Source organism: Cibotium barometz, chromosome 53, assembly GCF_041138505.1.
Source record: "Cibotium barometz isolate CiBa-2024 chromosome 53, ASM4113850v1, whole genome shotgun sequence".
In the NCBI taxonomy this organism is placed as follows: Eukaryota; Viridiplantae; Streptophyta; class Polypodiopsida; order Cyatheales; family Cibotiaceae; genus Cibotium; species Cibotium barometz.
The window spans coordinates 37,750,416-37,894,594 of NC_141098.1; the positions used below are offsets into that span (position 1 = coordinate 37,750,416).

At 42.4% G+C, this 144,179-nt stretch overlaps 3 protein-coding genes and 1 long non-coding RNA gene across 4 annotated transcripts; 2 read left to right on the forward strand and 2 right to left on the reverse strand.

Annotated features, from left to right (window-relative positions):
- Positions 1 to 11,885: 11,885 nt before the first annotated feature.
- On the forward strand, positions 11,886 to 52,567 carry LOC147608599 (CDPK-related kinase 5-like). The gene is made up of 11 exons (XM_086788929.1): positions 11,886 to 12,935; positions 13,017 to 13,147; positions 16,671 to 16,712; positions 16,831 to 16,939; positions 17,541 to 17,619; positions 17,734 to 18,030; positions 18,290 to 18,396; positions 18,510 to 18,617; positions 18,762 to 18,824; positions 51,550 to 51,717; positions 52,035 to 52,567. Exons 1-11 carry the CDS (start codon positions 12,486 to 12,488, stop codon positions 52,143 to 52,145), a joined length of 1,665 nt encoding a protein of 554 aa, XP_086645055.1. The 5' UTR covers positions 11,886 to 12,485; the 3' UTR covers positions 52,146 to 52,567.
- Positions 26,292 to 28,261, reverse strand: LOC147608600 (uncharacterized). Its single transcript, XM_086788930.1, has 4 exons — positions 28,140 to 28,261; positions 27,744 to 28,019; positions 27,114 to 27,344; positions 26,292 to 26,986 (listed from the first exon to the last, which is right to left on the reverse strand). The coding sequence occupies exons 2-4, from the start codon at positions 28,016 to 28,018 to the stop codon at positions 26,806 to 26,808; spliced, it is 687 nt and encodes a 228-aa protein (XP_086645056.1). The 5' UTR covers position 28,019; positions 28,140 to 28,261; the 3' UTR covers positions 26,292 to 26,805.
- Positions 50,429 to 52,183, reverse strand: LOC147608601 (uncharacterized). Its single transcript, XR_015264433.1, has 3 exons — positions 52,048 to 52,183; positions 51,513 to 51,755; positions 50,429 to 51,014 (listed from the first exon to the last, which is right to left on the reverse strand). It is a non-coding gene; the product is annotated as an uncharacterized LOC147608601 (long non-coding RNA).
- Positions 52,568 to 118,655: 66,088 nt separating the features above from the next.
- SKIP6 (SKP1 interacting partner 6) lies at positions 118,656 to 120,004 on the forward strand. Its single transcript, XM_086789120.1, has one exon. It carries the CDS (start codon positions 118,833 to 118,835, stop codon positions 119,880 to 119,882), a length of 1,050 nt encoding a protein of 349 aa, XP_086645246.1. The 5' UTR covers positions 118,656 to 118,832; the 3' UTR covers positions 119,883 to 120,004.
- Positions 120,005 to 144,179: the final 24,175 nt, after the last annotated feature.

Genomic DNA, 144,179 nt, shown 5'->3' on the forward strand with positions numbered 1-144,179 from the left:
AAAGTGTGATTTTCATCATAAATGATTTTTATGCATAAACATATGCATCAAAGATATTTTTTTATATTAAAAGTGTGATTTTCATCATAAATGATTTTTATGCATAAACATATGCATAAAAGATATATTTTTTTATATTAAAAGTGTGATTTTCATCATAAATGATTTTTATGCATAAACATATGCATAAAAGATATTTTTTTGTGAGACACACACCTACTATTAAGCCTCCAAGTGTAGCCATAAACTCTAATGGATAGACTTTGATGTGGTTTGAAGTACTAAGTAAGTACCCTATGCTATAAGCTTCTACAATCCGTCTAGATACTGAAATTTGTGTAGAATGTACTCCTAATAAACCATAAAAGTTCATGTATTTGGGATGAGGATGGAAATCTTTTATACATAAGATGCCAATTGGGGATTAATAATACACTCCCACTACTTATGTATGTAGCCCACTAAAATCCATGCAATTAAAACTTAATCTTCATACAAACTCTTAGTTTTCATGCATTCAACTATTCCACTTGTATCTAACCCTTACATCAAGTTAAATCCCTCTTTTAAGCATGACTTGAGTTTTCTTTTATTTTCCAAGCTTAACCCCTTATTTAAATTATTTTTTCAACCTTATACTTTACACTTTACCCATTCAACCTTTGGCCTTGTAATGTTCAATCTTATATTAGCAATTTGCCAAGGCCAAAGTTATCTCACCCAAGCACGTGCATCATTTTTATTTACATGGAGATTTTTTTGTCTTAATTTTCTTGAAATATCTCATTTATTTATTTTGCCATATTTTTTAATGTCATCTTCTCTTTCTAACTATAATGTGTGTAGATTTTTCAGAGAAATCTTCAGATTTTCACTTTTCAAATGGTCTTTTCCGGAACTCCTTTTTCGAGAAGTGGAGAATATGTGCACATGTGCATATGGGATGGTCCCAAATAATTTTGTGCACATACCGACTTGGCCAATTAACTTCAATTTTTAATATTATTTTATTTCTCAAATTTGTAACTTTATCTCATTTGAATGCACACCTTCTCTTATTAAATTACATATTCTCTCAATATTGAATGTGTGTTTCTGAAAAATAATACCTCGATTAAATTAAGGCATAAAAATAGGGATCTTATATCTAGTTTATTTTGTGTATAGTGCCAACACAAGGATTCCACTACCTTCTTCTCTTGCACAGTTATTACAATGCTCTTCCTTTTAGTTTCTTTAGCCACTTTTGGCGCATTTCTAGATGCAAACAAATCAAAGACGTAATCATCCTCTTTGTAGAACTCTTTTATGGTTTTGGTGTATGTAACACATCAAAGACTTAATCATCCTCTTTGTAGAAATCTTTTATAGTTTGTTGGATAAGTTTTTTTTCCAAATACCAACCTTACAAGTAGTAGGCACCCTTTTCATCCCACTATTGAGAGGATACCATCCAATGTAGATGTATAAGCTCCAATGAATATTGAGTCCTTCTCAAGGGAGCTAAAACTCTATGTTAAAATCATAGTTTCAAATTCACAAAGCATGTAACCCAGCAAGAATGTGAGTTTGTGGAAATAGAAGGCCGTTTGCTCCACATCTAGTCCTATGTTTAGATCAAAATCTCCTCATCTCCCCACTTAGTACCTCCATGTGGCATATCGATTAATGTGATGATTAACAATATGAACCTAACTATGGCTACGAATGAGGAAAATGGGTGGACTGGTTGACCTGTATTTGGAACAAAAAATATCGTATTTGGATTGTGAGGATCCCCGTTAGAGATGCTAGTTCAAAACATCATCATCTATCATGAATTAGAAGCGATTAAACTCATATTACTGGGTTGTAGATATAAACAACACTTGAGGGAATGAAATCTTTTGTAGGAAAATTACCAAGATCAAATATCTCCTCCTCACCCATAAAGAAGTTATCCCTAAAAAAATTAGGAGGGTTTGAGGTCTTGGGGATTTCTAGGAAGACTTGTGAAAGGAAACTTTAGTATTTTTTGAGTGATGTAAATATTTTTCATGTATAAAGATTTTAGTCGAATTGTCCGTCCATCCCTCTCTCGATAATTGGGGGATGCCTAATTACCACTATGTTTGAAGCATGGCATTTAGGTGATTCTGAAGATTCCATGTGTAAGACATATGAATTTAAGAATGGTAAGAACTAAGTGTTAGATTTAATGCTTATGTGATATTGTGTAATTAAGCAAGTATTGTTAATGTGTAATGTGTTTGAATGGACAACCTGTAGATTGACGAGCTTTATGCTCGTAAGCCGGTATGGACTGGGATATGATGGCGGTGATTTGGTGTGAGCAATTACCGAGAAGATTTTTTCCCTTTACTATTTTGGATTTGACGGGATAGCCAATGATTTTGGTATTTTGATCGTAGTATTTACTACGAGATATTATGTATTATTGTTGGCCGCCCACTTTTGTTATACTTGGGCATGGACCTATTAATTTGGTTACACGTGAATTATTCCTTAGAGATTTATATGTATTTTTCCTTAGTGATTTGGATAGGATAGATTTATTTAAGCTTTTGGGTAAAAGCAACTCCTATTTTTGTAAAAGAAAAGCCCAAGCAAGAGCATGCAACTATTTTTGGAATGTCGGCTATGTGTGAGTCTACTCAATATCTTATTTTTATGTTATTTTATGCTCATCTTGTTAAGTTGGTTCAATTCTATGGTTTAGTCTTTGTTGTATATGTGAGTTTTGAATTATTGTTCAAAAAGTATTCAAGATCCCGTGTCATTTAAGGTCCCGTGTTAGTCGTTGTTCTCTTCAAAGGGCTATTAAGTTAGCTGAAGAGTTTTTGCACTCTTTTTTTTTTGCCATGGCTAGGTGTAATAAAACAAGCAAGTCAATCAAGACTTGCCTAAAGCTGTGTGGTCTGACAAGACTTGGTGGAAGTCCACATGTCAAACCCAGCTTATTAATGAAAATAAAATTATCTAGGAGAAAATTAAGGCTATTCTTAAAGCGAGATTTCACCATGTCAACTTCGTGTGTAAAGAAGATGGATGTGTTCCTTGAATGGCAAAAAAAATAGACTTCTAGATGTGTACTATTCAAAGTTTATCCAACTTTCTAAGTATACACCTCCCTTGATTAAGGTGGCACTAAGTTTATCCAACTTTCTAAGTATGCACCTCCCTTGATTAAGGTGGCACTGAGCACCTAAGGAGGTTTATCACTAGCTTGAGATACCCGCTACATTTTGAAATTGAAGCTCTTCCATTGACCTCCATCTTTGACGTTGTGCGACATTGTGCTCCTCCAACCTAAGGCAAAACAAGAAGGCATGTGGAGCCAAGGTACTCATGGCCATGGGTTCATTGAAGCTTAGCAATTCATCATCATCCTCAATCATGCTCAGATTGCCTCTCCTGATACAGACAATTGACTTGACACTATATCTCCATTTGGACACTTTGGGGTGGATTGAAACGACCTTGAATCACTTAGAGAGAGAGATAAATCCCAAGATCATTGTTTTTCCTGCGACCACAAGTGCGTTCAACTTTATTAAATAGAGCTTAGTAGTAGACACAAGGACTCTCCTCTCAGAGAGCACAGAGCCAACTCAAGGACACCAACTCAAGGACACACTCCTAGTAGCTAACCATTACTAGATTCTTTAGGCACACAATGGCAATACTATTTGACGACTTAGAGAGGTACCCAAGTCCACCAACCCACCGAAGGAGAAAAGACACCACATTGTGCTCACTATTGACCCACAGTCTACCTCGACCTCTTGGAGTCACCATGAACCATGCTAACAAGCTACAATGTACTCGACATCCACGAGGGGCATGGTCCATAACATCCCTCCACATGATAGCTCTAGATTGAGCAGACTCTCCAACAAGAGACACCTTTCCACTAGCATTGGACATGGCAAGCCTCTCTACAATCTTATAAAAAGATAAATCTTTCACAGAACTGTGAGGAAGCTTGGAGGATACTCAAGGCGCACCACCCACCCACCCACCCCGATCATTTCCCTCAAACATGGCACTCCTATGCACAATCAACCTCCCCTCCCACACCCTCTATAGACATGCCCCACCACATTCACCTTTATCATCTCCGATATGGTGACCAAATCCATCCACAAGCGCAAAAATGGCACATCTCAGGATCATGAGGAACCCAAGGCTGAACACATCTCTCATGCAGGAGACAATCTAGCACCTCTCTTGGCTTATATGTTTAGTTAAGCTCTTTCAGAAGGCTTTCCACCCACTTGCTCATCCCACATTATCTCCCCCATCCATAAAGTCAGAGACCCCATGGATGCCAATACTTAGTAGACTATCATGATTGGTCACACATTGGCCAAACTCTATGGGTAAATACTTGAGTCTGAGCTCAACAAACCAGGAGAGAGAGAGAGAGAGAGAGAGAGAGAGAGAGAGAGAGAGAGAGAGAGGGGGGGGGGGGGGGCTGGCACATAGTACCTGAAACGAGTAGGATTTTCGAGGACCTTTCCACCCTAGACCACATCTTTATCCTCCATGCCATCATCGAGGAGGCCAAAGCTCGCAACCATGAGAATTATTTCCGCTTAGTGTATTTCCACAAAGCCTTTGATATGGTGCCTTGTGCATGCCTTCTCTAATGCCTCAAGATCTGGAGGTCTTCTCTGACATGTGCTTGATATGAGTTAGTCATTGGAGACGAGTGAGATGCCCATGAGGACTATCAAAGGAGATCTTTAGCACCATTGGGTTGAAACACAACACCCTCTCTACAGCCTTTACATAGGCGAGATCTCAAACTTCAACGACGGGGTAGGAGGAGGAGCATCGCTAGCCAACATAGTAGTCTCCATTTTACTATATGCTGATGATATTGTTCTTATTGTAGATTCTCCGGAGGCTCTCTACATGCATTTGGATGCTCTACATGGCTTTTGTATGCAACGGGACCTCTCAGTTAACCTTGGAAAAACCAAGGCTATGGTCTTCAATACATCCTAAACCAAAGAGCAAACCATCGATCCCACATCAGATTATTCAAGCAGAGTTTGATGCATCTCCACGGCCATTGAACACAAAGATGTACTACAGGGGTCATTTCTTGACGCTCACAGATAATGGCTTCATCTAAAGGCTAGGGTACCTTGATGCGGATTGTGGTTGACCAGCTCGGGTACCTTCACACCGCCTTCGAATAGAGACACGAAGAGCTGAGAAGATACCCCAAGGAAATTGTGCTAGCGAGATGTTAAGTCGTAGGACCAGTACATTTGCCATTGCCCAGTATAATACGAGACGTGATGGAGTTATCATAGCCTTTTCAAAGAGGGCTTTGGGCCTCTAGACAGGATCATAGACTATCCAGATTAGTGTTGCCTCCGACTCTTCTCCTTGAGCTCTATCAACATAGCGTGTCACTCCTCGGAGAATCACGACCCCAACACTGCTCACACCCACAACAGCCCACAGAGCCCATGGACAATATACCCACCTCCCATAGTGGAGCCTCTTGGCTGCACCATCATCTACCAAGCCACACCCTGAGTGGATTGGGTGACTACACCAAGGAGCTCGGCGCCCCCAACACCACCCTACGCACCAACTCCTTGATTCGCTGTTCTCCCATATCCCATCACTTATTGTATCCTAAACCTTATCTTGTGTAATGTCAGAGTCTGAGATCTTTAGTTTTAGTTTATCGTTACTTTTTATTATTTCTATAACTATTTGGCCCTCCTAGCTCTATTTCACATGATGGAACCCTTGTCCAAACACCAGACAAGTGGAAGAAGACATGGGAACATGGATCATGTAGTTTTCTCAAGAAAAAGCATCAATTTTGGTCCAAAAGCAAGAAAAAGCAAAAAGTCAAACTAGGTTGACCGCAAGCCTAGGACACCACTAGCAAGAGAAGACTGATCTAGATCAAAAAGCTAAAAGTTGTTTTTCCAAAAAGCAACTCTAGGGCCAAAAAGCAAGGCCCTGAAGCTATAAAGCAAAGCACAAGAGCTTTATCAAAAGCTGAGTAATCTTTTATTAATAAAAGTAAAAAGAGCAAAAGCAAAGACAGAAAGGGAAGAGCAAAAGCAAAGGCAAGCTTTTTAGCAAAAAGCAAGGCTTCCCCAAGGGGCTTGAACCACTCCCTTCTGTTCATGGTCGACGATTGGAGCTAACTATCGCCTTCTCCTAGCGGGTTTTCAAGGCTAATTGTTTGCAAGGAAAGCACACATGTGCTCATTGTTGTGATATCTAAGGCTCCTAGGTTGAGAAGCATCCTTCTTACATGTTTTTTATTGAAGCACTGACCCATAGGGCTGGACATAGCTGTAAACAGACGTCTATGGCAATGTGCACGCCTACATAGGTTGGTCGCATGTTTGTACAAGTTTCCTGATATCATCGTTGATTCTATGAGCTGCCCGAGTGCTGAAAACAGGGAATACATGGCTGGACATCAAGTATATAAGAAAAGCAACGAGCTTTTCGTGTGCTTTTATGGTGCTTTCCATCCCGTAACTTATATAGGGGTTGCTTGCTCTTAGACAAGTGGATTCAGAGATGTTTTGGACAGTTTGGTCGTGGAAAGCAGGTTGCTTTTGTGGACCAAGGGTGTTTTCCATATCCTCATGTTACTTCGGAGAGAGTTCTATCGCGAAAAGCAGATTGCTTTTATGGCTCAAGGTTGCTTTTAAACCATTCAAGCTATTTCAGAGAGTTCGATCACAAAAAGTAGGACTGCTTTTGTGGTGCTCAGTTGCTTTTCAAACATACAAGCTACTTCGGAGAGATGTCGTGGAAAGAAGGTTGATGTAACTTGGATCTAGATTTGGACTTGGGCTTGGATTTGGATTTGGATTTGGACTTGGACTTGGACTTGGACTTAGATTTGGACTTAGATTTGGATTTGGATTTGGACTTGGACTTGGACTTGGACTTTGGATCTGGTACTAGATCATTGAGAGTGTGGGTCATCCCCGTGTTGTGCTTGGCATCAAAGATCTCATGCCTTGACATCGACATCGACTTGGGTTTCTACACCGACATATTTGTTTGATTTTGTATTCATTGGTTGTATTGATCCTAACCAACGTGCCCGTGGATTGTTCCTGAATAAATTCCTAAAAGGGGGCGAGGTATGTTCCCCGCTCAGGGTGGTGTACTGTGCAAAATTTCCTAACCCCTTCTCTCTCTCCCCCTCTCTCTATATCTCTATCTCTTGGATACGTGGTTGAGTTTTTCACAGCACGCCTCGTTGGGCTTATAGTGGTATCAAAGCAAGATTTCTCTGGAAGAAACTTTCTTGGGGTAACAAAACCATGTCGAGAGTTGAGAGAAACCTGGGGCCTAATGAAGGGAACAACTAAGAAGCTGACCCACGATTTCATGATGGGAACCAAGGCCGATGATCCATTACTCATAAGACCACAACATGTCATCAACAGATTACCAAGATTTTGAATTCCTTGCTTGGAGAACCAAGAGGAAACATGACCAAAGAAGGGCTCAAATGTTTGAAGAATTCATTAGGGAAAGAGACACCAAGCCAAATGAGTTGAAGCTGCCAAAGTCTATCTTCGTGCCAAAGGATCTAGCGTTACCATTTCGAAAGGATTATCAGATTGACATCATGCGACGTTTACATTGGATGCTAGACCAATGCATGTTTTAAACAAAGAAAGCCATGGGATCTTTGTGGACCAAAGTTGAAACAGAATCCTTTGAAGAATTGAAACTCTATGTTAGCAAAGGACTAGTGTTGGATATTCTAGACCTTTTTGTGGTTGAACATGATGAGCTTGCATTGGAGCAGCCTTGAACCAAAAAGGCCATGCTGTGGCCTATGAATGTCAAAGACAACAAGGTAGCAGATGCATTATCTCTCGAAGACCCCTCAGCCATGCGATTGTTATGGGTTACCATATGGATTTCACTTTGGTGAAGGATCTTTATGCTACCTAAGAGGATTTCAACATGTGTTGGAATAGATTGCAGAATAGAGATTTGGTGACTAAGGTCATCAATAAGGGTTTTCTTATGATGCAAGCTCGTTTATGTGAAACAAAGGATTTTGAAGCCGAAAGTGACTACAACTCAAGTTTGAGAGAAGCGACTACTATTGGCCTAGCAAAAAGAACATTAAGTTTTATGTTCAAGAATGTTTGGTTTGTCAGTAGATCAAGTTTGATCTACAAAAGCAAGCATGATTATTGCACCCATTGAATATTCTATGGGAGAGTATTGCTATGGATTTTATCTTTGGATTGCCAAAGTTAAGGAATGATGGTATATGAACCTTTTTTAGGATACCAAGAAGATCAACCATGTATGTCATCAATTGGACCTTTCAAATCATTGGAGGACACATAATGCCTTCCATATCAGTTTATGGAAACCATACACATGATTACCACAAGAGAAGCATGCATTGAAGGATCCACCAGGGGTGGAAGGGCCAGAACAGATTGAGTTCCATTCTGTGAGAAAAAGAGAAAAGATAGTGGTTAGAAAGTTCCTCTTGGAATTCAAGAATTATTCGCCATTGGATGCGAAATGGATGCTAGAGAAGTACTTCAAGGACTATCCAAATATACTACGAGCTTATGAGGAAGTGGTTGGTCCAGATGTATTTGAAGTATAGATATGGACATCTTGCGATCAAGGCAAATTCAAGAGGGAGGGATTGTACCTCTGGCCCTCTTCATTGTATATATATTGGACTAGAATTGATCATTATTCTGCTTATATAATGGTTACTTAGACATGCTCTAGTTTGGGTGAATAGCCCAAGGAGCAAGATTTGTATTTGGATGGCAACGATGCCGGAACCATATTTTTATATGGGAGGCAACGATGCCAAATGACCCATTGGACGACAACGATGCCAGCTATGTTGGACTTCATAGTCGGGCGGTCATTGCGAATAGATGGCCTAGATTGTATTGGATTTTGCAATCGAGCGGTCATTGCGACCAGATCGCCCAGATGACTAATAGATTTCATAGTCGGGCAGTCATTGCAACCAGATAGCCCAGATGACTATCGGATTTCACATTCGAGCGATCATTGCAACCAAATGGCCCAGATGACTGTATTGGACTTCACATTCGAGCGATCATCAACTAGATGGCCCAGATGATTGTATTAGATTTCATGCTTTGGCAGTCAACGTGACCAGATGGCCTAGCTGACTATTGACGAATTCTCGGGCAATCCTAGTGACCAAATTACCTTGAGCAATATCCTGAGCGGTTTCCCTCAAGAGCCAGATAGCTCAGTACCGTTTCCGTTGAAACCAGATAAAACAATCCATCAACAAGAGGAGGATTACTTGTGCACTACATACTAATGTATGTTAAATTGGACAAGGCAAAGTGGTGGGCGTAGGGGGAAGGAGCACTATAGATCATCTGCAGAGCAGGTTTTTGGCTTACTACAATCTCATTTGGGTTGTCGTGGTTCTATTGGGGGGATTTGTGTTCTACCTGGGCTCTACAGATTTGTGCATTGTGACCATCTTGTTGTTGCTGCTATAGAAGTTAGGCGTCTAGCTTCTATAATCTTCTTCAGTAGTAGGCTTGCAAGGAAAGCCTTATTTTTTAAACTCACTAGCACCACTTACACACCGTCTGTTTCTAGTATAGGCACAAAACCTTCGCCGTTAATTTCCATTATTTCTATGCAGCTGTGGTATCTCCATCGACATCAGCACCTTCAACAATCTCTCCAACCTTAGAGGGAGGTAATACATACGTAGTGCTACCACCAGATCAAATTCGATGATTTTTATTACATCAAACACACCAAATCAAATTTGGTGATTTTTATTACATGAAATGTATGGACAATGCTTGGATTTATGGCGTGTGATAGTCCACTGTGCTCCAAACTACCTGGCCAATGCCTGGAATACCCAGTAGATGCGAATGATGCATACATGTTTGTTGACTAGCTTCTGTGTAGTTTCTGTAGGAGGTGAGTATGCATTTATCTTTATCTAACACATGTGATATGCCATGAAGAAGTACCATCAAGAACAACGCTATTGGTTAAAGAAACAGCTAGAGATGTTGCCAGATGAGCAGATGACACCACAGATATGGGAAAAGACTAGATGCACAACCTCACCCGACAGGGCTAGTACTGGGAAATATTTGAAATGTATGGATGCACTTGATGTATTTGGAATACATGGATATACATGGAACATATGGATGTGCTTGGAACACTTGCACTCTGTAGTTCAGGACAATTGCAATATAAGAGGGAGGGAATGTGACTATCTGACCCTCCTAGCTCTATTTCACATGATGGAACCCTTGTCCAAACACCAGACAAGTGGAAGAAGACATGAGAACATGGATCATATAGTTTGCTCAAGAAAAAGCATCAATTTTGGTTAAAAAGGAAGTAAAAGAAAAAAGTCGAATTGGATTGACCACAAGCTAGGGGTACCATTGGCAAGAGGAGACTGACCTGAATCAAAAAGCTAAAAGCTACTTTTCCAAAAATCAGCTATAGGGCCAAAAAGCAAGGGCTTGAAGCTATAAAAGCAAAGCACAAGAACTTTATCAAAAGTTGAGCAATATTTTATTACTAAAAGTAAAAAGAGCAAAAGCAAAGGCAAAAAGGGAAGAGCTAAAACAAAGGCAAGCTTTTTAGCAAAAAGCAATGCTTCCCCAAGGTATAAAAAGGCTTGAACCACTCCCTTCTCTTCATGGTTGAAGGTTGGAGCTAACTATCACCTTCTCCTGGCAGGTTTTCAAGGCTGCTCGCTTGCAAGGAAAGCACACATGTGCTAATCGTTCATATCTGAGGGTCCCGGGTTGAAAAGCATCCTTCTTACATGATGTTTTTGACTGAAGCACTGACCCACAGGGCCAGACAAAGCTGTAAACATCCACCTATGACAACGTGCACGCCTACATAGGTTGGTCGCATGTTTGTACAAGTTTCCCAACATCATCGTTGATTCTATGGGCTGCCCAAGTGATGGAAACAAGGGATACAAGTTGGACAACAAGTATAAGAAAAGCAGCGAAGTTTTTCATGTGCTTTTATGGTCCTTTCTAGGGTTGCTCGCTATTAGACAAGCGGATTCATAGATGTTTTGGACAGTTTGGTCATGGAAAGCAGGTTGCTTTTGTGTACCAAGGGTGTTTTCCATATCCACATGTTACTTCAGAGAGTTCTACCGCAAAAAACATATTGCTTTTATGGCTCAAGGTTGCTTTTCAACCATTCAAGCTATTTCAGAGAGCTCTATCACAAAAAGTAGGATTGCTTTTGTGGTCCTAAGTTGCTTTTCAAACATCCAGGCTAATTCAGTGAGATGTTGTGGAAAGAAGGTTGATGTAACTTGGATTTGGGTTTGAACTTGGACTCGGATATTCGATCTCGGTGGAAGATTCTTGTTTGTATTCATTGGTTGTATTGATCCTGGCTAGTGTGCCCATGGATTGTTCCTGAATAAATTCCTAAAAGGAGATGGGGCATGTTCCCCGCTCAATGTGATGTACTATGCAAAGTTCCCTAACCCCTTCTCTCTCTCCCCCCCCCTCTCTATATCTCTATTAGTTCGTTACGACATGCCCCGTTGGGCTTACAATTTCATATGATTAGATTTCATAGACAATAAGTATACATCATTTCAATCTCACAGACCCTTTGGGCCTTTCGAAGACGTTAATATAACTCTCTCTCTCTCTCTCTCTCTCTCTCTCTACACACACACACACACAATCTTTTTATTGTCAAATATTTTTGTTAAAAAATATAAAATAGTAGAAATTTGTTATCGAGTGTTTTTTTATTAAAGCATTTTTCCCCTAACACAAGCAATTTCGATAAATACTGAATAGGGGCGGAGTAACCTCAGTGCGCCTGCCCCTGGGCGATGATAGCAATGCTGCGCAAAAAATATACACATGGAACGCCAAATATAACGACAAACCCCCTTTGATTATGCTTAATCGAACCCTTTTAGCTGCTAAGAATTTTAACACAACAAACGTAGCCGGCAGCCATCGCTGAAGCTTATCCTTGAAGCATAGAAAAAACAATAAACTGATTCTTAATCGCATTTTAGATCTATTCTTGCACTGTATCAATCAGAATCTGGTCGCAAAACTCGTGTATTGTACTAATCAAAACTGTTTAACTTACTAATCAGAACAAGTTTTTGACATTAATTAGACCTCCATTGCAAATGAGTTGATCTTCAAGAGCTGTTGAAGGCCTTATCACCAGTTGGGATCATCTTACAACAAGAACAAGGCATCCTTGGGTGGTGATTAAGCCCAGCTGCTTGCAAAGCAAAAGTCAGCAAGAAGAGCAAAAGCAGCAACAGAAAGCAAAGAAGAGCAACAACAGCTTAAATTACCCTCACCATCACTAACACACAAGCCCACCATAGGCATTATTTGGTAAAGACATCAGCAATATAGAGTACCCAACCAAAAAAGGCTTATGATGAGATGGGGCAGTGTTGCTCACAGCAAGTTAGCACTGCAAATGGCTCACAGCCGGTTCCAAAAGAGAAAATTAACTTCGACAATCATGCAAACAGCACTGTCTTCTCCGATCCCCAGTCCTCCTCTTCATCCAACGAGCCTAGCACAGAAACTCTGTCTTTCAAATCTACACCTCCCAGAAGCTTGAGAAAGCCATCTCCATCCAAGCCTATCCAAACCAAAACTAGGCCCGCAGACTCTGACAGTGCTAGCCTGCAGACAGAGAGCAGCGAAGCTGAACTATCAAAGCCTCTAATCGACAGGAATCTCGGATATGCAAAAGGCTTCTCTTCCAAATATGAGCTGGGCGCCGAGGTGGGTCGCGGCCACTTTGGTTACACATGCTATGCCTCGGTAAAGTCCAGTGAGTCTCAAGACGCAACAGTGGCCGTCAAGATCATCCCAAAGGCTGAGGTGAGACCACATGCTTGTTTTGAAGGCTAACAAATTCTTCAATTTCTGAGCTTCTGACGAAAGCGGTGCTGATGATGGCAGATGACGACAGAGCAAGATATCCAGGACGTACAACGTGAAGTAAAAATAATGAAAGCATTGTCAGGGCATGCAAACGTAGTGCAATTCCATGATGTTTATGAAGATCACGATAGAGTGTACATTGTTATGGAGTATGTACTTCTCATCCCTTCTACATGATGTTCATGAAGATCGTGATAGAGTGCACATTATTATGGAGTCATTCCTCCTACATCAAATTATTTGATTCGAAGGATTATTCCCCTACAATATCACCCAACGCTTGCTATGCATTCCACAAACTTTTTGTCACTTCATAATGTCCCATCTCATATGGCACTCAGCACAATCTATGTTTTTGCTGCCATTTGGCTTCTTTTATGAAGGAAAGGAAGAGCTCTTTCCAAGAAAAAGGAGTAAATAAGGGAGGGAATGCAGCCCTGGGGAGATTCCCAACCAGTAAAGTTAGGATCCCTTTTTTGGAAATCCGGCTAACCTGGGGATATTCACCCACGTCACAAACAAAACAGCAGTGACAGCAATGGGACGAGCTCGTTCCAAGAGTGAAAAGAAAAGTTGGAGCTCAATCCAAGAGCCACGTCAGATCTGGCCAGAATGGAAGTGGCAGTCAGGACCAGTTGCATTACTTTCTGCCGGTCAGGAGTCCATGATGATCAGAGCTTGCTGTTTTCAATAGCTACTTTTGAGCCCTCTGAAAACTTTTTTCTAGAAAGAGCATGAACCTAACTGTTTGCATGTGCATGGAGTAAGCCTGTGGCTGCTGAGGTATGTGAGTGGGAATTCTTGAAACGAGTGTTTTGCTGAATGTTATATTTTTTGGGTTCATAAGTGTGTTATTGTACAAGGCCATAAACCTCAAGGTACTATCCAAGGCTTCAATGAGACTGTCAATCTCAAGGGCCCCTTGGAGTCTGGACTCATGGGGAGATGAACTATAGTTATTGGCTGTGTAAAAACTATACCTGCTAATAAAGACACTCCTAAACATCAACAGTAGGAACATTGGATTGAAATGGCTATATCCGCATGAGTATTGTGTAATTGGGAAGCCCTAGAAACAGCTGTAAGGTTTTCTTTGATGTGCCTTGGCCCCCTACAGCTGGTGACCAATGTTCCTTCTGCGAATAAAGACATGTTCCATAGCAGCAAAAGGATGCTATTGTTTATTTATTTAATAGGCTCGAAATAAAGCCAGTGTAAAACCCCATTCCTCTGCTGTTAGCATGTGCTTGATGCACAAAGGGGTTGCAGATTTGATATTTTCTTGTGAGGTTTTGGAATGAGTGCCATATTGGCAGGCCCTTGCTCACATGAATTGTCATATTTTCTGCCATTTTTCCTACCCCTTCCTGGCGGTAATGCCTGGCCCACTGAGCTGTAATTGGTTGCCCCAAATCTGTACTGCATTTTCATGATGCTGAAAATGATCCCGGCTGAAAATGGCCTGCTCCTCGTATCCAGCCCTACTCAGATGGCCATGCGATTTTCCCTGAGGATGGTACACCCCTTCCATCTGCTTACAATCCTAGTGCTACGCTATCCCAGTTTCCTAGTGACTCTCTTTCCTTCCTTTTTATGTTAGTCTCATATTAAAACTTCATCTTCTCTTTTAACCTGGGCCATGATGGAAAACTGCAATCGATTAACCATTAGGGAGATGTATTTCTACACATGTTCGTTGGACTAAAACGAGCATATAATTGCTCAAACATCCTTGGCTGCCAACCTGCCCCTAAACAGTCTGAAATGATGGTGTACAACGAAGAGCTCAAGCTCCCCTGTGCACACGTAGCTGCTTCCCCCCTCCCCTGCGCCCTGGGCTTCCCGCACCATTTCCCGCCCTCCCTTCGCCTTCACGAGTGTTCTCTCCCGCCCCTCCTCCACGTTCGCGGTTTGAACCTTTCCTTCATCCCGCACCTGTCTCCTTCCTCTGCTCCTTTTTCCTGCATCTCACAACCCTGGTTTGGTCCAGTGTCAAATGCACCCATGCAATGAGGTGCAATGTGACAAACAAGTCATCATCATCAGTGCCATACTTGTATAGAAGTAGTACCGTTTTTGGGAATATTTGTCATACGCCGTAACCCCATTGTGAGCCCTAGTCCAGGGACGTGTCAGCAGGCACGAGCTACGTAGGTCGTTTCAAGTAGTGCTGATGCTACCTTTATGTGTATTTAGAGCGGGATATGCCTGTGCTGATCATACTTTATGTAGATGATCTGACCATCACAAGAAACCATGAGAAGAAGATCCAGGCTACAAAAGCAAGCTTACAACAGGAGTTTGAGATGACCAATGTCGGTCTTCTGCATTTCGTTATCGGGATGGACTTTTGGGAGACAGCCAACTGTATCTTTCTTTCTCAGCAACACTATTGCAAGGATGTACTTCAAGCTTTTAGGATGGCTGAATGTAAACCCATTTCTTCCCGTATGGAGCCAGGTAACAAGATGTCCAAGTATGATGATGCCCCTTTGGCTGATGCTACGTTTTGGTACCGGAAGCTAGTTGGATCTTTGATCTACCTAGCTAACACTCGTCCAGACATCAGTTATTCAGTAGGTGTTTGAGCCAGTTTTCCTCTCAACCCAAGCAAAACCATTGGAGACCTTGTCTCCATGTTCTCAAGTATTTGCAGGGTACATAAACTTATGGCATTTTGTATAGGAGAGGTGCCCTTTTATCAAGGTATAGAGACTCAGATTGGGTTGCTGATGTTGACACCATAAGGTCAACTACCAGATATTGTTCTCACTTGGCTCTGATCTCATCTCATGGATCAGTAAGAAGCAGGTGATAGTTGCCCTTTCATCCACTGAACTTGAGTATAGAGCAGCACGCGCTGCCACTTGTGAAGCTGTTTGGCTCCTGAGATTACTTGAAGGAGAGGCATGTGGTCAAGATGTTGCTACCATTATCAAGTGTGACAGTCAAAGCTGCTTGGCTATGGTCAAGAATCCAGTCTTCCATGCTCGGACAAAGTATATAGAGGTGCAGTATCACGATGTCCAAGAAAAGATCTTGACTGATGATATCTTTTTCGAGTATTGTCCATCTGAGGACTATGTAGTAAATATCTAAACGAAGGCACCACCACAGGATCAACTTGAGCATCTACTATAGAAGGTGGGTGTTGGCCCACAACCAGGATTTGAGAGGGGTTGTTGAAGATTCTATTTTAGTCATGGTCATCTCTCGTTTGTGAGCCCGTAAAGGGACATTTATGGAGATGGACCGTTTGCATGGGAGCAGGGTGCCAGCCCTCAACCTCGGGCATCTGAAACCTGTGGCCTAACCGTGTGGTGTATGCGAAGAACAGGGTATCCAGTGTCTCCTCCCGCTGGGAAGTAGAGCTTTGCAGCCTCTGCCATCATGACTATCCTTCTGCTGCTGCAATTCTCTAAATATCAAGGCGTTTTTCCTAGTGTTTGTGACGGCTCGTACACTTTGCCTAGCTATTAGGGCTTAACTAGGTATCCTGTATCACGACAGCAAGTTTTCCTCCAAACAGATTTGAGATGTACCACATTTCATGTAAAAAGCATTTAGAAGTGAAAGTTCCAAGTTTTGCTTTACAACAAGATACTTGAATTTTGTATCCACAACATCCTTAGGTTCTGAAATGCTACTGCAAATCTGTAATGTTTTGATTAGGTTGTGCACAGGAGGGGAACTACTAGATCACATCCTTGAAAGGTAAAATATCAAAGAGAAAACAAGTAATTTTATGGTAAAGATAACTAAGTCCAATCCCATTTGTTTCTTTTTCTTCAAATCTGGTTTGAAGATTTTTTTAAAGGAGATTTTCTCACAGGGGAGGAAAGTATGCAGAGGAGGATGCCAAAGCAATAATATCACAAATGTTCAGTGCAGTCTCGTTTATTCATCTACAAGGAATCGTACACCGTGACGTGAAGCCAGAGGTAAGCACTCCATATGCAATTCTATGATGAGTTTCAATCAGTGTTTCCCCACGCAAAGTCTTTCTCAAAGCTCCATCTGCTTGAGACGTTTACCTTATGATTTCCAAAAATCCACAGTTTCTGTATTGTCCTTAGAGAGCTAAACTTCTGGTAGTGGGTTACATATTACATTGTAGATGTTGGGGTTCGAACCCACACCCCTTCTAAAACAGACCATGCCGCACTAGAGATCAAATTACTTACTTAGACGATTGCAACACCAAAAGAAAAATGATCAAAGACACAAAACAATGCATAAAAGCATGCTATGCATTCATTAATTCATACGCGTGCATGTGTGATACTGAATACCACAATAGGGACCAGAAGAGCCCTGGACAGAGTGGTACAATAGCCACTTGGGCAAGGGCCCACCAACCAGTCAAATTTTGCAAGATACAGCTCGTTTTGAGTAAATTGTTCCCTCCACACCATTCCTGCCTGGCCCCTGCCTTCCCTATTAGCATTTCTGCAATAGTTCCTCTTTCGACTGTGATTTATGTGATTTTGTATGTGACTTCTTATCACTTTCCAACCTTTTGTCCTGGCACTTCTTGCACAGAACTTCCTTTTCAGTAAGAAGGATGAAGGTTGTCATATGAAGGCAATAGATTTTGGATTGTCTGACTTTGTTCAACCAGGTGTGGAAATGCAAGCTCCCATGTTTATATGAATTCTAAGTTTCAAAGGTATCAGCTATGTTCATGAAAGAATTTTAAACCTGACAAATGTATCTTCGCGATGGTGTGCTGCAGATGGGAAATTGATGGACATTGTGGGGAGTGCTTATTATGTCGCACCCGAAGTTCTTGAGCAATCATACAGTACAGAGGCTGACATTTGGAGTATAGGTGTAATCGTGTATATCCTTCTCAGTGGAAACCGCCCGTTCTGGGCACGCACAGAGTCTGGAATATTTGCTGCAGTGACACACACAGAGCCAAACTACGATGAGGCACCATGGCCATCCATATCTGCAGAGGCAAAAGATTTTGTTCGGAAACTACTAAACAAAGACCCCCAAAAAAGACTGACAGCAGCTCAAGCTTTGAGTAAGGCGCTCCAATGCCGGGGAATTTAGTTAACGGTGTTGTCTGAAATGCCGACCGTCAGTTGGAGTTTTTTTTTTTTTTTTTGCCTTAGGCTGGGTACAGAACAGTCCCCACCCGCCACCCTTATCAGGGACCTATCTTGGCCGCTGCCGTCCTGGATGCACAGGGAATCCTCCCCACCCGTCCATGAGTGGTGACTGTCTTGTATGCAGCCTGAGTTCAATTTGTAATTAACTCATTGTTTTGCTTTCCCTGGCAGCTCATCCATGGCTTCGTGGAAGCCAAAAAGCTCCCCTAGACATGCTTGTGCTAAAACTCATAAAATCATACCTTGAATCTTCATCGTTAAGGCGGTCAGCCCTAAAGGTGATACAGCTCTCTATATTGAGGCAAAAAAATTAGTTGTAGTTGGTCCTTGATTTTCTAAGGTTTTAGTGCTATGTCCTTACATCAAAAAACATATGGGTGTTGTTTTTCAGGCTTTGGCTAAGACCTTGACAGAGGATGACTTCTATTATCTTGGGGCTCAATTCATGCTTTTGAAGCCAGAAACAGATGGAGGAATTACCTTAGAAAACTTCAAAATGGCAAGTTTGTTGATGTCTACAAGTCCATCGTTTACTTAATAAAACTAAAACTCATAGCCACTTTTGTTTTGAATTTGGCCAAATCTTCCGACATTCACATGATCATTTCAAAGCAACTAAATGGAACTTTTTTTGCTAGAACAGGCACTTCTGAAATCAGCAACAGAGGCAATGAAGGAATCTCAAACTTGGAAAATACTTAAATCAGTAAGCGATTCTCTCTTATACTTGAGTAATCCTCCATTAATAAATGAGAGAAGCCAGAAAGCACCTCAAACTCCACAAGCTCATTAGAATGGGATTTTTTGAGAAGGCCCAAACATCCTCAAACTCCCCAAGTGGGATTTATTTGTTTGTCTTCAGAGCCTAGTCTAGAAAAAGGACAGCCCTCTGCGGTGGTGCCCAACTCAGCTTCAACATCGATTTGACCATTCCTCTGGATTGGCACATTCCCATAGCCTCGCCTCTTGATCTATTAAGGATCGCCTCTTTCTCCTGGCACATTCCCCTGGTGATCTTCGGTATCCACGAGGATCCCTCCATTAGCTTTTATATAGTCCGCAGTAGAGGCCACCTACAGCCTAGGTTGACTCTCTTGGAGGACTATCCTTCCCGCCCACACGGGTGAGGATAGTTGGTTTCCACAACCACAAATAGCACATCCACCCCTCCCCTATTGAGGTTGTAAATGACCCATCATGGTGCCTATGGGAGATCCGTCCCCATGCCCAGTTAGAGTGGGACCCAACAGAGTGGCACTGTCGTAACCCCACCATTCGACTGAAGGCCCCAAGCATCCCATTTTTTCTGTGCTCGGTGGCCACCGCACTTTTTTGCAAGAGGTAGATGGTGCTCCAGCTGCCACCGCCTTGTTGCACACCTAGGGTCTCTCTCCCAGTTTTTTCTGAAACTACTGGCATCCACTCTAGGAGGGTTTTTGGCCTCAAAAGATTCCCTCTTCCTTTGGCTACTTGCTCATTACAGCCTTGCAGTGGGAACGTGGTTAGCCATTGCACTCTGTCCAGCTTCATGCAATCATTGTGACGCCCTCCAAAAGTCGCAGCGCCACTGCCTTTAGGATCGCTCAAAGGTGCATCAGGTTTGGTGGAGGATTCTCTGTTGGTTCATCAACTCCAAACCCACCACTCTCCACTTTGATAAGATGGGCATGATTGCTTGGGCCATGGAGGTGGGAGTGTGTGTGACATGAGTGCTAATAGTGACTAAATTGATAAACACGGATTAAACAGTAAACACATAGTAGAGAAGACTTGAGAGATCTAAACAACTGTGTACTGCAATATATGCTCCATGAGTTAGTCGTCTACCCACTTCACATTGGTTGATGGGAAATTCTTGAACTTCATGAGAAACCTCCGATGAAATTTCCCACCTTTGAGTTCCAACTCCTTATGGAAAACTATCTGCTCCGGTTGGAGTACCTCTTCCAAATCATCTGGCAGCTTTGGACCCTGGTCCCACACTGACTGGTCTTCACAAGGTTGCTGCAGATTGGCTGCCTAGGTCCCAGATGGGCTGCCGACTGGTTACATGAAGGCTGCCAACTGGTCACCATACCCTCCATGGTGATGATGATGATGCTGCTGATTCTGATGTTGATGCTGATGATACTGATGATGCTACTGCTGAAGGTACTGATGATACCAATGGAGATGATACTGTTGATGACTTAAATGCTGTCCTAACTATGTATTAATTATGGATTTATGATGTTCATGCTGGAGATTAGCCATGGCATGGGCGTGCACCTGACATCTAGTGCTTCATCTCAGTCAGTATGTAACTATCTGGCCCTCCGAGCTCTATTTCACATGATGGAACCCTTGCCCGGACACCATACAAGTGGAAGAAGGCATGGGGACAGGAACCGTAAGGTTTGCTCAAGAAAAAACACCAGTCTTGGTCAAAAAGCAAGAAAAAGCAAAAAGTCAAACTGGGTTGACAACGAGCCAAGGGCAACATTGGAAAGAGGAGAGTGAACCGGACCAAAAAGCTAAAAGCCGCTTCTCCAAAAAGCAATTCCAGGGCCAAAAAGCAAGGCCTTGAAGCTAGAAAAGAAAAACTAAAGAACTTGAGTGATCTTTTATTGTATAAAGTGAAAAAGGGAAAAGCAAAGAGAAAAAGAAGCTTGACTGCTTTTGGCAAAACAGCAAGGCCTGCTCAAGTATAAAAGAAGCATGAACCCCTCTCTTGAATCATCATGGATCATCAAAACCATTGAAGGAGCTTGAATATCATCCACGTCATCATCATGAACAAGATCATTGAAGCACGGCAATCATCATCAAAGCATGGCCGTCATTGTTGAAGCATGAAGCTCGTCATCATCATCAACAAGATTGTGGGAGTGAGGGGATTATTATCATCATCAACATCTTCACCTCCATTTGCAGATTAACGCTCCTATGCATTGAACCATCTTCCATATTGCTGTGCGCTGCTACCTGCAACCTACAGCCTGTTTGCGGTAGCCATACCAGCGCTACCCACCTACTAAGTGGTTCCTGTGCCTCCTATTGGGGCTGCCGCCGACACTTGCTTCTTGGCCACGTTGCCATCTATGCCACCTGTCACTGCCCATGAGCCACCTGTAACGTTTGGCTACCATCGCTTGCGCGCCAGTTGCCTCCAATGCCTCTGCCACCTAAAGCGCCACCTGCTGCCAGCACTGCAGCCACCTGTATCAGCGCTGCAACCATCTCCGCCAGCACTTCTTTCTACTGACGCAGCTTTCCCCTATCCGGCTGTGCTATTGTTGCTGCCGTAATCACCACCAACTCCGGCCAGCACCTATGCTGCTGTTTGCTGCCACCTATGCCGCCTACGGAGTGCTTGGACGCCGCCACCCACCTGTGCACCGCCACCGCTTACTGGAGTTACCGCTTCCTCCTGTTTTGGGTATTGACCAATTCTGTTGTGCCGCCCCGTGGAGATTGATTTGGTTCACATGTGACACACATCTGTACAACTTTGTGGGCTGTTTCTTCCTTGGGTAACAAACTTTCAGCTGACCTTCATAAGCTTCATTATCTACACGTATCTCGTGTACTTAGTGTGCCAGTTTGAGGTTCTTTGGATTTGGACTTGGAATTGGATTTGCAATTGGGACTTAGACTTGAACTTGGACTTGGATTTGGACTTGGACTTGGACTTGGAACTTGGACTTGGATTTGGACTTGGACTTGGACTTGGACATGGACATGGACATGGACTTCGATTTGAACTTGGACTTGGATATTGGATCTGGTACTAGCCCGGTGAGAGATTCTTGTGGGTCATCCTCGTGGTGTGCTCAGGCATCAGAGATCTCGTGCCTTGTGAGGTGGGAATACTATCCAAGGCCCCTTGGTGCCTTGGGGGTATGCTAGCCCGCGCCTGGGGATGAGGTGCAAGGGAGCGGCATAGCACGGACCCATGTTAGGCACACCAGAACGCACTCACGCACCGGGTAGGCATGTTAGGCCTCCCGTGTTGCAGTGGGGGTTCCTAGGTGCCGAGTGCCCCGGGGGATGCCCTCCCCACCTTGACGGCGATCAAGCCGAAACATGGAAACGGAACCGAGAGCGGTGGAAACGGCGAGCCGGCGAGCCGTGCCGTGCCGACGGGCCGAGACGCGCAGGCCGGCAGATCGGTGAGACCCGCAAGGAAAACGTGCGAGACGCGCTCGACGGGCCGGTGGAGCCGTGTCATGAAGCTTGGTTTGTAGAAGGCCGCCCCGCGGCTAGATGTCCAAGTCCCGCTCCGCCCGGGCTTGTGACACTTGGTATCAGAGCATGGTTCGTTTTGGAAGCCTATGTGAGGCGTGTGATGCCAGGCCGGCAAGAATAGCAAGAACGGCGAAAACGTCAAAAACAGCAAAAACAGCAAGTCGGGTTGAGTCCATGTGACGGCCACGAGTCGAACGGCACAAAAGTTGCCGACTGAGATTTGAGCCTCAAGATGAAGGAATTTGCCCATGGTTGCTTATACCTATCTCGAGCAGTGGGAAGCAAGGCACAAGATGGTGTGGTTGGTTGAACCCGCCGGGACCCCAAGCTACCGACACGAGGCGTCTCGAAACAACGCAGTTCCTGACGGGGGGCCGAACGATGGAATTTGGAGACATGCTATATATGAAAAGTGATCAGTTTTTCGATGGGATCGCAACCACACGGTCCGCTCGAAGAAATTCTAAAGTTGGCCGACATGCCATGAGGCCAATGGACAGTTGGGTTCCATGTGAGGTAAGGTATTCGAGTGCAAGTCCAGCTAAAGATGTTGGCACATGAGCTGAGCAGAGAAGCGTGCAATTGGATCCTTGAGGGGCTATCAACACTTCAAACAAAGAAGAGCAGCGGGCTCGGGAACTTTCAAAGTTACCACCAAGGGAAGGTGACGCTTTAATGAAAACGGCGAGGCAAGCAATGAGATAAAGTGGCACTTTATAGACCGGCAGCACCTCAAATGGGGACCGCGGGCTGGTAGCCACTCAAAGGTCAAGGAAAGAAGGAAGCAAAGGGGCCACGCACACAGAGACAGTGCCGGTTATGGGGCTGGGTTTGCTTGTGCTAAGAAACTGGATGCGGCGGAATGGAACGTCGTGTTGGTGTGGTGCCCAAGAGTAAGAGCAGAGTGCAAGCCGCCAAGCCAATCATTTGGGGAACATGTAAGCGGCAAAGGTGTCCGTTAAGGCCATGGTGTGCCTTGTGGCAATGGAGCCACCCTCTCTCATCACAATGCAAACGGGTTAGGCCGAAGGAGCCGAAGTCCTTTCAGATCAACAAGGATTACGTCTTGGGCAGATGCAGCAAAGCAGAAGCCCCCACTTCTCCACAGTGCAGAGCATGGGATAGGCCAAAGGAACCGAGTCCCTCTTCAAATCACTAAGGATCAAGTCAAAGGGTGAACGCAGCAAAGTGGGAGCCCGCACTCCTTCACAATGCCAAGACACGGGTTAGGCCGAGGAGCCGAGGCCCTTCTCAGATCAACCAAGGATCATCTCGGGTGAGGCAAGCATGCCGAGCCCCGCACTGATTTGCAGTGCCAAGCAGGGTGAGACAGAAGGTGTCAACATCCCTTTCAGGTTTCCAAGAGCCAAGTAACATACCTTCACAAAGACCACCGAGCTACGGTACGGTAACCAATCCAGAAGATGTAATGATGGTGGCACACATCGGGCATGCAGGTGAGGGTAAGGCCAAAGATGGCACCAAGAGACCCACGACCCAAAGGCAACATAGAGTTCTCCGCCTGGGTGATGGTAAGTCCTAGGAGAGGCACCAAGATCCCTGGGCCATGCAAGCTGTTGCGTGCAACACTCCGGACTAAGAGTGGTACCCCCCCTTGTGGCCGTGTAGCCCAGAAGAGGCGCACGCGTCACCCACCGACCGCAACACCGAAGACTCGCTTGGGTGAGGGTAAGGCCTTGCAAGGCACCAAGAGCCCTGGGCAATGGAAGCAACACTCCGGACCGCGAGGGGTCCCCATGTGGCTGTATAGCCCGCCGTGGTGCACGAGCTGCCCGAATAAAGCAGTACCGAATAAAACCGCACTTGGGTGAGGGTAAGGTTGAGACACGGCACCAAGAGCCCCAGGTCTTTGAACGCAATAAAGGAAAGCGGGCCAAGCAATGGTCCAAGGAAGTGGTTGTGCTGGCCGTCAAGCGGAGCACAAGGTCACCGTCGAGTGGGCCATCAAGCGGCACACGTATGATTCACCCTCGGCAACACCCATGGGTTCTAAGGTGCTACAAGCGCTTTGGGGCCCATGACGGCCCGAACTAGAGCAATCCGGGGAGGGCGAAGTTTCTTTGAGCAGGAACGTGCCAAATCAGGTCAGCAAGGGCTGCAGAGGCACAGAGTTATGTGACTTGGGAAAACAGGTTTGAAGAAGGTGACTACTTGTGAGCCCTCAAGTGCAGGACAAGGACCGTAGTGCCGGGCATATAGCACTTTGTATGAGAGGGTGAGCAGGTATAACTGGACTTGAGCAGGTGGACTCAGGTTGGATGGCTCATGAGTTGGATGACTTTGGAATGCAAGTTTGATGAAGGGGACTACTTGCAAGCACTCAAGCACAAGACATGGAACCGTAGTGCCAGGCACATAGCACTCTGGGTGAGGGCATGAATAGGTACAACTGGAGTTGGGCAAGTGGACCCAAGTCATTTGACTCGCCAAGGCTAACGGAAGATGGAAACAGCCATTTGTGCAAAGTGGCAGTTGTGCAGATGGTTGGGTGAGGCGAAGTGGCAGTCGTTTCACTGAAGTCCAAAGGGAGACTTGGCCTAGGTTACCTAAAGATGGAAACAGAAGGATGTGCAAGTGGCAGTGTACATGCAGTTGGGTGGGACAGAGTGGCAGTTGGCTCACTGAAGTTAGAAGGCAACTTGGTTGTGGAAAGCACTCATATCCAGCCAAAGGGCAAAGTGGGTGCAAAGTAGAAGGTACAGCCCGAGACGGAATTCAAGCAGGTAAAACTTGGAACCTAGCCGTCCAAGCAGAGCTTGTTCGGATGACGTCTAAGAAGACTGGAATCTTCACAGTACGGCAAGACACATTCTAAACAGAAGGTTCAAGGTGATGGTGCAAAGTCAGGAAACAAGGCTCATGTGAAGGTCATCAGGGTGTCATGGGGGCCTAAGCAGGACTAAGTGGATGGACTTTGCGCCTTCGTGAATAGGAACAGGCATACTCAGACTCAAAGGGGTCAAGACCGCCTGAACAGGTTTCGGGGCAGTTTGGCTAAAGCATGGCAAAGCAAGTCTTGGTGTCAAGGCAAGCTAGAGCACTCAAGTCAAGGTGAACCAAAGCCGAAGAGGTGCAAAGGTTCGAATACCAAAGGATCGCGATGGTTTCACTTGGTGTCAGGTGGGTCCAAAGGCACTTTGTCACAGAGGATCAATGCACCTATGTACCGAACAGGTTGAAGCAGGGCAAGAAGGTCCAAGGCAACCAAGTGCAGGGTTGGAAATGGCACAACAGGGAGCAAACCAAGCTGGTGTCAGTGAGATGGGCAACTCTTGTCCATGAAGATTTCTGTACAAAGAGCTCAAGGGGCATCGGCGAGCAGCAAGGCTCAAGACAACACTCCAAAGGAAAGGAATGTGAAGTCAGATTTGAAGAAAAGATGTTGCAACCAAGTTGGTGTCAACTCAGCGGACAAATCTCGACTTCCTTGAAGGCTTATGCATTCCGGGCAAAATTGCATTGCCTCAGGTAATTACTCAAACTCAGCTCAGAAAGGAGCTTCGGCGAGACCACGCAATCACCTCGCCAAATTTTGGGGGATTGGGACTCTCAAGCATAGTCACCAGAAACGTTTCGGGGTTTTTGACGTTTCGGGGATTTTGAGGTTTCGGGTCAAAACGTTTCGCCTTCGGCTAAGAAACGTCAAGGTTTCGGATTTTCTTATATATAAATACAATAAAATGGTGTAGAACTTATAGTTTGTTTGTAGGCCAAAGCTTGAAGGTTTAAACACACCAAAGATAAGAGAAGTCATGAATCACAACCAAAAGTTAACTAGTAAACTTTAAAGTCCTAAGACTTGCGATTACAAAATGAAAGAGAATTACATTTTAGTGAATACTATTATTTCATACATGTCAATGAATCAATGATGACTTGACTTTCAACTCTCTAATGATCATAAACCACTTCATAAGTAAAAGAGGAGACAAGTGTAGAGTCTATTAAAGAAAGCATAGCTACATGCGTTTCATGGTTCACAAATCACAATGGAGTCATGGACCAAGAATCAAATCCAAAAAACTACATAAGAGAAATTTTGTAGTACAAAATGTGGCATAATGGACTACTGTCTATATGTAGGCAGCAAGCTAGATAGCAAAAAGATAAAACTAAAGTGTGCAGGCTCTGGGCATCAAGGCTCGCACTCATCAACATCACTATCAGAAGTCTGATGAGTCTCGCATCATCGCTCGCATGAGAAATGAGCCACCACCACGAGCTCCTCGTCGATAAGCAACAATGCTCCGCTGTGTGGCATCATGACCATCTACATCGACAAAACTACCCACTGGCTCAATCGGATCTGGAAGTGAAGGCTCATTAGCTTGAAGTAGTGGCGCTGGACGCCTAGCACGAGCTTGGGCACGAGTCACACGCCTAAAGCGCGCCTCATCCTCTCGAAGAAAATCATATGCCAGCTCCTCATCTGTACGTGTCTAAATGAACGTGAGATCAATATGCTCCCCACGTTCATGGCCAACCTCTAGCTTTGCAAGGATCTCACTATCGATCTCTTTCACCTTCCACTGCAAGGCGTCTCCATCACCTTTGAGCTTCTCAAGAAGACGAAGATTGGCATTTACATATACCAACTTGTCTAATTGACTTGTGCTAAGCCTGTCAAATCAAGTATGCACAAAGAAGCAAACTTAGTAGTTAAGAGTAAAAAATATTTACTTATTGCATAGCTCAAGTAATAAGTACAAAGGTTAGACAGCGCTCAAAATTTTAAATTATATTTTACTTGTTTCTCTTTTTTGTGTGAATGTCAGCACATATGCTCCATGTGTGTTCTACGGCACCACTTGTGCAATCTTGGGAGAGTATACGAAGAGCCAAAGACTGCAACTTGAGAGACAACCGCCCATGAATCTCCCACCAAGTGACTGCAAGTCTTCTATCTTCCTCCTTCAAAGCAAGCTCTCGGGCAAACTCCTCTCGATTACCCGCAAAGAGAAGAGCTTGCTTTTCAATTCTACATACAATTGATTTTACACGGAACGTGTCACGTGAGTAATAGATATGGAAAGTTAAAAAACACAAGTTGGAAATCCAAAGCAAGCTCTTAAAAGTACTAACGAGGATTGTTCTTCAGATGTGAAGACTCTATCCAAGTATGAAGTCCATCCGGAAAGTAGTGTCCTATCTTTCCAATGAACACATGGAGTTTTGGGTTTATTGAATTTGGGATGAAGCATGTAGGCAACTTTATGTATGGGTCTATGAAACCAACTTGATCTTTCATTCCAAATGCAAGTAAGATCTCTTGCTCTACACATGTAATGAAGATTATTTTCCATTAGGAATGGCATTAAAACAAATGATGCATTGATGCGGCATATGCTAACAAACAATGAGAATGAATAGTACTTACCGTCCCGGTGATAGCCGTGGGCATTTAGTCATAGACTCCCCAAGACGATGCATGTAGTGATAGACGAGGCTCATGGTCGACCCTTCATGATCAAAGAGTCGTATAACAAAGTAAAGAGGTGCAACGGCCTCCTTGATAGTTTCCGCCTCTTCCCAAAAATCGTTGCTTAGGATGTGTTGTTGAATGAGAAGCCCGTCAGATGAGTTGCTTCCTCTCCAATCATTCCATGACTCACTACATACAAGGCAACGAAGCTCGGCCTTGGTTTGGACCATCCTACAATAATGCAATGATGCATGTCATGCTTCTTCGCTTATGTGACAAGATAAAATCTAAAGCAATAGCAAGTGTAGCCTCTAAGCTCTTGCGAAGTGCTTCAAATATGAAATGACACACCTTTGTAGCACTAGAAAAAGATAACCAAAGCGTGTCGCAGCGGGCCTCACGAGCTCGTACTTGCAAGTTGCTCTAAAGAGAGCCAATGCTTGCGGTCTTTTTGTGATGAATGTTATGATTCGCAAGGCTTAGCACTGGCTCTACCCAACACAATTGGGCAATGTCTTCCGTCATTAGGTCAAGAGAATGTGAAGCACAAGGAGTCCATACAATGGCTTTGTAGTCCCTCTCCACAAACTCTCCCATCTTTGCACAATTGGAGCCATTGTCAGTTATGACTTGCACCACATGTTGAGAACCAATCTCCTCAATCGCTTGTCGTATGTGCTCGTAAATCCACTCTCCCGTAATGCTCAAACACTCGGGGACTGAGGCGTCAATAACACGCATTAGCATTGTGCCCGCGCAACATGACACCAAGATATTAATCATGTGTCATCGCCTCTACAAAAGCCAAATGAGAAATCAAAAACTTCTTTTTAAATGCACATTGCACACCCCATGAGCAACTCGAATCAAGCATTAAATATTGAAGATAAAGGATGAGAGTTTAGATTAGATTATTTACCATGTCACTCCATCCATTGGAAATAATTGAGCATCCATATTGCTCCCAACACACTTTTAACCCACTTAGGTCTTGATGGATAGTCCTCACTTCGCTTGTTAAGTGTGTTGTTCTCAAGGCCTCCGAAGTAACGGGACGCAAACCCGTAGCTCCGGCCGCCGCCGCCGCCACCAATGCATTGTAGAAGTTGTGGTAGGCCTTCGCGCGAGCAATGTTTAAAAGAAGGTTGCATTGATAGAAAAATCTTTGCTCCGCAATTTGAGCCGCCTCTTTTAACTTTGGAGCATATTGTCCATGCTAGGAGCTTTGACCATGCACATGTTGCTCTCTACCTCTCTTCTTTGAAAGAGCATGGGAGATTGGGGAACTTGAACACATGGGCAAAGACTCACCTACATTAGGAGATTCCGTCATTCCCGGTTCATTGATTGCCGCATTCGGTGTTGTGTCACTTGTTGCACGGGATGCATTAGTGGCCACATTGGATGTATGTGCAACTTCTTCCGGTGCGGACCGTTGCTTGGCTTCATACTCTTGCCTTGCGGTTGTGACCACGTGGTAAGGGATTGCACAAAAGGGGTCGCACCTCCCTAAACCTTTCCTCCGAGCCACCATGTGCATAAAAGAGTCCTTCATTCACACAAAAACAAGCAATTGGGAGAAATTGGGGGAAATTGAAAAAAATTAGAAAAATTGGGAGAAATTGGGGAAATTGGAAAATTCTTGAAAAATTGAGGGAAATTAGGTAATTGGGGAAGAGAAGAGGAAGGAGAAGAAAGAAAAGCGAGAGAAGAGGAAATTGGGGGAAATTAGGTAATTGGGGAAGAGAAGAGGAAGAAGAAGAAAGAAAAGGGAGAGAAGGAGAAGAAAGAGAAGGAGAAGAAAGAAAAGGGAGAGAAGGAGAAAAAAGAGAAGGGGAAGAAGAAGAAGAAGAAAGAGAAGGGGAAGAAGAAGAAGAAGAAGAAAGAGAAGGAGAAGAAAGAGAAGGGGAAGAAGAAGAAGAAGAGGGAGAGAAGGGAGAGAAGCTTGACTGCAGCCTACGCGTGAGCGAGAGAGAGAGAGAGAGAGAGAGAGAGAGAGAGAGAGAAATGAAATGAAATGATGTATTAACGTCTTCAGAAGGCCAAAATGACCTATGAGACCAAAAAGGTTACAACAATTGGTGGATCTGTCGGCGAACTGTGCGCAGCAGACGAGAGGCGAGCGCCGGCGAACTGTGCGCAGGAGATGGTCGAGCGAGCCGCCGAGCGCCGACGAGAGCCGTTGCTTTTTTTTCCGTTTTTTTTCCCTAACGGGTTGCCAACGAACAACACCAAAGTTTTTTTCCCTAACGTTGCCAACGTTTAAAACTTTTAATTTTGAGAAAAAAAATGTTAACCAAAAAAAAAAACAGAGGATTCTGAAACGTTTCGAAACGTTTCTTGCGTTTCAGGGTTTCGGGGTTTCTCGCTCCAAAAATGCGTTTTCATGTGACTATGCTCTCAAGCGCGGGCTTGAAGTCCAGGCCTTTAGATGAAAAAAATTCAAAAATACAAAAAAATGCACCGTTTTTCTCTTTGTAACTGGTTAGACACTGACCTTGTTGATGGCTATAAAGCAGGGTTAAGACCTCCCGCGGATATTTACTATCTATTACTATGCGCATAGATCCGCATACACTCAACCTTTGGTTTCAAAGGCAATTGACAAGGGCGTCAATTCCATAAAGGGAGTGTATGTGAGGTGGGAATACTATCCAAGGCCCCTTCGTGCCTTGGGGGTATGCTAGCCCGCGCCAAGGAAATTGCATCTATATGGGAATGAGGTGCAAGGAAGTGGCATAGCACGGACCCATGTTAGGCACACTAGAACGCACTCACGCACCGGGTAGGCACGTTAGGCCTCCCGTGTTGCAGTGGGGGTTCCTAGGTGCCGAGTGTCCCAGGGGATGCCCTCCCCACCTTGACGTCGATTGGGCCAAAACGTGGAAACGGGACCGAAAGCGGTAGAAATGGCCGACCGGCAAGCCATACTGCGCCAACGGGCCGAGACGCAGCTAGGCCGGCAGATCATGGATGGAAGGCAAGTCCCAAGCCTAGGCCGTGTGGGAGCCGGGCTGGGCATGAAGGCAAGAGATCGGTGAGACCCGCAAGGAAAACGCGGGAAACGCGCTCGACGGACCGGTGGAGCCGTGTAACGTCGTACTGATGCCCGTCGTACAACTCTGCCCGTAAAGCCTGGTCCGCTATTCTGTACAGTCCGTACAACGTACAGTCTGCTCCGTATAGCAGACAGCAAACGACCAGCACCTGCAAAATCACACGGGTAAAATTTAAAGCTTTACATGTTTTGAAATTTGGGCATTTTTTCTGTGAAAGTTTTTCTGGCAGATACAAAGAGGTTTTCTTGCAAAGAAACCTCTACAGGCTTTTGCAAAGCTTTGGGTGCAGAAATTTTAGGCATTTTTGGGCATTTTGGCACTGTGTGAGCCACTTTTGTTGCTCTACTCAGTCAGTGGTGCATTGTTTTGCACATTCAGAGGATTGAGAGTGCAAGCATATTTGGGTCAGTTGTACTCAGTGAAGTACAGTTGCTTTCAGGGTTGTTGTTTTTGGGTTTTTTGATACACAGGTACAACATTGTGCACTGGCATAATGGCAAATCAACAGCAGAGTGATGTGTTCACGTACTTGTCTAAGGAAGACAAGCTGGATGGCACGAATTACTCCTTGTGGAGTTTCATGCTGAGAAATGTGCTCGTGGCAAAAGGTCTTTGGGATTTTGTTAGTGGTGATGAACCACATCCAGGTCCATTGGCTCCAGAGACTCCTCCTCAAGGGGGTGCTCGTGGAAGAGGACAACAGGCACAGGCACCGGTTCAGCCACAGTCTGTTCAAAGAACAAATGCCCAGAAGACATGGGATGCCAAAGATGCACAAGCCTTATCACTTATTGCATTGTCAGTACAGAGGTCTATTATACCTCATATTCGTTCAGCTGGCTCTTCACGGAATGCATGGGTGACTTTGGAGCAAATGTATGCTGCTCGTAATGAGGCACGGATCTCATTTTTGAAAAGAGAGCTGGAAAACCAGAAGATGCATGAAGGAGATGATATGTCTAGCCACTTGAACAAGCTGCAAGATTTGAGAGAGCAACTCATCAATGTGGATAAGATTATTCCTGAGACACAGCTTGTATCCACCATCTTAAACTCTTTGTCAAGATCCTACTTGGCTTTTCATACCTCTTTGAACCTTAGCATGAGGAATGCTATTGAGCCCCTAAAGTATCAGGAACTTGTTGCTCTCTTGTTACAGGAAGAGCAAATCAGGAAGAACATGAACATGAACACAAGTGCTGAACAAGCATTTGTGATGACAGGTCAAAAAGGGAAAGCCAAGTTTCAGCCAAAGAGTTCAAATCAGAATTCAGGTGATGGTGATTCATCTCAGGATACCAAGAAAGGTGATGGACAGCCCAAGAAGAAGGGCAAATGCCATTATTGTAAGAAACCAGGTCACTACATCACAGAGTGTAGGAAGAGGATTGCCAAAGAGAAGGAGAAGGAGTCTGGGATGTCTATAAAAGATGCCTCTAAAGCTCCTCCGAAGACTGCTTCCTTTGTTGTAGACAGGGATTACTGTTTCTACACATGCAGTTATGATGCCTCTTGGTCTTCACAGGCACTCAGTGTGACTGAGCATGCATGTACTTGGTATTTTGATAGTGGTGCTTCAAAGCATACTACATCTCGCAGGGATTTGTTTTGTAATGTATGCCCTGCCCCTGTTGGCAAGTCCGTTCGTGTGCCAATAATGCTTCATATCCAGTTCGTGGCATTGGGGAGATTCAGCTCACAGCCATTGATGGCTCTATTCTTCGCCTTACAGATGCCTTATATGTACCAAGGATAAAGAAGAATCTGTTGTCCATTTCTTTCCATTTCTTCTTTAGCACAGTGTGGTATGCAAGTCAACTTTGATGATGACAAATGCATGGTCAGAGACAAAGCTAATGCTTTGACCTTGATGCTTACTGGTACATTATGTCATAAACTCTATCAGTTGGATGCATGTCAGCCAATGGATCAATCCGCTTATCATGCATTCACTCTTACTCCAGCTATGGTTGATGCGGAGTTATGGCATGCTCGCATGGGGCATGTAAATTTTGGTAGTCTTAGGATTATGCAGCGACATAACATGTTGACAAACCTACCTCTTATGGAGAAGCCTCCAGATCACATATGTGAAGGATGTATTTTGGGAAAAATGCATCGGTTTTCCTTTCCACGTGATCAGGCTCTACGAGCAACTGCAAAGTTGCACCTTATACACAGTGATCTTTGTGGTCCCATGCAGATGAAGTCATTAGGAGGTTGCTTCTATTTTGCTACATTTATTGATGACTTCTCTCATATATGCTAGGTCTATCCGTTGACACAGAAATCACAGGTATATGACTTCTCTCGTATATGCTAGGTCTATCCGTTGACACGGAAATCACAGGTATATGATGCATTTTTAGCCTTTGTAGCACTTGCTGAAACAGAGTCAGGATGCAAGGTTAAGACCCTCCGTTCTGACCGAGGGGGGGAATATGTGTCACACATGTTGAATTCCTTTCTTGAGAGTAGAGGTATCAAGCATCAGTATACTACTGCTTATACTCCACAGCAAAATGGAGTTGCAGAAAGGAAGAATCGGTCACTCATGGAGATGGCCAGATGTATGTTAAAGGCAAAGAAGCTACCACATGTCTTTTGGGTGGAAGCTGTTATGTGTGCTTGTCATATTTTGAATCGATGTCCCACAAAGGCATTGGTTTCCATTACTCCTTTTGAGGCTTGGCATGGCCGCAAGCCTTCGGTATCACACTTTCGTACTTTTGGGTGTCTTGCATATGCACACATACCCAAAGAGTTGAGGAGGAAGTTGGATGATAAAGCCACAAAATGTATTTTTGTTGGGGGTACAGCCGTGAGGGCAAGGGCTACCGGTTATATGACCCACTGTCCAAGAAGACATTCACTAGTCGGGATGTGATTTTTGATGAAAAATCAGAATTATCCATGGCTAGTTATGATACAAATCAGGCTGAAAATGATGTGTTTGAAGGCCTACTACCTATGGAGTTTCATTCCACAGTTGGTGATCCAACCCATGAGGGTGCAGGGCAGCCAGCTAATCATGAAGGTGGTGCAGAAATTCAGCAAGAGATTGAGCCAGAAGTTGAGCCAAATATGGGGCAACAGGCTCCACAGGTCAGACATATACCTAGATGGTATTTGAGGACATTATAGGACAGCCATCTAGATGCTCCTCTTGCTGGCCGTACTTGTAGGGAGACACGGACCAATGAGCATGCACACATCATGGATTTAAATATGATTATGGCAGCTAGTTTACAGGATGATGATGAGCCTGATTCATTTGTGGATGCACGAGACAATGTGCATTGGAACAAGGCCATGCAGGATGAACATGATTCTATTAAAAAGAATCAAACATGGGATTTGGTTGATCTGTCCAAAGGCAAGAAAGCCATTGATACTAAGTGGGTCTATAAGTTGAAAAGACATGCAGATGGATCCATTGACAGGTACAAAGCCCGTCTAGTTGCAAAGGGCTATGCACAGAAGAAGGGCATTGATTATGAGGAGACATTTGCTCCTACATCCCGTATGTCGACACTTAGGAGTGTCATTGCATTGGCTGCACATCGTGGTTGGGTTGTTCATCAGTTGGACATCAAGACTGCTTTCCTACATGGGGACCTCGAGGAGGAAGTTTATGTACATCAGCCCATAGGTTTTGCAAAACATGGTCATGAAGGGAAAGTATGCAGGCTGAAAAAGGCCTTGTATGGTTTGATACAAGCTCCACGAGTTTGGTATGCAAAGATAGATGCTTTCCTGCTCACTCAAGGCTTTGTGAACAGTCCATCAGAAGCCACTTTGTATGTAAAGAAAGAAGAGAAAGATCTGCTGGTCATCAGTCTTTATGTAGATGATCTTTTGCTCACGGGATCAAATGAGGACAAAATTGCAGCTTTTAAAGAGATACTGGAACAGACATTTGCCATGTTTGATTTGGGGCTCGTACACTACTATTTGGGCATACAGTTTGTGCAGGATAACAGAGGCATTGGGTTGTTGCAATCTAGGTATGTTCCTAAACTTCTGGAGAAGTTCAAATTTCAGGATTGCAAGCCTATCAGCACTCCTATGGAGCCTGGGATGAAACTGTCACTACAAGATGACAGTATTTTATTTGATGCCACTATATATGCTCAGGCTGTTGGGTGCCTTATTTACTTGTGTACTACACGGCCAGATATTCAGTAGGCCGTATCTCAGTTGAGCAGATTCATGCACAGCCCGCAATTGTCACATTGGCAAGCTGTGAAGCGTGTATTTCGGTATTTGCAGGGTACCTTGTCTCTTGGATTGCTTTATCCTGAGGGGGGTGACATGCAGCTATATGCTTACAACGATTCAGATTGGGCTGGTGATTTTGATACCAGACATTCCACTAGTGGAAATTGTTTCTTCCTTGGCTCTTCATGTATTTCTTGGCTAAGCAAGAAACAGACCACAGTGGCCACTTCGTCTTGGATATTTCAGTGGAGGAGCCTACACCTATCTATACTGATAGTCACAGTGCCATTGCCATGGCCAAGAATCCTGTGTTTCATGCTCGCACGAAACACATTGAGATTCACTATCACTTTGTTCGGGAGAGACTCCAGGCAGGTGATATCAGTCTGATTTACTGCCCTACAGATCAGAATGTGGCAGACATCTTCACCAAGGCACTACCACGTTCGAAATTCGAAGCATTCCGCACTGCTTTGAATTTGTTTCCTTTTGGTGGATGATGTACAGTGATCACATATCACTCCAGGGGAGTTTGTTGGGTTTTATGCAGTGTATGCACCCAGGGGAGTGCTAGTGATCATCAGTAGGTTACTGGGGCACTTTTTACTTTAGTTAGTGGAGGTTTTTTCCCCCAGTTTAGATTAGTTTCGCTTATAGCGGTTTATAAGTGGTTTGGTCCACCTAGCACAATTTATGGCCGGACCATGTGAACACACTTTAGGTCACATCTTTTATATGTGGCTATTGTACTCTTTTTATAATTATCAATATATGAGCAAACGTGTTCCTCTCTCTCTCTCTCACGCTTCCTGTTGGTGTGCCTTCCAAAACCCTAACCCTAACAACTCTTTCCTACACATGTCACGCTGTATAAGCCACACATGTTCTGTTATGTCAGGCTTCATAAGCCACACATGTTCTGTCTGTCAGAGTATGCGGCGGAAATGATATCCAAACTTGGGTAGACAAGAGCAAGTAGACTGCAGAAAATAATCAGCACAAGAAACACAGAGAGATGTGTGTAAACTCTTCTCTATACACAAGATCCCGGAAATACTGAATGAGAAAGTGGAGGAGGATGAGGGGCAATATATACAATCCCACATGAGCAGTCGGCCAGCCTCAGATGGTGCCCACGACTGAGATAATATCCACGACTGCTGAAAATAGCAGTCGGCCAGCAACAGATGCCCCACGCCTGGACAGAACAAGTCGGCCAGCACTCCTACAGCCCACGACTGATACAGATGCAGTCGGCCAGCTTCAGAGTGCTCCTGGCATCAACTGGCAGCCCTCCAGCCACTAGGAAAAAATGGGAAAAAATAGGAAAAAAATACGGGGAGTGTGGAAAAATGATATACAGGCGGGCACACCCACAACAAAGGCCCTGGTGTATACAAATAGACAAGAGATGACTTCTAACACCCCCTCTCAGCTCCTGGCTGTGTAACCAACCCCAGGGAGCTGGAGTGCCGCCTGAGCGTAGCCTGAGGTAGAGACTTCGTGAAGAGGTCCGCCGCATTGTCCTCCGTCGAACAATAAAGTAGCAAGATGTCACCCGCCAAGATCTTCTCACGAACAAAGTGATACTGTATCTCTATATGCTTGGTCCGGGCATGGAAAACCGGGTTCCGAGCAATAGCTATACAACTCTGGTTATCACACTGGATGACTGTGGGCTCCCTCTGTGGAAACCCCATCTCGCCTAGCAGCCTCCGCAGCCATACAACCTCACAAGCAGCACCACAAGCAACCCGATACTCTGCCTCTGTCGAAGAAAGGGCAATAGTCGGCTGCTTCTTGCTGCTCCAAGAAACCGCTCCTGAGCCGAGGGTAAAAGTGTATCCTGAAGTAGATCTCCTCGTGTCTGGATCTCCTCCCCAATCTGAGTCACTCCAACCTTGAAGCTTGACTCCATTCCCTCCTGTGTAAAAGAGTCCCAGATCCTTCGTACTCTGCAGATACCGCAAGATCCGCAATCCTGCGTCCCAATGAGGCTTCAATGGCGTCTGCATAAAAGAGCTCAACAGCCCCACGGAGAAGCTCAAGTCCAATCTGGTGTTCAGCAACCAGATCAATGAACCAACCAACTTCCGGTACTGCGAGGCATCAACTGGCTCACAAGGATCTGTAACGGTTAACTTTGTGTTCGGGTCCATCGGCGAAGTAATAGGCTTGCAGTTCTCCATCCCAGAGGCCTCAAGCAACTCATGAACATACCGCTCTGCTGAGAGACGAAAAACCCCCTATGGGTCTGCCAGATCTCCAATCCCAAGAAGAAGTGGAGTAAGCCTAAGTCGGTCATCTCAAACTCCTTTGACAAGGCAGCCTTCATCACTCCAATGTGCTCCACATGACCGCCGATGAGAATGAGATCATCCACATAAAGGATGATGAGTGTGACCATGCCGCGTTCCCAAAAGAGATACAGGTTCGGATCTGCAACCGATCTCTGGAATCCAGTCCGAATAAAGAAGGAATCAATCTTCTGATTCCAAGCCCTCGGAGCCTACTTAAGACCATACAAGGCCTTACGTAACCTGTAAACCATCCCTTCCGATCCTGGAACAAGAAAGCCTGGAGGCTGCTCAACGTACACCTCCTCCTGCAGGTCACCATTAAGGAACGCTGATTTTACATCCATCTGGTACACGGGCCACCTCTGAGAAGAAGCAAGGGCAAGAACGGTCCGAATCGTGGTCATCCGCGCTGTCGGTGCAAAGGTATCCTCGTAGTCGATCCCTGGCCGCTGAGCATAACCCTTAGCCACGAGCCTGGCTTTGTATTTGTCCACCGACCCATCAGCCGCGTACTTGGTCTTAAAGACCCATTTGGCACCAATGACTGACCGCTTCGACGGCCTCGGTACCAACTCCCAAGTGTTGTTCTTCTCGATGGCATCAAGTTCCACCTGCATGGCTTCCCTCCAAGTATCCTGTGAAAGGGCTTCCTTTACGGAAGTGGGCTCTTTATCCCGCATGATACGAGACATAAGAGCATAGTTCACCTGAAGAAGCTCCGCCGTGTTGCTTTTATCTCGAACTCGATGTGATCTTCGAGGGCCGTCCTCTGTGGTCCACCGGAGGGTAGCTCCGTGACACCTGACTCCCGAAGGGTGTCCAACAACCACCTAGGTACTCGAACAGATCGTGGAGCCTCCTGTGATCGCGGGGGCTCAACTCCAGCTGCGGGCTCAACCTCCTGTGATGACTGAGGTGGATCAACTGGAGTAGTATACTGGGAATCATCATCAGACTCCTCTGGATCTCCAAGAAGTGGCGGCTCCTCGACAGTGGATGCTGGAACATGCTCGTCAAAAACCACATCCCGGCTGACAACAATCTCGTTCCTCTCTGGATCATACAACCTGTATCCCTTGGAAAGAGAGTTATACCCCACAAATACCAGTTTGCGGGACTTGGAGTCAAGCTTCCCCCTCTGCTTCTTCGGAATATGTACATACGCGTCACTCCCAAAGACACGAAGTGCGAGACATCGGGTTTCCTGCCAAAATATGCCTCAAATGGAGTCATATGGGGTACAGAAGTCGTCGGAGAGCGGTTAATGGTATGGACAGCTGTTGCCACAGCCTCACCCCAAAGTGGACGAGGAAGATCACGATGCTCCAGCATAGTCCTCGCCATCTCCACCACAGTCCTGTTCTTACGTTCAACAACTCCATTCTCCGAAGGCGATCCGGTATTGGCCAATTCCCTCTTGATGCCATGATCTGCACAAAACCGAAAGAATACAGTCGAGGAGAATTCCCCTCCTTTGTCAGCCCTGAGAGTCTTGACCTGAAATCCAGAATCCTTCTCCACCATCACGTGCCAATCCTTGAACCGAGCAAAAGCCTGGTCCTTCTGTGAAAGAAAGTAGACCCACGTGAATCTGGTACAATCATCAACAAGCAGCATGAAGTAGAGAGATCCTCCCAAGGATGGTATCTGCTGTGGTCCACACAAGTCAGTGTGAATCAACTCCAAAGGTTTCGAAGCCCGCCTGGAAGCCTGCTTCGAAAAGGATTCCCTGTGCTGCTTACCACGTATGCAAGAACTGCAGCGTCCTTGCCTACTACCAACATCTGGCAAGCCAACCACCATCTGGTCCCGGAAGGCGCGCCGCAAAGCATCCACATTTAAGTGGCCAAAACGAAAGTGCCACAAATCTCCGACCTGAGAGCCTGTCAGTGAGGAGAGTGCAGAGAGCTTGTAGATGCCGTTCTCCACACCGCCTTCCCAAACAACTTTGCCTGTCTCACGGTCCCTTAGAGCAACTGAATGCTCCTCAAATTCCACCCGAAAGCCAGTCTTGCATACCTCATGCACTGACAAAAGATGAAAGCCCAGAGCAGGGACATAAAGAACACGGGAAGTATGCTTGCCCCCCCTTGCCGCCGGGAATGATCTCCATCCGGCCCTCACTATGAATCGGAATAGTGGAGTTATCGCCAATAAAGATACGACCTGACTGCCGTTTCAGATCCAGGAAGAAGTCACGGGATGGAGTCATGTGCCTGGAAGCACCACTGTCGAGAATCCATTCCCGAGTATCCTTTGCGGTGAAGCCAACTGCCTCCTCGCTCGAAGACGATGAATCATCGGAGTCCACCATCTCCAAGTGCACAAATGCCGGAGTCTTCGCAGCTGAGGCTGAGGAATCAGCACTCTTCCCTGTCCGCTTAGGGCACTTCCTCCAGTAGTGGCCTTTCTCGCCACAATCATTACACGATCTTTCGGCCTTCAGCTTCTCTCGTTCTGGATCAGGCTTCTTCTCGAAAGACTTATCTGGTGAAGCCTTCCCTTTGTCCTTGTTGGTATTACGGCCTTTCGACCGTTGGCCAGTTAAGGCCTCCGAACCTCCACCATGAGGAGGGTTCGTGAAACGTTCCTCCTGGTCCAAGACCATTGGCACAAGCTCCTCCCAAGTAATGGTGCTGAGCCTGCCACTTGTGATCAACGAGGAATAGAAAGCGGAATACTGACCAGGCAAGTGGGAAAGTAACGTGATGGCCATATCTTCGAACGATATCTCTTTCCCAGCTTGAAGGACTTCCTGCTGAAGGACCTGCAGCTTGTTAATGTGTTCCCGCATCGTCGAAGACTTTGCAGGGTTCATAACCCGCATCTGCACTTCCAAGGATATCCGCTTCATGGGTGACACCCTGTTGTACAAAGAAGCCAAGTGCTCCCATATGCCTCTCGCCAGCGTCATGTGCTTCACATGGTTGATCACTTGTGGTGTGCAATTGAGGAATATAAATGACCGGACCCTCGCGTTGACACGGTCCCACATTTGTGCCTGTGCCTCTCGGTCCTTCCTCGTCGATAATAACTCCCCTTCCTCAGCTTCCGGCCTTGGCACCCCTTTGATAATAAAATCAGCAAGATCATATGACTCCAAAACTGACTCCATCATGACCTTCCATGTGCCATAATTGGACCCGTCCAACTGACGATCCACTGGGAACGTGGGGAGAGTCGGAATCTTCACGTGCTTCTCAGCCATCTCGAGTAAATCTGCCATCTCGGAGAGTAACCTGAAAGGGTGGGTGGGTGGGAGGGAAAAAATCTGAAAATCAGAAAATATGCAAGTGGCTGTCCAGCCCCTTTGCCCGCCTTCCTCTTGCACCTTCTCTTCCCGTTCAGCCCGAAACAGTCCACCGATCAGCAACCTGTTGCTCCCCCTCTTGCTCAGAAAAACGCCCAAGATCTTCTAGAGCCTAGGGTTCTGATACCATGTCAGAGTATGCAGCGGAAATGATATCCAAACTTGGGTAGACAAGAGCAAGTAGACTGCAAAAAATAATCAACACAAGAAACACAGAGAGATGTGTGTAAACTCTTCTCTATACACAAGATCCCGGAAATACTGAATGAGAAAGTGGAGGAGGATGAGGGGCAATATATACAATCCCACATGAGCAGTCGGCCAGCCTCAGATGGTGCCCACGACTGAGATAATGTCCACGACTGCTGAAAATAGCAGTCGGCCAGCAACAGATGCCCCACGCCTGGACAGAACAAGTCGGCCAGCACTCCTACAGCCCACGACTGATACAGATGCAGTCGGCTAGCTTCAGAGTGCTCCTGGCATCAACTGGCAGCCCTCCAACCACTAGGAAAAAATGGAAAAAAATAGGGAAAAAATACGGGGAGTGTGGAAAAATGATATACGGGCGGGCACACCCACAACAGAGGCCCTGGTGTATACAAATAGACAGGAGATGACTTCTAACACTGTCATGTCAGGCTTCACAAGCCAGACATGTTCTGTCATGTCAGACTTCACAAGCCACACATTTAATCTTGCCATGTCAATGGGCTCACACAAGAGTCCTTCCTAGGGATCCATCTACATACCTACAAAAGACATAAACTCCTATTGACATGTCAGTGGGCTCACACTGAAGTCCTCCCTGGGGATCCATCCACATACATGCAAAAGGGATGTGCCATGGCACGATCTATGTGAGACGTCTTTCTCTGCAAAGCCGCCAAAACAAGCACATGTTCACACAAGGCCAAGGAAGCTCAACCGGCACACTGTAGTCCAAGACAGCCCTGCATATCTTTGACCAACCATAGAAGCGTAGAATAACTGGCATGCTGGCTTCCAAATAGCTCATAGACTAGAATCAGCCAATCCATGATACTGATAAATAATTCATAGTTTTGTAACCGCATATGCAACATATTCTAGTGTCCCATACCACTAGAGTACTCCCCATATGAGATCCTTGCGTAGGCAATAATTCTAGCATCCCATACTGCTAGGAGCCTCCAATACACAAGACCAAAACCATAAACTATTCATCAAGACCATAGAGAAGCTTTTTCCAGAATCGGAATGTTTTGCAACGAGAATGGCTTTCAAAAAAAAATAACTTTCCTAAAACACAGCTCAAGATAGACATGAGAAAAACACTGCACTTGCGTCAGCAAGGAGCAAGGGAGTTCAACATGTACAAAATTCCAAATATTGGCAAAAGAAAAGCATTAAACATAAATACTTATCTCAATAAAAAGCCCGTTCGCCAATATATTTATATACAATCAAAAATTCTAGAACAAAAGCCCATAAATATCGAGAAGAAAACTAAAATTCACAACACCCAAAATAGTATCTAAATTTCCTCCAAAACTTCATTCTTTTTGTGGCAAGAACACTCGCTCCCAAAACAATCGGGCTTGGAACAACCCGTTGGTCCATCTTCCACTAGAGGAGCTTGCATCTTCCGTACATTGTGCTCCTTCCGAGACATCTTCTGGGCCATCGCCTCCCTAAAATGTCTCCACCTCGAACAACAGGCAATTCCGGAACAAGAGCCATCTTTCTCTTTTGGAAAGAATATCTCGAAGCTTCCTCAGCAACCAATGACTGATGAGGTTTAAACAACCCCAGATCCGGCTTTACCTCATACTAGCCCCATGCATCAAGGATAATATCTCCTTCCGAAAGAAGATAGTGGAAAGCTAACTTCCTGAGATTTATTTCCAGCATTGACGCTGTGAGGTGAATCCATAGCCCCTCCTAAACATGATGTATGGATAGATGGTATGTACATAATGTGATGTGGAATGGGTCTCAAGAACTGAAAAGCGACGTGGCATCCAAATGGATAAGAGCGCGTGCATGAAATAAGAATAGAAACAATATGGGTGATCATGGAAGCCGAGCGGCGTAAGGTTTTGGAGGAGAGCAAGACGGCGATGTGGATTCAAGAAGCGCCATTAAGATCATTTGAAGGGGACTCTCCCAGTCAAGGTGGTTTGTCTTACCACGAGAGAGAGGAGAGCACTAACTGCAGTGAAGTGGTCTCCTGCACATCTATTCTCCTGATAGCAGTTCGCAAGTGAGAGAACCTACAATTTGTGAAGATTACGAAGGATGAGGAGAAGAACAGTGTGAGGGTTTTCAATTGGATTAGAGCAGAGGGAGGCAGCAGACCAGAGAATTGGCCTAAAGGTGTGACCTCAGGTTCTTTGAGCAAAACCTTTGTTAGAGACATGATCCAAATTAGAACTGCTCAACTGTAGCGGTTGCCTAACAGTTGGATGCTGGTTCGTTGTGTGAATGAAGATGAAGTTTTGAAGAAGTTGTCGCCAAGGTCTATCAATGGAGGATCCACCCCTTCACTATGTTTCTCCTTTTCTTTGAGCCCCAAGTCTCAGGGCTGTTGAGACAAAGATATGTTTTTGTCTATCTGATGAAATCAGTGAGTTTGAATTGAATCAGCTGAAAATGGTTACTAAGTCTTTTGTTCTGAGGTTTTTGATATGATGCATGAGCGTGTTTGATTTGAGTTTGGAGATAAAGCTCCTGAGAGTGCCAGTTTGATGACTAGGGAACTAATTCGAGTCAGAATCAGTTGAGAAGGTACAAAGTTGATTCTGTGTTAGCTGAGCATCAGTCTTGTCAACCGTGTGTAGAGGGTGAGATATAGTCTATCTAGGTTAAGTGAAAGCTATATGGGCTTTGGTCTGAGGGACTGTCAGCAGTCAGCAATCAAAAGGGCTAGTGAGTTGAAGATATTTATGTGGGAGCTCTGAGTCAGCTACTGTCAGCAAAGGTTTAATTGTGGTGGATCCTGGTTGGGCTTAAGTGTTTTGAGGGTTTAGAGGTGTCAAAGGACACTCCAGGAAGAATTTTGGATCTCTTGAATCAGTTTACTTTGTTCTGTCTCACAGGCCTGGATCAAATAGTGTAATCAGAGAAGGGTCAGAAGAGGGTTAACAAAGTGCCCAGGAAGGACCTGAGGTTGTGGATATAAGGCCAGCTGATGCTGGAGGACATCAGAGGAGCCTGGAGGACATTTGTCTGACTGGGATCAAGTGTCAGCATTCTGTGTTAGAATTCGAACAGCCCTGGATCAGCTGGAGTTAAACCAAGTCAAAAGGTCAATAGGGAGTCAGTAGGGGAGAGCTGTTAGGCTCAGTAGAGCTCTAGAGCAAGGTTTTGAAGTTGGCTAACAATGGAGGACGATCTGTGAGTCAGGCGGCTAGATTTCTTCCTGGGGACTAGTGGAAGATTGTGGAAGCAGAATTCAGCCCTTTCTGTGTCAGCTGGAGAGATTTCTAGTCAGCTGGGTGTCAGCTAAGGTTAGGAGAGGCTTGTAGGTGAAAGATCAAAGCTTCTGGAGGTGAGGGCTAACCTGAGAGGAAGTTGGAGGAGGCAGCTGGGCCAGACAAGGAGGTTGGGAGGATTTTGAAGTGTCCCATTGTAACACGCGGAAGCTCTGGAGGTCTTCTTTCAGCCCTAAACACTCTTGGAAACATGCTGATGCAAAACACAGATATGAAGAGAGAGTAGAGAGAGAGAGAGAGAGATGTGCTGGAAATTCAGTATATTACTATAGTACAAAAAGGTATTCTTGTACAGCCCTAGGCTGTCTTCATGAAAAAGGTGAACATCACCAAAATCTGGTCCTAAAGCTGGACCCTAAGGATCCACTCCATAAAGGAATGAATGATTCTACCAATGAGCACACAAGGCCTTATATAGTCTTCTTGAACCATAGATGAGCTGGCCGACTCCTGTCGGACCAACCGACTGGGCATGGATTCCAATAAATCCCTGGTCCGGCTGCGCCTTCTGGATGTCTTGCTCTGTAATGATGCGCTTGCAGCCGACACTGTTCTGGTACAGCCGACAGACTCTCTTGCAGCCGACAGTACCCCCTTCAAGTACTCCAAGTCCTCCAAGTCCAACCTACTGCTTTCATCTGCACCTGATGCTCCTAACTTCTGGTTCTAACTGTCTTTTTCTGGCTGCCTCTTCTGGATAATCTCTGAGAATGTCCATGGCATATTCATGCACATGACATCCCCCTCTACTAAACTTGATGACGGGATTCCAACCTGTTCTTGGATGACTGTCATCATCCCACTCTATTCCCGAAGCCCCTCTGTCAACCATCCAACTCTAAGGCGGTAGCCCTGGGAGAAGCCAGCTGGGAAGTCTTGGGCTTGCCACCATTATGTTACATTTCTGCACTTTGCGCAAGCGAGAGCGCGTCTTCAAATGTGGCTGGCCTAAACATACGCACCTCCCATTGGATTTGCGTGTCAAGGCCATACAAAAACTGCCCTTTCTTGTCCGTATTAGATAAGCCTAATTGCAGACATAAAGTCAAAATTCTATTGGCAAACTGAAGGACTAGTTGCGCATTCTGACGCGCTCCCCTTAACTCGTCTTCGAGTCGCTCAAGGTAGTGGGGCGGTAGAAACCACTGCTTAAGGTCGCGGACAAACTCATCCCACACATAAGCTGCCATACCTAATCTGGTGTGGGCATGAGCCCACTGAGTCCACCAAGGAATGGCCTCACCTTCCAAGCAACTGGCTAAGATCACTCTGTCAGTATCTGTTTTTCTAACTGTGGCAAAGTAAGCTTCAAACTGATGCAACCATGAATAAAGAGTTATGGGGTTGAGTTTACCATTATACTTATTGAAGTTCATTTTCTCGGGGAAATGATTCGAGGGCGCCGCCGGTGTCAATTTGGCATCCAAAGCTTTGAGGTAACGCTCGTGTTCCACGCGTCACATGGCTTCGTCTTCTCATTTGTCGGATCTCCAATGCAGGCATCTGCAACTCAAGCAAAGAGCTCGGCTGCAGCTGTGACCCCGCGAGAGAGTCCCTGTGTCGAGGATCTCAAATCTGGGATACGGAAGGAGAGGGAGGAGGAGATGGAAAACGCGACGCTGGAGAATGGATACGCTCTTCCAGAGTCAAGATCTGCACCTTCTGCTCATCCAACTTGGTTGTCTGTTCTGCGATTGCTCGCATCATCTGCTGGAACATGTCTATAACACTCAAGCCTGGTGCCCTAGCTGGGCTGCCTGGTGCGCTCAGGTCCCATGGTTCTTGGTCTCTCTCGTCGTCGAAGCTCGCCATAGCAAGGAAATGCACTTCCGTTCCGGAATGCAATCTGACCATCCACTATCTGTGTGGGAGATGCCCGGAGGCTTTCGGAGGCTGAAAACCAACCGTCCTTCGAGGGACAGGAGTCACTCCGAAAGGGGTAGTCCACCGGCGTCTAAAAACCAACCACACGAGCGAGGAAAAAATCTGATTTCTTTGCTGAATCTTTGCACTTGAAGTAGGCTCTGATACCACTGTAACACGCGGAAGCTCTGGGCGTCTTCTTTCAGCCCTAAACACTCCTGGAAACATGCTGATGCAAAACCCAAATATGAAGAGAGAGTAGAGAGAGAGAGATGTGCTGGAAATTCAGTATATTACTATAGTACAAAAAGGTACTCTTCTACAGCCCTAGGCTGTCTTCATGAAAAAGGTGAACATCACCAAAATCTGGTCCTAAAGCTGGACCCTAAGGATCCACTCCATAAAGGAATGAATGATTCTACCAATGAGCACTCAAGGCCTTGTATAGTCTTCTTGAACCATAGATGAGCTGGACAACTACTGTCGGACCAGCCGACTGGGCATGGATTCCAATAAATCCCTGGTCGGGCTGCGCCTTCTGGATGACTTGCTCTGTAATGATGCGCTTGCAGCCGACACTGTTCTGGTACAACCGACAGACTCTCTTGTAGCCGATAGTACCCCCTTCAAGTGCTCCAAGTCCTTCAAGTCCAACCTACTACTTTCATCTGCACCTGATGCTCCTAACTTCTAGTTCTAACTGTCTTTTTCTAGCTACCTCTTCTGGATAATCTCTGAGAATGTCCATGGCATATTCATGCACATGACACCCATTGAGTCAGTTGGAGGGTTGGGGATAGTTGCTGTGTTGGTAGGTGCCCTTGGAGTGGGGATTCTAGTGTCCCCCAGTTCTGATCCCACTGTCTTCTTCTTGTGTGCCTGCTGGTGGTGTAGTAGAGGCCATCACCCAGCCACCAACATCGTTTGGTGCCCCCACTGAGAATCAGAGAACTTTTGCTAAGGGTTGTGATCAACAGGTTGGAGTCCACTTGTTGAGCAACTCAGGACCAATGGTGGCTGGATTGGGGTTTGAAACTTTGATGTGTTCAAAGGTAAGAAGGGAGAGGATGTCTCTCTGTTCCCGAGGGGAGTTGAATTGGCAACTTTGAAAAGAAACAGAGATGATGATGCTAAACTGAAACTGGTGAGTTTGTTGTTAGAGGATGCTCCCTTGGAGTGGTTTGAATATGAGGCCACTGATGCTAACAGAGGAAACTAGGATGGGCTGAGAGAAGCCATGAGGAGGAAGTATGGGACGGTGGACACTCCAGAAGACTCGTGGAGAGAGCTGACCAGGTTGAACGAAGGAGAGGATAAGGAAGTGCCCGATTTTGTTGACAAGTTTGAAGCTACCTAGAGGAAGATGCTAAAGACTTTGCGAGGGAATCAAGTTCCTCCCGACTTTCTAAAGAAGGACAGGTTTGTTGGAGGACTGAACGGAAGGATCAAGAAGAAGGTAGAGCTGAGAGACACTCTAAATTTTGCTAAAGCAGTAAAGGTTGTTGTATTCCAAGAAAGGAAGATGAAGAGGAGAGCAGGTTTGTGTATGCCACCCACTAGGACAAGAAGAATAGTTACATTTGATGTGTTTGCTGTGTGTCCTGCTAGGGACAGTATGCAAGTTAGTTGTAGATCCCTGTGTGAATGTTGTGACAAACAGTGCAAGGGCAATGGAGCAGCGTGTTTGTAAAACTGTAGAGTTTGCAGGTTGCTTGTGTATGGACCCAAGGTTGGAAATAGTAGATGCCGGTGAAGCAATAGAGGACTGCACAATGGATGGCGAGTCTGTTATAGAGGGGCAGGTGATCCCTAGTGAGCTAGAGAAGCCGCAGGAGCCTGAGAGGTGGAGAGGGGCAGGTGATCCCTAGTGTGACAGTTAATTCATAAGAGGATGCCAGTTTGGGGACTGCAGACTTGTATTGTGATGAGGTAGAGTGCAAGGTGGAGAGTTTGGCAGAATTGCCTTTTTATAATGATACAAAAGATGGTGCTGACATGGTGCAGCAGGCACATAAGCCTGAATATATGAATAGTAGGTGGATAAGGATAAGAACGTTTTGTTGAGTGATGCCTTGGAAGGCGTCTTGCATTTTGTTTGAAGAACCTAAGGGTTCAGATGATGGTGAACATGTTGATGCCCAGGTGAATTATGGAATGTATGTCAAAGATGGAGTCTTGGATGCTGTGATCAAATTGTGGGATGAGAAGGTTGTGGATGCTGACCATAGGGTGTTGTAGGTTGCAGACTTGGGTTGTTTGGAGGATTTAGAGGATAGTGTTGTAACTTGTAAATGGACCGATCGGGGAGGTTTTTTGTGATGGTGAGGATGTATCGGGGGAATGGAATGAGGGATTGGTGGAGGTGCCAAGAATTGCAAAGTGTTCTGAGTTGGGTGAAGAGATTAGAACTGACAAGGTTGAAGGGGCAAGGAGGTCTAACAGTAAATATGTGTGGATGATGCAACCATTTGATTGGGGGAGGACCCTGAAGTGGTCAGTAGACAGTGTACAGGCATTTGATCCGGGAGGATGCTTCAGTTCAGCCCGTTGGCTTTGGAAGAGGGTGTTGTACCCATTTGATCCAGGGGGATGATGTAGTACTGGATCATGTTGTTGATGCTGTAAATAATGTTGTAGAGAGGTGATTGTAGCAGTGAGTAGTTTGAAGCTTAAAGCAGGCAATTAAACACATGAATGTGTTTCATCTAGGGGGATGGGCTATATGTAAGGTGAATCCATAGCCCCTCCTAAACATGATGTATGGATAGATGGTATATACATAATGTGGTGTGAAATGGGTCTCAAGAGGCGAAAAGCGACGTGGCATCCAAATGGATAAGAGCACGTGCATGAAATAAGAATAGAAATAGTATGGGTGATCATGGAAGCCGGGAGGCATAAGGTTCTGGAGGAGAGCAAGGCGGCGATGCGGGTTCAAGAAGCGCCATTAAGATCATTTGAAGGGGACTCTCCCAGTCAAGGTGGTTCATGTTACCACAAGAGAGGAGAGCACCGACTGCGGCGGAGTGGTCTCCTAGAGATCTATTCTCTTGATAGCAATTCGCAAGTGAGAGAACCTACAGTTTGTGAAGATTGCGAAGGATGACGAGCAGAACAGTGTGAGGGTTTTCGATTGGATTAGAGCAGAGGGAGGCAGCAGACCAGAGAATTGGCCTAAAGGTGTGACCTTGGGTTCTCTAAGCAGAACCTCTGTTAGAGACATGATCCAAATCAAAACTGCTCAACTATAGCGGCTGCCTGACAGTCGGATGCTAGTTCGTTGTGAATGAAGATGAAGTTTTGAAGAAGTTGTCGCTGAGGTCTATCAGTGGAGGACCCACCCGTTCACTGTGTTTTCTTCCTTCTCTTTGAGCCCCGAGACTCAGGGCTGTTGAGACAAAGATATGTTTTTGTCTATCTAATGAAGTCAGTGAGTTTAAGTTAAATCAGCTGAGAATGGTAATGTTGGAGAACGCGAACAACGCGCTCGCTGTGACTTCCTGGATCCCTCGCGCTGGTGTTGGTGCCGTTGTTGCATGTCGTCCATTTGTGATCGCATTGATGCCATACCGTCGAAAAGGGCCGTTGCAAGTCCTCCATCTGTTGTTGAAGAGTGGTCATCTGCAAGGCCTCCATCTGAGGATCGGCGGGTGGCCCGTTGTCGTGCGAAGTTGACATCTGGAGAACTCAGAGAGAGTACTGAGGTGAAGCAGGAAAGGTCCACCCGAAATGTAGGATGTTACGAACAGTTGCTGGAGAGGCAGTAACGGGATCCTCGTACTCGAAGTCGGGGTCCTCCACTTCCTCGGGATCATCCTTGGAGGTTACTTCGTCTGCTTCCACTTCTTCGTTTGGTTCCGCCAAAGAGCTAGGCACCGGAGATAATGGAGTATAATTGGGGACGAAGATCTCGCAGTAGAATGTCACAGGAGGGCGTGTGGAGGAGATATTGCGGAGGCTATCCACACTGCACTCTAGAAGAAAGTGTGCCAACTGAGGGTACCGTGACAGAAAGTACTCGAAATGAGTAAGGTGCAGTGGCTCGCAGGTGAGGAAAATAGTCAAGATCGCCCAAGTGTCGGGTTCAGTTACATGCGGGCAGCTGACATGTATGCGGTACACCTGTGAGGCCGAGGCTACTGGGATAGGAGAGTCCGGGAGACTTGGAATCCACCCAGCATCGGCGGAAAGTGGCACCGGTTCCGGAGTGGGGGCACGAGGAGGGCTGTGTTCGGGAAGAAGAGCCTCAGGGATCTCGTCGATGTAACTCAGGTAGGAGATGTGCATGTCGGGCTCCTCCCGAAAATTGTCCATGAAGCATGCACGTAGAATCTTCTATGCCAACTTTCTAGGAGCTCATATTTGTATGTTGTTATATATGCATGTATAGAGAGAGAGAGAGAGAGAGTTAGAGTTTAATATCATTATTTGTTATTCGTGTTTTGAATAATGTTATTGATTTCAATTTCAAGTTACGTCAAACAAAACACTGCCAACCGCCTACCCACCTCTGGTAAGTCCATATCATAATGAGATGATGCCAATTTAGCTCCGGATTCACGGAAGCATTATCATACACTATACATCTTTCAACAATTAATACAATGAGTTATTCAGTCTATACCTTTGTCTCATGTGTACATGATTGTGTCTGATTAATACAACTTGTGTGAGTAAGCAATGTTAGGCAATGAGTAGATCTTAGCTAGCGAGCGTACTAACTTAGCGACTAGACTAGTTATGTATGAGTAATCTAAGGCTAGCACTCCTAGACATAGCCTATGTTCTCTCACGATTGTGAACCCAAGTCCTTATCTCATTAAGTATCTTCCTAACGAGTAGGAAGGTGGACATTTGAACCCCTTTCACCTCCGGTGGCAGCGATAGTCGACGATCACTACTCGCCCATGCCGAATCAAGCAACAGCGAGCTGCTAACCGGTAGCACACTTGGGGTTGATACCGAGTAAGCAAAAGTCGGTGGTCCATATGCATCTCCTGCAAGATATTGGCATAATCCACAAATAATATTGGGCTCAAATCACAATAAAATGCTATGAACCCATGCCCAAACCTTGCCTTTGTAACACACTTGGATATGTAAATGTTGCATTTTTGTGATAACCAAGTTGCTAACACTTCACATTCTTGCTCCCACAAATGTGATGCTCTATCCTAGTTTTTGTTAGACCTTCATGATAATCACATCATCATCGCCAACATTCTCATCATCAATCATGAGGTCACCGCCATCTTCTTCTTCATCAAAATGACTTTTTGCATGTGCAATACCTAGAATGATTATGGCAGACACTCAACGAGCGGTCTAGTTGGCGAGAGGGTCATGGTGCTTCGCACAGGTGCTGGGTCCCAATCCTAGCTCACTATGGCCGGGTGCATCATCAAAGCGGGTTCACCTGACCCATGGGTGTGTGGGTAAAATCACTCCAAAAATAATAAATATTATTATAACATAGCACTTCAAGAATGAAATACCAGCACTGATCTTGGAGCTTTTTGCTTGGTGATGCAGATGAATGCCCTTGCTCAGCACAAGATGTACTTCCACGAGTTTTGTGCTGCTGCAATGAACGTCCATCAACTTGAGATGTTGGAAAGCTGGGAAGAGAATGCGAAGAAAGCATACGAGCACTTCGACAAGAAAGGAAACCGCCTGGTGTCGGTCGAAGAGTTGGCCGAGGTATCCTCAAAGGACCAATGCACTTTCTCACAAAAACACTGTTTCCAGCAGTTGCAATCACAGCACCATAAAAACATCATGCAACACCATAGATGTGCATAATTATGAAGTCTTTGACAGAAAGCACAGATGTATAGCATACAGTAGAAACAGATCTTATGTGTTTAAGCTAACCTTGAATGATTATGGTGCATGTGTGTTTGCAAACAGCATGGTGCATTTCAGATGGAGTGTGTGGTTTTGAGGCGATCTGATGCATGACTGAAACAGGAAACGATTTTTGCTTTTTTTGCTTTTTCTCTGCTACCTGTATGCAGGAAATGCACATACCTGAGACAGTCCCGGCCAGCAGGTTTCTACACGAGTGGGTGAGACTCGAAGATGGCAAGCTGAGCTTCACAGGGTTCACCAAGCTCTTGCTTGCTTAACAACAAGTTGTTTTGCCAACGTTAAGTTAACAACAAGGGCCCTAGGTGTTGGCACTATGTTCTCTCACATTAATGAACTTCCAAAAAATACAAACACTCCAATACCTACATCATAAAAAGATCATAACAAGTAGAGCCTTTGGGCATCTAGTTGAGTTGGTAGAACCGTCGGGTCCCATGATGGGGACCCGGGTTCTCAATGCTTGGAAGCTACTCGGCGAATGGCACGCTTGTTGAGCTAATGGATTGGATCTCCCGACAAGATCATAACAAATAGAATTTCATCTTAACATTCAACAACAATGAACAAGGCGATCATTAAGATGATGACAACTCTTAGTATTATTTTCAGTTTTACCAAGACACAACATTATTTCTAGTATTGCTTTCAATTTTACAAAGAGTCGTCACTATTTTTAGTATTCTTGTGAGTTTTACAGTAATATTGAACTTGTTTCCAAAGCACCACAAGCACTTCGGTGAAATAAATCTTCATAGCCCTTTTCTTTGTTAGGCTAATGAGTCCTTTCTGGTGTGCTCTTGTAAAAGGCTATGACTTTGCAATAAGGGGCATCGCATAGCAATATTCCTAACAGTTTGCTATGCAAAATACCAAACAATATATTTGACATGATTGTGAATGATGGACTATTTATATATGAGTCAATAATGACTGTAAAAGGTTCTCATAGTATAGGACTGACAATAACCTTATGTATAAACTCCCTTACTTTAAAATCACTAATATCCAAAATGTATCCCCACTTCTTTACTTGTAAATCCTTATGATCATTATTATGATGCTTGTCGTATGGTTTAGAACTTGTTCACTATTCCCAAAATGTATTCTTTATTTGGCATACTTGCCTTTAGAGTTTTATAAGAAACTTTCTATCCTTAAATCATCAAGATCTTTCATCAATAGGATTTACTTGCAGTTAATCTATCTATTTTAGCATGTCTTTGTCTTTAAAAAAGGCATTAGTGGTATAATGGTATTCCGAACAATATAAGTAAAAATTCTCAACAAATAGTGTGCTTGAAGAAATATTGAAGACATTATCCATAATAGTCATTAAAGATATTATCCATGATAGTCCTTCACTTTATGAACCCATATTGTCATTGGAAAATGTTCACGGCCTATAAAGGCAGCATAATCCTAATTGAAACCACTTTAGCCACAATCTTGTACACAACATGAACTCAGAAGCCTTTAACATTCCCTATAGAGCCCCTTTAACATTCCCTATAGAGCTCCTTTGTGAAATTTTTTACTGCTTTTCCACCTCCTTCTTCCCTGTGGAAAAAGTGCTAACAACCCCCCCCCCCCCCCCCGCAATAATCTTATCATGTTCCTCCATTAGTGTTGTTTTCGCATGTCTCACACCACAAGATTTATCTCTCAAAAAGCCCTTTTAGAGTGTTTTCACCTATTTTACTATCGTTGTTGCACTCCATAGTAGAGGCTTATATGTCTATTTTACTTCCCACAAATATTAGTCATGTATCCTCTAGAGGAAGCACTTCTTTTAGTGAGCTCTCTCTCTCTCTCTCTCTCTCTCTCTCTCTCTCTCTCTCTCTCTCTCTCTCTCTCTCTCTCTCTCTCTCTCTCTCCTCTCTCTCTCTCTCTCTCTCTCTCACACACACACACACACACACACATACATCCTCTACAAACGACCATGCATGCACATATATGCAAAATGGATAAGATAAGACTATGAATATATGATAGGTTTTTGTTTAGTTTAGTTTTAGATCAAGATCACCTCTCTTGGTCTATGGTTTACACTATTAATCCCATAAGACATTTTTTGGCCACTTGGGGATTTTTAAATCAAGATCACCTCTCATGGTCTATAATTTACCCTATTAATCCCATAGGACATTTTTAGATCAAGATCACCTCTCATGGTCTATGGTTTACACTATTAATCCCATTGGACATTTTTGGCCACTTGGGAAATCTTAAATCAATCAACCTATCAATCTGGGGATTGGGCATGGTTTTACAGAGGGAGGCACAAGGTTGGAGGGGCAGACAAACAGCCACTTTCCCTTCCCCCTAATCTACTCAAAAAGGCACAAGCACAAGGTTAGAGGGACAGTCAGCCACTTTCCTTACCTTCTCCTCTCCTGGGGAAGGGGTCAAAGGCTAGCTTAATTTTTAGATTCTCCATTCAATCAGCAAAGTCTTTGGGGTTTCCTTGAATGTATTTTAGGATATGCAGATTTTATTATTCAGCCAATTTCCCAAGAGCCAAGCCAAAGCCATGGGGGAAGACTCATGAATTCCACTCAACAAACCTTTGTAGTAGGCTCTAGGGGGTCCCATTGTATAATATGCGCATAAGATTCTTAGCCAAGAATAAAGGGGTTTTGACTAACACTTTAGAAACATGAGTGGGATGATTCATCAATACGTTGCAGAAGCTCTTGCCCATATAATAGACTAAAGAAACAACATTGACATGTAGGACCTCCCCCATGATGGCACGGAGGGGTCCCCCTCTCAACCACACAGAGGTCGTCTCTCCTCATGTCTCCTATGGGATACCACATAGTCACGGATAAAGATTTATAATCAACAACCATGTATTCATAGTCCCTCACTACTTATTTTGTTAAAGATATATCATTATATTATAAAAGTTTATTCGTCATGTTGTAAAAATGTAAAGGATTCCTACACATCTTTGGCATCCACCAGCTTGTCTCATAAGGAAACCAACAAATAAGTTCACTACAACTGAGGAGTTCAACTTATCTCATGAGGTCATTGTGATGTAATGGGAAAAGGATTATGAAGTATGAAATGTAACTCATTCTAATCTTTAAATTCATGCAATAGAATTGAGTGTTTTCTCCACTCTCTCTCTCTCTCTCCCTTACAAGTCTTGAGTGTATGTGAGCATGTCATTACTTAGGGTCTGGGAAGACAATGTCCTCCTATAAGACTTATGATCTCTTCCTACTCTTCTTTGCTCTCTTCTTGGAATTTTTAAGCATTACAAGTGTATGGCTTGGAGCTCCTAGGTGACCACATAAGCCATCTCTTCACACACGATGCACTACCTACAATGCTTGGAGTCATCATAATGTCACAATAAGCACGAGAGAGCCACCACTCAACAAATAGCCGTTGACACAAAAAAGTGAATCTCTATCATGAACTTGGTGTTTGGTAAGACGATTATGACCCTTATACACAAAAGGCATATCCTCACACGGTTTTGTTGAGGGTATCTATTTTTCTTTTGCAAGTCATGTTTTTTATTTCATGATAGTACGTAAAGTGTACCATTGTGTCTACTACCATTCAAGGGCATGGAGTAACGCCATGTTATGAAAAATGTACGGTTTGAAATTGGGTGTAGATGCTTGCTTTTGTGTTTGTTTATAGGTTTTGAAAAGTTTTTATACTAGTTTTTTTGTTTCACTTTTTTTTCCTGGTTAATATTCACCATAGCTCCAATTCTACAAATAATTTCCTCTGGTATGGACTCATTAAGAGGCACAATCATCTCCACATACACATGTCCCATGTCACAAGGATTGCCCATTGGCTAGTTGAGAGTGTCATCACATTGCATGACAAGCACAACAAAGGGCACCCCACAAGATAGCAGATATGTAGACTATGTAGCACTTAGGAGATACAATCAAAGGAGCACTACATGCTTAGATGCTCACTTTACTACAAAATACAAAAAATCTTCAATTATCTCTTTAGGGAGGAGATACAATCAAAGGAGCACTACATGCTTAGATGTTCACTTTACTACAAAATACAAAACATCTTTAATTATCTCATTAGGGAGGGGTCGGGTCTCTATCATGTGTGATGCATTATAAGGACAAAAGAGTCCTAAAACTTTACTTAGTAGAGTTGCATCAGCATACATATAGACTAATTTTTGAGGCAGCAGATTGAGAGACAGGATGTCACATAGATGTTTATCATTGCATCAGATACATATAAACTTTTGAGGCAACACACTGAGAGACATGATACCACATAAATATCTATTATTGAATTCTTTGGCCCCCACAAGAGAGATCAACCATATAAGATCCAACAAGATAGATAGACTAGAGAGAGAGAGGTAACCCTAACGAGTGAGCACTCCCCTAGGCTATGGCATGCTATAACCATGCACTCATGGAGTCCTCACACACACACACACACACATAGAGAGAGAGAGAGAGAGAGAGAGAGAGAGAGAGAGAGAGAGAGAGAGAGAGAGAGAGAGAGAGAGAGCACAAATCCTTCAGGGAGCTAGATGCCCTTTCCTTCAAAGATACAAAACCTCTATCTACCAACTCCAGATTTGGGAAATTCTTTAATGACACCAAGATGCACCACCATAAGTAATGGATATTAAGAACCTACACTCTGTCCATAAGGAGGATGAAACATGGTAAGCCTAAACATTTGAGGGTTTCTTTAATGTCATCTACTCCATTGTACACACGTTGACATAGTACCTTGGCCTCATTTTATTTTGACATCTAGTTTTTCTTTTTCCATTTTCTCTTGACGCCCAAATTACTCACGGATCACATGTACCATGGATCACATCCAATTTACTCATGCATCACATGTACCATATTTTTTCTCACATATACTATTTAGGCATTTTGTAGGCATTAATAATATATATCTACCTTTTTATCTATACATGCACACACACACACACACACACATTTTTTAGTAATGATATATTACTAGTGGGAAACCTCAATCCGAGGTGAAAACCCATGAAGAAATATGCATTATACAATGATGAGTCCGAAAAGGACCCATACTAGAGTTCCTCAGAAACAGTTAAAGAAAAGAGAGAAAGTCTACAAATCAACATCGTGGCTCGCATAACAACAATGCAGTGTCTGTCTCGCAAGGAGAGCCTGAAGAAGGAGAAGGTATCTGACATGTGTTATCCAAACATGAATCGATTTCGGTTGGTCCAAGTTATCCACAGAGCCCAGAACTGTTTTGCGTAAGCTCCATGACTATGTGATTTCTCCATCCACAATGCCCGATGCTTGGCTATCTTGATAAATCCAGTAAATAATATTTCCCATTTTGTGACCAAAGTCCATATGACACATGGTTTCTGCCAGGAAGTCTCATTGGATTATGTCAAAAGCCTTTTCAATAACTATTTGCATCAAAAGCACATCTTATTCTATGTATTTAGCATACTCAATGCCAATATACACATTCGCAATGTTGTCCGTAGTGTGTCTTAAACACACACAAGCCCTTTGTTATGCGCTAATAATATATATCTACCTATTTATCTTTACATGCATGCATGCACATGTGTGTGTGTGTGTGTGTGTGTGTGTGTATGCAAGACACACACACACACAAGCCCTTGATTATGCATTTTTTCTCTTGTCTTAAGTCATAGTCTTGGTAATGCTCTGGGTTTACTAATGTCCTTGGATGGACATTTATTTTCCTTCTAAAATAATGAGAACCTTTTTTAATATATGTTTTTCTCGAATTCTTAAACTCTTTTATATTGTGATTTTCATTGGGTTACAAGTTTTTAAATCACCAAACGGTTCCTTTGGCAATACGCCCTTGTAACTTTTTTCTCATTTCTCTTTGAAAAGCTTTGTCTATCTTCATTGCAATAGTTTCATTACCACCCTATTCCAAGCTTGGGTGTATAAATGTATGCTCAATTTGTCTATCTTCAACTTTTTTAAAATAAATTTTTTCTGAGATCTCCAAACATCTCGTCATCTGCACTGATGCTGTGCTAGGTTTGAAGATTTTAATTTCATTTAAAACTATTTTTGGTATGTTTCCCTTCATAGTTATCGTAAAGGCAATTACAAAGTTAAAATATTCTTTAATAACTTTTGGCTACCATAGAGGATATTTTCAAAGATAAATGAGAAAAAAATAAGAAGGGCATATTGTCTTCTTTGGTGATTTAAAAGATTATAACTCAATGAGAAACATAATATAAAAGAGTTTGAAAGAATTCAAAATAGAACTTTACTTATAAAACATAGATGGAAAAAGGTTTTGAATACTATGAAAGGAGCTTAGATGTCAATCCAGGGATGTTAATAAACCCATAGAATTACCAAGTCTATGACATACAAAAAGAGAAAAACTGAATAACAAAGGGATTGTGTGTGTGTGTGTGTGTGTGTGTGTGTGTGTGTGTGTGAGAGAGAGAGAGAGAGAGAGAGAGAGAGAGAGAGAGAGAGAGAGAGAGAGAGAGAGAGTCCGCCTTTACCCCAACTAAGTATCACACTAAGTGAGACATTAGGTCATCACCTAGTGTGATGACGTTCTGTCTACCCAATAGAGGAAAAAAATTGGCCTTGATAATGAAGGAAAATAAAAAAACAGAAAGTAATACTTAGGCCTTGACAACAAAGGAAAATCATTGTAAAATAAATACTCAAAAAGTAATATCATGCGATGAAGTGAGTATCTCAAGTCTTCATTTGTGCAATCATTTCTCCTTCATTATAGGAGGGAAAATTTCATATCTTTGTGATATGTTCTAAGGTTAATTTGTTTGTTTTTTGTTGAGCGAACTTTCAAATGCCTCTCCACATAAGAGCTATCAATATTCAAAATGGTCATGGGTTCCTTTTTTGGGTTCTTGTAAAGCCAATGTGGAATAGAATCTCTATCAACTCCTTTTACCATGTTTTTGGAAGCACAAGAATTGATGAAGTCCTTTACATAAGAAATAGGGATTCAATGTTGGCAAATGTCAACACACCATGTTTCTTTAATGGTTTCAAGGGTTTCATTTATCTCTTTATGATCTCCACACTCCAATATATTATGACATGTTATGACAATATTTTCCCATTCCTCTATGCATGATATTTTTAAATTTGGAAATGACTTTAAGTAAAGCACAAGGGAGCCATCTTGATTTTGATCCAAGAAAAGGTTTTCCTTCATTCTCCTCCATTTCTTCAGATCAAGAATTCCTCTAGAATCAAAAGTTTTAAGACTCTCAAGGGTCATTAACTTCTCCTATTAAAGGAGAATTATATAGGAGATAGATAAAGAAATGGATTGAGTGACTCTTTGGCCCTTTCTTCCATTTCTTTGCTTTCAACTCTTTGTGCAAAGAAACCATGCTCATCTATCCACAAGTCCATCCTAGACACACATGGACATATTTATAAAGTTATTATGTTTTCAGAAGGGTAAAAAAATTTCTAAATATAATGCTATTTATCTATCCCTTTGACCGTCGTAGTTCACTCATAGTTCTAGTTTACTACACAGACCTAGTTTTTGTTGAGATATCAAGCTCATCTAGTGAGGCGGTGGACACTGATGACCCGCCTGGGGGATAGGCCCCACACTTACACCACTAGCATGGTTGGTGAGATTATGGGTAATATGCGGCCAGTGGGATGACAGGCTATGTGACAGCCATTCTAGAGACTGGCATAGTTATAGCGCTAGCTCATTTAGTTGGGTTCACACTATACAGAACCCTAGTATGTATTTGGTTGAGTACCTTTTCATATGTGTGTACTCTTATCTTTGTATATAGTGTGTTGAGTGAAGAAGAAGATTTTCAGCTTCTCACCTTGTGTGTTCTCTTTTAGGGTTTTGTGAGTGTGTGTGCGCTTTGCAAGAGCTCAAGCTCTCTTCTCCCCTACATATTTTCATGGTATCAGAGCCTGGTTCATGCTAAGGACTGAGCTGCAAGCAAGAGAAGCACAGGAAGCGGTACGAGGGTAAGAGCTTCAACTACTCTTCCCTATTTGTGCTGGCGACTACACCCTCGTCGGGAGCTCTACGGGAGGCGCCGGCAAACAATCTCTGATTGAGGAGCTTTCTTCACGGGAGTAAAGCTATAGGGTAACTATATTATCTTATCGGACTTAGTTTTTCAGGATGAAAACGCGTTTTGGACGCGTTACGACCTCCGTTTTTCAGAAAGCAGGCGATTTCGAGCACTGCTTGCGGGTAAGTCATCGATTCTCTGGAGAACTCTGTTTTAAGAACTGCAGGAAGACAGATTAGTTGTGCAGACAATGTGTGTGCTGTAAGGAGGTCAACAGTTGCCATTGGGTGTATGTATGCACATTGAGGTCACTGGTTGTGACATTTGAGTGTAGTATAGTACCGCTGCTGCAGAAAATACAGCAGTTTGTGCAGGACAAACCATAGTACTGTTTCTGGTAAATTTGTGTGTTTGGCAAGATGTCAAATGATGGCATAAACCAGATTGTTACTGAGAAGCTTGATAAGAACAACTTCCATGCTTGGAGGTTCAGGCTGACAAATTTCCTGATGGGAAAAGGTTACTGGGACTATATAGAAGGTAAGCATGAAGAGGCACCGGAGATACCGGAGATCAATCCGACTGCTGCAGATGTGAAAGAGTTCAAGGATTGGAACCAAGGAGCTAGAAAAGTTATGTATTGGCTCTCTATCAGTATATAGGACACCATGATTGGGCACATACAAGATGCCAAGTCCCCCAAGGAGGCGTGGGACACCTTGGTAAAACTCTATGAAACGAATACCAAGGCACGAAAGATACAGTTGAAGAATGAACTTCATACTGTGGAGAAAAGTGTATGTCTGTGATGAATGACTATGCATTGAAGATCAAGGGTATTGTGGAATCCCTTGCATCTATTGGTGTTTCAGTAGATGATGATGATTATGTGGAAGTTTGTCTACGTGGTCTCGAGCCATAATACAAGGCATTCAAGATATCTATTCAGACTCGAGAAAACATTCCCAATTTCATAGATTTGGTGTCTATGTTGATTATAGAAGAGAAGAGCTTGGGTGAAGACCAACAGCCTTCACAAAACAAAAACAGTTCAGAGCAACATGCCTTCTACACAAGTTCAGGAAGAGGAGGCCGTGGACGCGGCCAAGGAGGTGGCCGAACAGGTAATCAGAATTATGGCTAGCAGCAGCAACAACAACAGTCCTAGAATTCACAACAACAACAACAACAACACGCAGGTGGAAGAGGCCAATTCAGAGGCAGGGGGAGTCAAAGAGCTTGTGGAAATTGGCAAAGGCAGTATAATGATACACGTGGATGCTTTTATTGTGGTAAGCCTGGACATGTGCAGGCATATTGTTATAAGAAGCAGACTGACATACAAAATGGAAAATTGCAGCAAAACAACTATGCATCCTCGAGCAGAAACAATGAGGATAATGAAAGGTTGTTTGTTATGCAACATGTCGTGAATGCCATGTCTGAAAATGTTGAAGCAGCACATAAAGATGATGTATGGTACGTTGATTCAGGTGCTTCGAACCACATGACAAGTCATGGGGAGTGGTTCAAGGAGATGAAAAACCTTGAAAGACTAGGTTTTGTGGAAACAAGGGATGACACTGCTCATCCAATTGCTCATGTTAGAGATGTGCCATTGTCTATGCAGGATGGCAAAGTGAAGTATCTTGCAGATGTACTTCATGTTCCAAACATAACAAAGAATCTGGTTTCAGTTGGCCATATGATTGAGCAGGGTTTGTAGGTTCGGTTTAACCCTGATGGCTATTATGTTGAAGACTTTAAAGACAAGTGCAGGTTGGTTGCAAAAGGCAACAGAGTAGGCAGAATGTTTACATTGAATGTAAACATGCCTGAAGTGAGTGCTGCAATGTTTGCAAATGGTCCAGGAATTGTTGTAGACACAGACATTTGGCATAAAAGAATTGGACATGTGAATGTGCAGAGAATGAAGTCTATGCAGACTAAAGGAATTGTGACAGAGCTGCCAAAGTTTAAAGTTGAAGGTATGCAGAAAATATGTGAAGCATGCCAATTTGGAAAGCAAACAAAGCATGTATTTCCACGTAACAGATATGTGAGCAAAAATGCACTAGATGTTGTGCAATCAGATGTATGGGGTCCTACGAAGACGATGTCTATGGGAGGCTACAGGTACTATGTGACATTTATCGATGACCACACAAGGAAAGTGTGGGTATACTTCATGAAGGAGAAGGGTGAGGTGTTCACTCATTTTCAGAATTTCAGAGTTATGGTTGAAAAGCAAATAGGGAAATATGTAAAGTGCCTAAGGTCAGATGGAGGGGGAGAGTACTTCTCCAATGAGTTCTCTGAATTTTTGAAGAAGAATGGTATTCGGAGACAGTTTACATGCAGACACTCTGCAGCAAAATGGAGTTGCTCAGCAGAAAAACAGGCACATTGCTGAGATTGCGCGAGCATTGATGGAAGAGAAGAATATGCCGCATAGCTATTGGGCTGAGGTTGTTTCTACAGCAGTTTACATCATGAACAGAACTCCAACTGCAACCATACATGATGTAACTCCAGAGGAGAGGTTTACTGACAGAAAACCTGATTTGTCTCATCTGAAAGTCTTTGGATGCATTGCATATGTGCATGTGCCAGATGAGCTGAGAACTAAGCTGGATCCAAAAACTGAAAAATGTGTGTTTATTGGATATTCCCTTGAGCAAAAGGGATACAGGTATTATAACCCTGCTACACGACCCTGCTATACGTGAGTTGAGGGTAAGCAGGGATGTTTATTGGATATTCCCTTAAGCAAAAGGAATACAGGTGTTATAACCCTGCTACACGTGAGTTGAGGGTAAGCAGGGATGTTGTTTTTGATGAGATGAGCAGCTGGTATGCTGCTGAAAAAGAAGCTATTGGGGCTGATGTGAGTGGAAATGTGGTTGCACAGAATGCAAGTCAGCAATCATAGTCTTTGAGTGGACCAGGAGAGTCCTCATCTAGTGGTTCAGTTGATAGACCATGGAGTGGCAGGCTGCGTCATAATACCAGTCCTGCAAATGTGATTAGTACATCACATAAAGGCAAAGAGAAAGTGGTTGAGCCCCTTAGTATGCCTGACATTTCTCCAGGGCATTCTCATCTAGTGGTTCAGTTGATAGACCATGGAGTGGCAAGCTGCGTCATAATACCAGTCCTGCAAATGTGATTAGTACATCACATAAAGGCAAAGAGAAAGTGGTTGAGCCCCTTAGTATGCCTGACATTTCTGCAGGGCATTCTCATGTTGATGGAGAGTCTAGTGGCTCAGAGATGAGCCTTGATGAGGAGCTTGGGATACCAGCTATGAGAACACCTGGTGTAAAGAAGGCTATGGAAGCCATGAATGCAAAGCTGCGAAGATCTGGGAGAGTGAAGAATCTTGTGCAGAGGTTCACCTATGATGGTTATGTGGCACATCACTATGCATACATGGCAAAAGTTGTACAGATTGTAGAGCCCACATGCATTGATGAGGCTGTTGGAAATGTGTGTTGGGAGAAAGCTATGGATGAGGAGATGGATGCACTATATGAAAATGAGACTTGGGATTTAGTGAAGTTTCCTGAAGGCCAGAAAGCCATTGGATGCAAGTGGGTGTACAAAGTAAAACATAACAGTGATGGAAGCATAAGCAGGTACAAGGATAGATTGGTAGCCAAAGGATATGCGCAAACATATGGCATTGATTATGAGGAAACTTTCAGCCCAGTTGCCAAGATGGCAACAGTGAGAGTTATGATAGCAGTGGCTGCGTCAAAGCAATGGTCTTTACATCAGATGGATTAAAGAATGCATTCTTGCATGGGGATTTGCAGGAAGAGGTGTATATGTTGTTTGCAGCCACCTGGTTATGAGGATGTGAGTCACCCCGAGCATGTTTGCAGGTTGAAGAAGGCCTTGTATGGCCTAAAACAAGCACCAAGAGCATGGTCTGACAAGATTTCTAAATATCTTGTCACTATTGGCTTTCATGTAGCCAATGCAGATTTCTCGCTGTATGTGAGACACAGTGATAAAGGGGTTGTGCTTGTCATCTATGTAGATGACCTGATCATTACGGGGGACCATGATGCAGAGATCTTTGATGTAAAGATCTTGCTTAGACAGAAGTTTGAGATGAAGGATCGGGGGGAGCTCAGATATTTCTTGGGCATTGAGGTGATTAGGTTACCACATGGTATTGGATTACTGTAGAGACAGTATGGCTTGGACATGTTGTCTAAGTATGGTATGACAGGCTATAAGCCTATCTCAGTGCCATTGGATCAGAATAGCAAGTTGAGTGCAGATTCAGGAGAGATTTTGGAGGATCCTACTATGTATAGGCGCATAGTAGGAAGCTTGATCTACATGACAATCACCAAGCCAGATTTGAGGTATGCTGTTGGATTGGTGAGTCAATTTATGCAGGTTCCTCGGAAGCCGCATTTGGATGCATTGAGATGCATACTGAGGTATGTGAGGTCTACTTTGCATTGTGGACTATTTTATGAATCTGGGACAGAGATATGTGTACATGGAGATGCTGATTGGGCTGGTATTATCTCAGACAGAAGATGTACTAATGGCTTCATGTTTACTTTGGGGAGTGCTGCTCTGACTTGGAGTAGCAAGAAGCAGCCTACGGTTGCTCTATTCAGTACTACACAGAGGCCGAGTACAGAGGTGCTGCTATGGTAGCATGTGAGGTAGCTTGGTTGAGAAAGCTACTTGTAGATTTGGGTCTATCAGTGGGGGGATAGACAAGTTGTCATTTTCTATGACAACATTAGCAGTATACAGTTGGCCAAGAACCCAATTTTTCATGCTCGCACAAAGCATATAGAGGTCCACTACCATTTTGTCAGAGAGAAGGTTTTGGTAGGAGACGTTGACCTTGTTTATGTCAGCACATAGGATCAGGTTGCTGACATTTTCACCAAAGCATTGGGTACAGAGAAGCTCCGTAGATTCAGGGCTTCGCTTGGTGTACATGAGATGGAGTTGAGCTTGAGGGGGAGTGTTGAGATATCGAGCTCATCTAGTGAGGCGGTGGACACTGATGACCCGCCTGGGGTGGATAGGCCCCACACTTACACCACTCGCATGATGGTTGGTGAGATCATGGGTGATATGCGGCCAGTGGGATGACAGGCTGTGTGACAGCCATTCTAGAGACTGGCATAGTTATAGCGCAAGCTCATTTAGTTGGGTTCACACTATAGAGAACCCTAGTATGTATTTAGTTGAGTACCTTTTCATATGTGTGTACTCTTATCTTTATAAATGGTGTGTTGCGTGTTGAGTGAAGAAGAAGAAGATTTTCAGCCTCTCACCTTGTGTGTTCTCTTTTAGGGTTTTGTGAGTGTGTGTGTGCTTTGCAAGAGCTCAAGCTCTCTTCTCCCCTACATCTTTTCAGTTATCCTAGTTTTTCTAGTTTACTACGCAGACCTAGTTTTTCTAGATTCTCGAACGGGCTTTGGCCCCATTGACATCTTGGGTCATTTTAACTCATTCTATACACATATTTCTATATTTAGATAGGGATTGTTCTTTTAAAATGTAGGAAATAGAGCTTATTAGTTAAGAGGTAGTCCATTCGACTACTAATTGTGCATAACCAATGTGTTAATTAGAAAAGCCACAATTGTTAATTACTAATGGAAACATTTTCTCACCACATTCAAATAGACCTTTGAGAGAGAGATGTTGAAATATACAAGTGAATGGGGGTGTGCGGGAACAAGCCCTTAGTAAGAGGCTGTAAAAGAGAATCTGTAAATGAGTGAGAAGCAGTGAAAAGGTGAGAGGTATCTATTGGGAGAGAATAAAGGGTAGCATGAGAAGATTTAGGATGTGTGGAGATATTCTGGGAAAAGTGAAGAGGTGGAGAGAATCAAGCTAAAGAGGTGGAGTGAATCAAGGAGAGATCAGTGGGATTAGATGCTTGGCATCTTGTGGATGTAAACTCTATGAATTGAGGCATTGGCCTAATGAGAATTTGTTGGTTTTTGAGTATTTATGCCTACATTAAGCTATCAGTTAATTGCTCACTAATCTCATCTTAATCATCATCTAATGTCTTTGTTAATGATATTGATTCTTGCATTTGATCCACCATAGCTCATCACTTTGCTTGCATTTTAACATGGTATCAGAGCTTCCCCACATTTTCGGTGGACCGTCAATTGGACGGGAGTAACTACGGCATATGGAAGGTGATGATGGAATCTGTTCTGGAGTCTTACGACCTCGCCGATTTCGTCGTTGTTGGTGTTCCACGACCGGAAGTAGAGGAAGGGGAGTTACCGTCAACCCGAAAGGACCGGGAGTTACCGTCAACCCGAAAGGACCGGGAGGCCCAGACACAGATGTGGGATTGTGTCAACGCCAGATTGCTGCCAAACCGTCGGCCAGCTGCTCCTGGAAATCGTGAATTTGCTGGCACCTATTTCTGGAAGAAATTTGCAGATCTACTCCTCCACAGAAGCAATTGGTCTAATTCCTCTAGGTCCCAAGGGTTTTCAAGGGTGCTCTACATGCTGGTGATCTCAGATTTGTGAAATTCCTTAAGGAGAAGTGGCATCAAGCTCTGCATCAAATCTGTAAGTGACTTTGATAAAATAGAGATTAAGCATTCAATGTTTGGTCAAATATTTTGTTTCTTGGCTTGATCCTCTACTAGACTAACTGCTATTGATGCCTTTGAAAGGAGTTGAGCTCATTTGAACTCTAAGGTCCAAGATCTAGCCTCCTCGCACACTCTGTTTTCTACACACAAAATAGGGGATTATTTTGCTAATCAATGATTAATCAGTACTAATCACTATATTTTGGTGCAATTGAGGGTTTAAATTTACCATTGGGTATCTGATACAAATCCCTATCACTTCAGATTACAATTTGGAGATGGTTTAATACTCCAACCATTTAGTACAGATTTGTTACCCTTGGCTTTATGTAATTTTTGGTGAATTTATGCTGATAAATCTGTTGTAATCATCACCTAAATACCAGATTGAGTTATTAAAGGGTAGACAATGTCCTTGAATATTGAATTGGATCAAGAGGTAAGAGCCCCTTCACATCATCTCATGAGCATAGCATAGGAGATAGCTAAATTTAATGGTGGGGAGCAATTTTATACATGGCAAACAAAAACCATGTATTTGCTCATGAGGAAAAAATATGTGGGGCTAGTTGAGGGAAGAGATGAATTCCCAGAAGTGAGTGGGAAAAATGAGTGGAAGAGCAGGAATGAGAAAGCATTAGGACTCATCGCACTCAGTTTAAATGATATTCACCACATCACATGGATATAATGGGCAAAAGATGCATGGGATAAACTCAATAAATTATTTGGCACTCAAGTCAAAGATAAATCAATTAATGCAATTCTACAAACTTGATATGAAGGAAAGTGAACCTTTAATCAAACACTTGAATAAATACAAAAGCATTAAGCAACAACTAGCGGCCATTGGTAATAAGAAGGTAGAGGATGATGAGGCACTAGGAGTGCTTCTGAAGAGTGTGGACAAAGGTGAATATGAAAACATTGTAGCAACCTTAAAGAATGTACGTGAATTGAACTTGTATGAGATAGAAGGAGCTCTACTAGAGCAAGAGACCAAGGTCAAAGAGAAGAAATGGGTGGACTCAACAATTGGAGAAAAAAGCATTCTTCACCCGAGGAGGATTCTCACGAGGATGAGGACGAGGAAGAGGCAGAGGAGGAGGAAGGACCTTCACTTGCCACAACTATGGGAAGCCAGGACACATGGCAAGAGACTGTTACAGTAAACCAGTGGGAAGGAACGACATCGGCAAACTTCATGGAAACTCCTAAGGAAGTGGAGTGAGATCATCTTTTCTCAGAGAGAGAGAGAGAGAGAGAGAGAGAGAGAGAGAGAGAGAGAGAGAGAGAGAGAGAGAGAGAGAGAGAGAAACCCCACAACCTAATGTAACCTGCCCCAACAGAGTAAAACCACCTTTGAGACACCGATGATGTAGGCCATGTGGTAGATGTATGTGTGAGCACTTTAGTCAAGGTCACGGGCACTTGTAGTAAGCCTTGGACACATAGAGAGAGAGTGTGTCAAGGACTATGAGTTTAGGGACTTGAGGCACTGGTCGCGCGCTACTAAGTAAGAGGGAAACTTAGTATAGGGTCTAGGTGTGCTAGTATTATTCACTTGAGGGGAGGTGTTGAAATATACAAGTGAATGGGTGTGTGCGGGAATAAGCCCTTAGCAAGAGGCTGTAAAAGAGAATCTGTAAATGAGTGAGAAGCAGTGAAAAGGTGAGAGGTATCTACTGGGAGAGAATAAAGGGTAGCATTAGAAGATTTAGGATATGTGGAGATATTCTGGGAAAAGTGAAGAGGTGGAGAGAATCAAGCAAAAGAGGTGGAATGAATCAAGGAGAGAACAGTGGGATTAGATGCTTGGCATCTTGTGGATGTAAACTCTTTAAATTGAGGCATTGGCCTAATGAGAATTTGCTGGTTTTTGAGTATCCATGCCTACATTAAGCTATCACTAATCTCGTCTTAATCATCGTCTAATATCTTTTAAAATGATGTTGATTCTTGCATTTGATCCACCATAGCTCATCACTTTGCTTGCATTTTAACAAGAGAGAGAGAGAGAGAGAGAGAGAGAGAGAGAGAGAGAGAGAGAGAGAGAGAGAGAGAGAGAGAAAATTACCTTCAATGATTGTACCACCAATGAAAACTTCAGCACTGTAGTTAGTTCTATATCAATGAAAATCTCCCTTTGCCTTGAGTTGTATTTGAGAGTGTTGAGTGTAAACTTCCTTGAGTCAAAGAGAAGTTGGAAGCAAGCATTTTTCAATCATAAAAATATAAAAATACTCAATGACAATAGTCAATGAGAGGTGAAAGCAAGATTCTTTGAAGTAAAAGAGGTGGTGGAAGCAACATATGGGAAGGTGGAAGTGGGCATTTTGAATGACAATGAGAAAATAAAAGCAAGCATATTTCTAGCAGGTCACACTCAACACTCTCAAATACAACTCAAGGCAAAGGGAGATCTTCATTGATGTAAACTTCCTTGAGCAAGCATTTTTCAATCACAAAAATATAAAAATACTCAATGACAATAGTCAATGAGAGGTGAAAGCAAGATTCTTTGAGTAAGAGAGGTGGTGGAAGCAACATATGGGAAGGTGGAAGTGGGCATTTTGATCCATTACATGCAACCAATAGATTTCTTAAGAAGAATGTGTTGAAAAATGATTATTAAGATTCAAAAATCTGCAACAACCCAAATGAGTACCACACGTTCTCCCGAATCCGTGATCCACGTCCTTTTCCTAGCCGTCTCGCCGTCCCTAGTTTACTTTTTTTTTCCCTAGTTTACTTTTTATCCCTAGTTTACCATTTTCGACGGCGAGATCCTTTCGATTAGCCTTTGTGTCCCCACGCCTGCTGTAGATCCCACTTGAACTCCCTCTTAAAGGCACTGTGCCATATAAACACGAGGCTCGCTTGCACGACACTTCTCGTGAGTGAGCATAATCAAACAAACAAGCTTATAACCACCCACCAAAAAGATGCAAAGATAGTTATGTGCTACACATATTTGGCATTGCCACGGTTCGGTTCTTGTAGAGGGGTGAGGCCATTATTATTTATAGTAGCAAGCATGCATGCATGCATGTGCCCTATTTCTCTACATCAGAGACACCGGGACATATGGCCCACCTCCTACGGGGGCCACTGGATGCTGGGACGGAGGGGGTGATCTTGCCTACCTATCCAGATGTCCAGCGTGTTGCCGCCGGCGGGGACGCATCCTTGAAGATAACAGTGTGTCCAGGATTTTGCAGGGCGAGAGGTCCGATCGTGGTTGGGAAAATAAACAGCAGAGCCGCAACCCTCTGCACGTCTTAAACCTACTTGCTAGTGGTATAAACTTTTAATAAAAACATAACAAATAGGCCTAGATAGTGGTACCAATGTTGATTTTTTATCTATGTTTTCAATATCAGATGAAACCTTTTCTAGTCTTGCGCAGGCTTTGATTGTGAATATTAAGCAAAATTAAAGTATGTATCTAGCTAAGCAAACAAGCATTGATGATATTGGTGCTCGATAGGACCACTAGAGCCTTTAATTTACGATAGTTTTATTTCAGGTGCGGCATTATAATCTTTCGCATCTATTATGTTTACTCTCATGTAATTTATCTTTTTAAGAACACACTCCCAACAACAAGAAGGGCACAAAGAGTAGAAATTTGTAGCCTAGGTCTCTCTCTTAATTAAAATACAATCTCACCTCCATATTGCTTCAACATCACTACAAGTTCAACATAAAAGAACTCGTCAATACCAATATATGAGGGAGAGAGAGAGAGAGAGAGAGCCCCTCAGGACATTGTCCAGCGTACAACAAATCAAGTATATCATATGATGGTAGAAGATAAACACTTGATCACAAAGAAGGCTAATAATGTATGGAACATCAAGAAAAGTAGGGCTTGGCAGAAGGAAGTAATCTTACAGGGTTGATGATATAAGATTCCATATCAAGGGAAAGTGTTCCTATGGCGCATGCTAGTTGGAGGCCTACCATTGGGGGACTAGTTGCTAAAGCGTTGGATTGTTTCTAGTAATTGTGTGTTTTGTACTACATGCTTGGAAACATGCTCGCACCTTTTCATTTCATGTTCGGTGGAAAAGAAGGTGTGGCATTTCTTTTTTCGTGTATGGATTCCATTGACAAATAGGCCCCTGAAGGTTAAAGACTCAACTTCTGGAAAGATTCCAAATGGGCGAGATCACCCAGAACATTCAGTTTTCTTTAATTTTTTCACGTGGACAAGTTTGTGGCATATTTGGTTAACTAGGAATGCCTTCATATTTGATGCAAAAGTTGGTATTATAGCTCACGTTGGTTGAATAAAAGGACTAATATTATGGCGGGTGGGGAAAGAGAGAGAGAGCGAGAGAGAGAGAAAGATGCAGGCAGGTGGGGAAAGGGGGGTGAAGAGAGAGAGAGAGAGAGAGAGAGAGAGAGAGAGAGAGAGAGAGAGAGAGAGTAGTTGAGTATGTTGGTGTGATGAGTCCCTTGTGTTGTACTTGTAGTGTTGCCAATGCAATATGGAGGTGAGATTGTTGTTTTATGTCAAAATACAATTAGATTTATTTTGGAGAGTGACATGGCCTCCAAATTGCTAATCTTTGTGTGATTCTTATGGGGAGTTTCTTCTTATAAACATAAACTACAAAGACTAGTCTAAGACACAATAGACGCATAAGGGTATGATACCATGCCTCAAATAAAATTGTCAAAAATTTAAGGCCATAGTGGTCCCATCGGACACCAGTATCATTACAATAATAGAATGAGGGTGTAGGAGTAAAAATAGCAGCGCGTTTATATCTAGAAGAGTAGGGAGATGTCGGGTTATTTTTGCCAACTAAAAAAGCTGCTATTTTCGTTGCACGGGTTCATTGCTCAACTGCAAAGATAGCAGCGAAATAACACTGTTGAGCTGTGAAATTTTATTGTTTAGTATACGAAAGTACTGCACAGTAAAAAAAAGTTGGGGCACACTAGGGAGTCTGCATAGAACTTCCCAGTCTGCCCCAGGTCTTTAAAAAAGAAATTAAAATAGAGTCACAATTTTATGATACAAACATAAACATGAAAAACACATAGATTGAGAAGAATGCAAGTGAGCCCAAAATTTATTATATTTCATGAATTGTCAGGCCTTTGGCCATATATACAAAAAAAAAATCAATGAAGAGGTGGCTAAGCATAATCCTCATTGGATTCCGAGTGCTCATTATCATTGTCTTCGTCCTCCTCTTCACTTTCTTCTACCACTTCATGCTCATAATCTGGATCTTCCTCTTTCTCTTCCCCTTCATCCTACATACCTACCATCAAGCGCAAGGGCAAACAAATACAATTAGATATAGATAGGACAAGGGTTGTTTCACTAATTACCTCGTCTGCTTGAGTCCCCAAAATAGACTCATCCAAGTGTATGCCTCACATATGTATCCACGTCCACAATTGCAGATGGGGGGCTCTGTAGCCATAGCTGTACTCCTCCAACAAACTCCCTCTACAAAAAATAATTAAGGAAATATACAATTAGTTAAAGAAAACAATATAGTACAAAAAAAAAATGAAAGAGGAGAAGAAATCATTAGTAAAATAGATACTTACGAAATAAGTAATGAAGGAGGAATTTCCTCCCAAGCCGAAGTGTGAAGCCCCTCGCTTTTGTAGTCGAGAAGCACTCGCCTGCCGCTTGTTGTTCAAAAGCATGTGGGTGCTTTCTCACGAAGCTGCCACTTGTTGTTGTTGAAAAGCATGTGGGTGCTTTCTCATGAAGCTGCCACTTGTTGTTGTTGAAAAGCATGTGGGTGCTTTCTCACGAAGTTGCGTGCGTGCGTCCACTCCTTGGCATGCAAATGGTAGGCTTTTTTAAATTATTCTTTGCCACTCTCTTGATGTTTTCTCTCCTATTAGAGAGAAAAAGATTTATTCTTCTCTTCATCCACTCCTCCGAGAAGCAAAGGCCCACATGTGGAATAGGGAACTCCAACTTAAGCACATAAACATGCAGTTCATGACTTTCTTCCCTCGTGCATCCATCATGATGGTACCATCAACATCCACGTTGTATGGTAGGGTGTGTGGATCAAATGGTAGAATCAGTCTCCTAGAAGCTCACGTATAATGAGAAGATGAAGAGCCCCCCTACTCGAGAGATGCATCAGGATACCTAGTGTTGCTTTTGCCAAAGCAAAAGAAGCTTGCTTCCCCCCCCTAGCATGTCTACTAGGCCCCCCCTAGACTCCCTACTACATCGTCATCGTGGTGAACATAGATGTGAGGGAGCGAGGGTGGGTCTAGTTGAGGTAATTGGTGTGGGCTCATCACAGCCATACCATGATGGGAATGCACCACTCGGACCCATCCCACTTAGACCTGTGCCTATCAAAGGCATCGTCTGCCCCGACTGTCCAATTGGGGTAGATTGCCCCAATGGCATCGACTAGCATGATGGTAAGCTCGCCTGCATATAATATTAAACAATAAGACTTATAGAATGCATAAAGGGTCAACTTTGTGTATGTGAAAAGGTTTGATGGAGCCATACCTATGTCTGAGTAAATTGAGACCAAGCTTGCTGCCCATATCATTTGTTGATACTAGATAGCAGATTTGTGACATTTGGGTCTTTCCTTGGGTCGATCAACACTGCCTATACATACATGAATAAGAGTCAATTCCTTGAAGCATAAAACATAAAGGCTGTATGCATATAGAGCCTTATGTATAAAGCTCTATGCATAGAGCCTATGCATAGAGTCTTATGCATAAAGCTCTACACATAGAGGAGCCTTGTGCATAAAGCTTGAGGCATAGATCCTTATACATAAAGCCTGTGCATATAGCCTACACATAGAAGCTTTATGCATAGAGCTTGTAAGAGCCTATGCATAGAGGTAAACCTAAACCTAGCACCCAAGGGTGCAATAATGGAAAAACATGCTATAAACAATCAAAAGAAGAAGAGAGCTTACTGTCAGGCGTTTTTTTGAAAGATCTTTTGGGCTCGTGTACATACGTGTGCATGGCAGTTGTGAAGAGCTTGGTTTTTGAGGGCGTTGCCAGGTATACAGGGTGAATGGTTTTGCTGTGGGCTGTTGGAGGCCTCTTCAGAACGTAGCTGCTGGGGGTGATAATCAGCTGTTCGATGGCTCTGAATTTATGTACGTGTCCCTTTAAATGAGTGGGCATGTTGGGTAGCTGCTGGGCGAGAGGAAAAGACCCTTGAAGTGGTGGTGATGAGCGTGAAACGCAACGTGGGCAATTAAAGGTTGTGTTTGAGAATGCGTGAAAGCATGGGCAAATAAATATTAATGGGCCAATGTAGCTTGAGCATTGGGTGAAAATCAAAAGGAGGTGGCCATCTCTTAGGTCTTAGAAGAAATGAATAAATGATGATAATAACGTGGCGTGCAGTGTTGAAAGCCACGTGGAGCTTTACGTTGCTACCAGCAGATGTTCGAGAAGGTGGCGAGACGCTGCGAAGAGAGAGGAGAATGCCACCTTGAAAAAGACGCTCGCCTGTGTAAGAAGCCCCCTTGCTGTGGAGAAGCTGCAGAGCTGACGCTCGCCTGTGTAAGGAGGAGGCCTTGTACAAAAAAGGCTGGCGGGTATCGTTGCTGCAGGGAGGCAGTACAGGTGAAGAGCCGCGTGGATCGTGTGAAAGGAGCTACGGCCTGTACGTGAAGAGCGGGGAGTGTAGAAGGAAGGGTCGCGCTGGAGTCTGCAGGAGGCGTAAGGAAGAGTAGGCCGCCTTATTGATACAAGGCTGGCGGGTATTGTTGGCGCTGCAGAGATCAGAGAGGCGCAGGCCTTGTAACGGGCGTGTGTGGAGAAAGGGCTGGTGCTCGAAGACCGCCTTGGGTCGAGCTGAAGGGCTTTGGAGTGCAATTGACAGCGCAAGGGGTGGCCGTCAAGGGCTGGGGAGCAGAGGCGTGGAGCCGCCTAGTAGGTGGGGCGCCCTCTAGTGATTGTGCAGCTGCAGCCGTATGGTGTGAAGGGAGCACAGCCAGAGGTGCAAAAAGAGCCAGAGTGTTGGCCGCCTTGTAAAAGCTAGGTGTGGGCTGTAAAAGGCTGACTGCAGGCAATGATTTTGAGCCGCGTGGGTGGTGCGAAGGGCTGCAAGAGTTGGCGATACAGGTAAGGCTGGCAATTGAGAAGTTGGGCTAGGTGAAGTTCTGCAGAGAGTTTGAAGAGAGAGTGGCCGCCAAGGGTACAAGGGGCCTCACGATGGTGAAAAAGGCTGGTGTGGTGGATAAGTGTGCAGCCGGGCTGGTTCTGCAGGCACGACCAGGGGAGCTCTGGAATAATCGAGGAGAGCAAGAGACAGCAGAGACTGGGAGACGCCAATTCAGCGAGTACACGGCGTGGACGGACTGAGGTGGTGTGGCCTTGGTTCGGTCAGTTAGAGTGGACGCTGAAGACAGGTGGACAGTGTGTGGCTGTGGATAGGTGATCTACGAGGGCTGGTGTGGGCCGCGTAGGTGAAGCAGGAGAGTGGACAGAGCAGGGTGCCGAGTGTAGCAGAGAAAAAGATAGGTGTTGCTACTTGGTGGTGGGCCGGTAGCATTGTAGATAAGCTGCAGGTGACAGAGAGTGAGAGAGATGATTGGGTAGCTGCTGTGCTGGTGATACATGCAGAAGTGTTGGGCTGCATAGAGTTGAGGGTTAGCTGGTGGGACGCCTTCTGAAGTGTGAGTGGCCGGGTTCATTCTGGTGTGGTTGGCACAGCAGGTAGGCGAGTGGATCATGTGGTGATTGGGGATGTGGTGTATCCTCGGCAGTGACTGGCCTGAGTCAGTGTTTGTATGGTTGTGTGAGTAAGGCTTCTATGTCGGTAGAAGCTTGTATGAAATGTTTTGACTGGGAATATATTGCTGGGTGTTTGCTTGGTCTATGGTGCCCCTATTTGGTGCTGTCTTTCTGGCGTGGGTGGCTGGTGGTGCCTCCGTTCGTGTGTTGTATTCCAAGTTTGGGGGGTGAAGGACTATAGAGGCAGAGGGTCTTTTCTTCTTTTTTTCACCTCACATCCTTCTGATGCCCCCACTGAGGATAGCTCTGGCGTTGTTCTTTGCCTAGAAGGGCGTGTGTTCCACTGAGGAGAGCTCAGGGATCGTTACAGATTTTCATGATGTGGTCTTATCCAGAGTTTCATGGCAGGAAGGGTGAAGATGTGTGTGACTTCTTGGAGCAAATGGAGTTGGCATGCATTAGCAATCATGTGACGAATGAAGAGCAGGTTTTGAAGCTGATAAAGATTTTCTTGAAGGGAGATGCTCGAAGCTGGCTTAAGGATTTTGAAGTACAGGATGCTGTTGTTTTGACCTTAGACAGGTTGAAGGAAGGCCTTTTGGAGCGTTTTCAGCAGGTGGAGGATTCTAGTGTGCTTTGGTAGGAGTTGAGCATCTTGAAGCAGGTACATGGGCAATCACTGGATGATTTTGTGAAGGTATTTACATGTTTGTGGAGTAAGTGCACGACATTGAAGCAGGAAGTTCCTCCTATGTTTCTGAAGAAAAGCTTGTTTATTGATGGTCTGCTACCCCATTTGAAGGTCAGGGTTGAGTTGAAGAATCCCAAGTCATTTGATGATGCAGTTAGGATGGCTAGGGAAAAGGAAGGCAAGGTTTTGAAGCAGATGGAGATGGGTATTTATCCGTATGAAGGTGTTATGTCTACAAGGGATATGCAGGTAAATTTGGTTGAGGTGGATAAGTGTCCTATGCAAAGTTTGATTAGACAGGAACCTCAAAGGCCGATACAGATGCAAAGGGGGATGTTCTATGTGCCTTTTGATTTTTTTCCAAAGTCTTTAAAGCATGTGCAGGTGGATGAAAAGCAGGTGAAGGAGCAAAGTGAAGATGAGGAGTTGCTAGTGAATTCTTCTTTGGATTTGGACGTCGTAGCTGTACAGGACAGTGATTTGGAATGCTCTATTGGAGATCATTTGGATCTGGATGATATGTATGCACATGGAAGTAAAGAGGATGATGCCTTGGGATTGGCTGATGATGAGAAGGAAGAGGAGCTGGATACAGGATGCTTTGAGGATGATTGTTTGTCAGATTCTACAAGGGAGGAGGATGGGGTAGAGACTTCTGATGAAGTGAAGATGGCTTGTGATGCAAATGTGGAGAGTGTGGAGGAAGATTCCATCATTATGGATTTTCTTGGACAGCTGGATGGTGATATGGTACCTGCGATGGATGAAGACGATGATACCAGGGGGGTTGGCAACACTCAAGAAGGTATGCATGTAGATTTGGCTGATGAAGAGCGTTGTGAGGTGAGCATTGTGCTTGAGGATGATATGTGGGAAGTTGCTAGCCTTGATGAACAGGAGCTAGAGATGGATATGGATGCAGAAATGGTCGAGAGTGTAGCTAAGGCTTCTATGCGTGTTGCTGAGATGCTAAAGGCTAAGTACATGGATGACAAGGATTTTGAACCTGTTGAGCTGTATGGTTGTGAAGAGATGCCTGAAGTGCAGGAACTGGAAGTGTTTGTGGACACTGCTGTTGGAAGGGATGTGGATTTTTGTGTGCAAAAAGGTCAAGATGCTGGAACCTGGCCTTCACTGGTAATGATGAATGGGATGCTAGATGCTATAATGCCACAGGTTTTGAAGACGGGGAGGTTGGTTGTGGGTGAAGAGCAAAGGCTTGAAGATGATGCTGTGTGGTTAGAGTCTGTGAATGCTGATCAGATGATGGATAGAAAAGATTTTCTGGATGTGGTTGATGTTTGGTATGCAAGCAGTGATGCAGCCATGGTGTTTCAAAGATGTCGGGAAATGGGATGGTGAGTTGCTGTTTCCTTTTGATCCTGGTGGATGACTACTGGAATTGTCTTTTGCTGCTGAGCATGAATGCTCTAGCAGATGGGGGGGATGGCAAAGTATGTCAGGCGTTTTTTTGAAAGATCTTTTGGCCTCGTGTACATATGTGTGCATGGCAGTTGTGAAGAGCTTGGTTTTTGAGGGCGTTGCCAGGTATACAGGGTGAATGGTTTTGCTGTGGGCTGTTGGAGGCCTGTTTGGAACGTAGCTGCTGGGGGCGATAATCAGCTGTTCGATGGCTCTCAATTTATGTACGCGTCCCTTTAAATGAGTGGGCATGTTGGGTAGCTGCTGGGCCGCGAGAGGAAAAGACCCTTGAAGTGGTGGTGATGAGCGTGAAATGCAAAGTGGGCAATTAAAGGTTGTGTTTGAGAATGCGTGAAAGCATGGGCAAATAAATATTAATGGGCCAATGTAGCTTGAGCATTGGGTGAAAATCAAAAGGAGGTGGCCATCTCTTAGGTCTTAGAAGAAATGAATAAATGATGATAATAACGTGGCCTGCAGTGTTGAAAGCCACGTGGAGCTTTACGTTGCTGCCAGCAGATGTTCGAGAAGGTGGCGAGGCGCTGCGAAGAGAGAGGAGAAGGCCGCCTTGAAAAAGACGCTCGCCTGTGTAAGAAGCCCCCTTGCTGTGGAGAAGCTGCAGAGCTGACGCTCGCCTGTGTAAGGAGGAGGCCTTGTACAAAAAAGGCTGGCGGGTATCGTTGCTGCAGGGAGGCAGTACAGGTGAAGAGCCGCGTGGATCGTGTGGTGAAAGGAGCTACGGCTTGTACATGAGGAGCAGGGAGTGTAGAAGGAAGGGTCACGCTGGAGTCTGCAGGAGGCGTAAGGAAGAGTAGGCCGCCTTATTGATACAAGGCTGGCGGGTATTGTTGGCGCTGCAGAGATCAGAGAGGCGCAGGCCTTGTAAAAACGGGCGTGTGTGGAGAAAGGGCTGGTGCTCAAAGACCGCCTTGGGTCGAGCTGAAGGGCTTTGGAGTGCAATTGACAGTGCAAGGGGTGGCCGTCAAGGGCTGGGGAGCAGAGGCGTGGAGCCGCCTAGTAGGTGGGGCGCCCTCTGGTGATTGTGCAGCTGCAGCTGTATGGTGTGAAGGGAGCGCAGCCAGAGGTGCAAAAAGAGCCAGAGTGTTGCCCGCCTTGTAAAAGCTAGGTGTGGGCTGTAAAAGGCTGACTGCTGCAGGCAATGATTTCGAGCCGCGTGGGTGGTGCGAAGGGCTGCAAGAGTTGGCGATACAGGTAAGGCTGGCAATTGAGAAGCTGGGCTAGGTGAAGTTCTGCAGAGAGTCTGAAGAGAGAGTGGCCGCCAAGGGTACAAGGGGCCTCACGATGGTGAAAAAGGCTGGTGGTGGATAAGTGTGCAGCCGGGCTGGTTCTGCAGGCACGACCAGGGGAGCTCTGGAATAATCGAGGAGAGCAAGAGACAACAGAGACTGGGAGATGCCAATTCAGTGAGTAGACAGGCTAGTGTGGGCCTTGGGTGATGTGGCTTGGGCTGAATGCAAGGGAAGGTGATGCTGCGGTGAGCAGTTAGTGTTGGTGTTGACGGGATTGTGCAGAGGCTCTGTGGTTAGCGAAGCTGCTGGTCTCGACACACAGAGAGTGGGAGCTGCTGAAGTTGAAGGTTAGCTGGTGTGGGCGCCTTCTGGAGAGGAGTAGCTGGTTTTGTGTGGGCGATGATTGCAGGCAGTGCGTGGATGCTGACCAGAGAGAGAGAGCCTTGGGTATTGTGTGTGGCTGGTGTGGGCTGCATAGGAGACAGGGCTGTGGACATAGAACAGGGTGCCGAGTGAAGCAGATAGAGAAGGACAGGTGTTGCTGCTTGGTGGTGGGGCCGGTAGCATTGCAGAGGAAGGGTTTGAAGTGCTGGTAGAGGATCAGCACAGAGACAGAGAGAGAGAGAGAGATGATTGGGTAGCTGTTGCTGGTGACACATGCAGAAGTGTTGGGCTGCATAGAGTTGAGGGTTAGCTGGTGGGGCGCCCTCTGAAGAGTGAGTGGCCAGGTTTATTCTGGTGTGATTGGTACAGCAGGCAGGCGAGAGGTTCGTGATGATTGGGGATGTGGTGTATCCTCGGCACCCAGTGACAGGCCTGAGTGAGTTTTTTTATGGTTGTGTGAGTAAGGCTTCTGTGTCGGGAGAAGCTTGTATGAAATGTTTTGACTGGGAATATATTGCTGGGTGTTTATGGTGCCCTGTTTTGTGCTGTTTGTCTGGCGTGGGTAGGGTGGTGAAGTGTAAGAAACGTTCCAGCCAATGGGGCTGGTGGTACCCCCATTCGTGTGTGTGTTTCCAAGTTTGCGAGGTGGAAGGGCTATAGAGGCAGTGTTCTTTCTTCTTTTTTTCACCTCACACTTACCGCTCTTATGTGAAGCCAAAAGAGAGGATTAGTGCAAGAGCTACAACATGTGATATTAGAATATTATTGAGACCTTCTACAATACTACTTAGACAAGTAGGGTGGATAGTGTTCCTTTTGGGATGATAGCTTTTGAGGGCTTTCCACATGCTCCCCACTATTATAGCCAAAGGCAACTTCTCTTTTACAAGAGAAGGATAGTGAAGAGATAGAGGGTTCCCCCTCCACTATAACCACCTACTCGTCGTGAGACAAATAACCACTCCTAACTTGACTTAACTAGTACTCTAGATGGCCTACAATAATGCCCCATATCTCTATGTATAAGCCTAAACCTGGCACCTAATGGTGCAATAGACATGAGGTTGCATGAATAACAGAACTAACCTTGACAATGTCAAGCTGAAGGAGAGGACAACAATGCAAGACCTACAAAACATAACCTGAGAAAAAGTGATTAGTTACACATTTAAACTTCATGCATGCATAGATAGCACTACACATTACGCTTATGTATAAGGCATATGTATAGACTATAGGCTTATGCATAAGCCTTAAGCCTTAAGCATAGGCTTATGCATAAGCCCTAACCATAACCCAATTGCATACGCCTTATGCATAGGCTTATGCATAAGACTTAAGCCTTAACCATAGGCTTATGAATAAGCCTTAACCATAAGCATAGGGCTTATGCATAAGCCTTAAGCCTTAAGCATAGGCTTATTCATAGGCCTTAAGCATAGGCTTATGCATAAGTCCTAACCATAAGCATAGGTCTTATGCACAGGATTATGCATAAGCCTTAAGCCTTAAGCACAAGCTTATGCATAAGCCATATGCCTTAAGCATAGGCTTATGCATAAGCCTGAACCATAAGCATAGGGCTTATGCATAAGCCTTAAGCATAAGCCTTAAGCATAAGCCTTATGCATAGGCTTATGCTGCAGAAGCCTTAAGTATAAGTCTTATGCATAGGCCTTATGGATAAGTCTATTGCATAAGCCTAAGCATAGGCTTAAGGCTTATGCATAGGCCTTAAGCATAGGCTTATGCATAACTTGACCTGACCCTAATCCGGACACCCAAGGGTGGAATAACATAAAGAGAAAAACATAAACAAAGAATGGAAAAAGAGGCCTTACCTCTTCTTTGAAAAGCCATAGGAGAAGAGGATTGGCCTAAATACTTGTTAGTTGTTCACTTGAAAAAACTTAAAAAAAACATAATAAATCAAAAAGTTAGTTCATTTTAACATATTAGCAAGCAAGGATGAGAGGAGGAAAAAGAGGTGTGTACCCTAAAACCTATTCCTAATGCATAAGTGATTGAAAGAAATTGGTTTATGTTGCCCTAACCTTTGCTTTATGCATACAATGCTTAATCGATAGCTTGATGGAGAGCTCTACATCAAAGCTCTCTATTATAGCTCTATGCATGGGCTAGCGTTAGGGAAAGGGAGAAAGGAAAGTAAAGAGGGGGAAGTGAAAGAAAAGCTAACATAAAGCTATGTATAATCTTTCCATGAAAGCTTCGAATGAAAGAAAGCATTGAAGCTTTCCACCATGAAAGCTTGGGAGAAAGCAAGAAAGGAAAGGGGCACTTACCTTGGAGAGGAAGAGAGTCTTGATAGAATAGGCTTGAGGGAAGAGTTGTGGTGGGAGAAAATGAAGGCTATGAAGGAGTCCTCTCTGCATGCCACAAGCAGTCTAAGTAGGTAGAAAGAAAAGACTTACGTCTCGGTGACGATTTAGGAAGGATTCCTAGTTTCCAAGTCACTGCCCAGGAGTGAAATTTCGCTACTAACTTTGCTGCTGGGTAGTGTTTTTTCGTTTGCTGAGCAATGAAAAAACGTTGCTGTAATCGTTGTCTAGCAACAAAATCCTAGGCAATTTTTCTGTCATAAGTTATGGATAGCTTAGGTATTTTTGTATTAACCCTAAAACAATTTTGGCCAGGTTTTAAATGTATGACAGTGATCAACGGCCACCAGAAGTTGGTTCGCAAGCACAGTTGAGAGAAAAAATTGTTATATATGTGATCGATGCAAGGGCTAAGACATACGACAACATCGTATATAACAATTGAGCATGTTTGACGTATGGGCTTCATGAGGCATTGACATGACCAAGTGTGGATGATGACATGGAGGAGAACCCTAGGAGAGTTCTAGGTAACATGCCACACCATTTGGTGACATTGGGTAGAGTGCGGAAGGTGGCAAGGCTTCATATGGAAAGAATGGTTGAGACTCATCTTTGCCACCAATGAATGGGATGCCTACACCGTTGCCAAATGAGGAGAAAGAGAATATCATCATGGATGACATGGTGAATGACTTCTTTGGACGGGAGGTCATAGATGATAGTGAGTAAGCTCCAATGTCACAAGAGGAGGAAACCTTGCATACATAGAGAGGCAAGCACCCCTTTGTATGAGGGTTGTTCATACTCCACACTGTTCTGCGAGCAAACTTGAACTTGCAACAACTTATGGATGGAGTGATGCAAGTTCTCTACAAGTGTCACAAGTCTTCTTCGGTAAGATCACCTCATTCTATTCTCTTAAATAAAAAATGTCTCATGTTTTATATACTCTCCTTGAAATACTTTGACATATGATTTATTATGTTATGTTGTAGGCTTCTCAACAAGATTCTTCCCCCTAAAAATATATTACCGAACTCATGAGATGGGTGTCATAAAATTCTCTCTATGCTAGGTATGGATTACACAAAAATACACGCACATCCCAATGATTGTATGCTATTTAGAGGGGTTAATAAAGATGTAACACAATGTCTAAAATGTGGAGAGAACCACTATAGGGATGATTTGCAAGGAGACAAAGTCTCCCAGATGAGACACTTCCCTCACATCCAACACATGTTTAAATGTAAGGGGATTGCAAAACTCTTGACATGGCATGTTACTCAATCACTCAACCGATAGCATCATGAGGATTAGTTGATTCACCACCATGGAAACATGTGGAGCATCAATGGATAGAGTTTAAAGATGAGCCCTGTCTCACTGACGTCTTGGCTTGAGCATGGATAGTGTTAACCCATTTGGCTTCAAGTCCACATCATGGTCTACTTGGCATATTGTATTGGTGAATTACAACCTCCCTCCATGGGTGGCAATCAAGAAAGGTCATATCATGCTTGCTCTCCTTGTACGAGGCAAGTATAAGGTGGTGACCATGGATGTGTACCTCGAGCCTTTGATTGAGGAGCTTGAGACACTATGGCGAGATATCAGAGTGCATGATATTTTAAGGCTAATAAATAAGCATGAGATGGAGGTGAAAGGAGTTTCGATTTGGACGATGCATGACTATCTTGGGTTCTCGGAGTGCTCACGTACATACCTGAACTGAATAACTTTAAGCTTTAAGCTTTAAACTGTAAATGTTAAGTTTATATCTCTACCTCTTAATCATCTCAATTTTAAAATAGGTTTGGCACCCTCCGGACATCATGTATGTCCTATTTGTGGACCATCACTTGTTTCGAAAAGACCCTCTACATTTAAAAAGGTGGTGTATGACAAACATCATTGATTTATCCCTCCTTCACATCCCAAGTATGTGCCACATGATGTCTCACCACTTGTGATGAGAGGTAGAGATTGGTTTGAGGCATGGAGAAGCACCCCTAATCCACCACCCGATGGGATGTCTAGACACTCAATCCTCTTTTGACTTCCATATTGGTGTGACATGAAGATAAATCATCTCTTAGATCCCATGAATATCTTCAAGAATGTTGTAACAAATTTTTGGGACCATTTAATTGGTAAAAGAGATACAAAGAGTGCAAGGGATGACTTACAAAACATTACATGCCTTTAAAGTGCATGGCCAATTGAAAGTGAGAGTGGTAACATGGTCGTACAAAAGGCACCATGGTATGAACCAAGAAGGAGCATAATAAGGTGAAAATAATATTTCTTCTTTTTGTACACCAATGGGAGTAATGCATTCATTGAAGGGTTTCTTCTCACAAAGATAAAAAGCAAAGGAGAGGTACAATTATATGGCCTCAAGACACATAATTGGAACAAGATATTATAGCTATATAAATATTCCACTCCAAGTCAGTGGAAGAGCATGAGGATCATGTGTGTAGAGTTTTTCCATTAGGCGAATTTTGGACTCAACTTTGGGCCTTTTTTCTCTAGAGAGAGAAAGGCTTTCAACCAATAGGAAGAGAGCCACTGTAACGAAACTTTTGATAATTAGACGTTTTTCATATATTCTTTATATGAATATATTGTTATTAAAGAAATACAAAATGCATTTGACCACACTTTATAATGTCATTTCTTTAATATATATGAAAAATAGAGTGTTGTCAGCTCATTTAATAAATCTCAGCTCATTTAATGAATGGTTTTCAATCTAAAAATCATTAAATAAAAGTGTTTTTTTCCTCTAAAAATTTGAAATGTTCTCTTTGAAGTTCCTACATCATTTAATATATGGATTTTCCTCTAAAAATTTTGCACATTTTGGAGGTTATCTCTTCTCCCATCTCATCTTCTTCCATCTTCTTACATCTGCTTTTATTTTCTATTTGCTTCCATGGAAACCAGACGTCCTAGGCGTCCCTACTCCTCTACTAGAGCTATTATAGTATCCAATTGTTTTGATATGGATAATCAAAGGTGGATTCCTACCACGATCTCTATTGGTAGTTGGATTATGTTGCAGACTAGGAAGCGAGAAAAAACAAAGAATGAGTTCGTCGACACTTACAAAGGCAGAGTTCAAGACTTCAAAATCTCTGACACGGGTAGGAGCATTAAGGAAGTTCTTATACAACATGCCTACATGCTTTTAGAACTGCGTCTGCAACGTTTGCCTGATGGAATCACACTCCATAGACCAAACTGTAAGTAAATGTTTTTACATTATGTTTATGTAGTGTGTTTCATTTCTATACTCATGCTTCTCTTGTATTCGTCTATATAGCTATATATCCTTCAAACTTGGTTGATTGGCAGCCTATAGATAGTATTGTGGGAATCTTCAATGTTTTTCATGCATCTATTGGTGAGCAGCTATACAAAGAAACATCTAGTAGGTCTTTGGCAGAGAGAGGAGTTTTCTTTTATAATGAATTTTACACGGCACCTCATAGTGTTACACGTTATGGATCTTTGAAAGCATTACCACTGCCTTCATTCGATAGTCCAGAATGGCCCATACCAACAGCAGAAATAAGTGAGTGCTTTAGATATACCAAGACGTGCAAAGGTGTATAAGACCAAAGGTAGAAAATCGTTGTCTTTATGCCATTGCATGTTTTTGTTGACTTCTTTTATGACGAGGAGGTCAAAAAAACATTGTCAATGTTTATCTGTAAATCAGAGAAATGTTTGGATTTCTTGGGTCAAAATTGGGATGTGAAAGAATTAAATGGGGTTACCTACAAAATCCATAGGAAATCTATTGTCTGTAAATATATGATTGGCTCCCAGAATTTTATTTTGGCCTTTCATTATATGAGATGGCATTATGTCAATGGAAAACTTGTAGCAATTAATCAGGACTTAGAGGATGACATTGAAAATCCATTGATGTTATTAGAGGTATGGTTTGAATATGAGCTCTTGATAGTACTCAATATAAGGTCAAAAATCTCACTGCGTCAAGTGAGAATAGACTTGGTAAATGAGGATGACCTACAAGTGCCTGATGATTATGTGTTCAAGTGCAACGGCCATAAAGTATGTTATTCTATCTAACCTTGAAAAAGTATTCATTCCAAAACTATGCCATAATCATTATTACTTATATACATTACTTTGATTTTTGGAAATAGGTAATTGGCCAAGTAACAAGTCTTGGATTCCATATCGTAAAGGATCAAACTCTAGTGTGAACTACAACATGCAATTAGGAGTATCAAAAGTAACATTAAAAATATATAGTAAATATAGGTCACAATACTAAGACTATAAATGAGATTGCATGTCACTTACTCTTCATTGTATGTCATTAGGATTATTTGAGCTACATCAAAATTTATCGAACTAAACCACGGACATACATTAACCAATGAATATAACATTTAAGACATTGTCTTTTGTTTGACCCAATATAACCTAAGAACACCTATGACAATAAAATAGGTCGATAGAGGCATATTAGACCTAATCATCATACCCTTGACGTGCTGTAGTGATTTCTTGCACAAAGCATTTCATTTCACAAATTAGGTCATGGAAATAGTTGATAGATAACATACACGACACAAAACAATGTATAGGACAAGAAAGTATGTCCAAAACACTATAACGCGATATGGCTACATCATAAAAAATCGTAATTCATTCTTTGCATCATGGTGACTTGTCAGACATTGCCTTTCGTTTGACCCAATATCTAATGAACGTAGGTAAAACATGATATATATGATTGAACATAACATTTAAGACCAAGAGTGATTGCTTGATAACTTACCAAAGAATTACGCAGGAAAAATGTTGAAGTGATGGGACGCTTGCTTGATAAATCGCAGAGATGGCATAGATGAGGCACGGCAGAGGAATACACGCAGCTGAAGGAGGCAAAACGAAACGGCGGCAAAAGACAAGGACACTTGACATTTACCGAGGATGAGTACCACATTTACCGAGGAGGACAAGCACGACACACATGCAAAAGAGCATGTCCACACGTGCCAAGGAGGACGTGGGGCCATACTCATGATGATTATGATCAATCAAATTTTGACACGTGTCATCATATGTGCGCAGAGTACGTGGTGTGCCATCATGCATGTCTGCCACGTGTACAAACCGTTAGTTTCCGTGGATAAAGGTGACCAACATTCATTATTCGTTGCTTCTTGCTCTCGTGAAATTTTTCTCACAGTCATCTTGTGCAATTTTTCTCACAATCATCACCTTCATCCTGCTTCTTGCTCTCCTACAGTCAACTTTGTTGGTTGCTTCTTGCTCTCCTAGTGAATTTCGCGGTATGTTTTTGAATATTTTCATGTTTCAATTTGGCCGAAGTTGTATAATTATTTTATAAATATTCCATCAAAGATTAGATTTTTAAGAATTTAATTTATTTCTCCCAAATATGTCATCAGATCACTACAACATGAAGAGGGATCTCGGTGAGAACTAACGTACCCATATCGCGTTGTAGTGATTTTACCCACAATGGTAATTTTCTTGCATAAGTGAAAGCACTACAACGCGAGAAGAGGTCTTGGTGCAAACTCTCTTAAGCATATCGTGTTATAGTGATTTGTCCTACTGTCGTTCTTTTTTTTCTTTTTCAAAGATTTCATCGTTTAGATTTTTAAGAAATTAATTTTTTCCTTATAAATAATTGATCAAATTACTATAGCACGAAGAGGGGAGTCGGTGAGAACTCTCCCACCCATATCGCGTTATAGTGATTTGTCCTACTGTCGTTCTTGTAGTGATTTTTCTTACAATCATCATTGCCTTTGAAATATTACTCCTTGGGAATTCTCCCACACGTATTGTGTTGCAGTGATTTTGGCACATTTTTCCTTGCAATTTCATTTTCTCACTAATATTTCATCAAATTATTACAACACGACTAGAGATGTCAGTGAGATTTCTCCAACGCTTAGCACGTTATACTGATCTTGGCTAATCCTTTATTATTTTACATAGAACTTTCGTCGTCCTGACATATTTCCTGGCTTGTAGATGGAACCTTTCGGGATTGAGGTTGAGTCTGATGCTGGCCTTCAAGAAACCCCAGATGAAAAGTTGTTTGACTTCCTGTATAAAGCTTGACAGCATCATCGCCATCCCTGAAATCTCACGTATGTTTCATTTCAATTTCTCCATCGAAGACATGATCGTTTCTACTCGTTCGTATCTTGAGGAGAAAGGGCAGCAATTTCAGCAGACCACTTTGAGTGGTACAGTCATGTTTGACGGCGTCTAGTACGTGCATGTGAATGATATCGTGCCTTCAACAACCCTGAGACAAAAGTTGAATAGGGATGTTTTAAAGGTGCTAGATGATAAGAAGAAGACACACAGTAAGCGCCCTATTCACAATCGCAAGTGTCGTCTCGTTGCTTACCACTATGGATTTATCTGCTACCTGCATGTGCTGCTTGAGGATGAAGAAGTTGCAAATGAAAAAAATGAGGAGAAGCCAGAGGAACCTCCAAGAGCAGAAGATGAAGTTCAAGAGATTGCGGAGGAGATAAACTTGGCTTAAGTGAGCAGTTGGATATTGATGCGCTCAGAAGAGAAGACACCTTAGTGGTTACAGGTGTGACGAGTAGAACTCTATGATAGAGGAAGCAGGGGACATTCCAACCACACTGCTCCCCACATTTCCTATTGGTAACAAAGAATATTTGTTAATTACAGATATTCAAGCTCTCTTTGACATAAGGGAAGACTACTGTCTGGCCATCATTACACAGAATCTTGAGGAAGATGAAGATTTTGTGGATCCAGATTTGGATAAGTATCTCTTATTGGATTCAAATGTCAAGGACAGTGAGTTCCATTCTGCTGTGCCGCCGACACATTATCCATGATGTATAAGGATGCAAAAAGCTATGAATCCAACCTTCCCACTAAAGGGGAATTTCAGGCTATTCAGCAAAGACTTAATATTTCACACATGGGAAGGGAAGGGGCGTCCTCATCGACGGTCCAAGACACTAACTCAACAATCAATATATGGACAAATGATTTACTTGTTAATGAGACAAAAATCAGAAGGTGTGTTTACTTGTTAATTACTTTTTATCGTGCTGAGTAGCTTATTCTATTTGTTGTGTTGGCTCATTGACAATATTGTAGCTGGTTGTGTTTGAGGATGAGTTTCTCGGTCGCGGAGCAGGAAAACGCGTGGGAGGACTCGGAATGGACTCAGCACTAGGAGAGTACATAAACCGATTGAACTTTCCACAATTCATTATATTCCACAAGAAATTCTCGAAAGACAATGCAAAATTACCTTTGTTTGAAATCAAGACATTATCCAGATACCGTGGGGCATATCCCGTCAAGTGGAATGCAAACAAAGTCATGCTTTTGGAGAAGCAGTTATAGCATTGCGAATCTTTGGGCAAGGCCTTGGAGTCTATGCACTAAGGAGTAACTATTACTTAGACTCTACTGCTTATGGATTGGCATGTGGGATTAAGGATCCCAATATGCTAAGTGATTATGGCAAAAGGGAGCTTCTGAGATTCACAAAACTGAGGGTTCCTCCAGTTTGCCAGTTTACAGGATGTTACAGAGCCATCTTCAAAAAGGGCAAGGCTTCATGCACCCGAGGATGTTAGTGAGCAGGTTAAGGAGTAGTAGTTTATTCCTATCTCTTGTAATAATATTCTCTCTCGTGTAATGTCATGACAGTTTGCATATGATCATTTTTGAATTTGAAATGTTAATCACATGGATCTATGGGTATCCAAATCTTCCCATTTCTTTGTTTTGTTACTCGCCATTGTGCATGCTTAATACTTGCATTAGATCTCCTCCATATATCTTGTTTTTTTTCTTTATTCACAAGTTTTACTGCTTAATTAATTTGGGATGCTTTGAAGTGGTGCTTCTTTTTGGCTTTGTGTACAAGCTTCTTATATGCCCATTGATGTAATTCCTCTAAACTGCTAGCTTTTTCTGCTCCTCCACCATGTCTTGTATGATTGAAATACCCGGAGCGTGCTTGATAATGTGTTTTCTCCATTCCCTGGGTTGCATATTGATAAACTACCATACTTCTTTACAAACCAAGGGGTGTGATGGTATATAATATTCTTCAAGAGAATAAAAGAATACATTAATTAGTATATTTTTTAATATACAATATAAAAACTAGTTCAATGCATAATCAATCTAATACCATATAGTGGTGGGTGATGTGTTGATCCATCCATGCATCAATCATTGATCTCTTGAACTCATCTAGCACTGTTTGAAATATCTCATGGTCCTCCTTCGTCCACACTTTCTTGTCACAGAACTTAAACATAGTGTCTAGAGATTTTCACGCCTTGGCTTTCTGTGTTCTTGCTTGACCATTGTTTGCATGGTCTACTACTGCATTGTGAACGCACTTCCATCTGTTGTATTTTATGATCTGCACTGATCGTCTTCTTCTACGACCTTCTGGTGTTGGTTCAAATAGAAACCTTCTTGCTTTAACACCCCCAATGGAAGGTTTCTTAGGTACATTCTTCCCATCCTTAGAACTTTTTTCATCTTGCTCAATTTTTGCATGTCCACCATCATGCAAACCAATGTCTGATAGAACTTTCTCTAGTGCTTTGATGGATGTAATCTTTGTTGTATTGGGCTGTAGAGTCCATGCAAAACATATGTATAAAAACAAGAGTTTTTCAATGATTTTGCAAAGAGCATGCATTGTACAAATGTGGACACTTGACAATGGAATATCAAGAATTGGCTTGAAGTTTGGGTCTTTCAAGTGCCTATCCGGTGCCTTCTTCCAATACCTCTTATCAAACACCTTTGTACTACACATGCAATATAAGCAGGGACTTTTTGAATTGGCACCCTTTGACACATTGTACATACATTTCAGAGTTTTAAGATCACCCGCCATATGCCACTCCACCTTATATTGTCCCATGCCTTCCACATGCAAGATTTTACCATTTCTCTGCTCGTCTCGCTGATGATCTCGGGTATCGATGTCTTATGAAAGACCCAATGAAGAACATCAAAATTCTCTGATTCTACCTGCAATACACAAGAAACATAGGAATGCAACACCCATTAGTGTTTTTTATATGTAATTCTTTTTTCACAAACATATCCGAGTCAAATAAATTTTACCTCAAATGATCCCAACGACAATATATTGTTTTCAGATTGAACACTAAACCATCTAGGATCATCTTTTAGAATAGATGTATCAAGTGCCCTATTCATCAGTGTGATGGTAACCCTTTCTAATTTGCTCTATAAAAAGGAGAAATATTTTCTTTTTCACGCTTTTTTTCATGCTTTTTTTCCATTGCGTTTCTCCACACTTTTCTCATGTAGCTCGCTGAATCCATCCATCCCAACCCTTGTTTCAAGCTGTAAGTTTTTCTCTCTCTTCCCCTTTTCTTTCGCTGATTCGTTCACGGTGCGATATGGCAATTCTCCATGTTTTCGAATTGACATATCGCCCCGTGGATGGTTGGGTGAATTTTATTGTGATAAGTTCTGTCTTCCCCTTTTCTTTCGTTGATTTCGTTCACGGTGCGATATGGCTATTCTCCATGTTTTCAAATCGACATATTGCTCCGTGGATTGTTGGGTGAATTTTATTAATAAGTTCTCTATTCCCCTTTGCTTCTGATTTCGTTCACGGTGTGATATGGCTATTCTCCATGTTTTCGCATTGATATATCGCTCCGTGGATGGTTGGGTGAATTTTATTGATAAGTTCTTATTTCGTTCACTGCATGAAATGAACGTTGATCCACATTTGGATTCACCTTTGGATGGTGGTCATGTGACTTTGGCTGATTACTCTGCCTTCTCTTTTCTAATATTGCAATGGTGCAGACAAAACAGATTTTCAAGAGAGTTTGAGTGCCAACGCCAGATCCAGCGCCGAATCCGGAGATGCTAAACTCTGGTGGAAACAGTGGTGCCGTGACAAGGGAGTCATTGAGCAATCCCAAACGTGGGAAGACATCAAGCAGGCCGTGAAGGAAAGATGTCTTCCCCCTTCCCATGAATCCATAAAGATGAATGAGTTTTTTTGTCTTAGGCAAGCAGTGCAGCTTAACTCTTGAGGACTACTATTCCAAATTTATCACTCTTCGGAAGTATGCCCCAGCTATGACTACTTCCTAGTAAGTGGCTCGTTTCTGCCAAGGGTTAAATGAACCCTTAGATTCCCGCCTTAAAGCAATGAGGCCAAGCTCATTACAAGATGCTCTCATACGAGCAAAGCCCCTTGAGAAAGAATTGAGGACTGACAAACCTAAGCCTCAAAAGAGATCTTACCCTGAGGCAAATCCTAAAGATCAACCCTACAAGAAACCCCAATAGAATTTCCCCTACTACAACAGAGGGCGACAAAGCAACTCTTTTGTCCCCCGCTCGTATGATGCTTCTTCCAAAGAAGGCCCTTTGTGTTTTGAGTGCAATGAGCCGGGACACTTCAGGGCTAACTGTCCCAAGATGGCATCATTTCCCCAAGGTGGCAGAGGAAATCAAGGCTATGGAACTCCTATCCACCAAGGTGCAAGAGGCGGTGGACGTGGCAGAGGCCGCGGAGGAGCAGTTGCTAGGACCGCCTGTATTATAAGTGAAGAACCGACCTTGGAAATGGTTGAAGAAGAGCGCGCCACCGTCCATGCGGCAGTAGAACACCAAGGTCCGAATAAACAATTTGGTGTAATCCAAACCCTTGCCACTCATCACGGTAAGCCATTTCAGCTTTTGATTGATTGTGGCAGTACCCATTTATTTCTTTCTCCTAGGTGTTTGCAAAAATTAAACTTGGGTCAAAAAACAGCTAGAAGAATGACTGTAGAGTTAGCCAGTGGGAAAGAAGTAGTATCTCGCCACTCTATAGGAAACCTTGATTTTGAGCTAGGTAATGAGCAAACTCATGGCCACTTTAGAGTCTTGCCATTAGGAATTTATGATGGAATCCTTGGGATGGATTGGTTAATTGCAAACAAAGCTAGCATTCATTGTAACCAGGGGAGTATCACTTTTGAAAATGAGCATGGCCAAGTAATATCCGTTCAGGGGATAACAGGAAAACCTAAATCTAGGGTAGTCAAGGCAAAACATTTTCTCAAGTGAACACGTAAGGGTCAGCAAGTTTTCTTAGTCAAGCTCAACAAAACCATTGAACCTAGTAAGGAGACAGAACCCTCTTGGCTCCAAGAATTCTCTGACATCTTCCCTGACGAGCTTACAAGGCTACCGCCTCCTCGAGAAGTCGATCATGAAATCGAGGTGATCCTTGGGACTCAACCCGTCTCAAAAACGCCCTATAAAATGACCCTTCCTGAAGCCATTGAACTTAAAGAGTAACTTTCCCAACTCATTGAGCAAGGATTCGTATGCCCCAGTAGCTCTCCTTAGGGGGCACCTGTCCTTTTCCAAAAAAAGAAGGACGGAACTCTCCACCTCTGCATAGATTATCGAGGGCTGAATCAAGTCACTGTCAAGAATAAGTATCCTATCCCTCGCATCGACAAACTTCTTGATAGGCTTCATGGGGCCAAAGTCTTCTCAAAAATAGATTTGAGGTCTAGTTACTATCAAATCAAAGTCAAGGAAGCAGATATACCCAAGACAGCCTTCAATACCCGTTATGGCCACTATGAGTTTACTGTAATGTCATTCGGGTTAACCAATGCTCCTGCAACCTTCAACCGCCTAATGCAAGATATATTTTGCCCTTACTTGGATGAATTTGTGCTTGTTTTTTTTATGACATCTTAATCTACTCCAAATCAATGGAAGAGCATGAGGAGCATGTGCGTAGAGTTGTGCAATTGTTGCGCAGACACAAACTCTATGCCAAGAAGAGCAAATGTACCTTCTTTACTCATCAAATTGAGTATCTTGGGTTCATCATCTCCAAAGATGGCATTTCAGTAGACCCCGCCAAGGTCAAAGATATTCTGGAGTGGCCACCCCCTAAATCAGTTCGTGAAGTTCGTGGGTTTTTGGAAATCACAGGACGGTATAGGATTTTTATCAAAGATTATGCCTTGGTAGCTACACCTTTGACGGATATTCTTAAGAAGGATTGCAAAATAGTGTGACTGCCAATCCATCAAAATAGTTTTGATCAGCTCAAGGTCATTATTACTTCTGCCCCAGTCCTGAAACTTCCTGATTTCACCAAGGAATTTGAAGTGGTTATTACTGATGCCAGTAGTCTAGCACTTGGTGGTGTCTTAGGCCAAGAAGGAAGACCAATCGCTTATACTTCCTGCTTGCAAGCTGAAGCAATATGAAGCAAATTATGCCACTCATGATTTGGAGCTCTTAGCAGTTGTTCATTGCCTCAAATTATGGAGACATTATCTCTTGGTGGGGGGCAAATTCCAGCTTGTATAACTGACCACAAAAGTCTAAAGTGGATGCCTAACCTCAACATGCAGCAAAGGAGATGGATTGAAATTATACAAGAATATGACTTTGACATCAAATTCCGCCCTGGGAAAGACAATGTGGTAGCAGATGCACTTAGCGGCAAATCTTTCTTGAGTGCAATATCAATGCCAAATAATCCCATACTGGTCAAGGTGGAAGAAGTCTCATCTCATGATCCATATTATCAGAGGATGATGAAATTAGTAGAAGAAGGGGGAAATTCAGAGAAAGAGAAGAATCTAATCAAGGGATACTCCACTCATGAAGGAAGCCTCTACTTCAATTCACAGGCTATGTATTCCTAAGGATCCTGCTTTAAAGAAACTAATCCTCCATGAAGCTCATGATGGACACCCAGCTATGCAAAAACATTAAATGCCGTAATAAGAAGGAGCTTTCATTGTTGGTGGGCAAGCTTGAAAAATGATGTCCTTCGATACTTAAAGCAATGTCTCTCATGCCAAAGGATCAAAGCTGGAAGGGTCAAGATGCCTGGGAAACTTCAACCCTTGGTGGATATTCCCCAAATGAAGTGGGAGTGCATTAGTATGGGCTTTGTCACAAGTCTCCCCACTGTTCAAGGAGGATATGACTCCATTCTGGTAGTAGTAGACTTACTTACCAAAGTAGCTCACCTTATACCAGCAAAGAAGACCTTTAAAGCTTCTGATGTTGCTCGAATATTCATTAAGGAAGTCCTCAAACTTCATGGTCTCCCCACTGTTCAAGGAGGATATGACTCTATTCTGGTAGTAGTAGACTTACTTACCAAAGTAGCTCACCTTATACCAGCAAAGAAGACCTTCAAAGCTTCTGATGTTGCTCGAATATTCATCAAGGAAGTCCTCAAACTTCATGGTCTCCCAAAAAGGATAGTAAGTGACCGGGATTTTGACTTCACTTCAAAGTTTTGGCAGTCCTTATTTCAAGCCCTAGGAACTTAACTTTGCTTTAGCACAGCTTATCATCCAGAGACCGATGGCCAGACTGAGAGAGTCAATCAAGTAATTGAAGACATTCTCATAGCATATTGTGGACGGGAACCAAAAAGGTGGATTCAATACCTTCCTCTGGTAGAATTTGCCTATAATGCATCTTATCATCAGAGCATAGGAATGTCACCATTCAAAGCACTCTATGGGCAAGAATGCTTGTCTCCTCTAAATTTCTCTGATCTGACCATAAGAGTTGAGGCATCCAGGAAAATGCTTGAAGAGATGGAGGAACAAACCAAGGCAAAATCCAAAAGGATATTAAAGCTGCCCAAGATCGACACCAAAAAGAGGTCTGAAAGGATCTTCAAGGAGCAAAGGTCTTCTATGAGTGTGACCCAAATGAAGTTCTCTATCACTTGGGAAATATAAGAAGCTCAGCCCTAGGTATTGTGGTCCCTATACAGTTATCAAGTGTCTAGGTAAGAGTGCCTATAAACTCCAACTCCCAGCCCATATCAAAGTCCACAATGTATTTCATGTAAGTTTGTTAAAACCTTATGTACCTAGTCTTGATCATATTCTTGATGATGAACAAGTTGTAATCCCTACTCAAGGAGTCCTTGAATTACAGCTTAGTAGCATCATAGATTCTAGGGAAAGGCAACTCCGAAATAGAACTCTTGTAGAATATCTAGTACAGTGGGAAGATTACCCTGAAGAGGATGCAACTTGGGAAGATGAAGCTACACTCTTAAAGGATTATCCCCAATTCATGACGAGATGAGGACATCTCGATTTCTTTAAGGGGAAAGGATGTAACATACCCATCTTCACTAATAAAGAAATGTCCATGTAATAGATAAATTTATGAGTTTTTATGGTATAAAAATCAATAATTTTATTATTTGAGTCATTTCTACTTAGAATCTTTAAATTCTGAGCCAAATTTGGAATCTGCGTGCGATTTTACCCTAATATAGGATTTTACAGTATCCAAAAAACGGACACCGGATCAAGCTTATAAGCAAATTTCAGTCATTTTTAGTTAAAAAGCGACGACCTTTAAACCTTAATAAATGCACAACCGAGCGTCCGATGTTGACGAACAGTCTACACCCCAACGACCAAGAGAACCTCCCGGACCAAAAAAAAAAATCGCTCCCCGGGACGGTCCGACACGCAAATCGAGGCTGGCGCCCCAAATTTAGGGATCCCGCCCCAAAATTTAGACCGTACACACTTACCAGGGTGCCCGTACGATGGCCGCACAAGAACCAAAGGACGGTCGCCCACTGTGTGGTCCACATGTACCGCTACATGGACACCCATGCTGCCCCAGACCAGATAAGGTACATGCGTACCACTCCTTTCCCTATTAACCGACACCGTACCTTTCTCCCTAAGCCATGCAAGCCACTGATCCATAGCCTTTGCTGGTACACCTTGCTGGTACACCGTCCTTTCGTCCTTGCTTTGCACAGCACCTGTACCCGTCCTCATAGTTATATAAACCCCCGAGGTTCTCCATGGGCAACACGCATTTTTGCGTAGCCTATGCTTTGCTGTGCCGCCGTACGTCCCTGTGCAATGTACTTGCTATAGTACAGCCACCCCTTGCAGCCACCCCTCTCACACCCCCTCATTTGTCCCTTTTCAGATAAGGCAATTTTCCTCTGTCCCCCTCTTGCTAGGAGAGGCAGTGTCCTTAACTCTTCTCCCTCCCCCCCGTGTGAAGAGACTTACAGCAACCCTCAGCTCTTCTCCCCTTTAGCAAAACGTTTTTGTGTTAAGGACATCTCACAATTCCCCCTATTTGCATGGACTTTAGTAAGAGGTTTTAGCCTTAAGAGAGGGTTCATGCACTGTGGTCTTTTGCTCATACGGTGAGCAAACGATCTCAGAATTGAGATCCAATTGAAGCATTTCGACCGCAACAGCGAGCCCTACAAGACAACATCCAAGATGGCCCCTTCTTGAAAATGTCAAAATATTACCTCGGGAGGAGCGCGCAACAACGAGATTAGGGAAGATGCTCCCGATGCGGCTCCAACCCTCCCTTTACAAGCTCCTCAAGGAAATGGTGGCCAGGTTAGCTTGGTTATCTTTTAAAGAAGAGTTTTTTTTAAAATATTAGTGTTAATAAATGAGTAAATCATCACATAAGATGAAGAGTTGAAGGAGTACAATGAGTAAATCCTCACATAAGATGAAGAGTTGGAGTACAATGTTTATTACTTAAAAATTATGAGATATTACTAAAAAAAATGAGATATTTTGGAATAATGATGCATTTTTTACACCTTGGTAAGGAAAGGGGGACTCTTGAGGTAGCTGCCTTTTTCACATGTGTGAAAGGGTTTCTAATTCAAAAAAATTGTGATATTTTTATCTCTCCTCTCTCCTGGATCAAACCAAAAGGGGAGCCAAACTAGTCCAAATCTTGTCCAAATTGAGTCAAACGGAACCTGGAAAATTCTAGAACCTAGTTGCACTTGGTTAGTGGCCTCCCTCACCTATAAATAGACCCTCAGTCATTTGTATGGAGCTATACCATGCCAATATTATATTAAAATAGTCATCTTTTTTATTATCCCTTAAATTTTCCTCTCTCTTGGGAGCTTGGAGCTCTCTCTCTCTCTCTACAAAAACTCTTGGAGTTGCTCTTCTCCTCTTGGTGGACCAATTGATTGGTTGGGGGCTTCACTTGCAACAATTAGAGAATCAAGCCAAACTTGGAGATAAAATTGATTTTTTATGGTTTTTTTAATTTTCTCAATAATTTTCTTCTCTCAACCGCTCTCAAGCTTGAGAAGCTTTCAAAATGATTGTTTTAATTCAAATCAAACTTTCTTTAAGTTTCTTAATGTTTCTTTAAGTTTCTTAAAACTTTCTTTAAGTTTCTTAATACTTTCTTTAAGTAAATCTCTCTCTCTAAAAGAATAGCCATCTTTATGGCTAAATCCCTTGGAAAAGGATGCTTCTCAATGATAGTCTCTTAATTCAAAGCTAAACTCTAGGCTTGATAAGCTAGAGATTAAGAAAATGATATTTTCATGATTTTGTGCTATTAAAATAATGGTGAAGTCTTTTAGATTGTTTATGAGTAGTTGAAAACTACTCTAATTCATTCTAAATGAGAAATGGATTATCCTAACAATTTGGAAAAAGAGGAATGTTGAAATTAGCTTAATTTAGTGGGATAATCATAGTTATGTTTAAGTTTATGGTTCAAATTATGATTTAAATTCATAGTTTGATTTTAAGCATAAGAGAGGAACTACTATCATATTTTCATTACAAGCTTTTATTCTTTATAAAAAAAAATTGAGAATTATCAGTAATAGCAGTGAAGCTATAGCAAAAATTTTAGAAAATAATACATATCTTATTTTTATGCATAATGCTAAAAGAGGACTTCCTACCATATTCTAGGATTGGACATCCTATGCAAAAAGAATGATTTTTATCATATTCATGAGAAAATAATTTTTTGTAATTATGCATAATTAATTGATTATAAGAAAAGAGTAAATTTTGGGAAATTTATTTTTATACAAAAAAAGAAATTTCCATGATATTTGAGATCCATGTAATTAAATGGTAAAAGAGGAATTTTTGGTAAATTTATTTTTATGCAAAAAGAGGAATTCCCATGATATTTGAGATCCAAGTAATGAAATGGTAAAAGAGGAATTTTTGGCATAATTCAAATTATGAGTATTTATCAAAAGTGGAATTTTAAGTATTCTAATTTTATTGGGAAATATGGGTAGAATTGATTTTTGTAAACCCCATGAATCTTTTACTAAAAAAGAAGAATATTGAATATATCTTACTTGAGAAATTTGAGAAAGAATATGAAAATATCCATCGAGAAAACTTGGATAATTTTTATTCAGAAAAGAGAATCTGGAATCCCTGGGAGGATCGAGGATCCAATGAGTAAACGAAAGTTTAGAATTAATTCTCATTAATGAAGCTTAAGGAATAAAAATACAATACGTAAATGATCTTTCTGAGTTTTTACTATTCAATTTTGATAAGGTTTATTTTCCCTTTTTAAACCTTCAACAACACTCTGATACGTAGATTCAATGGGATCGAGAAAAAGTACCTTTAACTAGGCCAAGCAATTGACAGAAACTTAGAAAAGTCCCATCGGTATCGAAAGTAGAAAACGATACTAAAAGTGGATGTGATAAGATGTAATGTGGAGCTGAATGAATGTAAATGAATGTGATGGGATGTGGAGCTGAATGTAAATGAATGTGATGGGATGTAAATGGATGTCCATGTGAAAGTGATGGGATGTAAATGGATGTCCATGTGAAAGTGATGAGATGTGATGATATGTGAATGGGTGTGATGAACGATACTAAAAGTGGATGTGATAAGATGTAATGTGGAGCTGAATGAATGTAAATGGATGTGATGTGATGTAAATAGATGTCCATGTGAAAGTGATGAGATGTGATGATATGTGAATGGGTGTGATGTGATGTAAATGGATGAGAATGAGTTGTGAAGTGATAGTTGTGCATGTGAGTGCATGGATGGATGAGAATGACTTGTGAAGTGATAATTGTGCATGTGAATGCATGGATGGATGTGCATAGATGTGAATGTAAATGAATGGATGGATGTGAATGCATGGATGGATGTGCATAGATGTGAATGTAAATGAATGGATGGATGTGATGTGATGTGATGTGGATGGAATAAATGTGATGTGATATGGATGGAATGAATATGATGTGGATCTGGGTAGATGTGAATGGATGTGATGTGAGGTGAATGTGATATGGATGGAAGGAATATGATGTGGATCTGGGTAGATGTGAATGGATGTGATGTGAGGTGAATGTGATATGATGAGATGTAAATGGATGTGAATGTGATGTAAATGGATGTGATGTGAGGTGAATGTGAATGGATGAGATGTAATGTGGATAGATGTGATGAGATGTGGACCTGGATAGATGTGAATGGATGAGATGTGATGTGGATAGATGTGATGTGATGTGGATCTAGGTAGATGTGAATGGATGAGATGTGATGTGAATGGATGTGATGTGGATGAGGGTAGATGTGAATGGATGAGATGTGATGTGAATGGATGTGATGTGATGTGATGTGGATATGGGTAGATGAGAATGGATGAGATGTGATGAGGACAGATGTGACGTGATGTGATGAGGATCTGAATAGATGTAAATGGATATGATGTGGATGATTGTGATGTGATGTGGATAGATGTGATGAGATGTAATATGATGTGATTGGATGAGAATGGATGAAGGATGATGGGGATAGATATGTCTGGATGTGATGAGATGTAGTATGATGTGATTGGATGAGAATGGATGAAGGATGATGGGGATAGATATGACTAGATGTGGAATAAGCAAAGTGAATTGATGTAGAAGAATGTGGAATAACGAGAAATGATGTGGAACAATGTGGAAAGATGAGAGTTCGTTATTAAGAGACTGTATTTATGATCTGTCTTTAAATGATTGTTTTATGTCAAGAATGCTGGGGAAGCATTTTGACCATCTTGTGAATGAGGGCGTAGAGACCTAAGTGATAAAGTTGCAACAGCTGACCGAGAAGCAACGGAGGACGTCTCGCGTAGCAAGGTCGGCGGAGGTCTTGACTAGCCTCGGTTCGATTTAAATGGTGAGCTTCCGATACCAAGTACTCACCACCGTTGGATGAGGAACAGCTAATGGCAAGGTTCATTCGGGGACTGACCAAACCTTTGAATATCCTAGTGAATAATTCCAAATAATTCCAAGCCAGTTTCCATTGCCGAAGCAGTGTTTATGGCGAAGGATTTCGCCAATGCCTTTGATGTCAAGGTCCCACCAAAGCCAGCACCATCATCTTTCAAAAGACTTCTAGCTCCGAAAGGTGATTCCAACTTTCCACCATCTAAGAGACAACAAGGTCAATCTCAGGATATGGAAAGTTCCAGAATGGAAGAAAGGTCCTTTTCCCAAAACTCAATCCCCTGGAATTCAACTTCAGAAGTTCCACCCTTGAACAAAGAAGTGAAATGCTATAACAATCAAGAATTTGAACATCACAGTATGGATTGCCCAACTCCTTTTGGATCAAGGTTTTCGGGGCAGGGAAGTCAGGGACCAACATTCCAGACTCCAGCTCCTTCCTTCCAGAGTAATCAGGTTCCTTTCCATCAAAATCAAGGAAATCCCAAAGGTAGACCCTTTAACCAACCTTCAGTTTGAATCCAAAGTAATGCAAGACCTCCGCCTCAAAATAGGGAAAGTCAAAGAGAGATGTTCCCCAATCGTCCATCCACTTCCAAGGTATTAACGCTAGAAGTGATTGGAGGAATTAATTGAAAATGGTATAAGAGACCTTAGCCCCTAAGGGTCTACATTTTCAAAAAAAAAGAAGATTATGGTCCAATTAAGGTTCCAATGGGCCAGTTGGATTAATCCAAGTGTTGGGATAAGATAAATCCAAAAGAATAAAAGAAAATACCAAAAAATGAGTAAATGCTCACATAAGATGAAGAGTTGACTGAGTCCAATGTTTATTAGTTAAAAATTATGAGATATTACTAAAAATTATGATATTTTGAAATAATGATGTATTTTTTACACCTTGGTAAGGAAAGAGGGACTCTTGAGGTAGGCGCCTTTTTCACATGTGTGGAAGGGTTTTTAATTCAAAAAAAGTGTGATATTCTTATCTCTCCTATCTCTTGGATCAAACCAAATAAAAAAAGGGAGCCAAACTAGTCCAAATCTTGTCCAAATTGAGTCAAACTGAACCTGGAAAACTCTAGAACCCAGTTGGACTTTGTTAGTGGCCTCCCTCACCTATAAATAGACCCTCAGTCATTTGTAATGGGATATTGGAGCTATATCATGCCAATATTATATTAAAATAATCATCTTTTTTATTATCCCTTAAATTTTTCTCTCTCTTGGGAGCTTGGAGCTCTCTCTCTCTACAAAAACTCTTGGAGGTTCTCTTCTCCTCTTGGTGGACCAATTGATTGGTTGGGGGCTTCAGTTGCAATTAGAGAATCAAGTCAAACTTGAGGTAAAATTGATTTTTTATGGTTTTTTCCAATTTTCTCAATAACTTTCTTCTTCTCCACCGCTCTCAAGCTTGAGAAGCTTTCAAAATGATTGTTTTAATTTAAATCAAGCTTTTCGTAATGATTGTTTTAATTCAAATCAAGCTTTCCCTAAGTTTCTTAATGTTTAATTAGCATTCAGTTAACCTTTATGATTAAATTGTAATACTTTCTTTAAGTAAATCTCTCTCTCTAAAAGAATAGCCATCCTTATGGCTAAATCCCTTGGAAAAGGATGCTTCTCAATGATCGTCTCTTAATTCAAAGCTAAATTCTAGGCTTGATAAGCTAGAGATTAAGAAAATGATATTTTCATGATTTTGTGCTATTAAAATAATGGTAAATTCTTTTAGATTGTTTATGAGTAGTTGAAAACTACTCTAATTCATTCTAAATGAGAAATAGATTATCCTAACAATTTGGGAAAAGAGGAATGTTGAAATTAGCTTAATCTAGTGGGATAATCATAGTTATGTTTAATTTTATGGTTAAAATATATTTTAAATTCATAGTTTGATTTTAAGCATAAAAGAGGAACTACTATCATATTTTCATTACAAGCTTTTATTCTTTAGAATTTTTTTTAAGATTATCAGTAATAGTAGTGAAGCTATAGAAAACTTTTTAGAAAATATTACATATCTTATTTTTATGCATAATGCTAAAAAAAGACTTCCTGCCATATTCTAGGATTAGACATCCTATGGATATTTGAGATCCAAGTAATGAAATAGTAAAAGAGGAATTTTTGGCATAATTCAAATTATGAGTATTTATCAAAAGTAAAATTTTGAGTATTCTTATTTTATTGGGAAATATGGGTAGAATTGATTTTTGTAAACCCCATGAATCTTTTACTAAAAAAGAAGAATATTGAATATATCTTACTTGAGAAATTTGAGAAAGAATATGAAAATATCCATCGAGAAAACTTGGATAATTCTTATTCAGAAAAGAGAATCTGGAATCCCTGGGAGGATCGAGGATCCAATGAGTAACATAAGTTTAGAACTAATTCTCATTAATGAAGCTTAAGGAATAAAAATACAATACGTAAATGATCTTTCTGAGTTTTTACTATTCAATTCTGATAAGGTTTATTTTCCCTTTTTAAACCTTCAACAACACTCCTTCAACAACACTCTGATACATAGATTCAACAATGATGCGATAGGTACGCGGATGAAGGAATGATTGGAAATTAGAATTCAAGCTAGATATTTTGGAGGATTATGATCATTGATACTATGGTTTCATTAGAAGATTATTTTAAAGACAACTGAATCTATGAAACAGGCAATTTCATATTGGGTATGTAAGTGGTGTGACTATCTTGAAGTTTGCTTGAAGCGCCGGCTAGGGAGCCTGGGAACTCTTTTCCCTTGTACCCGAGGCAAAACAAACCAAATTTCTAAATGGATCCTATCACTACAGTGGTTGGGCGGTTGGCTAACCCATGGGATTGGATGGAGGCTGGACTGATGGATCCCTAAAATGAGACTCAATTCTATTAAGTTACGATAGTTGAAGTAAACCGTGGATAACTCTTGTTCTATGGAAAAGAATCAACGGCGGCTATGTCTCTTGATGAGGAAAAAAGCGTTCGTCTCTATGATCCAAGTGCAAGTCTTTTCCTTGATCTGACCATGTGACTTACGGGTTCAGTCGAATCAGTTTGGTCAGTTAAGACCTTGACTACGTTAGAATAAAATATCCTAGAGGAATCGCCTATGTCTACTTGGCGAGGGAAGTTTTTTCGAATTCGGTTTTGAAAGAACCGAGGGATTAGTCTTTTGTCCAGATATCCATGGGCAAGGCCCTGAGTGAGAGGCTTTGCCTTGCGCAAGAAGTGCTACTTCCGCTGCTAGCACCTCAAAATTTGTTGCGCGGAGGGGGTAGGGATCTTTCACTTGTTAGCTCTGTAGAATCGAGATTTTCGATCCCTCCATCCGGATTCATGTCCTAAGTCTAGAGGGGACCTATTTTTTGCAGGTAGGTGTGGATCCTTGCATGGCCACTTTCAACATTCTCAAATATTCCCCCCACACCTCCTTTGGGTCTTATAAGGCATGGTTCTCCCATATCTCCATTTTCTCTACCTCCAGCTCATAGACCTTGGGGAACTCTTCGCCGTCCAGAACTGCCAGTAGTGGGCGGCCTTCCACCTTGACCAACTCCATTTTATCCTTGTTTTCCCTACCTTCTACTTCTCTTATGATCCTTAAGTGTTCTTCTCTAATTCACTGGTGGCCTTCAGCTCTTTCTTGGCTCGCAATAGCCCTATCCACCTCCTCTTGTAGCTACCTATTTGTTTGTTCTGTCCGGACCAAGGCTTCCCTTAGTATGTCCATTTCTTGTTTTATTTCTTCACCTGCCTTCTAGAGCCTTGCTAATTGTATTTGTTTCCTCCATACGGCCTTCTTCCGTTCTTCTTCTTCTTCTTATCTCCTCCTGGAGCACAGTGCCTGTTGACTTCTCAATTCTTGGATAATGGCCTCCTTTTTGCTGACTTCCACCTATAGCATAGTTATTTCCTTGGCCCCATTTGTCATGCACCTCCGCAGATAGTTGAGGCTCCCCTGCACCCAGCCTGCATCAATATTTTCCAAAAAAAATGGCAGCATAGGGTTTAGAGGAGGGCTTTAGCTGTGTCTGCTTAAGGTGAATGGGCTCTATCACCACAATCCCCTTCTATTCTTAATCCATGTGTAGAGGTCATGTGGCAGTGCTTTCCTACTGTATCTGCAGGCACTGCGTTGAGGGGGCTTCCTACTGCTGTTCCTCAAGCTTATGCGAGAGGATGGACTTCTAGATTTCGGCAAAGTCCTACTTGAGTTCTTTGATGCTCTTCTCTTCTGCTCTTGTCTTTCATTTCTTCCCCTTCTTCCTCTCCAAAGTTGAATGCCCTAGTAGGAGCATTTTGCAGCCCGAATGTCATCACATTGGAGGCAAATGCTCCCCATTATGTTACAACAGTAGTTTTTTCTTTATCTTCCTGGGCCATTCGCACTTGATCGTACCCACTAAATCCATCCAGGAAGAAATATGTTTCCTGCCCTCCTGCTACTACATCTAGCAAGGAATCAATGAAAGGCAATGGGAACAGGTCGGATATAGTGGAAGCATTCAACTTATGATAGTCAATGCACACCAAGCTTCCCATTCTTTTTTGGAACAATGACTATCGATGATGACAGCCATTTTGCCCGATCCATAGGATAAATGAACCCCACCTTTAATAATTTGTCAATCTCTTCCTTCACCTATTTGGCATAGTTTGGGTTTAACCTGTATCTACTCTACCTGATTCGAGTTGCATCTTCTTAATTTTATGCTAATAGAAACTGGGATCAATTCCCTTCATGTCAAAATAGTTCCAAGCAAAGACATCCTTGTAAGAATTTAGCAATTCAAGGAGTGTCCCTCAGAATTCTTGATTCAATTTGGCACTAATCCTGAATGTCTTGGGTTCTTGATCATTTCCCAGGTTCACCTCCTCAAGCTCATCTTCTTGCACTCTGATATTTGTTTTCTTGAGCTCAACTTTCTCCTATTTTAGTGCCACCATGGTTTTTTCATGTTTTGCCTATAGCTCTTCCACATTATCCTAAGTGTCCTCTTCCTCTTTACAAGTTCTTTCCTCATTGATTATCACCTCAAGATGAGCTACCAGGACCTCTCGATCATACCTTTGCACAATCCTTTCTATGTCTACCCCTTAAACAAGGAAAGAAGATCTGGATTCTCCTTCAAGATCTGCTCTTCTTCATCTTCTACCCCTTCTAGGTAGTTCAAGTTTTCTGCATGCATTGGTCAAATTTGTTGAGAGATGTAATTGTGGTGTTGTGAGTATGTGGGAATGCACCCTAGAGGTGCAAGATATTGTGGCGGAAGTCATGAATCTTTCACCATGTGTGGCACCTCAGTTTCTTGTTGTTGCGAGAGACCACCTTGGGATAAGAAACCTTGAAGAAGTTGTATGCAATGAGAAAGGCATACACATTGGAGCTCAATTTGTGAGCTCATCAAGGCTACAGACCTTCACGGAGAGGTAAATATTTGCAGCAATGGTAAGTTACATATGGAGCTTGATGGAGAGCTCACAAAGCCATCACAAGGTGGCATGGAAAATGACAACAATGACGGGCTCAACATCACAGTACGGGCCATGGCTATGGAAACTCCTAGATGAGGTTTCACAGTCGTGAGATTGTTTCAGAGCAAAGATGAGCTACACAAAGATACTTGTGTAGAGAATGCAAGAGAGAGCAAACTCAATAGCAGATGGGTGAGCATAAACTATTGATGCAGCAGGCAGGTGCCTGCAAGAAATTGAGCAGGGCTCTTGAAGAAGGTAGAGCAGCTAATTAAAGTTCGCATGGCAAGCTCAGATTAGAAGAAAGGCGGGCTGAAGAAGACTACGTGAGATAGAGGATGTTGGATTATCTCCTAGAATGTGTTAGCCATAGGGGTATCACTGTTGCTGCATATCTGCTTCTATGCCACTCTGACGACAGGCAAACAACACAGAGTGGAGCGAATGCTGGTGACGGGCCACTTACAAACCATAAAGTCGTGGGTGTGGCCGTCCACACAAACTAGCGATACTTTCCATAGCCTACAAACAACAGGAACAAGAGCAAAGTAGGGCTGCGAACGAAGATGGCAGTGCAAGATTGTAGCTATGGCACTACTTAGGAGATTGCAAAGAAAGATACAGTCAACGTAGCAAGAGCTGGTGACGACGCAGCAGGTCTGTTGATGCAACAACTGACGTGGAAGCATATGGAGTAGTAGATACAGGAGTGTATGGAGAGCGTTATCTTTATAGAATGCGCTCAGGCTAGAAGACGAAGACCTATATCAAGCAAAAGCCAGCTATGGCATGTGTGTGAAGGATGGACATCAATGCAAGAAGACAAGTAGCTCACAGGCCCCAGCGATTCTAAGACAGACGTCGCACTAGCAATTGAATTGTCAGTAGAATTTTTTTTTCAAAAGGAAAAAACCTTTTAAGTTTTTTTTTACAAAACTTTGACAAGGGGTGTTTCCATGCATGTGTTATGAGCCTTTAAAAAGGCATGTTTTGGGCATCATGCAAGATGTCCATGATGGGTGAAGGTAACTTGAGATTTGTGGTGCCCACGTGTAGGTATGAGATGGATTGAGTAGAGTCCATGTTTTTTACCCATGGGAGATACAATTTGTTTTCAAGAAGAATCATGTTTTATCATGTAATTTCTTTCTCTCCCTAGTGCCTTGTAACAAAAAGCATTGTATTTGTTTCACCTATGTATATGAGGGCAACCATGCCCGAGCCTGTGTGCTCACAACGAGATGTGTATTCACCCATTGGTATGAGGGTTGGCCTACCCGAGCTCACTGAGAAGCTTAAAATGGTTGTCATGATGTGTGCATGAGCGATGCACGTGTGAGGTGCATGCACATGGGTTGGTTCCCACCCAAACTTCTACGTTCAAATTGGACTCAGTGGTTCCACTGTGAGTGAGTTGGTGTCTAAGATGGTAGACACATGCACACATGTTCGTTTGACACTCCAATGTATCATTGAGGGGAAGTGTTGAGAGGTAGCGATTGCAGTTGTGCAATGCTACATTGATATGGGTGATGGGTGAGTGAGAACACCTCGATTAAGAGGGGGTGTTGAGAGATGTAATTGTGGTGTTGTATGTGGGAACACACCCTAGAGGTGCAAGATATTGTGGCAAGATAAGAATGCCACATGTAATATTGTATATGGTGTGTGAGTGTTGACCAATCCAACCTAATTATGTTGCTTAATCTATATCTATCACCATGTTCAATCCCATTTTAGGATTGTTTAACAAATTTCCTGGGCTTAGCCTATCGTTTCCTACCAGTGAGATACATACCTTCTTTTTGCCTCTTCTGATTGTGATTTTGTATGTCTCCCAGTTATGCTTTATTCTTCCACTCTGAAGACAAGGCCTTCCTAGGAGCATGGGATATGCACCTACTATCTCAGTCATTTTGAGAATAATGAACACATCAGTGAAACTACATCCTACCACCTCTATCTATTCTCCCTTGATTATCCCAACAGGTCAGATCCTTCTCTAGTCAGCCACCATGCGAATTTTGTCACGAGGCTATCTGATATTATGTTTACCCTTGACCCACAATCCATAATGACTCTTGTCACTGTCTCACCTCTAACCCTGATGGTTACTTCTGAAACAGACGTGTCACAGTCCTGAACAATTTCCACATTCCTGGGTTTTCTAGTTCCTACAAAGGCATTTGTGCCAGTTTTTCATTTGGTATTTTGCCCATAGCAACTTCTTTTTGTAGTTTTTCCACATTCCTGGGTTTTCTAGTTCCTACAAAGGCATTTGTGCCAGTTTTTCATTTGGTATTTTGCCCATAGCAACTTCTTTTTGTAGTTGGGAACCAGGTTCAGCATTTGATCCAGAGTGATGTTCAATTTCATCTTGTTGAGATCCTCCCATAAGTCATACTCCTTCTTGGAACTACTGCTTTTCTCCTTGCTAGTGGGCTCATCTTGGCCTCTGCATGTTCTTTCTTCTTTCTGGTTTGCTTCTTTCTCTCATTCCTAACTTCCCCTTGACAGTTTTCCATTCTGGATCTTCTCCAGATGTTCTTCTACTTCTTTTCTTGGGATGCTTGTGCAGCTCTGGGCGGTAATTAGCTCCAGTTGTTGGTATTTTCACATCTTTTCTCTGGTTTCTCTTTTGTTGCAGATCGGCTTCTTTCTTACTGCAATTTCCTCTCTCTTCTTGATCAGGCTTATCCTGTCCAAATTTCCTTCAGAGTTTTCCAAGCATGATATTTCTTGTATTCTTCTCATCATTACTTGTGCACTTTGCACTAGTTTGTTGATCTAGTCACAGACTTTTTGTTGTCTTGCTGCCCACTGCTCGAGCTTCTATCTCTGTTATGGTTCAGCATTCCTACCTATCGGCATCTTGACAAGTCTTTGTGATCTTATCATGGCCATCACTTCTGGTGGCTTTTGTTTTCCTACTTCATGGTCTATTTTTACCATATTCATAGCTGCATCATTTCCTGCCATGTTTGCCTCCCTTGTTGTCCTTGTTTCTTATAGTTCCTCCTAATGGCATTGAAATATGGGGCAATCTTTATGTATGTGCCCTAGACCATTGCAATAGAAGCTGGCTCCCCTTGGACCTAATCTTCAACCTCCCCAAAATCTTTCACCTCCTCTTCCATATGGTCTGTTGACTTGAGGTCATGTGGCGACCTGGTTAACAGCGGGGACTTGTTGTGCTGTGCTGCTACCTGTTATAGTAACATGTCTCTGTAGAGTGATTGTCCCTTCCACATATGGTGCACACTTTTGTTGTGTGCCTCTTAATTGGCACTCCGCTTTCGTGTGCCCTTGATTGTTGCACCTTGTGCACCAGACATCTAGTCTAAGTCCGGATCCTGTGTGTCCTCCGCCAATCTTGGCTAGGGCAGCCCTTAGTTCTTTCGAAACTTTCTCTTCCTGCTTCTTGCTTCCTACCTTTCTTTTTCCGGGGCTTCCACTCTTTAGCATCTAACTCCTGACTGGATTCTGACTCTGAGGTATCCTCTCCAAAATTAGATTTTGAGGTTTCTTCCTCTTGTCCTTCTTTTTCTTCTTGGAGTCTTTGTTTGTTTACTTCAAGACTCCTTCAGCTCTCTGGCAGCTCCTACCACCACTTGTTTGAAGGTCACGACTTCCAAGTCATATGAGGCTACCACCATCTAGAGATTCTTCTACAATCCTCTCACAAACCACTGGCTCAGTGTGGATGGAGCAAGACGATTAGGCTGGTCCAAGCACATCAGCATTGCTCTGAATTTGGCCACGTAGTCTTTTGTTGGCCTCTTTTTTTGTGTCATCCTCCTGCAGCTTTTCTAGCGCTTCCATTATGGTCTTGTATTTCTTGAATCTTTTCAAGAAAGCCTTCTTCAGATCCTCAAATGTCTAGAAGTTCTCCAAACCGTACTGGGCGTACCAGTTGGTGGCTTTTCTACCCACAACGTTGTAGCAAAATACTCCATCTTTTACCCCAACGGAGCTCTGTTTGCCTGGAATGTGGTTTCAAAGGTGAAAATGTGGGCATCCGGGTCCTCCTCACTCTTACCATTGAATTTTGGGTACTTGAGGGACCATAGTTGCCAGTTTTCCCCTTCCTGAGCTTCATGCCTCCTGTTTGGTGGTTCCTCTCATGATCTTCTTTCTGATTCCTTGGTGGTTCTGGAATCAGTCTCTCCTAATGTTATGGAATCCCGTCTGGTTCCTGATGATCTTTTTCCTAATTCCTTAGTTGTTTCGGAATCAATCTTTCCAGCTGCTATGGAATCCCATTCGCTAATCTTCTTGGTCGATGTAGTGGACGGTGAGGTGATGCTTCTTGTTCTACATCTTTCACCTGTCTATGGAGGTACCACATTTCCCTATTTGAGCTTCCTTCATTCTCCATATAACCTACTCCATTGCTCTTATGATTCTCTAGTTTACATTCCTGACACTAGTTGGAGTGTGCTTTCCTTCTGGGCTTCTTTTAACCAGTTTACTCTAGTGACTGTGCAAGACTTAACCTATCCTAGCCTCTATCTCTCTACTCCCCTTCCTCGCGTGTCGTTCCCTAGCAGGATCGCAAAAAGTGTCAATGTTTGGTCGAGGCCCGGCACTTGCGTGGTTTCAAACCACACCTAGTCGGCTTCGGAGGAGACGTGACTAATACAACTATGCCCAACATGATAAGTCAATGCTAGCACATTGCACCGTTGTTTTTTATACGCTAAGGGAGTTAGCTGTGGATAGTGCAAAGGTTACCTCCTGCATCTACTAAGATCTTGCGTGTAGCTCCTGATTCTGTTTCCAGATAGGAGTCACTTCCGGACAGAAATGACCTTAGACCCGCACTCAAGTTAGAAGACATGTTTAAACACAAAACATTGATGCAATGTAAAAACCGAATAGAATTACACAGTATAAAGAACTACACCAATAATCACTATAAGACTTAGTTCAAAGTACAATGCACTAGTCCACAATTGACACTCCCTATGCTTCTCTCTGTCTTCCCTATCCCGATAGTATTTATTTTTCCCTTTTACATGTGCCCGGGTGGTACTACCCATTGGCAAGATTTAGTTACAAGGTTGTTACAAGAAAGTGTGTTGCTCAACGGATACACAAAGCGGCAAGGCTGGGCGCCAGCCAGTGGTTGGATGACCCCCAACACATTCTGGTATAATACCAAAGTGAGGACGTGATGGACGAGATAGCCCACCCACATAGGGAAGTTATAGTGTGTGGCTCTAAGACAAGGCCCAACAACACATAAGGCTAAGGTAAGATATTGAACATATTTGGTGACACTATCGGGGACTAGTAGCCTAGGGCTCAGCTCCAGTCAGCTATCCATTCTAAGCTATGTGGGGGACCACCCAATATTACCCAATGTTGATTAGGAGGTCACACTCCAAAAAACATGTGTATTGGATTCTTGGATGTGTTTATATTATTATTTTTTATTTTTTATTTTGATTTTGATCTTGTTGTATTAGGGCATTCTATTTTTATCTTCTAGAAGGACAAAACCTTGTTCTCTTAGCGATTTACATAATTTTGGAGCCCACAAGGCTTCAATTTCATTGCATTAAGCCAAGTAATAGCTTAGCAACTCCTTAGCAATTATGATTAAGAGTAGAATCCACGCCAAAAACCTGAGATCTAAGCTCCATATGGATTAGAGTTTAATAGATTATTTTTATTCATATATTTCATATTTTTTCATAACTTTCGATGCATTGTTTGAATTGGTATTCTAGAATCAAGCAAAACCAACAAAAAAAAAGTACTTAGTTACTTGTATGATAACTATCAACTAATATTGAGAATCCTTAATCACTCCCCTCAAGTCTAAAAAACCTTAAAATACTCTAAAAACCACGCCACCTATTAACTAAGATTGAGGATCCTTAATCACTCACATCAAGCCTAAAAAACCTCAAATTACTATAAAAATAAGGCCAAACAAGCTCTTGGGTTGGAAGCCACTTGAGCACATAGTCCCACAAAAACGTATGTGAATCAAACATTTGAGCCTCAAAACGTGAGCAGTGAGTTTGGAGACGGGACGCAATTGACATAAGCGGTAGGTCTGGAGACATGACTCAACCATACGTGAGTCTAGAGGTAGGTATAGCACCGAACATTGTACCAACCAATTATTACTATCTTAAAAACTTGTTATACCTACATCTAGACTCACTTATAATGTTAGGTAAAGCACCTAACATTGTACCAACCAATTATTACTACCTTAAAGACTCGTAAGGACACCTACTCATGTCCTAAGGGTTTCAATCTATACTACCAGCTATAATTTACAAGGAGAATTCTTGCCCTTCAAAATTATTGGGACATTAAAGTATAATTATTACCTAATAATTACACCAAACCTACCTTAAGCCTAGTACATAAAATTTCATGCCCTAGGTACATCTATTTCATAAAAATAAAATGCATGAGCCTACTTTATACAAAAAGGTGTGAGCCTATAGACCGAAGCTTACATGTGTTAGCCTCCAGATGTGAGCCTGGAGATGACATGAACTTGGATACATTATCCTAGAGATATGAGTCCAGAGACATGAGTCAACACATATAAGTAAATAGACGTGAGCCAACACACGTGAACCAAAAAAATCTTTAAACTGAGAGAAAATATTTTTTGGAAAAAAATGTATTTTTGTAGCTTGAGAAAAATAGACATGTATGAAATCAGAAGCATTAGAAATCGTTTCACCAAAGTGAATCCTTTAATGGAAATAACAATAGAATCAACTATAGTGCATCAATCCACACTTCCTCAACCCCACCCAATCTTCGGCTCTAACAAATTCTCGACACTCAACATAGTGCTCCCTTGTTAAGAAGACAAAACTCTTTTAGATCCACCTCAAACGAGGAGCTTTTAGGATGAAATGAGCTAACTAAACAGAACCATGAGCAGAGGAACAATGGAAAACCTAGAAAACAAGAGTCGTCAATGGTTCTTCTAGTCCTAGATTCACCAATCTGGCTCTTAAACACAACGCTATAAACTTTATGAAAAGGGCATTAAACCACCCTATTTTTGCGCAAACCTCTAGTGATGGAGCAAGAGAAGGGCTAGGTGGGTTTCTCCCTTAGGAAGTGGTTAAACCATGTCGAATGCCACAATGTTTCAAACATTTGGTGTCAATCCAGAGCTGGTATTATACCACGCTGACTATGACCAACAAGGCTAAGAATCACAATTATGAAAAATAAGGGGTATGTATCATTTGTTGTTTTAACCATTAGGGACAAGTGTTCCTCAAAACACAAAAAGTGAGTCCCACTTTCCACTAGAGCTCATTTATGAAGAGTCTTCACTATGGAACTCATTTCCAGTCCTTCACCATTTTTACAAGGAACAAGGAACGCGAGGAAGGGTAAAGAGTCAATGTTTCAGACTACCTCGGAAGGTAAGGAGTGTTTGACATTTAAACCTATGTATTTGGTCTCCCCTTTCTGGAGTCACTTACTGTGTTGGGTGTTTAGATAGGTTGGAAGGAGGATGGAAGTAAACACCAAGGTGTCCTCGGATTAGGGGCCAGATGATGTCACCTTTGTTCAAAGAATTGAAGCTATAAGTATCCCCATTGGAACAATTTTGTAATATCCCTCCACCGAAGTTTTGTATAAAAAAATATTTTATGAGATACTTCTGTATTTAAAATATGTTGTCTGGTTTCTTGAAGAGGTGGTTTTGTCTTTTAAAAAATTAACATATTTTTTTGGTCCAGTGTGAAATGGTCACTATCTTGTATAAATAGTACTTTAAAGGCCTTATGTGTTATTTTTCACTCATTCTCAACAGCACAAGCCACCTCCACTCTCGAGCTTCAGAGCACATGGCTACCTACGAACGCTTCTTGGACTTCCTCCGTGAGAGCAAGTTTCCAAAGGCCACACACTTGCACGTAATGTTCACTCGTGAGATCGATTGGATCTCCACACTCCGCCTCCATGAAGAATTATTAGTAAACATGTTATCTTACATGGACACCCACATCAAGCCGCACTCTATCTCTTTGGCCCCACTGATAACAGATTATGGGTTCCCTCCAAGCTCCTAGAGTAAATCAACCACAACGAAAGGCCCTTCCAAAAGTGGCTCAGAAGAATTAAAGCAATGGCTATGAAATCTAGACACTTCCTAGAGCTTGACAAGAAGCAAGTACGCAAGCTCAACAGAGGTGCCATTGGCCATCGCTTCCTATCATGGCTAGCCTGCTTTGTTTTCTTCCTTTCAGAAGGAGAGGAGTGAGAGGAGGTCGAAATGCACAACTGTGCCTTGGTGGATTCATCCACGACAAGGAAGAGCCTCAAAGTGTAGCGCACAAAAGTGTCAATGAAAGCCTAATCATCGCAAAACAATTTCCGGGAGGTGCACTGGCGCTCACAAAAAATCCGTGCCGCTTTAAGGCCAGTGGAAGCAGCACCACCATTGAAGATGAAGATGACTCTACCCCCCTTCCCTGAGATAGAGATTGACTCTCTATGTCCGGTTGTGGTAGGGGGGAGCTTTTCATTTTTTTGCATGATATTGAAAAGTCATGTGGCCTCCACGTATGATAACCACTCCATAAGGATACCATCCCAAATCATTAGTAGTTTTTTTAGCCAAATCACTTCACATGCAGCCATAGTATCTCCTTTATACGTTGCCTCCATGCTAAATAATGCAAGCGTGGGTTGTTTTTTGCTGCTCTAACTCACAACATCACTTCCCAATCTAAATGCATACCCACTAGTAGACCCCATGTCATAAGCATTTCCTGCCCAATATGCATCCATGTAACCATAAACCATTATATCCTTTCCATGCTTATAAAATAGACCATAATGGGTAGTGGTCTTTACATATCTCATGATCGTCTTGACAGCATATAAATGTGGTTTTCTAGGACTTTACATAAACTAGCTAATTAGTCCCACTGCATTACAAAATAAATGGATTCGAATAGTCAAGTAAGTCAAGCTACGAACCATCTTCCTGTACATGGTAAAATATTTTAACTCTTTACTAGGATTAGTCCTTAGCTTTATGTTTTACTCTAATGGTGTTGTCATAGGCCATACTTTGCCAACATATCCAAGGCATATTGCCTTTGCCGTGTGGTGTCCTTACCACCTCCATGTCAAGAACGATTCTCAACTCTCCCAAGTCTTTTATGTCAATCTGGCTATCCAATGATGCTTTCATTTCAGCAATATCATTATCAAAATCACCTAAGACTATCAAGTCATCCACATAAATCACAATCACCACCAAACCCTTCTTTATTTTCTTCACATATAGTGAAGAATCTGAATTTTCATAGTGAAGAATTTGAATTTCCAACATGAAAACCAATGATTATGAGATACCCTTTCATTGTGAAGAATTTGAATTTCCAACATAAAAACCAATGCTTATGAGACACTTTCTAATCCTATCACTCCAAGATTATGGTTCTTGCTCCAAACCATACAATGCCTTTTTCAACCTATGTATATGTGTGGGAAACTTTGGATGTACATATCCCTGTTGCTTCTCCATAAACACCCTCTTCTTGCAAGAATGCATTCTTCACTCCCTATAAGAATGCATTCTTCACATCCATTTTGTGTAACTCCCAACCTTTAGATGCATCCAATGAAATCACAGACTCACGATAGCCATCTTAGCCACTAGATATCTCATTATAATCAAGTCCATGAGTTTGGGTATAAGCAACCATCCTTGCCTTATGTCTTTCCATGGAACCATCCAACTTACATTTGACCCTGTAAACCCATTTACAACTAATAACATTCTTGTCATTTGGTAACTCAACCAAATCCCATGTATCATTATTTGCCAATGCATCCAACTAGAAGTCTCATATATAGCCTAGATATACTATGGCAATTGTGCATCCACATCTGCCATCAATGTCATCAACACCACATTCACAAATTTGTACCCTTATCTTGTTCCGTACACAACTTGAGTTATAAGACTTCAAATCCAATGTTTGAGTAGTCTAAACACATCTATGCAGAATAAGTTTTTTTTCTATTGCATTACAGTTGGTTTCTAAGGAGCACGATGAAAGTTATTGCTGTTAAGGCAAATTGTAGTTTTTTTCTTCACATGTTTACAACTCAGCACATTTGATTTCCATACATTTCCACTTGTAGCCTTCAATGGAAATCTTGAACTTTGCTTGCTTTGGCTTTCAAATACCTACAATGCATAAGGGAAGGGTTTGTTTAATTCACATCTTGGCCAAGCTCTATGATTTGCTTCCAATGTCCACTCTAATGGTGCTTCACAACTTCAATTGTGATGCCCTCTTTACAACTTCAATCTCTAACCACTTCAAGTTTAAGGTTTTCACTCAATGTGAGAGCAACCTATGCTTTGATACCATATTAATAGAATGGGGATGCACAAGTAGCACTTGCATGACTCTCACTCAACCATAGACAAGAATATGAGAAGCCATTGTTTCATTCCATTCTCCTTCATACACTCTCCATATTCCAAACTCCACACACACACACACACACACACACACACACACACACACACACACAATGATAAGTTCACACCATACTAATGTAGCACCAAATATCTACGCACTTGGCCATTGGGCACAATGGATTCTTGTCTAAACAGTCCTATTGCAAATGCACACCACACATTTGTCACATTGACACTATCCAAATGAACTTCTTATCTCAACACAATTAAGGCTAGAAAACTAGTTAAGTCTATAGAGTATAAACTAACCATGCTAAAAAGAAAACAATCAAGAAAACCCTAGTATGGGGCTCCTGAGTGAAAGTTGTCAAGAAAAATTGATCTAAGGAGATCTTAAATAGATAGTATAATGATGGATTCATGAAAAGAATTATAGGGTAAAGTATATTACACCCTAGAAATTCTAGGGTAAAGTATATTACACCCCTAGAAGTTGAGCTCCAAATCAATCCCCAAATAAGTTGCAACCTCCTGTACATGTGTACACATGCATAACACAACACGAGATAGTGGGAGTACATATACCACCGAGATTAGTGAGAGCAACAGAGTGGGTATTTGGCATAATGGTGAGCACAGTAAATGAATCTCATATCGAGTGAGTATTTGGCATAATGGTAAGCACAGTAAATGAATCTCATATCGAGTGGATAAACTACCACTTATGTTAAGGTTTAGTTTGTAAAGGAGGGATTAATGTGATATCTCCAAGTTAGGTGTCATAGACCATAGCCTTGCATGTTAGTAATAGTGCCATTTTAAGTGTTCATTAGCGAAAGGTAGAAGAGAGAGAGAGAGAGAGAGAGAGAGAGAGAGAGAGAGAGAGAGAGAGAAGCAGTTTGGGGAGGATAGGTGAGAGAGCTAGGGTTTTGGGGACGTGAAGAGCATGATAATGATCTATACCTATATCTTCCATACCTTTTTCCTAGAAGACACACATTTAACCTACCATTTGAAAAGATCACCTTGGAAAAGATAAATTGATAGAATATTATCTTGCCTACTTAACTAATCAAAACTCTAAAAACAATAACCTCCATACCTTCGGACAAGAAAACATGCATTTAACCTACCATAAAAGGAAAATTTGAAAAGATTACCAACTCCATTTGAACCTTGGAAATGATAAAATGATTCTCGAATATGCCTCCTTAAATAGGTGAAACCCTAAAAAAACAAGAGCTGGGGACCCTATAATCGATTCGAACCTTTGTCAATGGCTCCTTTCCTTCCAAAAACCCTAGCTCATGGCTCTTTTTTTGTGGATTACAATGAGTTGAATAGATTGCTACTATAAATCTTGTAGGGTGAGGGTGCTTTTTTGTGATGCAAAAAGGAGGGAGTTGGTTGGAGCCACAAATTGCCATGCCTTTTTAAGCTGGCAATTGATGTGATTATTGCTATAAATCTTATAGGGCGAGGGAGCTTTTTTGTGATGCGAAAAGGAGGCAAGTGGTTATTCGGGTACTTGTTTATTTTGTTTGGGGGATAGGAAGGGGGAGAACATCTCTTCTATAATCATACACTTTGATTTAATCTCCAATTCAAGCTCTGCAATATTTTTTCTAGATCACATACCACATCATTTGCCGGCTTAAAAAGGCATGGCAATTTGTGGCTCCAACCAACTATAACAAAAATAATACAGCCTTGCTCATGCAACTCTTTGTGTAAGGCTAACACAATGTGAGAAGCTTGTACATTTGATTTTAGGCAGTCAAAAAGCTCAACCTTGGGTAGTGCAAAGTGCATTACCCCCACATAACACACATAACACTAGTCTAGCCTCAGTTTTGGCACTACCGAAAATGGTGCAATGTTCAAAACCAACATCACCACCATCCCCATAGTGCCATGGCATGTGCCTTTGCCACTCTTAAAGCCAAAAGCTATATTTTTGACATGGATTGTTTTTTTTAAAATTTGCAGGAGCACGACCTTCACAACACGGCTATTTTATTGCCTTACATGAACTACACCCTTTGCTATTTGAAAGAAGAGAATATTCCCATTATTAATTTTGATTTTTAGCCTTTTTTTATTGGTTTACATGCACTTTGCTATTTGAAAGAAGAGAATATATATTCCCATATTAATGTTGATTTTCATTAAACCATCAAAATGATGGTATAGTCATGGATCCCATCAATTTGAAAAGGAAGTTAAGGTTCTAGGTTAAAGCTGGTCGAGAGCATTGTTTGAGGAAGGGTGGGCTAACGGGTCTGATCCACCACACCCTTGAGAGAGGAGCATGGTTCACCCCATCTGTGCGTCGGAATCTCTGTTGTTGTTGATGCAACGACAGCGCCGGGAAGGTGATCATTTGAAAGCTGGCTTTTCTGGGCATGGGCTTGAACTGCCCTCCCCTCCTCCTTCCTGGGCTGCCTGATGACCTGGCCACTCACTGCCTCCTGCGGGTCCCTCGCCTCCACCATGGCCTCCTGCGCTGCGTCTGCCGCCGCTGGCGCGACCTCCTCTCATCGCCCGCCTTCTTCGAGCTCCGGGAAAAGCAGAACCTAACTCAGGAATGGCTGTACGTCATGCTCCGTACGACCAAAGGTGAGTACAAATGGTTTGCATTTGTAGGTGAAACACGGTTATGGGTCCCACTGCCACCACTTCCCTACGACATCATCGGTGCTGCCTGTGCCGTTGCCGCCGGAAAACTGTACATGATTGGTGGCTCCCACGGGGAGAGAGCCTGCAGGAGTGTGTGGGCCTTCAACCCTCGCTTTAACAGGTGGGAAATGGCAGCTTCTATGAAGGTTGCACGGGAATTCGCTGCAGCCGGAGTCATTGCGGGCCAGATTTATGTGTTGGGCGGCTGCCTGCCAGGTTCATCAATCAATGGAGCTGCATCTTGGGCGGAGGTGTACGACCCTATCACAAATGAATGGAGCAACATTCCCAGCCCACCAGATAAAAGGTACAAGTGGATGCATGGGAATGCCGTGCTCCACGACAAGCTCTTTGCAGTCGCTGACATGGGTGGTATTATCTTTGACCCTCGCCATTCTTCATGGGATTCCATCTCTGCCAAGTTGGATTCAGGGTGGAGGGGAAGGGCAGCGGTTGTAAATAATATCCTATTTTCTTGTAATAATATGGGCAAAATATTGGGGTATGATCTGAAAGAAGATTTGTGGCTAGAAGTGCAGGGCTGGGAGAAAGAGGTTCCCAAGTTGGTGTCATGTGCGATCCTTACAAATGTAGGCGGGAAATTGTATGTGCTTTGGGAAATACCCCAACGTGGGTGGGAAACAAAATTTGCATTAGCTGCATTAGACATATCCAGAGAGCCAAGGCTACTAATCGGGAAGGTTCTCTGGTATCATGTCATCTCCTGCAGCATGCTTGTAGGGGCAACTATTCACTCACTGTCACTTGCTTTGTAAATCTACTTATCAATGTACAGGATTTAGCATCATAAATCTTCATGAAGCTATTTTGATGTAGTTCCTTGTCCTTGAGAATATGATAAAATTCTGTTGGATGCATGCCAGCATTTTGTGTCCAATAGTCTTGTCTTAATGCTTTATGCCCCTGGTGAATCTCATGTGGTGAGTCTCTGAAGGTTTCATGAGTGTACTCAAATCTTGCATGTGTACCTTGGCTTTGTGCCAAGGTAGAACTTTGTTGCAGCAAGACAGTGAGCTTGGGCCCCCAGGTGGCGATATCAGCAAGAATCGGTGTGGCAAACAAAGAGGGTGAGTTTATGGATACCATCCACCTCCGCTCTTGCAGGCATCAAGCATCTCAGCTCTTGCACATCATAAGATCTAGGCATTATGGTCTGAGTAGAGTGGGAGAGGGAGTCTCCTTGGCTATCCTTTGCAATCTGTCAGGTGTAAGTTTGCTAGTCTTGTGTCCACAGACCAGCCAGGTGTCCATATACCAGCCAGGTGTGGACAACCTTGGTACATCTTTTATATGATCGTGGACAGTCGGCAAGGTGACCAACCAGCCTTGTAGATAGGATAGTATTAATGGTTGTAGTACATAATCTTGACCTGCACTTTCACCCTGGTTGGAGAATTCCCCTTGGCTGTCCTGGCCCTTGGAATGGAGCAACCCGTGATTAATAAGATAATCTACTGATTTTCAGAGCTGGGTATTTATACCCCTTATGTGATCTGGTCGGCCAGCTCTATTGGAGCCGGCCTGCTTAAAATCTTCGTGACCAGCAATAAATGCCTTTTATTGTGATCATTTCATACTGTCTAGTCAGTTGGCCATTATGTGCAATGTTTGGATGGTGTCCAGCATGCTGGGCAGCCTTGCGCAAGTGGTATGGGCTGCCCCACATCTGGCCGACTGGCTGGGCAGGGCCTTGGGTCTCGTCAGTTGCTTGTCCAAGGCCCCTAGGGCTGGCTGACAGCCTGCCTAGCCCACAATTGGGCTGGTGGGCATAGCTTGGGGGCTTTCTGGTGCCTCGGGGCCACCCCACGCCCATGCAAGAGCTTTAAGCTCCCTTCTTGGGTAGCCCTATGGGCTGGCCCCTTTTCCTACATGCAAAACCTACATGCTTTATAGATGTCCGACATCCAGTTGCAAACTAGATACACAGATCATTTGACATCATTCTAGAGGGAGACTCATAGTACGGACTAGCGCTGCTTCATGTGTAGGACAATGCACACCTGAACTTAGACACATAGAGTGGAACCCTAGTTGACTCGTCTCAGATTGGGCTCACATGGGACCAGTTTCCATTGCAAGTCTTGCACCTTCTTGTTCAGATGTCTACGTGGCATCCAAGTGCGGAATGCACGTGACATTTTCTTTTGCTTAACTTGGTGGAAGCTGCATAGCCTCTAAATAGTCCGTCACTTTGTGAAGCCATACTGCTTCGTGGTTCCCTCGGTCCTAAACCTTTGCGAGGAACTGTCCTCATCTTTCGGCTTGAGCCATGCTTGAAGTGATTCAAAAGGATCTCATTTAGAACCATCACTTCAACTTTATCAACTATATTTGGTTTCGCTTTGTCTTTCACTTTGGAAGAAGGGATCGCACCTACATTTGGTTTTAGCCAACATAGATGGAACACATCATGCATAGTCCAGCTCGGAGGTAGCTTCAACTTCATTGAAACCTCGTTGATCTTTCTTTGGATAGGAAAAGGTCCGAAGCTCCTAAACGATAACTTTTCTTATCCTCGGAAGTACGAGTCGGAAGAAGTTTTCTTTTCCAAGAAAATTCTCAACTTTGGAGAGACTTATTAGACGAGATCTAAGAGCCCACACACTTAAACCTAAAGAGGAGGAGGATAAGATGTGCCACATTGAGTGATCCCAAGAAAAACAAGAAACTAACCAAAAGTTCCCATGAATAGGTTAGGGACACTATTTCAAAAGTAATGAAGTTGAAAAGGAGGAGAAGGACCACATTGAGCAATCTCCTTCCATACTCAAGATAAAATGACAACCAAAAGTGTCACAAGTTGGGACACTATTTCAAAAGAAATCAAATGAATGTTGTGTTATCTATCATTTATAAAGGAATGATTAAGATTCCACCACACATTTGTGGTGATGAATTTTCAAAGAAAAGAGTCTGACACCATGATCCTCAAAAGGCCTTACATGAGAGATCCAAGACTAATTCACAATTGAAAAACCAATCACATTTACATACACAAGAGTAACCAGTCCTTAAAAATAAACTTGAAAATAGGGAAGAGTCATCCCATGAGTCTTTCCAATTACCTCCACTCATCCCATGAGTATTTTTCCCAATCAAGAAGACATCCCATGAGTCTTCCCAATGGCCTTAATTCATCCCATCAGTCGACACATTATTTCTAATGAGTCTAACACTACTACTCAAGCCACGTCAATTGGTGTCTTTAGAGCTTGTAACAAGATGTGAGATGGTGAAGATGAGGACCAAGAATATAAACCCCTCCCAGAGCCTACCAAACCTAATAAATTTGTGTTCGGTAGGGTTGGCAAGCTCCATGGGAGGGATTTATATACAATTTTATGGTACCGAAAATCACATCCATGTTTGTGCTAAACGTATTTAAAATAGAATAGTAATGGACTCTCTTCCCTTGTGCTTGCGTTTCCACAGAAAGACCATCTAAGACCACCTAGCTGCATGGCCTACCTTAGTTGACATAGGGGTTAGCCATAACGTGTTATCTTAGGAGAGATAGACCTCACTAGGCCACCCACTCCACACACCATCCATAGAGTAACCATTACCATGGTAAATAATTTCTGATAATATATGATCGTTGGTTATTTTGAAGCTGACTTTTATGCTAGAGAGAAAGTACACTTTTTCAGCGAGCTTGTTGAGGCAAGCCATTCATAGAAAAGGTGAGCTTCTATATGTACATTAGGAAACCTCTAGAAATATTTTGGGCCCTTTGCTAATGACCTTCATTAGCAATGGACCAATAGGAAGAGAGGAGTGTGCACATTTGGTCTCCTCCAAAAGTAGGGGGCAACTAGGCTTGTCTCCCTCATTACTACATTTGTGGGGTTCAAAAAGTAGGGAGTGGCCTTCATAAATTAGGGAGGTGGAGTGCAAAAAGTAGGAGGGTGCCATAAAGCAAGGGGGTACCTTCTAAAAAGTAGAGGACCTCGACCAATTTCAACCCCATCATTCTCGTGGGTCAAAAAAAGCTTTAAAAATATGATTTTTCAAAAAAAAAATTCAAAAGTGCATTTTTCCCTCTCAAGACCCAACCCAAACCATATTATATCAAAAAACTTATTTTTCCCCCTCATATTTTTCTCCCTACACATTATTCTTCTCTCCAACATCATCCTCTTCACCTCAGACCCCTCAAATCTCCATAGCTCATTCTCTCTCTACTGTGCAACCTTCTCCCTCCCTCCCTCCCTCCCTCTCTCTCTCTCTACTATAAGTAGATCTTCAACCTATCTCTCTACTGTGCAACCCTCTCCCTCTCTCTCTCTCTCTATACTATAAGTAGATCTTCAACCTATCTCTCTACTGTGCAATCCTCTCCCTCTCTCTCTCTCCCTTCCTTTTGTCTATTGTGCTCAGATTTGTAGTGTTCTCTACCTCTATCACGCGCACGTGCACACATTCAAATCTCCTCACACCCACATCTACCTCCCTCTCCCTAACAACCTCTAATATGCACTATGCAACCTTATTTCTTTCTCCCCCTCCTAAAACCTTTCTAGTAGAATACACTATATAGGGTAGTGCATCTTTGTCGAGGAGAAGGCCAAGGGACAAGGTTGGGACTCTGCTCATGCACAATACCAGGGATGAACACGATGCTTAGGTTGAAAAATAATTTCAAAAGGGAGATTGGGTGTATTTGCATCCCAATGCCACTGGAGCGCATCGAGTTTGGTGTCGAGATGTGGTTGAGTACCATTGGAAGGGGCGTCTACTAGGATTCAAGGAAACAAGGCATGATGGATTGGTGGCCCTAGTGCAACATGTGTACTCGGCATCGAAAATTTATTTGAGTCCACATCATCATAGTCCTCATTTCCCTTGCAACTGTATGCTTTCACTTTGGTATGTTAGTGTACATGATAGTTGAATTGTTCTTTTCAACTTTATTTGTTGACAGTTTTCTCATTTCCAGATATTTTTCCTTCCAATATCATTGAGGGAGCAACCCATAGGGAGCCTAACATGAACATTCTATGCCGTACACGTCCACATTAGGGATGGTGTATTCTCTGACATTGCCCCTTCTGACATTGCTAGTCGAAAGATTTTCTTCTACACCCACAAATATGTAGTCCCGACACATGTCAACAGGTTTGGTAAGCTTGAAGAGGTCCCCTCTCCATCCCTCTCTAGTGCTGAATGGCCAATGCCTGATGTTTGGACTATTGTTGCTCTTAAAGCAAAGATGGCCAATGATATACATTCTTCTTTGAAGTACACAAAGGCCTCAAGATCGGTTGGTCTTAGGCTGAGCATGCCATGTGCATGTGTTTACCCACATGTTTGGGGCCATTACTTGCACACGAACGCCAACAATGTACATATGCAAGGTGGTAGGCTTTGAAGATATTGCCAATTTTCTTGGCCAAGGGTGGAACATTGTGGAGGGGGAGCATAAAGGAGAGAATTTCAGGTGCAATGTAGTGCATTACAGTGTCTCCTTTCGATTCTTGTGAGCTCGTACCACTTTGTGTACTCGTTTCTGTTATGAGCGATGGATGAGGAAGAAGGGTGCATGGATACCCTCACAAGCTCAAGAGGAGGTTGTAGAGCCTAAGGAGAGAATTTCAGGTGCAATGTAGTGCATTACAGTGTCTCCTTTCGATTCTTGTGAGCTCGTACCACTTTGTGTACTCGTTTCTGTTATGAGCGATGGATGAGGAAGAAGGGTGCATGGATACCCTGACAAGCTCAAGAGGAGGTTGTAGAGCCTATATATCTCTCTATAGGCCTACCTAATGTGGGGGTGGAGATTGTCCAAGCAAGGAAGCATTGGAGCCTTTTGAACGTTTGTGATCACCTACGCATTTTGGGATTTGAGAGAATCAATAATTCTTGCTTCAATGTGTAGGGTAGGAAGGTAAGGATTGTTTGACATTTAAACCTATGTATTTGGTCTCCCCTTTCTGGAATCACTTACTGTGTTGGGTGTTTAGATAGGTTGGAAGGAGGATGGAAGTAAACACCAAGGTGTCCTCGGATTAGGGGCCAGATGATGTCACCTTTGTTCAAAGAATCTAAGCTATAAGTATCCCCACTGGAACAATTTTGTAATATCCCTCCATCAAAGTTTTGTATAAAAAAATATTTTATGAGATACTTCTGTATTTAAAATATGTTGTCTGGTTTCTTGAAGAGGTGGTTTTGTGTTTTAAAAAATCAACATATTTTTTTGGTCCAGTGTGAAATGGTCACTATCTTGTATAAATAGTACTTTGAAGGCCTTATATGTCATTTTTCACTCATTCTCAACAACACCACAAGCCACCTCCACTCTCGAGCTTCAGAGTACATGGCTGCCTACGAACGCTTCTTGGACTTCCTCCGTGAGAGCAAGTTTCCAGAGGCCACACACTTGCACGCAATGTTCACTCGCCTCGTGAGATCGATTGGATCTCCACACTCCGCCTCCATGAAGAATTATTAGTAGACATGTTATCTTACATGGACACCCACATCAAGCCGCACTCTATCTCTTTGGCCACTGATGATAGATTATGGGTTCCCTCCAAGCTCCTAGTGTACATCAACCACAACGAAAGGCCCTTCCAAAAGCGGCTCAGAAGATTTAAAGCAATGGCTATGAAATCTAGACACTTCCTAGAGCTTGACAAGAAGCAAGTACGCAAGCTCAACAGAGGTGCCATTGGCCATCGCTTCCTATCATGGCTAGCCTCTGCTTTGTTTTCTTCCTTTCAAAAGGAGATGAGTAAGAGGAGGTCGAAATGCCACAAATGTGCCTTGGTGGATTCATCCATGAACAAGGAAGAGCCTCAAAGTGTAGCACACACGTGTCAATGAAAGCCTAATCATCACAAAACAATTTCCAGGGGGTGCGCTGGCGCTCACAAAAAATCCGTGCCGCTTTAAGGCCAGTGGAAGCGGCACCGCCATTGAAGATGAAGATGACTCTACCCCCCTTCCTGAGATAGAGATTGACTCTCTATGTCCGGTTGTGGTAGGGGGGGAAGCTTTTCATTTTTTTGCATGACATTGAAAAGTCATGTGGCCTCCGCATATGGATGCGTGCTTGAGCATGCTCAAGGTGAAGGCGGAGTTCCCATTGGAGACGACTCCAACACAAGTAACATGGAGGAGAATGTTCTCCCACTCTCACAGACTCGATGGAGGAGACATTGGTGATTGCTCTAGAGGCAACCAGGAATGCAGAGCAAGCAAACGTCACCGGCAACAAAGTGTATCCCGTGTTATTGTGCCTTGGACACCACTCCAATACATAATATCAACGAATCCAATTCCAACATTGACTTGGAAAGAAAGGCTAATGCAGATGAAGATGATAAGCAAGAGAGGATGCTAGAGATGGACAATTTTGCTATGCGGGGTGGGGGAATGTGAGCTCTTCCCACTACATCGAACACCTCCCACCCAATGACTTTGTGATTATTCACAAAGAATTCACATCGGATGCCAGGTTCCCCCTTTTTGCATTGAAGAACTTCTCAGAGCAACTCTGTGTGGCCACTGGTCGGTCAATTTTGTAATCCTGGTTAAAAAGTCATTAGTCATGTGACCACTTTTGGAAGCGGATATAGAGACAAGGTGCTTTCCCAATTATGAATTGCTAAGTTTCTTGGCCATGACTCACCTCAAGAAATTACCACTTCCATTATAACCGGCGAGCTCCCTGTAGCTAAGAAGCGTTGAACCTCACTTGTAAAAAGTATTCCCAAATCCCATATGTAACTTTTTATATCAATACAATGCAAAAAGATGTTTTTAAGTACATGTGTTTGATTTGTAATGTGAAAATATTTGCCATTTAATTTTAGTTGGTTTTCAAGTAAAATAAATGTGTTTTCCCTTGATGACATGGCCGAAAATAAACGTTCAAATTTTAGGGAAAAAACTACAAAAAAATTAAAAATAAAAATAAAAGGACTAGAGGGGTGCGAAAATGGCCTACACAAGGCCCCAATACATAGCTTTTTCGCACCCCTCTAGTCTTCTCGATTTTGTTAGCTTTATGCCCTCCACTTGAGAATTTCTTTAGCCCCTAATTAATCATATAAAATGGTGTCTTCAAATTTTAGGAAAAAAACTACAAAATATTTTAGAAGGGCCAGAGGGGTGCGAAAATGGCTTGTACGAGGCCCCCCGTACACAACATTTTTGCACCCCTCTAGCCATTACGATTTTGATAGCTTTACGCCGTCCACTAGAATGGAAATAACTTCTTTAGTCCCTAAATAATCATATAAAATGGTGTGTCTTCAAATTTTAGGAAAAAAACTACAAAAAATTTTAAAAGGGCCAGAGAGGTGCGAAAATTGCATGTACAAGGCTCCAGTACACAACATTTTCGCACCCCTTTGGCCATCACAATTTTGATAGCTTTACACCCTCCACGAGAATGAGAATAACTTTTTTAGCCCCTAATTAATCACAAAAAATGGTGGAAAGAATAACTTTGGTTTGGTAATCAGTGAGCATGCAAAAAAATATTGAGAAGCACATGAAGATGTATGAGGCCATCCCTTTTGATCTCTAATTTACCTTAATTTAACAAAGGAAATCAAAAATTACATGCATTCTGATTTTGAAGGTTTAAAATCAATCATGTCTTGTATTTACATCATCTTTCTTCCCTTACATTCTTCACTTTGGGAAAAGACCATTTAAGGAGACCAACTTCATGATGTATTGGGTTGCCTATAGAGCATCTTAATTCCATGATAATTCCATCCTAATGGCAATTTTGATCTACGTCCGATTTTAAGGGATTTTAGTTTTAATATTCATAAAAACCTTCAAATTTTAGGAAAAAAACTACATAAATTTTTAGGAGGTCCAGAGGGGTGCAAAAATGGCCTGTACAAGGCCCTCACATACAAAGCATTTCGCACCCCTTTGGCCATCACGAAAATGGCCTATATGAGGCTCCCGTACACACACGGCATTTTCCCACCCCATGCCCTTTGCGAGATGATAATTTATCTTGGATTGATACATCTTACACAATTAAAAACCATGTGGGCCAAAAGAGTGTGAAAATGGCCATTCCACGCGGCCCAAAGGGGCCTTTTTCGCACCCTTCTAGCCCTTTATTGAAACGTGATGGAAGATATATTACATGACTGAATCAAATAGACAATGAAATAGATAATCAAATATACAAAAGGAAGATATGAAACACATTAAAAATTCATTAATATGAAAAGTTGAGATACATCATTTTTTGTTCCCCTTTTCTCCACGAATACGACGAGCCAACTGCATATCCTTTACCATTATGGTGACCCACTTTGCATGGATGGCCCACAAGTTAGTGTCCCCTCAAATAAATTAACAAGATATGCTTCAGCAGCTTCTTGTAAGGCCTCCAATGCAACCGACTACATCCAACATTCCATCTTGTATTCCCATAAAATTTATTTGCACGTTCATGAGAAAGGTGCCCTCCGAATGAGAAGCTCTACGGACTTTTGGTAGTTCCGTATCTCCTGGAAAGTCGTGTACCCTGAGCGTCTCCTGGCAAGTGGGGCCAGGAGAAAGACGATCAGTGGGACGTGGTTATAGGGGGGCGAGGCCTGTAATACGTTGACTTCCTTCTGTTTCTTTTTGGGGCCGGTGCTTGTTCCTCTTGCTCCCCTTGTGCTGTTGCTGTTGTTATTACTCTTGCTCTTGCTCTTGCTCTTACTCCCCTTGCTACTATTTATGTTGTGTGTTAATGTGTGGCAAGGTCTTTCCCCCTACGGCTGGGTGGTTGGGAATCTCCATGTGTGTCCATGATGGAGGCTCCCCACAGTCGCGGTGTCAGTGTCAATTTCTGTTGTGCTGCTATCTTTCGTGCCGTAATCCACCAACTTTTATTTATACAAGATAATGCCATCATTGCAATAACCCCAAAAAACCCTAATTTTAAGAGGTCACTCATGCGTGCAAACAAATTGTATGCATGCTAAATGCATGGGGCATCATTTGAATAAGCGTTCACTAGAGACATTTGATAAAATCGAGGAAATATTTTATTAGTCCAGAAGGGTGCAAAATTAGCCTTTCCGGCCAAATTGCATAGTGAATTTTTGCACCCTTTTGCACACTTATCATCACAAAGCATCAAAACACACAAATATATGGAATACCAAGCATGTCATATTTCAAAAATCAGCATCTTGAGACTTCTTCAAGTATTACAAAGCAACGTAAATCTTTGGGATACAATTCAAGTCATCAAAAAAACTATATTTGAAGATATTACAAAGCTTCCTCGCTACTACCAATCAAACCTAGCAAGGGAAGTATATGAATCTAACAAAATTGGTAATGATGCATGATTTCAGGGTTCTCGAAACCAAGAGGGACCCCAAAACCGTAACAGAATTTGCACCATAGACTATCGGTGCTCTGCAATTTTCCTAGCAAATTGCAATGCCCTCGTGCGGTCAGCTTGTGGTATGGAGGGGTCATTACGTGGCCTCCGGCTCATCAACATGGAAAACTAAGCCTTGCAGATGCTATATGCATAAAACAAAATTATCGATCTGGGTGGCAAGGTTGTGGTATGGAGGGGTCATTACGTGGCCTCCGGCTCATCAACATGGAAAACTAAGCCTTGCAGATGCTATATGCATAAAACAAAATTATCGATCTGGGTGGCAAGGTTGTGCAAATCCTTGACTTCTAGCTCGTAGGATGAGAGGGCATCCTCATCAGGTTGGATGGGGACCTCAATAGAGAATAAGTACCGTGCAAGTTCGGAAGCAATGATTGTGCCCCATGAGGAGTTGAGTGCTTGTGTTCTCTCAAAGTGCTTGTACAAAATGAACAAAAAGAGAGAGAGAGAGAGTGCTCATTTATAGTGGCCAACGTAATCATTACACGAAACCCTAGTTTTCAAAAAAAAATGTCACACACCAAAAAATGGGTTTTTAAACACGACGAAAGATAACATGGTTGCATATTAGGCAAAAAAGAACCATTTACATTCTCAATGATAACACCTGATTACATTCAATAGATAGTATCCCCATAGATCAGCTACAAATCAACCCTAGGCCTCATTCAAGTCTATAGGGACCCATACTTTACTAACTATCCTACGTGTGACCCTCCATGCCGCATGACATGCATGTCCTATATCCCTACCCTCCACCTTGCTGTTTTCTGACCCTTACTTTTCATTTTGGCAATTTGGGCCAATTTGGACATTCGAGCCCTCTCCCTTGAAAGGTTTCTTCCAAAGGTATAACGGAAGAACCAATCAAACATTTCTTTCAGATAGTTTGATCGAGCCCTGCCACCTCCATATCCTGTGTTCTTGAAATAGACTTCCCTTGCACAGTAATGACTTTTCTCCATTCCTTGGGTGCTCCACATGTCAAGTGAGCCATAGGCATTCATTGAAATATGCACTATGAGCGTACAAGATGTGCTGTAGATACCAAACAAAACTACCATTCAGGATAAGTGCATTAGAAGAAGAAATTTGTTTTGCAAAACCTTTAAAAGCATTATATTACCATGTAATGCATAATATTCAATTCACCCCATGTGCGGACGACGGCTTCAATTATTGAAGCTTTTCAACTCTGCTTGAAATTGTTGCAATTTTTGTTTGTTGTGCTGCTTTAACTCATCAACCGCACTACCTTATTGAAATTTACCCACACTTGCTTGCACAAAACAACAATGTTTGCATCCAAGTAGTCCCGAAGTAGTAAAATCATAAAGGTCTTTTCAACACCTCCCATCTCTTCGCGGGAACATTTTCCCCTTCCTCGACATGTTGCATGTTTGCATTTCTCTTAACCTTCTCCCATTTGTTGGGAGGCTTCTGGAGAAACCTTCTCACCTTGCCTCCACTCATTGAAACCTTTTGAGCAACCATATGTAAAACTCCAGAGGTCTTTTGGTTAACTCATATCTCCACGTTGCCCCCATGGCAACCAATGTCATTTAAAATCTTCTCCACTCTAACAATCGCCTCATCTTATCGAGTTTTACTACTGGGCATAGTGAACACATAGTCCATGTGACACTTTAAGAGGCGGTCAAAGATACACATGAAAGCATGCAAAGTACCAAAGTGAACATTCCTAAGAGAGAAAGGAATTATGGGGTTCCAGCTATTATCCCTTAAGTCCCTATTTAGAGGAGCCAACATAAGTGATGAAAGGACAACACCGTCCCGAGTCTCCCTCGTAATTTCTTATTTTCTCGCATTTCTCTTCACCATTGGCTGTCCCCCTGCGTTTCTTCTTGGTTTTTTGTTTCAATCCATGCATGCACCAAGGGCATGGGTGAGCTGTATTTTCACCTTGAGTGCAACCCAACATACACTTTATTGTCTTCAGATCCCCGCCAAGGTGCCAATCAACATCAAAGCTCCCTAAACCATCAACACCCAGCTTGTCAGCCCCTATTTGGGACTTTATTAAATCACTAACCCAAGGAAACCTCTCAAAGACCCATGATAGCACCTCGTGTGTCTCCTTGGGAACCTCAAATGCTCCTAACCACGATATATCTTTCTTTGATTGAACATTGAACGATAGTTTAGTGTGTGAAATATTGTCATTCCCTTGCTCTTGAAAATCAGCTTCGCTCTCTCTCTCTCGTCATCGGGCCCTTCTGCAATAATGGTAGTAGATGGAGACTTAAAGGCTGTCGCCACCATAGCATGGTTCATGAGTGTGACACTCATGCTCTCTAGCCTTCTTCCCTTCACAATCTGGCACTCGTCGAACTTCAGCACGAAGGAGACCTTGGAATCTAAAAAACATGAAAATCAAACAAAATGTTAAGTCATTCCATGTAAATGAGCACAGACCTAATGCGTACAAGGTTACTTGTGTTACTTACATCCAGAAGGCAACCCATAGAACAATATCATTGCCTTTTGTAGCTTTTGCATTTCAACAAAAATGTTGTTGAACTCATTGAATTCGAATGAAACATTACCATCCATAGTCTTCTTCTTTTCCCATGCTGCAATGGTAAGTGTATCGTTGATGTGGTAGTAATCCCCAATCCTACATTTTACATCTTCATTGCTCACTCCCTTTGCTAGACGAATCCTCTTTAGTGGCGGGAAAAGGTTGTGTGTGATACCTTTCTTATAGCCCTTCGTGCTAATGCCTACCTCATCACATGCATTTACAACATCAACATTGCTGATACTTTGGGAAACCTCTTGTATGATTTCATTGGAAACAACCATACGTATCTTCTTGCCAACGGGGATCCCTAATCATTTTAAGCACATGCTCCCTCATTGTGAAAGAGTGCAAGAGCTCATTACAATCCCCAGTTTGATCAGAACCTGTGGCATCTTGAAGGAATACTCTAAAAACCAACAAAATTACATTGACATTACACAAGTGCACACTTGATTTATATTGGTATTTTTAATTGTAAGTGCTAGAGAATAAGAAAGAGGAGCCATACTGTGCCTGCTTGAATTCTCTGCTTACGAGTGCCCCCTCCAATGGCAAGTGTTTCGATGTGGTTGAGTGGCCTCTTACACTCCCTAGCTCCAATATGAGTGTTTTTCATGTGGGAGATGTCTGCAGCTTTTCCACACACGCTGATCTCTCTTTATTTACACCCTCAAGCCCCTTGATTTTCGCTTGAGCTTGAAGTAGGCCTTGGTGTACACTAGCAAGATTAACTTGGAGCATATGCAACTCTGGAGACGACAAGTAGAAGACGCTACTAGCGTCAGTTGTTACTAATCTCTTGTAGTAGCCGAGCATCCCATTCTCACCATCTTCTACATACTGAATAAATGATGGTAAGTCTTTGAAAGTGGGTTGGTAATGCGCTATTGGGTCAGTTGGGTATAGATGCCCATCAACCCATAGATCCACATTAGTGTGACCCCCTTGTCTACATACATTCCTCTCCTGTTTTGTGAGATGAACCTTGCCCGAAGTTGCATACTCTTCCAACATCCGCACATGGAAATCCACCTTATGTTGATTCAATGGCACATTAGTGTTAGTGATTTCACACAACGCCATGCTTAGAAGGAGTTGATAGTGGGAAGAAGAGGGAGGCCCTAAGATCACGAGAGAGAGAGAGAGAGAGAGAGAGAGAGAGAGAGAGAGAGAGAGAGAGAGAGAGGAGTTGAGATTAGAGGGAGTGAGTGCATGCCATAACCTTCCAAGGAAATGAGATTAGAGAGAGGGAGGATATAGTCACAGAGAGAGAGAGAGAGAGAGAGAGAGAGAGAGAGAGAGAGAGAGAGAGAGAGAGAGAGAGAGAGAGAGAGAGAGAGAGAGAGAGTGTTTACAGGCCATTAGCTCACAGTAGAGAGAGAAAGGGAGAGTTGAGAGTAGATAAGAGGATTGTAGAGAGAGTGCTAGAATGAGGCTATGCGCAGGACAAGCTCATAGTAGAGAGATGAGTAGAGAGAGAGAGAGAGAGAGAGAGAGAGAGAGAGAGAGAGAGAGAGAGAGAGAGTCGGTTCAATTTTGGGAGCAAAAAGAAATTGAAATTTCATTTTTTGACATATATATGGTTTTGGGATAACTTTTAAAGCAAAAAAGTTAAAAAATGAGAGAAAAAAAATCACTATTTTTGGTCCCCTCTTAGTTGCGAGATTGATGATTTGGAAAGTGACAAGAGATCTCTCATTTGGTTAATTTGGTGGAGAAATGGAGGCATTAAATGAAGGAGAAAAAGGTGGAGGCATTCAATAATGAGATAGAGTGGGTTTTAGGAGGAAGGTTAAAAATTGAATGTTATACATATATATGGATGTGGGGTCAGTTTCAAAGTATAAAACTTGCAAAATGGGAAAAACAAATTGTCCATTTTGGGCCCCGCCTTAGTTACGAGTTTGCTAGAAAGAGAAGAGAAGAGAGAATGACAACAGTAGAACCTATTTTTGTAAGGGAGTTATGGTCTAGAAAGCTCAAATTGTAGGCTCCAAGTAGCCCTCTTGATTGACCTTGTCTCCTTAAGAAAGCACAAAATTAACCTTAATCCCTAAAAATTAAGAATCCTTACAAGGCCCAAAAGATGTCCAAGGGTCTCCTAATGTAAAGGCAAGATTTTGAATCATGTGCAAGATTTTTAAGCATTTGTTTACACTTTTATGAATACGAGCTTCTCCATCGACTAGTATGGGATAACAAGTCACATAGTCTATGTATTTAGTATCCCAAGATAAGTTTCTATCACAAAAGTAGAAACATATCCCAAGATATATTTCTATCACATAGTGTATGTCTTCCCATATGTAGTATCCCAGGATATGTTTCTATCACAAAAGTTTTCACATGCATCCTGCACTTGGATGCCATGTAGACATATCTAAAAAAGGTGTAGGACCTGGAGTAAAAACTGGTCCCATGTGAGCCCAGTCCGGGACGAGTCAGGTAGGGTTCCACTCTATGCATTTGAGGTCAGGTGTGCATTGTCCTGCACATGAAGCAGTGCCACTCCGTACTATGAGTCTCCCTCTAGAATGATGCCAAATGATATGTGTATATTGTTTGCAACTAGATGCCGGACATCTGTAGAGAATGTAGGTTTTGCATGTACGAAAAGGGGCCAGCCCATAGGGGTACCCCAGAAGGGAGCTTAAAGCTTCTGCATGGGCATGTGGTATGCCCACACTAGATTAGCTATGGCAGCTTATGTTTGGGACGAGTTTGTCTTCAACCTTAAGCAGCGGTTTCTACCACCCCATGACCTTGAGCAACTCGCAGCAGTCGAGTCCAGGAAGGTGTGTCAAAACGTGCAACCAGTCCTTCAGTTTGCCAATAAAATTTTGAACATGTGTTTGCAGTTAGGCTTATCTAACAAGGACAAGAAGTTCCTTTATGGCCTGGACATGCAAATCTAATGGGAAGTGCATATGTCCTCCACATTATCCACCCCTGAGTCTTCTTGATTGGAAAAGTCAATGATCTTCAATCCTAGCTTTACAATAGAATTGTCCTTTCCTAGTTTACTGCCAGTCATGTCTGCTGGGTGAAAAGTGTCCAATGATAAGCAAAACTTATTTGCTTTTGTAGTTTCTCCTTCTGGCAATACATTGCATGTGAAGCATGGGTTTGCTCTTGCATCCACATCATCCTTAGCTCCTACCACAATCCCCATATCTCCATATGATGTATCACCTTGAGACAGAAACAAATGGAGGACTCCTTTGAAGTTTGCACTAGTATCGTAGATATCCACAAACCATTTTACTCCTTCTTTGTTACTCAATTCGAAGGTTTTATCCACCTTAATTCTAGGAGTGACACTTTTAGCTTGAGTTGTTGTTTCGAGAGCATCCACCAGAGTAAAGATTGGTGCACCATGTGGTTGCGAGGTAGTGGGCGCTCTGCTAGCTTCCATTCCTGTGAAGCATAAAATTAGTTTTAAAACCTTAGAAAAAAATGGATTTAAATGCTACATATCAAATCAAAACCTATGAAACTTAAGAAAATGCATGCTATAATTATTGATGCTTCACTTAGTTTTCTTGAATAGCGAGGGCCTCACTTGCATTTACTTAATCCATACAGAAGCTTGACTTAAGCTAGAGCCTAGATCCAAGTTGTGCACCCATATGCTAGGGGTAAGCTAGCATAGAGAGGCAAGGCTCAAACTCAAGTTTGAGCCTTAAGGCGAAGTTCTATATATGGGAGGCTTGAACTTAAGCTGGAGTCTAGATCCAAGTTGTGCACTCATATGCTAGGGGTACACTAGTATATTGGAGCCTTAAGGCCAAGTTCCATATAGGGGAAACCCGAACTTAAGATAGAGCCTAGATCCAAGTTGTGCGCTCATATGACAGGGATACACCAGCATATAGAGACAAGAAGGCTCAAGCTCAAGTTCGAGCCTTAACGCCAAGTTTTATGTAGGAGAGGCTCGAACTTAAGCTAGAGCCTAGATCCAAGTTGTGCACTCATATGCTAGGGATACGCTAGCATAGATAGGCAAGGCTCGAACTCAAGTTGGAGCCTTAAGGCCAAGTTCCATGTAAAGTTAAGCATGGAGAATGATCCTTAACACTCACATAAGTTTTATGTAGGGGAGGTTCGATCTTAAGGTGGGGTCTATATCCAAGTTGTGCACTCAGATGCTAGGGGTGCACTAGCATGGAGAGAAAAGGCTCAAACTCAAGTTCGAGCCTTGAGGCCGGAGTACACTAGCATGGAGAACAAAGGCTCAATCTGAAGTTCCAGCCTTAAGGCCGACTAGCATCGAGAGCAAAGGCTCCAACTCAAGTTCGAGCCTTAAGGCCGGTGTACAATAGCATGGAGAACAAAGGCTCAATTTGAAGGTTGAGCCTTAACACCGGGGTGTACTAGCATGGAGAGCAAAGGTTCAAACTCAAGTTGGAGCCTTAAGTCCCGGGGTACACTAGCATGGAGAACGAGAGCAAAGGCTCAAACTCAAGTTCGAGCCTTAAGGCCGGGGTGCACTAGCATGGAGAGCAAAGGCTCAAACTCAAGTTTGAGCCTTAAGGCCGGGGTACACTAGCATGGAGAACGAAAGCTCAAACTCAAGTTCGAGCCTTAAGGCCGGGGTGCACTAGCATGGAGAGCAAAGGCTCAAACTCAAGTTCGAGCCTTAAGACTGGGGTGCACTAGCATGGAGAGCAAAGGCTCAAACTCAAGTTCGAGCCTTAAGACCGAGGTACACTAGCATGGAGAACGAAGGCTCAATCTGAAGTTCGAGCCTTAAGGCCGGGGTGCACTAGCATGGAGAGCAAAGGCTCAAACTCAAGTTCAAGCCTTAAGGCCGGGGTACACTAGCATGGAGAACGAAGGCTTAATCTAAAGTTCGAGCCTTAAGGCCGGGGTGCACTAGCATGGAGAGCAAAGTCTCAAACTCAAGTTCGAGCCTTAAGACCGGGGTGCACTAGCATGGAGAGCAAAGGCTCAAACTCAAGTTCGAGCCTTAAGGCCGGGGTACACTAGCATGGAGAACGAAGGCTCAATCTGAAGTTCGAGCCTTAAGGTCGGGGTGCACTAGCATGGAGAGCAAAGGCTCAAACTCAAGTTTGAGCCTTAAGACCGGGGTACACTAGCATGGAGAGCAAAGGCTCAATCTGAAGTTCGAGCCTTAAGGCCAGGGTGCACTAGCATGGAGAGCAAAGGCTCAAACTCAAGTTTGAGCCTTAAGACCGGGGTGCACTAGCATGGAGAGCAAAGGCTTAAACTCAAGTTTGAGCCCCAAGCCCAGGCCCAGGTCCTAGGTCTTTTGATTATAGTTAGTTTCACTTTTGTTTATATACCCTTCTTCACCCACACCCCACTTGTTCTCTAGGATTATCCTAGCTTCCCTCTCTATTCCTACTTACTTGTGTAATAGACAAGGCTCAAACTCAAGTTTGAGCCTTGAGCTTGAGCTTGAGCTTGAGATTTCTTCTTTTCTTCCCTCTTTACACCCAAATATACTTATAAACTATGCGATTAAAAATTCAACTAAAATCTATATAATGCACAATGGCTCAAACTTGAGTTTGAGCCTCACAAAGGAGAAGAGTCTCAAATCCAATGTCCATTTGCTCATTTCCATGTCACATTCTCTTCACTAGCATATTGTTTCTCTCTATTGCTCTCTTTGCCTTTGCTGCTATTGTAACCACTCACCTTTGCCTTTTTGTAGCTATGAAACATTGATGGCTAATTGACACCATACCTTGACTCAATATCCCAATCAAACGGTGTGGCCAGATGCAGAGGGTGATGAAGCTTACCTCTTGGGAAACTAGCATATACATGAGGTGAGGATTATCACTTCAATTGGGACCTCTTAATAGCAAACTAGCATATGAAGGTGAGGCTCAAACTTCGGTTGGAGCCTCCAAGCAAACTAGCATCTGTGGGTGAGGTTCAAACTTTACTTTCAGCTTCCTAGAAGCAAACTAGCATCGACGAGTGAGGCTCAAACTTTTGTTGGAAGAGCCTACCCTTCTAGCTAACATATGCAAACTAATATATTATGCAAGTGAGGATGATAACTTTAACTGGAGCCTCCTAGCAAACTAACATATGATGGTGAGGCTCATGGAGCCTCCTACTAACAAGCTAGCATATGCAGGCAAGGCTCAAGCGCTTTAGATGGAGCCTAGCCTCCTAGCAAACTAGCATTGATAGGTGAGATTCAAACTTTGGTTGGAGCCTGAACTCATGTTGAGATTGAATTACATTTATAGTTTTGTGTACTACCATAAAAACATCACTTCAATCTTTCTTATTGTTGAGATCTTGATTTTCTCAGGGATTGCAGGGTCTAAAACAAGGTGCTTCAGTGTTTCTCATTGATGGTTCTGCAACAAGGAAGGCACGCGGGGTTATTCATTCCATTGATGCATCTCAAACATGTGGTTTTCAATTCATTGGTGAGACATGTGCAGTAATACATGTTCAACAAAGCTTTGATGACACATTTCTCATTCCATTTGCCACAATGGATGCAAGAAGAATGTCTCAAGCAGTTGGAAGCAGTTGGAAGCATCATCAAATGGCCATTGGTCAACCTTGTTATGGACAAAGACATTACTAATACCAAAGAGGATAATTTTACGGAACTTCTTGTTGATCAAGAAGATCACTTTATAGATAGGGAGAGTTGGAAAGAGAAAAGTGTCATCCTCTGGGATGACAATAGATCTACAAAACTTGGCAATGGAGTAGTATTGCTGGTCCACCCATACGAGGCCATAAATGGTAGAGAACTAGGGGAGAGTAGCTTGGGTGTCATTATAGAAGGATCTTTGCATCCAAGTTCAACTTGTGTTTCAGGTCTGAATTTGGTTAGTTGGTCGATCAGGCAACTCACATTTGAGAATAGTGAACCATTAGTGAAGGACACAAAATCTTCTTCTATTGATGAGGGTATTCAAGATCACTTCATGCAAAAAAATATTGACAGCCTAAACAATTCAAGTAATGAAAAAGAGGATGATGATGTAGAGGGCAATGATGGCGATAGTTCTGATGACAAACACCATGATGCCATGATCACTGACTATGATATCATTGAAGGGACAAATAAGAAAAGGAGCTATGTCCATAGGGTAAGGGTAATGAAAAATTACGATAAAACCCATGGAGCTAGCAAAAAATGTGATGTTGCAAACATTCACGTCGCAACCATTGATTGTTGCGAGAAGCGATGTCAATTTGGAGATAGATCCAAAACGATGCAAGCTAGGGCACACTTTTGGGGACAGAGCTATAGTACATGATACACATTTGTATTGGATTGCATGGGCATGGCCTATACACAAGGTCAAGATGACGAGTGCTTTGAGTTCACATTTGATGGGAAGAAGGTTTGTAGTAAAGCATGGTATGCAATGCATGACATTGGTAAGTCAACGTTCTATAGGCTCAGAGAACGAAGTTCTTGAATGGTGCATGTAATGTCAGTCATGGCAACAGTGGGGTAATACGGAAGGGCATGACACATGTTGAGATGGCAAAATCAATCATACAGGGCTTCATAGATAATAATGCCGATCAAATGCCACATAGGTCAAGGACAACTATGCATGGAGCTCGCGAGACCCAACGTGTGGTTTATTGCTGGAACAAGTATTGGGGCGAGAGAACAGAAATGATCCTCAGCGCTGGGAAGACACTAGCTGCATCATTTGGGCATGGAAGCCCAAGGGTGGACAACTTCCAGAGAAAATCAAGATTCCAAAGGCTATAATACTCAAGGCCAAACAGAATCAATTGAATCAACATGAAAGTGAGGCACCATCACACGTCAGTGCAGTTGAGCAAGAATGATTTGTTAGCACATGGGCAACTAGCTTCGTAATCTTTTAGCAATGTTGTATGAAGCTACCAAACTCATAGTTCAATCATTATTCAGATTGTAAGGCTTTCTTAAGCTTTTAGATTTATGGTTCACCCATTGTTCAAGATTCAATACAAATGGTGATCTTTTTAATTCTATAACCTAGTCTTTCTTATTACAACTTAAAGTTACATTGCCAATATCCTTTCTTTGTTAAAGTTTTTGTGTTTGATGGTCAACTGGAGGCTATGTGATATAAACAAACTTAATTCTTGGTGTGCATGTGTGTGTGTGTGTGTGTGTGTGCAAGCAAATTTACATCCCGCCAACATCATATATACTTGTTACAAATGTACAATAGTACATAAATCATATCGCATTATTTAAATGCTTGTTGAGAACATCCAATAATAAATCATATCGCATTATTCAAATGCTTGTTGAGAACATCCAATAATAAATCTTGCATATCGCACAATAAACATTGTATTGGATCTAACAAAGAATTGTCCCAAAATTGTGCATATTTCCCAAAATTCCTAAATTTGAGTTATAAAGAGAAAAGAGATTTCTTGATTGCACCATTGTACACTAGTGACATAATTTGGTATATGCCTTTCCGTTATCAATTCAACTCTCAAATTGATTATGACACACACACGATGTGGATCACACACCAAAATGAAACTTTAACTCTTCAAAGTGATGCCACAAATGAACTTTTTCCACTACTATCACACACACACAAGCGAAATGTGCTTTGCGTAAACGAGACAAGGTCTACACGACATATGTAAATGAAATAGAAGCAACTGACCATACTTTATCACCTAGTCAAACAACTCTTTTTAGATCAATTCAAAGACTCTTTTGCTGATGATCTACCTCCAGGTCTACCTACATCTCATCCAATAGGCCACACAATTGAGATCATCCCGAGTAAACAACCACCTCATAAAGCTCCCTATAGACAAAATCAAATTCAACAAAGAGAGATTCAATTTGACAAATAAAAGAACTTTTAGATCAAGGACTCATAAGGCCTAGCATTTCTCCTTTCGGTGCCCCAGTACTCTTAGTAAGAAAAAGAACCAGGCCTATGTGCATTGCCAATAGGGCTTTGAATAAGATCACTATTAAAAATTGATATCTCATTCCTCGTGTTGCTAATTTATTAGATAAACTTTGTGGTGCATCTGTATTTAGTAAGATAGATTTAAAATCTGGATATCACCAAGTCTTGAGGAAACTCATCTGACATCATATACAAGATTGCTTTTCATACTCTATCTGGACATTATGAATTTCTTGTTATGCCTTTTGGTCTTAATAATGCACCTACAACATTTAGTCAAATGCTGAATCGTATTTTCTTGAAATATCAGCACTTTGTCATTGTTTTCTATGACATGCTTGTTTTCAGTCAAAATGAAGAAGAACATAAACAACATCTTACCTTTGTATTCAACCTTTTGAAAGAAAATCAGTTATATGCTAATCTAGAGAAATTTCTTTCTTTTAAAAAGAAATTCAATATTTAGGTTAATTAGAGTAGACCCCAAAAAGGTCCACACACTATTAAGGCCTGGCCTACTCCAAACAATGTGATTGAAATTCATTCTCTTCTAGGGTTTTGTAGTTATTATAGAATTTTTTTTTGGAATTTTTCTTTGATTGCATTACCTTTGACCTTCCTTCTCCGAAAACAAACTGTTTTTTGTTGGGGAGAATCTCAACAAAAACCTTCGATATGCTTAAGCATATTCTTACACATACCCATGTACTTTAACTACCTGATTTTTCTAGACCTTTCTTCCTTGTTGTCACTGATGCTAGTGTATCCGGTATTGGCATAGTCCTCATGCAGGATGGTCATCTCCTTGCATATGAAAGCTGAAAACTTAAACCATCCGAAACTGAATATAGTACATATATGACAAAGTACTTCTTGTTGTTATTCATGCACTTCGTACATGAAAACATTATTTAATGGGTTCTTAATTTGTCATTAAAACAGATCAGTAGAGTATACGACATCTACTCACCCAACCATTGATATCTGACCGTCACATTAAATGGGCATCATTTATTCAAATTTTGCATCCTCTCATTCAATATCAACCAGGAAAGAAAATGTTGTGGATGATGCAATGAGTAGACGTCCTTCAATTACAAATATTTCTATTCTTGATATGCAATCTTTTGATGCTATGCATGACACTTATGAGAATGATCTTGATTTTCATCATGTATGGTTAAAATTGCACTCTAACAATTACTTATCTATTGATAATTATTCATATCATAATGGATTTCTTTTCTTTGAGAAGCATTTATGCATAACTCTTCCATTTCGATGTGGTTGTTTTCTCGCGGTCCAATATAATTTTTGGTTCGATGATTTCAAAATCTTCATCTAATATAGGTGGACCATCATATATTAAATAGGTAGGAAGAGGACCTCTGAATGGTTTTAGGAGACTAATGTGAAAACAGTTATAAATATGCCAATGTGACAAGATAACTAGACGATAGGCATTGTCATAAATTTTGGTCAGAACTTTGAATGGGCTGTAAAATCTAGGGGCTAATTTAATTACAAGGTGTTTAACACTTTTGAGTCTTCTTTTTTCAACACAAAGCCATACCTGATCACCTTGGTTGAAACAAAATGTCTTGCTTTTCTTATTTTCTTGGGTAGTATATTGTGTTTGAGATTCAGCTCTAACCTCATGTACTTGTTGTTTGCAATATACGGGTGTGATCTCTAGTGAAATCATCAGTGGGCCAGGAACAATGTGTGAAATTCGAGTTAGTAATTTTTTACCATATACTACTTCAAAAGGATCTTTTCCTATAGCTGAATGTGGTGTATTGTTGTAAGCAAATTATAGTAAATGAAGATATTGATCCCAATTTGCTGGTGTGGAGATTGTGTAAGACCTCAATAAATCTACGATAGTAATATTAATAGCTTTGGTCTAGCCATTAATTTCAGGATGGAAAGCAGAGGTGAAATCAATTTTGGATCCTATGTTTGAAAATAAAGCAATCCAAAAATGATTACAAAATCAAAAGTCATGGCCAGATACAATAACTTTAGGTAGACCATGGTGTGTAAAAACATGTTTGATAAAAAGATGTGCAGCTTGTGAAGTAGTCAATGTCTTTTTGCATGCAATGAAATTTGCTTGCTTACTAAATCTATCAACAATAGTCCAAAGCATATCATTTTGTGCAAAAGTAATAGGTAAACCAGTAAAAAAATCCATAGATATTTCTTGCTAAGGACCTTTTGGAGGGAATAGGCAAAGGCATTAGTAAGCTATATTGTTTCCCATGATGTCTCTTGACTCGTTAAGATATTCAAAAACAAAATTGGAAACATCATTCCTTATGTTAGGCCAATAAAAATCATCGAGCATAGCTTTGAGAGTAGTAATGATTCCTCTATGGCCAATGTAGGGTGGATTATGCAATTCTTCCAAGAGAAGTTGAAATGGAAAAGTTATGCATAAATGCTTCTCAAAGAAAAGAAATCCATCATGATATGAATAATTATCAATAGGTAAGTAATTGTTAGAGTGCAATTTTAACCATACATGATGAAAATCAGGATCATTCTCATAAGTGTCATGCATAGCATCAAAAGATTGCATATCAAGAACAGAAATGTTTGTAATTGAAGGATGTCTACTCAGTGCATCAGCTACAACTTTTTCTTTTCCTAGTTGATATTGAATAAGAGGATGAAATACCCATTTAATGTGACAGTCAGATATCAATGGTTGGGTGAGTAGGTGGCGCATACTTTGCTAGTTTGTTTTAATGAGAAATTCAAAACCCATTAAATAATGTTTCCGTACAAAGTGTATGAACAACAAACAAGAAGTTCTTTGTCATATGTAATGTATTTTATTTTGAATGGTTTAAGTTTTTGACTTTCATATATAAGGGGATGACCATCCTACATGAGGACTACACCAATACTGGATCCACTAGCATCAGTGACAACAAGGAAGAAAGATCTAGAGAAATCAAGTAGTTGAAGTACATGGAACTTCAGTCACATTTTTTGGAGTAGGCCAAGCCTCAATAGTGTGGACCTTTTTGAGGTCTACTCTAATTCCTTCAGGTGAAACAATATGACCTAAATATTCAATTTCTTTTGAAAGAAATAACTTTTCTCTAGATTAGATATAACAGATTTTATTTCAAAAGGTTGGATACAAAGGCAAGATGTTGTTTATGTTCTTCTTCATTTTGATTGAAAACAAGAATGTTGTCAAATTAAACAA

What these genes read in the sequence shown, in the direction of transcription:
- SKIP6 (XM_086789120.1), top strand. Translation starts at nt 118,833, where the DNA reads ATGGGCTTGAACTGCCCTCCCCTCCTCCTTCCTGGGCTGCCTGATGAC.
- LOC147608600 (XM_086788930.1), bottom strand. Translation starts at nt 28,018, where the DNA reads ATGGTCCAAACCAAGGCCGAGCTTCGTTGCCTTGTATGTAGTGAGTCA. An exon ending in CCACGGCTATCACCGGGACG is followed by an intron (nt 27,345 to 27,743) that starts GTAAGTACTATT and finishes AATTGTATGTAG; the next exon opens with AATTGAAAAGCAAGCTCTTC. An exon ending in CACACAAAAAAGAGAAACAA is followed by an intron (nt 26,987 to 27,113) that starts GTAAAATATAAT and finishes TTGATTTGACAG; the next exon opens with GCTTAGCACAAGTCAATTAG.
- LOC147608599 (XM_086788929.1), top strand. Translation starts at nt 12,486, where the DNA reads ATGGGGCAGTGTTGCTCACAGCAAGTTAGCACTGCAAATGGCTCACAG. An exon ending in CTAGATCACATCCTTGAAAG is followed by an intron (nt 16,713 to 16,830) that starts GTAAAATATCAA and finishes ATTTTCTCACAG; the next exon opens with GGGAGGAAAGTATGCAGAGG. An exon ending in CGGTCGAAGAGTTGGCCGAG is followed by an intron (nt 51,718 to 52,034) that starts GTATCCTCAAAG and finishes ACCTGTATGCAG; the next exon opens with GAAATGCACATACCTGAGAC.